General features: G+C 40.8%; 10 protein-coding genes across 16 annotated transcripts; 4 read left to right on the forward strand and 6 right to left on the reverse strand.

Moving 5' to 3' along the window:
- Positions 1–1,332: 1,332 nt before the first annotated feature.
- lratd2a (LRAT domain containing 2a) lies at positions 1,333–3,287 on the reverse strand. The gene has a single exon (XM_084920072.1). The coding sequence runs from the start codon at positions 2,799–2,801 to the stop codon at positions 1,977–1,979; it is 825 nt and encodes a 274-aa protein (XP_084776198.1). The 5' UTR covers positions 2,802–3,287; the 3' UTR covers positions 1,333–1,976.
- Positions 3,288–5,630: 2,343 nt separating this feature from the next.
- On the reverse strand, positions 5,631–33,128 carry fam91a1 (family with sequence similarity 91 member A1). 2 transcript variants are annotated; one of them, XM_084920200.1, is made up of 24 exons: positions 32,819–33,128; positions 31,653–31,737; positions 30,678–30,829; positions 29,238–29,295; positions 26,857–26,924; positions 26,104–26,217; positions 25,468–25,558; positions 24,952–25,014; positions 23,635–23,741; positions 23,456–23,494; positions 21,210–21,322; positions 20,805–20,914; positions 20,237–20,346; positions 19,739–19,825; positions 19,413–19,542; positions 15,640–15,788; positions 14,855–14,989; positions 12,616–12,729; positions 12,324–12,396; positions 10,688–10,834; positions 10,089–10,190; positions 9,758–9,881; positions 9,578–9,647; positions 5,631–8,034 (listed from the first exon to the last, which is right to left on the reverse strand). In XM_084920200.1, the coding sequence occupies exons 1-24, from the start codon at positions 32,888–32,890 to the stop codon at positions 7,849–7,851; spliced, it is 2,499 nt and encodes an 832-aa protein (XP_084776326.1). In that variant the 5' UTR covers positions 32,891–33,128; the 3' UTR covers positions 5,631–7,848. The 2 variants fall into 2 exon arrangements, with proteins under 2 accessions (XP_084776326.1, XP_084776325.1); XM_084920199.1 differs by having other exon boundaries at positions 20,237–20,349.
- Positions 33,129–33,897: 769 nt separating this feature from the next.
- Positions 33,898–43,180, forward strand: klhl38a (kelch-like family member 38a). Its single transcript, XM_084920206.1, has 4 exons — positions 33,898–37,389; positions 39,712–41,068; positions 41,170–41,275; positions 41,472–43,180. Exons 2-4 carry the CDS (start codon positions 39,713–39,715, stop codon positions 41,759–41,761), a joined length of 1,752 nt encoding a protein of 583 aa, XP_084776332.1. The 5' UTR covers positions 33,898–37,389; position 39,712; the 3' UTR covers positions 41,762–43,180.
- Positions 43,181–45,213: 2,033 nt separating this feature from the next.
- On the reverse strand, positions 45,214–80,975 carry spire1a (spire-type actin nucleation factor 1a). Of its 5 annotated transcripts, XM_084920201.1 has the most exons (20): positions 80,435–80,974; positions 76,283–76,314; positions 60,417–60,683; positions 58,604–58,729; positions 56,063–56,137; positions 55,728–55,892; positions 55,494–55,580; positions 54,221–54,350; positions 53,353–53,394; positions 52,027–52,074; positions 51,558–51,712; positions 51,048–51,129; positions 50,815–50,957; positions 49,701–49,724; positions 48,973–49,002; positions 48,192–48,329; positions 48,013–48,083; positions 47,469–47,496; positions 47,207–47,358; positions 45,214–47,117 (listed from the first exon to the last, which is right to left on the reverse strand). In XM_084920201.1, the coding sequence occupies exons 1-20, from the start codon at positions 80,778–80,780 to the stop codon at positions 46,856–46,858; spliced, it is 2,403 nt and encodes an 800-aa protein (XP_084776327.1). In that variant the 5' UTR covers positions 80,781–80,974; the 3' UTR covers positions 45,214–46,855. The 5 variants fall into 5 exon arrangements, with proteins under 5 accessions (XP_084776327.1, XP_084776328.1, XP_084776329.1 ...); XM_084920202.1 differs by lacking the exon at positions 49,701–49,724 and having other exon boundaries at positions 80,435–80,975; XM_084920203.1 differs by lacking the exon at positions 53,353–53,394.
- Positions 80,976–82,334: 1,359 nt separating this feature from the next.
- On the reverse strand, positions 82,335–85,902 carry LOC146362853 (uncharacterized). Of its 2 annotated transcripts, XM_084920085.1 has the most exons (4): positions 85,577–85,902; positions 85,228–85,352; positions 83,742–83,895; positions 82,335–83,650 (listed from the first exon to the last, which is right to left on the reverse strand). In XM_084920085.1, exons 1-3 carry the CDS (start codon positions 85,713–85,715, stop codon positions 83,770–83,772), a joined length of 390 nt encoding a protein of 129 aa, XP_084776211.1. In that variant the 5' UTR covers positions 85,716–85,902; the 3' UTR covers positions 82,335–83,650; positions 83,742–83,769. The 2 variants fall into 2 exon arrangements, with proteins under 2 accessions (XP_084776211.1, XP_084776210.1); XM_084920084.1 differs by having other exon boundaries at positions 82,335–83,895.
- A 903-nt stretch (positions 85,903–86,805) lies between these two features.
- atp6v1c1b (ATPase H+ transporting V1 subunit C1b) lies at positions 86,806–98,570 on the reverse strand. The gene is made up of 13 exons (XM_084919533.1): positions 98,405–98,570; positions 94,623–94,803; positions 94,432–94,499; positions 94,163–94,248; positions 93,943–94,037; positions 93,621–93,712; positions 92,870–92,968; positions 91,158–91,226; positions 90,008–90,100; positions 89,598–89,691; positions 89,265–89,362; positions 89,044–89,167; positions 86,806–87,719 (listed from the first exon to the last, which is right to left on the reverse strand). The coding sequence occupies exons 2-13, from the start codon at positions 94,752–94,754 to the stop codon at positions 87,621–87,623; spliced, it is 1,149 nt and encodes a 382-aa protein (XP_084775659.1). The 5' UTR covers positions 94,755–94,803; positions 98,405–98,570; the 3' UTR covers positions 86,806–87,620.
- Positions 98,571–105,941: 7,371 nt separating this feature from the next.
- azin1b (antizyme inhibitor 1b) lies at positions 105,942–111,898 on the forward strand. The gene is made up of 11 exons (XM_084919549.1): positions 105,942–106,117; positions 106,887–107,030; positions 107,215–107,412; positions 107,561–107,734; positions 107,988–108,160; positions 108,256–108,469; positions 108,605–108,679; positions 108,867–109,032; positions 109,156–109,265; positions 109,958–110,175; positions 110,262–111,898. The coding sequence occupies exons 3-11, from the start codon at positions 107,311–107,313 to the stop codon at positions 110,335–110,337; spliced, it is 1,308 nt and encodes a 435-aa protein (XP_084775675.1). The 5' UTR covers positions 105,942–106,117; positions 106,887–107,030; positions 107,215–107,310; the 3' UTR covers positions 110,338–111,898.
- Positions 111,899–117,556: 5,658 nt separating this feature from the next.
- Positions 117,557–127,482, forward strand: adnp2b (ADNP homeobox 2b). The gene is made up of 4 exons (XM_084919503.1): positions 117,557–117,869; positions 118,680–118,802; positions 123,258–123,362; positions 123,465–127,482. The coding sequence occupies exons 2-4, from the start codon at positions 118,695–118,697 to the stop codon at positions 126,234–126,236; spliced, it is 2,985 nt and encodes a 994-aa protein (XP_084775629.1). The 5' UTR covers positions 117,557–117,869; positions 118,680–118,694; the 3' UTR covers positions 126,237–127,482.
- ggcta (gamma-glutamylcyclotransferase a) lies at positions 127,479–131,341 on the reverse strand. The gene is made up of 4 exons (XM_084919504.1): positions 131,121–131,341; positions 129,362–129,507; positions 129,128–129,260; positions 127,479–128,090 (listed from the first exon to the last, which is right to left on the reverse strand). Exons 1-4 carry the CDS (start codon positions 131,238–131,240, stop codon positions 127,935–127,937), a joined length of 555 nt encoding a protein of 184 aa, XP_084775630.1. The 5' UTR covers positions 131,241–131,341; the 3' UTR covers positions 127,479–127,934.
- Positions 131,342–136,543: 5,202 nt separating this feature from the next.
- On the forward strand, positions 136,544–138,216 carry LOC146362858 (uncharacterized). Its single transcript, XM_084920020.1, has 6 exons — positions 136,544–137,006; positions 137,104–137,154; positions 137,242–137,286; positions 137,371–137,435; positions 137,512–137,620; positions 137,740–138,216. The coding sequence occupies exons 2-6, from the start codon at positions 137,146–137,148 to the stop codon at positions 138,007–138,009; spliced, it is 498 nt and encodes a 165-aa protein (XP_084776146.1). The 5' UTR covers positions 136,544–137,006; positions 137,104–137,145; the 3' UTR covers positions 138,010–138,216.
- The last annotated feature ends 3,883 nt before the right edge of the window (positions 138,217–142,099 follow it).

Consider the following 142,099-nt stretch of genomic DNA (forward strand, 5'->3'; position numbering starts at 1 on the left):
GACATTGCTTTGTGCACTGGGGTACAGTTATGCTGGAACAGGAACCCCACACCAACAGGATGCCCCCTCCACCAAACTTTACACTTGGCAGAATGCCATCAGACAAATATCGTTCTCATGGCAACTGTCAAACTCAGACTCGTCCATCAGATTGCCAGAAGGAGAAGCATGATTCATCACTCCAGAGAACACGTCTCCACCGCTCTAGAGTCCAGTAGCAATGTGCTTTATACCACTACACTGGCTTTGCGTCACGCTTGGTAACGTAAGGCTTGGATGCAGCGGCTCAGCCATGGAAACACATTCCATGAAGCTCTCTACACACTGTTGTTGAGCTAATCTGAAAGCCACATGGATTTTGGAGGCCTGTAGTAAATGATTCTGCAGAAAGTTGGTGACCTCTGCCCACTATGCACCTCAGCATCCACTGATCCCAGTCTGTAATTTTACATTAACTACCACTTGTGGCTGAGTTGATGTCGTTTCCAATCGCTTCGCCTTTGTTGTAATACCACTTACTGTAGTAGCAAGTGTGTAGTAGCGAGGAAATTTTAAAACTGCACTTGTTGCACAGGTGGTATCCCGTTATATTTTTGTCATGCAGCACTGATAAAAATAATCAACTTCATTTTAAACATATATTTCCACTCTGTGTGCTAGATCGCTAGATTGATGTGGCTTTAGTTTCCTGTATTTTTTGCAGCAGTGTTGCATTCCCCTTTTTATGTGATCACAGCTTCACAGCCTGAAACCGAAAGCCTAACTTAAGAAAGTTAAGAACCACAGATTTTGTCAAACCAGCTAAGGTAAAGAAAGCCTGGCTGTGTACAACTTCCTTTATCTTATACCTCTGGTGATTCTGAGAACAAGAAGAGAGGATTAGCCAGAATATGCTCATTGGTTAATGACTTGTAATTGACAAGTGATTAGCCAGTAAGTGTGCAGTTTCATACTCAGACCTGTCCCTCACTCTTAACATCAACCTTCAGAACACAAAAGGTGTTGATGACAAAACTCTTCTCCAATGCTTCACAGCAGGACCTCATTAACCAGTGAGGTCCTGCTGGGGTATGTGCATCCATGTTTGTTTTTTAATACTGTCTATGATCCAGAGTAATCACCCCCTGCTGGCCATTTTTAAAAAAAACACAAGTTTCAGACACTTCTACGTGGACCTTACTTTTGAGACCCAGCATCTACATCCATCTTTTATGGACAGTCAACCAACAATTAAGAAAATGTATCATATGCAATGATGCACTGAATCCATATTGTGTTTCTCTTACTCTAATAATCAAACATAAGAGCACAGACAACAAGACTCATTTCAAAAAGAGTCAAAGATTCATGGTTTACTTAAACTTTGGGTACAGATAACAAAGACAAGCTCCACAACATTTTCTTCAGATGTGCTGGAGTGAGGATTACCCTTAAGGGCAGAACGAACACTGCTTGTATTCATCGAGCAGCTCTGACACTGCTGTCTGGGTGAAATGAGATGAAGTTGAACCACACAAGGATCGAGTAACAAGACACGCTATAAATAGAGAAAAAAAAATCTGCTCTACTTACAGAGTCATGACAGTTTAAGTCAGATGTGTAAAGCTTTTTATAAAACTATACATTCTGTGATTGGAGAGGCTTTTGGGAGGGGATGCAAATCAGGCTATTCAATTTATCTTAGATAGCTGAATTCATATTTGCTAAGGCCATATGGCAACAGAGGATGTTGAAGATTGTGGCGTTAAGGCAGTAGCATCGATGAACTAATAAAAAAATGATGGACCAAAAATCCACAGCTGGACTGACAATATTCAGGTAGGAATTATGACATCTGTGCTTAACAGAAAACAAAGATATGGATGTTTGCTACAGGCTGGAGGAGGACAGTGTAACAGATTGTGTTCGGTAAAGGCTACTCTACACTTAAGTTGCAAAGCAATTAGCCTATTTTGAAGAGCACGAAAAAGCGGACATCATTCAGCTCCCGGCTCGCTTTTGATCTCCTCCATCCTGCTGTAATGAGCGGCCAGCTCCCGAAGCACGGCTGTCCTGCCCAGGTGATCGTTCCTCCTCTTCTCCATGATCATGTCCTCCAAACTCTGAAACTCCAGCACGTGCGGCTGTTTGTCCGTCATGAATATTTTCAACCTGTAGGGCTGCTTGCCTATGCGTATCTCTCCACCCATTTTGAACTCCCTCTTGCCGAACCTGCACCAGGCTGCAAAACACTCAGAGTTTCTCCAGCTCAGCTCCCGGTCCTTTAATCCCACCTGCTCCATCGCGTTCTGCACCACCATGTCCTGACCCAGAGCTTTGAATTTGTACAGCTCGTTAACAATCCGACACCTCCTCCCTTGACTCGCATCGGTCAGAAAGCTGTTCTTTACCTCGGCTCTGTGCAGGTGCACCACCTGGAAGTCTCCCACATACACCGCCCAGTGCGGGTACTGACCCGTAGTCACAAACTCCACCAGATCACCTGGTTTGCATTTGTTTAGCAGATTCTCTGGGGAGTAAACGTCCAGGTTCACCGACTTTGCGCTCTTCTCGTAAATGCATTCGTCTCTGTTGTAGACGGCACATTCCACCTCGTCTCGCTGGTCGTACTGTTTCTCTTCCTGATTCGGGTCTTTATCGGAGCCGTCTACCGCGCAGCCGTCCTCCAGCTCGTCGTCGTCGTTGGAAAATATGTAAGAGACGCCGATCCGCGGACCGTCCTCGGTGTCCACGCCGTTGGGGTCCACTGTGGGAACTTCTGCGTAACTTAAATGCGACAGCCTGTCCATCTGGTTCCCCATGCCGCTGCTCACCTGGTAGCAGCTTGTGTAATGTGATCTGATGCCGAAGGCTGTTACCGGTCGCCAAACATCCCAACCATCTGCCACAAAAAGGCTAAAAAACTTCCTTCGCCCTGCTCTCAGACAGGGTTTTGTCCAAATTACGCATAAGAGTAACTCCGTTTACCGAATGCGCCGATAACCACTCGGTGCCCCATCAACAAGTGGAGTTGGGAGGAAAAGACAAACTGCTTACAGATTCGGCGAGGACAAATATCCCTCAGGTGTAGCCTCACCTCCTGTTTCCCTGCGTAAAGTTACGTCCGCCCTCTGTCGCAAAAGAAACGATGAAAGCAAAATCCTCCACAGACACAACGACAGAGCGACGTGTTTGCCTACATACGTAGATATAAGCAGCTCAGGAACTGAGCAGCGTGCCACACCGGGTGACTCGGCATCAGCAGGGACTCTCTCCAGCTACACGCAGCGCCGCTTTTAAAGCGGAAGTGCGCGTAATTTTCACCACCGCATCTTTAATATCCGCTCCTGCTCTCTAATGAGCCGTTTCGTTCACTCGGATTCTCAGTTCATGCTCAGACTGACTCATTAAACTGTAAAACAAAATACACAAACATTTTATTCTGTTAGTTGTTTGCAGTCAGATGGATCTACTTTGAGTCTGTTGGTTATTTTAATTGTAAATATAGTTTTGGAACTGAGGATATATGTATAATTGTGAGAACAAACAGACTAGTTTTATGATTACTTTTTAGTGCTCTGGTAATTACTGCAGGCACACTGTCATGGTCTTAACATGTATGTAAGTGTTTGTGATGTTCTTTGATTTGTGGTGTGTATTGGAATGAAAGAAAATCAGTTAGTCAATCAAACTAGATCCTGGAATGATGAATCTATAGATAAGTGACTGATGCCTTGTTCCAAATTACCACTGTCCTATAAGGGGACAGTGCAGTGGGGTGTGGGGGCGGGGTTCTAACATCTGGAGATATTTTTACAGTTTTGACCACCTCTCTGTCCTTGAATGAGCTGAAGCTGCCAAGTACTTTGCCTGCTATCTCCTGGAGGGACCATAATATTTCCATTATGTTTGTACTGGCTCGTAGAATGCCTGGAGGTGCTCGGTTATGGACTATTTTCTCACCACTGTATCCCTCCGTCGAAGGGAATATGCTCCCCGAAAGGGACACACACTGCTCCTGCTGCTGCAGCAACCTCTGTGTGACAACACCTGTATGTGAAACGGCTTGAGGAACAGGACAGGTGCTGAGGGCTGCGAGCAAACTTGCAGTTTAAAGGAAACAAATGTTACATTATGAAGACGAGAGAGAGAGACAAACTTTGCAGGGTGAATGACCCTGAGTGTGACCTCAGTATAGTTTCAGTGTCATTCTGTCCTTGGTGACTACAAATGCAGAGTCACCTATTATAGATTTCTGCAGTTTAAGCAGGTAGAAAGGTCTCATTTAAGGACTCAACAGATTAGCAAGGAGACCTTTGGGCAGCACTCCTCCAGACTATCAGGTTAATTAAGAGACTGACCTGTCGTAGAGCTGCAGAGTATCACATTAAGTTATTTCCCCGTAACCCCCGAGTAATCCAGGATGAATGTTTTTCCAGGTTAGTAAGACTGTGGCAGGGTCACAAAGTGCATCTGTAATGCAGATTTCCAGGTCACAACAGTGCCACTGACCGTTAGCACTCCAGATATGGATACAGCACTGTATGTAACTGTAATTCCACTTTTAGAGTTACATCAGCACATTTTTTCCTAGTTGAACGAATGTAATTAATCTAATCAGGCACAAGAGTTTGTAGACTTGTGACATTTGTGGCCCCCAGATGCTCCCGATGCTCTACTGGAGTATGAGGGTGCGCATGTGTGTCATTGTTTGACCCGATACTGATGCAGCTTGATTCAAAGATCATCTACTTCTGATTTCTCTTGAAATGACATAAAAATGACAAAGCAGCAGACTGCTGCGTGTAAGAGGCTGGAGTAATTTCACCATTCACAAGCGTTTCATCCACTTCGGCTCATTGTGTGAATAAGCACAATTTTTTTTCTGGGCTTTTGTGTGCGGCTGTGTGTGCGCGCGCGTTTTACTTTCCTCTTATTTCACTCTGATGCCCTGCAGCAGCCTCAGTCTGACACTGCATATGATAGGAGTCAAAAATAACATGCAGAATGAATTCAGCAGATGTATTACACCTTTAGAGGATGAGGTTTTATATCAACACAGGCTGAAGGTGTTGGGAAAGAAATAGACTGTTAGAGTGGTGACATGCAGCCTATTTGACCGCTTCTTGGTGCTTCTTATCCTCCGGTGGCATGACCCAGTTTACGCCCCCGGTGCCCCCTGGTAACACTCTGTAATTTGTGGTGCTGGGAAATTACTGGAGCAGGGAGGCCTGGGAGACACACTCAATTAGACAGGGCTCCACCTGTCCGATGGGGACACAGCCAGTCTCAGACTGACACCTTAATCTCCCCCCACCCCAAAATTGCGGGCTTTTCATAGCTTTTTCAAAGGCTGCACAAGCAGGTATTCAACAATGCGTTTTTCAGCTCAGTGTCCGTTAAAATCTATGAGGATAGTTGAATATGTGTATACTTGAGGCAGATGGACAGAGCATCCGGACCGCTGCGTCTTGCACACCATCTGTTCCACCTGGCTTGGAAAACATCTAATGGCCTACTATGGTGTAATGTGATTGGCCACAAGTCAGAGGCTGTGGGCGGTGGAATCAGTGATTCAAAACCTTCAAAAGTGTACGAGAAATAAAATACACCACTGCAGGATATTTTAATGGAGAGGGGGGAGGAGAGAGTTTGATCTTATTACATATTTATTTATATTTTCATATACTTTTTACATATTTATCTGTAATAGTATGTATCCGGAGACGAGGCAAGATGGAGAAAAGGATAAAGGAAGGGCATGGTGAAGGAATGTCACTTTCTTCTTCTTTTTTTGTAACCAATGTAATTACAAGATCATGTTTAAATCTGTCAAATATCCACAGTCCCATTAAACAAGCTACAACAAAGAGTTCCTAAAATACCTGCTGACATATAAAACTAGCATTTTAAACACTGCGGTGGATGTATATCTAGGGGAGAAAGGGGGTAGGGGGGTGTATCTGGGACGACTGAGTAACTGCAAGTAGATAACAAACAGGCAGGACTGGGAGGAGACTCTTACTGTGAAAGGTAGGCGTGTATTAAAACACACCCGTGACGTGTACAATACTCACGCAACATACTCACAATGGTTTCTACAGTCATCATGCTTCAAAAGATCCTTGTGACAGTCGTTTTTTCCCCTATTTTAGCATCACGGTATCAGAAACTACCACAAGTGGGTCAAAAACAGAATGTAGATTCCTTTAAAAAAAAATGGAGAGAGAGCTCAACAAACTGGGTTTCCATTTTAAACGCAATAAAAAAAAAAGTACTCTATATTCTCAGAGCAACACTGAAAAAATTCACGATAGGCTTCAGACACTTTTTGGGCCATCACATCTCTGAGATGCTGGGCAAAGCATTAGCATTTCCATCCCCTGGGTCTGCAACAGCCTTCACAACAAAGTTGCCTTCTCTCTAGACTACAAACCCCCTTATTTTTTTTCAAAACATGGTGTAAACAGAATCCCCTGGAGAGTGAGCAAGGCTGGCCAAGAGTGCACTGCACAAAAGCTGATCCACAGAGAGGCAGAGAGAGATAGCTGGCAAGCGACAGAGGCAACAGCCCTGGGTCAAACACGCAGAGCTAACTGTTCCCATTCTTTTCAGTTTGGTTCAGTTTGATTCATTTTGTCAAATTCTTGATAATGGCTGGCAGGTTTTTTTTGATCCGACGTTGGTAATTTTTATTAGTTAGACACACTACATCAAATGCATATTAACAATTAAAAAAAAAAAAAAAAAGAAAGAAACTTGTGAGATTTAAAAAAAACAACCCCCCCAAAAAAAGGAAATAAAAAAAATCAGGAGATATGATCCCAGACCTGGTAGTTTTTGATTGGCTGAAAATAATAAGGCAACACCAAAATAAAAGAACAGAGAAAGGAGTAAAAAGAAAATAAATCATTATAAAGAAATAAGGTCTTTGGTGTTCTCTAATGGATTAAAAAAAAAAACGCAGTTTCTCAGATGCCTCGTATGACACTTTCCTTTTGGTGAGCTCTAAAATCACGTGCACACTACAAATGAGCCAACATTAAAAAAAAAATAATAATTACATGATGTTACTTCATCCACAGGTTTGAAGAAATCCTGCACAGTGCAAATAATAAATGCCCCAAATATTGATTACAAGTAAAGAGGAAAGATTTTTTTTGTGCAATAGTATCATGCATTAGATCACTTAACATGAGACAATACAGGGAGGCAGCGGGGTCTTATCAACCTGGTTAAAGTCCAAAGAATTGGTCCTAGAATATGCATATTGTCAAATGATTCCTGAAGAAGTCTGTTCAACACTTTAATGTTTATTTTATAGGTCTTTTTTTTTTTTTTTTTTTTAGAACATCTATGCAATATTAACCATTTTACACTCTGCTCTCAAGGGTCACAAAACATCCATCGACTGAAGGGGTGGGGGTGGGGTGGAGTCAGTGGGAAAACAGCGCATTTGTTTCCAGTTAGATGGTCTTCCAGGTTAAATGATGTTTACCTGCATCGCTGTGATATAGTGTGATAATAGCACCACTCCAACAGATAACACTGCCTTGCTACGAATACGAGGAATCACAGAGGGGAGGGAAGGAGGACAGCAAAGAGGGTTGGTACTAGTGTCGATGATTCCTCATACAGTAGGTGAATGACAAAGTGCTGACGGGGCCAATTATCCTGTGACTGGATACTGATGGACAAGAAGGCGGGGCTTACGAATAAGGGAGTTTCCTTGTGACTGGATTTAAAGATGCAGGGCTGGAACCACGAACAGGAATTTCCACAGTGAGACGTGACACTGCGAAAAGACATTAGCCCCCTTTGTTGGGACGCTGTTTCCTCGTTCCTAAATCTGGAAGTTTTGCTGATGCTTTATGTCAGTTGGTCTTTCTGCAGGGCTGAGATGTCTAGAGGAGGAGGGGCGCGCCCGCTCCATTCCTTCAGCTGCCCGTCCTTAAAGAGGAGGTTGAGGGCGGGCAGGGGGACACCGGACTCTGGCGGGGGCTGGCTGAGAGGGTTGGACACGCCGCTGTCCAGGTCAGAGGGCTGGCTGCCATCCTGCCAACACGGGGTCAAAGGTGACAGATCAGAACAACAGGCAGCGATATGAAGGGCGGGGATATATTTTTATAGGAGGAAAAAAGCCAGCAGAAGGGTTCCTGTGTGATTCATGAAACAGCCCACCATTTCAACCAGTAAATACTGCTGCCACGTCCTTTCGCTTAATCATGTTACCTTCGTGCTGCAACACCCTGATTCAGCTCTGATTACTTCACTTATTTTTTCCTTTGTCTCCAATTTCTGTCTTTTCTTTCTTTCTTGCGCTAAATGTTCACCCAGCTCCACTTCCTGTTTTGCATTGTAATGTTCATGTCTATAATTGATCACTAAAATTAAATAAACACCAACTTAGAGTGGACCCATTATGCAGTTCCTTATTTTCTATCACATATGTACTGTTACGATGTTGGATGCTCCTATTACACTTGGCAAAAGCTTCAACTAATGAGGTCAGCGCATGTGTAAGTAATCGCAAAAGGCTGAAAGCAGAGCTTACAGACTGCTTAAAACACTCTGATTGAGACCATTTTTTTCTACTTTTGTCTCTTTATGATTACAAAGAGAACAGATACCATTAATATAGTCATCCAAGGGCAACCAATCAGAAGAAAGATGCCTTAATGAGACTAAGGGGCCATATCAAGGCCAAATAGAAATAAATAGAGATTGTTATTAAAATGTGAATGAAAATCAGCACAACAGGTCTGTTTGAAGGTTTTTCCTTAAACTAGCTGTGGGTCACAACAGTGTTCATGAAGAGTGTGAACGTGTGTTTAAAGTGGTGAATAAGAAACACTTTAAAGCACTGAGGTTAAAAGTAATAACAGTTGTTAATTATGCATAAAACTGAACCCTTCCTTAGTTGCACTGCAATCAGTCTGCATTCAGTTTCTTCTTCACTCACCTTTTTCACTCCCTGCGCATTTGTATGCCATTTTTATATGTCATTAACTTTTATCTCCTCTTTTATCGTGTTTGTTTTGTCCTCGTCTCTAAGCTCTGCTCTTTCTCTTTTCTTTCCCCTCTGACCCTCCCGGAGCTTGGTTATGCTGGAGGTCTCTTCCTGTTAAAGAGAGTTCTTCCTTTCTACTGCTGCCAAGTGCTGCCCATCACCTGATTGTTTGGGGTTTAATGTTGTAGGGTCTTACCACACAATTTAAAGCAACTTGAAGAGGCTGTTCTGAATTGACGATATGTAAATAAATTGAAAATGAACAATGCTTAAATATTAACATTAATTATGCTAAAACAACATATTTATATTTTTACCACATTGTACTTTACTGTTATTACTATGATATTTCTTTCTGTCTCATAAGGCCCACGTGGCTCGTGTCTTGACTGGACATTTGAATGGATTATCAGTCTGGGACACTTTTTAGATACAAACTGAGGCGATCTGAATCGGTTTAAACAGTTTATCAAAATAAATGGATAAATTATTGTCAACCTGACATTTGCTCTTTTCACTGGTCAAGACTTTTACTTTTGAGCAGGATTTCTTAAGCGGACACCTGAAGAAACTGCAAAGTGATTTTACCTGGAATGACTGAACGAAGCTCAACACCTTGAGTGACAGTTTTCGGCTCGAGTGGAGTAGCTCTTGAAGGCTGAAACAACAACAAATCTTTAGTCAAGCATCAACACACGTCAAAGCTCCTGTCACAGTTTTTATGTAAAAGTTAAGCTTTAGAGGATGCTGCCTGATTTTGGTTTTTACCTCTCGTTGCTGCAGAGCTTGTGCGAAGCAATCTTTCGACACACTTTGCGGTTGAGCTCAGAGCTGAAGAGGGGCATGCCAAAGCACAGTTCAAGAGGGACCCACTCGTCTTCAGATGAAAGGGCTGAGGGGGGAAAAAGAGATTGGCAAGGGAAAGATGGACACAAATTACAACATAAGACACTGACAAGAGCATTTTGGTGTTGAATTTAGCATGGAGCCTCTGTCACACTTTAGCTTTAGCTCTTAGATTCTTCCCAAACACTTTCAACTAACAAACATCTGATTAAATACTACTGGAGATATCCTAATTAAAATAACACACACTTACTGTCTGTCTTTCCTTTGCCTTCACCGTTGTTCTCCTCTGTCACAAGCTCAAAGGACTCAGTGCTGCCATTAGTGTCCAAGCCTCCACCTAGATGGGTGTCTCCTGGAAGAGAAGTGACAAAATCTAAGTCACAGTTAAGGCTTTTGAGTGTTGTTTGTGGGTAAATGGTAAGAGCTAGAATAAAGCCTATAAGCTACTGAGAAGCTTTTTTAAAATCATTTCTTGCCATTTGCTGGATTTACATTGGAAATTCATCTGTTAAAAATCAGACCTGCAGTGTTGTATCTTTAACTTGGCGCGTTAAATGAGATTTGTGATCATTTACATCAAGATTCAATCAGCTGATCTGAAGGTAAAGGCTAAAAGTGTTCGATCCGTATGCATTAGCAAAGGCAATCACAATAAAAGAAACAATTCTGCAGACAAACGGCATAATTAAACTGGACTGTGAGCGATATTTATCCAATCTGCACCATTAGTGCTATTATGGCCATCGCAGGTAAGGGCACCACTGCTAGTTCAACCCGGCATGCTTTCCATCCAACACCCTCACATGCACAGCCGTAAAAAAAAAAAGTGCACGTGCGAGCTCTTGTTACCTCTGCACTCAGTGCTGTCGCTGGGCCTGCGGCGGTGCCTGTTGTTGGAGTTGAGCATGGTGATGTAGCCACACTGGTGCTCCAGATCCACATGCTCCTTCAGCTTCTGCAGTGCCTTGTGCACGCACATGTTGGAGTAGGAGAACTCTGCACAGGAGGCACACAACACACACAGTGGGATCATGTTAAACACCAAACGGGCCAAAGCTCACACTCAAAATGACACGATGCAAAGATACGACCACAATTTATCTGCTGCATGAGGCTGTTATGGACTGTGTTTATTCATTTGGCCTGTTACATTTGTTCAGTAAGCACATTAGGAGGATGAGACTTAAATGGTACTTTTAAGCAAATGCACAAAGAGAGGGATTTTACAGGATTCAAAATCTAACAGTGTTTGATGAGTTAAAACCCTCAAAGCTGAAAACAGTGAATGTTTGAGTCAGCAGATAAAAGATCACAGTTTGAAGGTATGCTTGTAATTTATGCACACCCTGCCAGTGAAAGTATGCCAATGCTGATATATCATTAGTGTATAATACAGTATAACAGTATTATCAGTTAGCAATTTAAGGCTGTAAACCAAGGACACATTGCTACACTTTACCTAATCTCTCTGTAATGTTAGGAAGTACGAACATGCAAATAGAAAGACGTGAATACGTTTTATTTTTATATAATAATTTAATGTTCATTGACAGCCCTTTTAAGCTACATTCAGAGTCACCTTTAAAGAGGACATCAGTAGTAGAGAGACCATCCTTTACATTTAAGAGTAGCCTTTCAGGGTTGTTCTGTTATCTGATTCAGATTCCCTCTATGCATCTTACACCACAGGTTTTCTGGCTATGAGTCACCGAGTCCACCAAAAGCAAACTGAAGACTTTGTACATTTCCTCTTCCTTTGGAACACATGAACCCAAGGCCAGATTAGGAGCATGAAAAATGAGCAGATGGAAAAAGCCATATTTCACATCATCAATAAAAACTTAAAATGGCCTCATATCTGAGGTTTTTATTGTGTTAAAATCTATTTTTGAAATGTTTATATCTTATTGAAATATGCTGAATTGTAGGACGGGGTTCTATTCTGCACCATGAATAGCTATAGGAAATCAAATAAAGAGTCTGCGAGGCCTCCTAATCTCCAATCTGTGGGTTTGAGTTTTCCGTTTCTGGGGAGAACAGTAGCGTGTCAAGAATACTATTGTGAAGCAAAAAAATCATGGTTTCATATTTTCTTATGAGAAAAACCCCTTTCTCCTGTTATTTCACTATCACCTCTCATTCTTTGACAGCCACAGCTTTCTCTGCATAGGTACACTTATGGTTCGCCAATGTTTAGCAGTGTTTTTAAAACAGTTTGATTTATTCAAACACAGACATCTTTAAATAAAAAATAAAAAGAAAATGCTTTGATTTCTGTAAAATAAGACAACACAGATTCAGCATGTGAGACAGTCGCGCCTCTGTGCAAAGTCAGTCTCCAAAGGTCCATTTTGAGCCAAGAAAATGTCATTTTTTAACATTTTGTCTGACAGTAAAACAGGACTCTTCATTATGGTTAAATGCAGGTTGGCTATTTGAAAGTTGCTACATCAAAACAATAGTTTATGCACAGACAGGTTCTTACCTCCCTTCAGATCCTCCTCATCAAAAGGGAATGGGATGTGCACCGTTTCTCCATGCCCATGCATACCATGACCCTGTGGATTACATGCACATGTAGTTTAAATTACAATCAGTGCACATTTATACACAAACACAGCAAGAGTTGGTACAAAACGTACAAAAATGTCATCAGACAGCATTAAATTAATATTAAGTTAAATAATCTGGTATTAAAGGCAATATTTTATCCTCTCAACTTAAATGAGGTTTAAGACAATGACATAGAAAAATCAGCCTCATCTGTGTGAGTTTACCTGGATGAGAACAGCAGAGTGTGTAAGGGCATCGTTAAGCATTGTCAGCACGTTGGACGTAGGGACCACTCCAGGGTCGTGACCCCAGGAAGTTATCAATAACCTGTCATAGACCTGAAGAGAGAGAAATGGTTCAAGGGATTCAGCAATGAATAACTTCACTCATCATCAGATCTTTCCAAAGCAGCTTTCAACAAACTGGACAAAAAATAATAATATTAAGAAAAACACATTTTATTTAACATAAAGCTTTATAAATCATAATAAATTCTAATAAATGACAGTAGATGTGTAAAAGTGGAGATAGGTTTGCAATTTTACACTTCTTTTTGCCCCCAAATAGCTTTATTGTTTATGTAAATGTAAATACAGGTTTCTACATGTAGGACAGCATCTCAGTTGAACCATTTTTACCAGTTTTTGTTTAATTTAGAAGATCGAAAAACAAAAAAGAATAAGAGGAAACACGATTTTCTTCTAGTTCAACTGTCATGCCATCTTGTCAACCTCCCACTAGGTCAATATTAGCCGGTTAAATTAATTAAGGTTCCACCCTGCTGCTGATTTTACATGCCAAGGATTTTGTTTGGCTCTCTCAAACTGAGAGAGAGCTTTTAGATGAAATTAAGGTGTTATTCTCATGTCTCTGGTTAATTATTTTCACTCCATAAGTGACTTATGGACTGAAATTGTTTAAAAGTGTAACTTCCTGCACTGCCATGAGAAGGCAGAGCAAACAAACAACCAACTCGACAGTAAGAGCACAGTTCCTCCACCCTTCGCTCTTCAGTGACAATCTCAAGCTGGCCCAGTCTCTCCTTTGATCAACAGACTCACACACAGGGCTCAACACCAAACAGCACTTCAGACTTTGCAGTCTGTGTCACTTCATCAGCTTCTCTTTTCATTACGGAGGAATTCTGCCCGACTCTTCTTTACAACGTTGTTTCAGTTCATTGAGATTTATGGATATTTATTTATGCACAGCTCTTTTTAAGGTCCTAAATTTCAATCAGCTTGAGGTCTGGACTTAGACTGGGTCATTGCAGCACATTGGTTATTTTCTTTTTCAGTCATTTTGTTGTAGATTTCCTGCTGCGCTTTGGAACATTGTCCTGTTACATGACCCAATTTCAGCCAAGCTTTAGCTGTCAGACAGATAGTCTCGCATCTGACTCCGGAATAGTTTGCTACAGAGGAGTTTAAATACTGTACTCTCCCCGAAGGGCTGTGGCACTGGAGGATTCAGGTTAACACACTCCAGAATGCTTCAGACCAGCAAGCTGCCAAAACTTCAGCTTTTATGAATACACTCACACTTGCTGATGATCAGTTAATCAAGTGCATTTGATTAGCAGCACCTGGCTCCAACTTACACTCTTATCACCTCTGAAAGCAGTAAGAGTGTACTCAGTTTTTCACAGGACTGTGAGATCGTTTTAAGGCAAAAATCCCTTAAAAAGTTTTCTTATTTACCCCCTCTACTCCATATGTTATCCCAGCGTGAGATAACCTGGTTCTCCTATGGAAACTCTCTGTCCTTCCACAGTCAATTTGAAATTCCCAAAAATTCAAAAATTGCTTTCACATGATTCTCATTACATGTTAAGTGTTAGCCCTGCAACAGACTGTCAACCCGCTGGCTGGCTGGATGGATGGATGGATGGGTGAAGCTGCAGCATTTCTACTTTCTTACCTTTCCTAGTTAGCATTTGCCTTAAAACTAGGTCATTAGTGTCACAATGACCCAATGAAAATATTTTGCATGTTTTCTGAACCTATTGAAACACCAACAAATTAAGTGACATGTAGATAAAAGGTGCAAAAATATGCATGCAAGCTATGGTCTAATAGATCCATTTGCGTGACATTACACATCTTCCCCTGAGAATTTACTGTATCAAGTCATCATTAGGTCCTTGTCTCACAATCCCAGTGCTATTAAAACAAATCCCACGACCAGCGGGAAGCCTTTGAAGAGGAAAATGCAGGTTTACAGTGAGATATGACCAAGGTCCACGAGAGTCTTTGTTTACAAAAGAGCTAGCCAGCGCTCTGATTACCCGTCCTTCCGACTCACTGAAGGTCAAAGATTTGAGAGGGTAGGTTTTAAAAGATAAGTGAAAATGTGACTCAATCAACTGCTGGTCCAACACAGTACTGCTGTTTTTTAATCTGACTAGACCGTGTCTCTATGCCTCTGACTTACACACCTGATTAATCATTAGTTTGGACAAACCTGGAAAATGTCCGGCAGCTTGCGGAGCCTGGAGCCTTTGGAGAGCAGCAAAGACGGCGGGCCTTGGCCAGTCACATGATACAGGTACAGCTTGAACCAGATGGAGCTCACCTCAGGGATGGCTGGGCCAATGTGCTACAAGGAGAAACAAATACACACACGCACTCATACATAAGTTTACAGAAGCAGAACTAACGCATGCACACTGGGCAGTTTTCCCATCTCATTCCTCGCATAAACTCAAACTTCACATCAACCTAAAAAATAACACAGGCGTATGACAATAATTGCATCCGTGTTGTTCTTCTGTCTGAGGGGAAACTGAAGCTGCTATTAGAGACGTGAGAAGAAAACAAAGACAAGAATTTGGTAAATTCCACTTCACTGAGTCGCAGCAGTGTTAGAATAAGCAGCAGCGTGAATGGCACAACAAGAGTTTAACTTCTTTCCCTCTGTCTCTTTGAGCTCAGCTAGAAAGCTGGAGTGTGGCCAGGCAGAGGAATTACTGGTGAGCCTCGCCTCCTTTCCTTCCCTTTTCTCTATGTGTAGCCTTGTTGTTGGGGCAACTGCAGGCTGAGCACTCGGAGCACAAACACAATCACAAATCAATCCCGAGCGCATGAGTGTGTACACTACAAGAGAAGGCAAACACAACCAAACGGACAAACTCATTAACTGTCAGCTAGAACACAAACACACACACATAAACGCACTCGACATGTACCCAAACATCCCAGCATGCCAAATAGCAGCCCTTCTGCTCTCCTTCCTTCCAGGCATCATACCTGAGGGGTGCAGCTGCTGATGGGTCTGATCTCGTTGCTGAGCGGTGCCATCGAGACCAGCAGCTTGTAGTTCTTGTTGAGGACGCGGCTGCAGGTGGCCTGGTCTAGACCCAGCAGGCTCTCACAGCGCAACATGTCCAAGGGGAAACCTAGTGAGAGGAAAAACATGAGAAAATCCTGACTTACTTCCTAAACAGGCTAATGCAAATGTTTATGCGCATTAAATTTTTAGTGTTGTCTCAGGATAGAGTATTTCTTAACACCACAGCAAAAAATTTGCACTCCACCGGACTGTTATGATGAACCATGCCCTGTCATCATGCACTGTGGGTAGTGACTAAAATAATGGGATTACAGATATAAATGAGCAAAATAAGAGTTGGCCTTGTAGGGTAGCTGGGCTCAGCTGTACAGATAGGGTGATGAGCTTGGAAAGCATGGAGCAGAGGCCATCTGATTAGGATGCCTCCTGACTGTTCTTCTTTGGAGATTTTCCAGGTGCATCCAGCTGGGCTGAGATCTGGAGTTTTTCAGAACTTGCTCGAGGGATTATATCTCTCATCTGGCCAAGGAATACCTTAGAAACCATAGGCTGAAGGATCTTTTTAGCTAATCTTCAGTGAAAAAACTGGTAATCATGTGTCCTAAAATGTTAACTATTCCTTTGAGAAAAAAAAAAGGGCTTGAATAATTATTAAGTGTGGATGCTTTAGACAATAATGTGGTTGATGATTGAACAGAACAAAGATTTTTTTTTCTTGTTTAAGTTTGCAAAGGATATTTTTGGCATCCTTGGATTTAAAATCCTTGTATCTTGCAGTGGAACCTATTGAATCTAAGAGATGTCTATGATATTAAAGGGTGAAAGACAGGAGGGCTGGTTTAGCTGACTAGGTGAGCAGACGATCCATGTGCCATAAGACCAATGCACAGGCCCCAGTTTGCATCCGTCCAAACACCATTTACGGCCGTGCCTTCCCCCTGGTCTTTATCCAAGCTTTACTGCATTCTCTCTACTGTCTGATCAAAAAAAAAAGGCTAGAAATCCCCCAAAATAGATTTTAAAAAGGGGTGAAAGATAAATAATTTCAAAGATGCATAAAGTGACTTATATTTAATTAACAAAACAGGGATTAATAATCTACAAGATTTGCAAATGTTCATTCTGAGAGTATCAATTGTTTCTGAGTGTTTTGTTGTAAAAAGTGATTCACCGCCATAATAACTCATCATTAACTACACCTGTAACATGGAAAATGGCACGCACACTTCAATGTTCTATTCTATTCATTCTAATACAGTTATGAATGGCTGGTCCAATAATTAAAAAAAAAAAAAAAGTCTCCTCTGACTTTACCAAACGTTTTTTTTTTTTCTTTGCTTGACAAATTTCCTTCACTTCCCAAATTAACAATGATCATTAGACTCTTTGGGGGATTAGTTTAGCTTCAGCCAGCAGGCTCTTACTGCTCTCACTCCTCAGCTGAGCAGCAGCAGCATGAGGAGCACACAAAGATAAGACAATCAGAAAGGAGGCACACAGCCAAACCAAACAAACAGCATCTGGTGGCGCAATGGAAGCTACACAGAAACTCAGAGGCTTGCTTTGTCGATGCTGGAGGACATACTCTCTTCTGCTCCCTCTAGAGACACAAGCTGAACAATACAGGTTTACTCTGTGTACATAGTATGCCGTTGTCTTCAGTATTTTCTGTGAGCATATTTAAGAGACAGCAGTGAGGGCCAAAAGAGACAATAGTGAGAGATGCCAGCCAAAAGCAGCACAACCAGCACAACCAGCAAAAAAGAAATCATGTATTGATTTCCTGAGATCACAGAACAAGTTGCTGAATGGAAGACATTTACCATTTTCTATAACTGCAGTCACAGCAGTTCAGAGCACTTTCTTAGGTAACAGAGTCAGGATAAAAACATGAACTCCTGATCAGCTGAAAACAGACCACCAGAACCACTGATGCACTTCATAGCTAAAAGTTACACTGTGTCACATTAAAAGAGAGCTTATTATAATTACTTCAAGCTCAGTGCTTTTGTTTTTAGACCCTATTATGACAGCGTGACTTTAATATTTGACATTAAAAATAATCATTGTTTATTTTATAACCGACTTCGGTGCAGCTCAGCTCATTTTATCTGAAAAAAGCTGCTTAGCTCTGCTTCCTGTAAACCATCTTTGTGGCTGACACTTGTAAACAGAAGGTTTGAGAGGATTAGCCAATTACAGCCAGAGCTGTGTGCCTGAGACCTGATCCCTGAGATGACCACATTAGGGTCATCTCGCCCTTCTATCCCATTATTATGATTTAAGAGTAAAGAAAAAAACAAAAACAAAAGCTGTGTGAAACCAAATATTTAAAGCAGGCTGAATCCTGAGATTCTGGCTCACAATGATAATGAGCATCCACCACTATAATTATAACAGTAATTATATGGATGTAACTGTAGCTGTAGATAAGGTCATCTAATAATCAGAGTTTTGGAGTTTCAGTTCATGCATGCCAAAAGCAAAGATACTGAACAGGTTTCTCTCCATGATACTGAAACAACAAAATCAATATATTATAGTAGGGCTGGGCCATATCATACCGTTCACGGTAATACCGGTGTAATGATAAGAAAATGAAATATCGCAATAGAATATGGGTAAAACGCGCATGCGCAGTGCCTTTGTTTTCATACGCACATGGCGGCGACGCAGAATGAGGAGAGCGAAAGTGGATCGTTGAATGAAACGGATGGACCAGAACTGGTTTGTAAAAATGCTGCAACTTCAGCGTTGTGGAACTGGTTTGGCTTTCGTCCGTCAGATACACAACAAAGCACTATTTTTGGTAGCGCATGCTAGCGGGCCGTCGTTATTACCGTGTTTTTTGGAAAATACTGCACACTTAAAATCAATCCTTTGATTTTTCTGAAAATCGACAGTGCCCCGTATAATCCCGTGTGCCTTATGTATGAATTCTGGTTGTGTTTACTGACCTCGAAACGATTTTATGCGGTACACAGTGCTCGAAAATCTGTCAAATGTTTCGGTACGACTTTGCTAAGCTATGAAGCCGCACCGCTTGATGGATTGTCGGAGCATTACGGCTATCGTAGGCAGGAGCCTCGCGGAGTGATACGTACAGTGCTTCAACATAATATTACCGTATTGTGTGTGTATAACCTCTTTTTAAGTTTTGTGGATATTATACATGGTTATGCTGAGGATATGTCGGCCAATTTCCACTGGAAATGCCTTTTGGTTAAACTGTCAGCAAGGATTTCCATTTGCACGGTAAAATTTTTATATAGCTTTAATGCACTTAAAAAACAGCTGCTTGTTTAAGTGAAAATACATTGATGGGGTTTTTTGCACTAACAAAGTTGAGGAGTTGTAAAGTATTTTGTCTAGCGTCAATTATATCGTCAGTTATATCGTTATCGCAAATTTTCAAATGTATATCGTTATAAATATTTTTAGTCATATCGCCCTGCTCTATATTATAGATAGTAACTCATTTAGCTCACAATCGACCACAGTTCATAGGTAATTGTCCTTAAAATAACAAAAGTGACCTTGCCTTTGAGCACACTTCTGGATGAAGACCCATTGGATGATCACTGTATACAATTTTTACTAAAATCTGACCAACACTGTAAGAAGGGTAGCCAGTCTTGTAAACTGGGGATGGACGGGTGACTGGTAACAGACCCCGTGTCCTCGTCAAAGTGCTCATTTGAAAATAAAGGCAGTGTAACTGCATAATTACCTATGTTTGGAATATCAGGTCCCTGGTCCTGAGTGAGTTCTTTGTTGTAGCGCAAGAAGAGAATGGTGTTTTTCAGGGTCAGAGCGTGGTCAAAGTAACGCTGAGCCTCGCCCTCTGCTGTGCTCTCCACCTGAGAGAAACAGAAACGAGTGTAGAAGTTCCAACTCAGAGTTTGTGTGACTGTATTCAGATGTCTGCATGTAGTGTTTGATGTCTGCACATACATGTGTATTTGTTGCACCTAGTTAGCATCCTCTCAATTTAAGCTAAGGTTTTGATGAGAGATTTTCTGAAAACGAGAAAGAAATTCTGATTCCTGGTCTCACCTTCTCCAGCTCAGCCAGGAAGCTGTCGAGAGTCTCATCCGACAGTTTGCCCACTTCAAACATGGTCACAGCATGACTCTTCAGGTTCTGATAGCACGACAACAGAAAACAATTAGATCAACAGTAAACATAAAATTTTTTACAAGATAAGTTTTGTTTTTTGTGTTTTTATATGATTAACAGCAGTGATAATAATACAAACATAGTTTGAGGTACCTAATTGCTCCAGATTTTGCTACTCAGAAATTTAGACACAGAGATTTTATTTTTCCAAAATAAAATAAAAAGTACACTCATATTATAGTTCAGACTGAGGCAAATATCCCTCTGCACCATTCAGCGAGCAGCAGAACTCACATGCATGAGCAACACTGCATTGATGAATATTTTCCCTCTGAGAGATCACAGCACAGCCACTATCTTTATCTTATGCTTGTTACCCCACCCTACCCCACTTCCACTGACGCGAAGCCTTCACGTCCACACTCTTTTACTTACCGGCGATAAGTTGCCCATCATCAGGAAGGCTGTAAGGGTCGAGTCAAAAAGGAAGGCGATCCTCTTGGTGGGTGCAGCTGGGATGCTCAGGCTGCTAACGCTACCTGTGTCTGCTACAGAGACATAAAAATATGCTGTACCACTCATGCATACTGCAGCAAGTCTAACAGCACAGCTACATGCGAGTTATTCTTTTAAAACTCAGGAAATAAACTAGTGTTTTTATGATTAACTGCATTTAGAAGACGAAAACTAAAGCCTCTCTCTATCAAACAGGCCTGATTTACATGGAGATGTGATTGATCAACAGTCACTTATATGACAATATCCACTAAAGCAAATTTAACAGTGCCACCTTAACATGTAAAACAAAGTTAAAATCAGTTTAAATATGAGAATTTTTAGAGAAACACCTATTAATGTGAGAATGAGTTTCAGAAACATGACTGAGCTTTCTTAGGGATTAATTAACACTTCTGCTTCAAACTTCTGAAGTAGCAATCATAAAGTGTGCGCACATCAGCATTTGCATACACTGCAGAATATGCCTGTGCGTGTGTATACAGACCTTGGTCTTCCAGGCTAGTGGTGTCTGTATCTGTGGCTGAGGAGCCTCCCTCCATTACAGGACTGCCCTGCTCCCAGGACAGCAGCATCTTCTGGGGGTCCATAGTGCTCCTGCAACAGTACATAACAGTACACAGTACATAAAGGACACTGTCAACACACCCTAGTAGTTCATCATGTCCTAAAGCTGGGGAAATTAAAACTCATTAAACATTGATGGCATTGAATTTTTATAAGAATAACGTTGGTGTGTGGCGGTTTCTGGAGTCTCAAATGCTCGAAGCTTCAATTAAAATGTTGGTTTTTCGTGCGCTCAACTGTGTAAATGTAAAAACGTATTTCAACAAATTGCACTACACTGAGGTTTCAGATGGTGTTTCGCTGACTGACCGATGACAACACATACTTGAGCCTGTTAACAGATGGGGCGTTCTTCCAGGTGGGGTGGAGCTGGTCTGAGCTGAACACCTGACCTTTCTTCACGGCGAAGCCGAGGCGACAGTACATGGACACTGCGTTCTGATAAAACACAGGAGAAGCACACGCAAATGACGTTTGATCATATCTGAAACCATATGTACACTTATCAGCCACTTTATTAGGTACACCTGTTTAACTGCTCCCAGTCACGTGGCAGACACGTAACGCATGTATGGAAAAACGTTTCCTGGTTTAATGAGCCTCGATTTCTGCTGTAACATTCAGATGGTAGGGTGAGAATTTGGTGTAAACAACATGAAAGCATGGATCCATCCTGCTTTGTAAGGGTTCAGGCTGGTGGCGATGATGTAATTGTGTAGGGGAGACTTTGTGGCTCACTTTGGATGCTTTAGACCCACTAAGCATTATTTAAACACCACACATCTGATTATTGCTGCTAACCATGCAAAACCCTTTACTGCCATTAAGGCTGTTCTGAAAGCAAAAGAAGTCCAACCAAGTGCTGGGAAAGTGTATCTAAAGAAGTGGTTGTTGAGTGTGATAGTGATAGAACAGAGAGAGATGCAATAATAAGGTAAGGAAAGAAGAAAAGTGGGTTACAGATTTTGCTCTAAAATGTCTTGAGACTGTCACCAGAAAATTTGGTATTTTTATCTCTCTCTTCTGGGAAACATTTCTTCCCGCATTGTGCGATGGTGCATTCTCTGATGACGACATCGCCCTCAGCTTTACCGCTGACATTTTTCTGACTAAATTTTTTTTTCTAGTACAGAAATCCACCCTGCAGTAGTAAGTGTAACTCAAAACTACGCTGTCTAGGTTCAGGCAGTTATATCCATACAAATTACAAACTTTTAAAGCGTTTATTAGCAAGATATTTTAATTCAGACCTCATTTAACATTTTAATCTAAATATCAACATTAAATTAAAAATCCTGAAAAAAACAACTGTATTGTCAAAAAAAGTCAACCGTTTCAGTGCAAAGATGGACAAATGTCATAAAAACGTGTAGCCCAAAAAAACCAACCCCCTCAGTTTGAATGGCTTTAAGAGGATTTGAAATTACATTGTCAAATTATACTGTAAGCAGAGATGCCTTGTGAGAGTCTCAAAGTGACTAAAAGCAATCTGAATAGTCTTTTGGATGATGCTCTTAGGGAGAAAAAAAAGCAATTACTGGCTGCTGACTCAACTGGTCTCAAAAACTGAATAAAAAAGAAAGGTAGTACAGCTGTACTGTACAGCTGTCTGGCCTTTTCATTATTTCCTCCACTTCTACAGTCATCAACTCGCCATGCTGTTAACTCTTTTACTCAGACATGAGCATAGTGAGCTTGATTGCTTTTCACACCTTTACACCCAAGAGGTGCAGGCTGAGGTCAACTAGTCATCCTCTTATCATATCAAAAGAGGCCCTGGGAGGAAGCTTCTTTCAAATGACTCAGGCCATGAAGTGGTTATTGCACAGGAGGAAAGTTCAAACTCAAGTCAAGATGGGAAAAGTTTCTGCACAATGGAGACCTCTCAGACATCTCAATCATCTCAGAAGCTACAGGCCTTCTGCTGGAGACTCGCTTTAAATCGCTGCCTTCAACCACTTCTCCTAAGTGCTGCTTTTCAGTTGCACCAATGAGATGGGACCAAGTGATGATGGAGTGCAGCTGGAGCAGCAATTCAACAGGAATGATGCCGCTCAGCCCCTCTGGTGGAGTCATGGGTCATGATGGATCTAATCGTGGCACTCAGATACACGTCTGCGTGAGTGTGTATCCAAACCGAAACGGCCAAATTGTGCTGAAATGTCTCCTCACTTGGCTACATATTATCAAAAGCTTTTCCCCCCCCTCAGAGCTCTGAAATTCCAAGAAAACAAAAATCCGATGTGATAGCTGCTTATCAGACAAAATGCCACAACGTCACGTCCTTGAAAAGCAAATTCCTATTCCTATGCAGCAAAACATATTTTTCAAAACAAGCTGCTCCCTTTCTTTCATTTAGTCTAAATGCTGCTCTGCCATGTGTCTTTGCAGACAAAGAGAAGCGAGAAGTACGTTTAACAAATCTCTTCTAAAGCAACAGTGGAAGCGCAGAAAATCACTTCTGCATTTTTCTGTGAAAATTTTGAAAGACATATTTCTCAGATCTACCGTTTCCCCATTTCTCTTCTGAAAAACTGCACTTCAGTTACAGTAGGATGAGCAGATGCCTACCTTCACTAAGTCCAAGTCGATCTCCAACACATTTGCCAGCTGGGAAGCGCAGAGGGAGGCAGGATCAGGAGACACAAAAAAAGTGTTTGGTTGAAATGTTGATCAATAAACAAACACACACACTCTCTTACTATGATCGCAGCAGCCAGAGGATAATGAAACACATTTCTAAAGCCTACCTCTGCTACGTTTGTTTGCTCATCGATGGACACAAAGATTTTGTACAGAAGCGTTTCAAAGTAATCACCCTGGACCCGGTTCATGACAAACCCTTCCAGTGGGGGCACTGAAAGACACAAACAGTAACCAACAACTGTTCAGCAACTCTTCAAACACAGAACTGTTTCCGTTCCCTTCTTTTTAAATACACTACAGTACTGTGCAAACGTGTGGACTGACCTCCTCGTTTCCCACATTGATCCCACACTGCTTCAACAATGTTGAGATCCGAGCTCTGGGGAGGCCAATCCATGCCTGATTGTGTTTCCCAATGTGTGTTTTTCTATGCAGCTATGAATTTACTTGACTGACAGTGTGTTTGGGGTCACTGTCATCTGATTTATAATTCCATCAATTTACCACGACAGAGCCTCCACCGTGTTTTAAGCCCTCGCTGATTTGAGCATCACAGACCTGTTGCCACTGATTTTCAGTCCAGTTCTTGTGTAATTTGGCAAACCTCAGCCTTTCCTCCTATTTGACAGCTATCCTTCCACTGAGACCATTTCTGATGAGGCTTCAGTGAGCAGTAGATTTATCAGCTGAAATGCCATCTATCAGGTCCTGTGTCAGGTCTTTGCTGGATTTTTCCTATTTCTTAAAGACATGGCTTGAAGATATTGTTCGTCTCATGCTGGGATATGCCAGGTTTTCAGCTAATAGTTGTTTGGGAATCATCTTATTGGTGCAAAAACACTATTTTATGTTTGACATTTTTCGACTATAGAAATGGGAACGAAAGAAGTGTTTTTGAGACAGGCTGACAGTAACAAAATAACAAAAGATACAATTTAAAATTAGCTCTTCGCTCAGCAGCCTGGTACGTGTAGACACATATTTGAGTTAGATGCTTTTTTTGTGCTTGAATGATTCACAGATCAGGTGTTAAGTGGCTTAACAAACAAATGCATTCTGCTGAAAATGGTCAGTTACAAGGACTGGAGTAAAAATAAGTAAAAAAGCTGCCAATGTCCAAAAGAAAAACTTTAAAAGATTGCCAGAGAGCCTTGAGAATTGTTTCTTAAAAATCACTTGAAAAATTATAAGAAAATCTGGTTTCTTTAAGGAAAACATAAAGAAACTCAGGTTAGCTTGAAACTTTTGCACAGTACTGTGTCTGTAATACTCTTATAACACGTGATTTCAGATCAGTGCAAATTCATTCCCATAATACTTTTTTAGCTTTTAGCATTTCATTTATGTTCAATATTTAGACAGCAAACTTTCTTAGCCAAATAAAATAGAATAGGGATGTTTAAACACACACACACACGTACCTGAGATGCAGCTGTCATCAGATATGGGAACATCTAAGTAGATGAATCCCCGGTTGTACAAGCCTACAGCAGAGAAAAAACAGTATAAAATACTCTCTTTGTATATTTGCTGTTGCTATTTCCATGTGGAAACTAATATTATGACAGAACCTGTGCAGTTACTGCTTCATCAGAGTAGAATAATAGTATCCTGGAAAAACGTCAACCCAATACAAATCTCATCAGAATATCTACACATATTCAGATTGCAAAGCGTCTCAGTGCATTTTATTCTATTTGTTGCCACTCAGTTACCAGCACTCCTGTGTAGAGGTTCATCACACTCAAACTGATCTCTAATTAACATCTAAGTTGCAATAACACAACCTTCATCCCTGTGTTTCACCTCCAAAAATCAGTCCAACACACTGAGGTAAGACTGAATCTGTTCTTACTATAAACAACTAACAAGATTTAAACATTTGCCACCTAATTTATGGTTGAGCACGAGCAAATAGAACTGAGTATTTTGCTCACTTAAGACCACGTTGTACTCCATGGATCCTGCCAGCTGAGGACCAGAATCTATCATCTTATCAATGGCTTTCTTCTCAGCGGGAGAACAGATCTGCAAGTTGATCCAGTAAACAGATGACATTAGCACACACCTGTACCACAGAAATATGCTTCAAAAAAGGGTTTTAAAAAAAAAAAGCACCCATGGTAATCCATCTATATATTATGTGTTGATTTCTGTTTCTTTATTTTTCTTGTGGAAAAACAGAATTGTTAGAAGAATTCGCTCATTTATTTTTTAGGTTGAAAACAAAAACATTACACCGGTAATTCTTCACAGTCTTCACTACACTCATTTCATGTTGTTCCTTGTTTATTCTTCCTATGGCAAATAAACATCTAAACAGACAGAATTACGCTAAACTTCCAACATGAGGATCCAAGCTTTCTCATCCTCCCTACCCATGTTCACCCAGGTTTCTTTGGACTGTCTGTACCTTAAACCACATCGCTGTATGTATTCTGTACGGCTGTAAAGAGCTTAAGGCAAATATGTGATTTTTGACACTGAGCTTTCTATAAAAAAATGACAGGGTCTTATTGTACATTATTTAATTGAAACAAATCATGAAAAAAAGAGTCAAATTTCTGTCGCACCCTTATGTCGTCCTCGGTGATGTAGCCTGTCTGTGCCACCCACCACGGCTCCACGGAGATCTCGACTGGTTTGGCCGGCAGTAGGTCCCGTGCTGTTTTCCTGCGGAAAAATTTCTAAAGGTGGAAACAAAGATTATTAAAGAGGGCTCAGCAATTAGCAGTTGAAATGAGAAAAGTTAAAGATATTAATATTCTAACTACAAAGATGGACAAACTAAAGAAATATCCACTTGCACCCATATGTGCAAATTGTTAAGATCATCTGTGAAGATGATTTTATACTTTAAATTGCAGATTGGAAGACGATAGTATTACAAATATGAATTTTAAAAGCACTTGAACATCACCCATTAAATACATTCTGTACCACTCTTATGACTCATTTTCAGGCCATTTTTACACCCATAGTTTGATTTTGTTTAACTTGTAGCTTTTTCCTGTGGTCTGGCTTCATTTGATTTCATTTCACAGAGATAAAAAACTTCACGTGAGCCAGTACGTGTCACTACAAACCATGTGTGACTGTTTAGTCTGCTTATTGATTAGACGTGTCTGGAGCAATCAAAATAAATAAAGCAAAAAGGAGAATTTACTTTAATTCAAGTTGCTAGTCCGTACTGACTTTACTAACCATCTATGGTACACTGTCGGGCCCCAGATTGCAAAGTATACCTGGCTTCGTTCAGCTTAAACAGACTAAAAAGAGCACAGGTGTAATAAAACACATTAAAATACATATTAATGACATCTTACTTTGGAGGACCTGCACTGGTTCATCAGGTCGATGTACTGGTTTCTCCCAATGCCAAGTAGCCTTAGACCTGTGGGATGGTTGGAAACATGAGCCAGTCAACTTATCACAGGTGTATAAAATCAAGTCTGCCTTTACCAAAAATTGTGAAGGAATGAGTTTCCCAAAAGAGTTCACTAAATTTAAATGTGGTACTTTTATTATTGGATTTGCAACAAGTCACTTTCTGAAATTTATTCCCCCCTAAATATTAAACAGTTATAAGTGGTTTTATTGCAACGTGGAAGTTTTTAGGAACAAGAGTGCAGAGGCACATGGTGCATAAAAGTCACCAACGCTCTCCTGAATCAGTAACTGCAGTTTCAAACCTCCTCTGACATTAAAATCAGCACAATAACCGTGCACCAGGAGCTTCCTGGCATGGATCTCCATGGCTGAGCAGCACCTGTCGGTGTAATGTGTAGGAGGCTCAGTACTTTTGTCCAGTCTAACCTGGCTGCAATGATCCTGCAATATTCAGTCTGGCTTCTTGTAATTACAGACGTAAGACCTAAGACGTTCGTGAAGAAGGAAAGTTTGAGTTCCTTTTTAGTGTTTTTCCAACTTCTTTCAATAAAAGTTATTTCAGTAAAAAAACCCTCATGAGGGTTTGTGCAAGTCCAAACAAATCCCAAACAAGTCCCACACACCTTCTCCAATACAATTGCCTGACACACACACAAACACAAACACACACACAATCCATCCCCCAACCGGCAGACAGCGATAACAAGAGTAAGCGTGTGCATGCATATTTATTTCTAATCAAACGAACACATTTTTTCTGAATCTGAGGAAATTCTGGGCCATGTAGCAAAAAGTTTCATGTTACACTAAAATATTCAAATTTGTCTAAAACTCCCACCTCGTCCACTCCCCTGTGCTGCGCTGGGTTGCAGGGGGCAGAGTAAAACGTGCTGGGACAGGTGCCAACGCAAACAGGAACGAGTAAGATCGCAGAATCCTACACTTGCACCCTGCTGCTACACCGAGACACAGACACAACACACAAACATCCACCCACGTAAAACTCTCTCTCACACACTCTCACTGCCTCTCCATCCTCCCACTTCTGCATAACACACTTCCAGACTTCCTCCAGAGAGATTAGTGGAGTGAGGCCCCTCCGAGTACGGCTACGATCGCCTGCTGGCGGCCTTCTGCTTCCACGGCATGAAGGTCCTGCACTGCCAGGACTCAGCCACTCACTAGTCAACACCAAAGCCCATTTCAGCTGACAACTAAAAGTCAAAGATCACAACCAGTGCACGTGACTTTTAACTAATTTTAATCAGGCTCCACAGTCATTTCCCAGAAACGCAGGTCCTCAGAAATGAGGCCATATTTTAGGGGGAAAAGCAATTTTCATTATAATTAAATGGCATTTACACCAGCCAATTAAAACCCATGGCAATGCTCTGGTTTGGTTATGGAAACACAAAGCAATTATTTAGGTTTGTTATTGAATTTAATAAGCGGGTTACAAAAGCATTCCTGTAATAAAACAACAAAACCACAGCAGGGTTTGGGCTTTGAGAGAATTAACAGCAGTTTTACTAAGAAGCCTTAAACCTCCAATATTCAAGAACCAAAACACACTAAAAACACTTCGAAAAATGAGTCGAGAAAACTGTACAGAGACAAACAACATGTGCTACTCATGCCTAAAAGCCAGGGTGCCAATCTTCATCTTTATCATCAGCTTTTCAAAAGCCAGATTTTCTGAGAAACATTTTTGACACGTTGCTTTAATTTATCTTTCAAATGTGATGTGTTACACAAGCTGTCTCCCCTAAATAGAAAAAAAGAAGTAGAAATTAAGTAAAATAAACTGCCAATTATTTCTCTTGATTAACTGCTTGGTGTGAAAAATGACAGAAAATAAAAATGTATTCAGTTTTTAATTAATAAAAATGGGGGGGGGGGATCAGGACATGCTGAAATGCCGAAACAAATGAATGTTTGCCAGAAGAAATTACTTACACGACTAACTTAATATCAAAATAGCTGCTGAATAACTTTCTGTCAATCATCTTAGAAATTAATGAGAGATCAGTTTTGATACAGGTAACACAAGTACAAAGGAAGTGATAGGCACCAAGAATAACACAGAAAAGCCACGCAACCGAAAAAGATCTGTAAAGAGGTTTGAAGGGCCTCTCCAGTGAGCTCCTGACTCTTGTTCTCACCCCTAATCTTCCTAAACTCTGGATCCTTTAATAACCATTCAATAACAAAAATAAACAATCAACAAGAAAAAAAATTAAACAAGAACTGGGAAAGTTGGGGAGCCAGAGACAGTCAAGCCATTTTAAAAGCGTAGAAGAGAAGAAAAATAACTCACAGTCAGCTGCAGTGAAGTTGGGCAAGGAGTCGTAACTCTTCTCACTGTTCATAATATCCTGGAGGTGGAAAGAAAAAAAGAGGAGAAAGGAGAAAAAAGAAGAATTAAACTAATTTTGTTCTCCCCTTTCTACGTCCCCTGTCTCTGATTAATAACAGGATTAGCAGATCTGAGCAGCTGTGCTAATTTCGACTCCAAGTTTTCATTAAGTGCTTAAGACGGATTATCAGAATATGACATAGCCTTTGGCAATTTAGTGGTCACAATTAAAGCTCAGTCAAGTTTGGTTTAGCGTGCAGCAGAAAGTGGGTGAAACCCCTCTCAGTGAGCTGAAAAATAAATGCTGTTCCTTTATGTGTATTTATAGGTTAGGTAAAAGAACATTAGCCACATCTGTCCTATGAAATGAGAAGTACACTAAATGTGGAACAATCGAATGTGACAGTTGGTATCTGCACACAGAGTTGTGGTAATGGAAGTACATCTGAGAGCAGGCTGTATAAAGGAAATACACCAACCATGTAGTCAGCCACAAAATTGAAGTAATTCAATTACAAATGCATTATTTTCCATCTCCAGTGCCGTGAACACAAGGGCTCAGTCTTTGCAATGTAAATGAAAATGCCAAAAGTCAAGGAGAACCCTTCTCCCTGACAGACCGGTTCTCTCTGCTTTATCAGTGAGTGTGAGCTGTCGTGCAGGCAAAGCTCAGACTGACTGCAGAGCAAACAGCAAAGATTTTTCCCGGGTGTGTTTGCCCTGGGATCAATCCTGTGCATGGCCCTGAGCTGGTAGACGAGGCTTTACTAGACGCTGACTGACACCTAGTGCCTGACTGATGCCAGATCTGGGGAACATAGGAAACATAGCATATTCTTCTCTAAAGCTACACAATGTCTTATGACGTCCTTAATCTTACCTTTTAGGTTAAAAATGAACCAACACACAATCATTCTAGCCAATGACAATACACCCATTTATCCTTTATGCAGGGTGACCATAATAATCCAGCACATCTACTCAGGTGTACCAAACAATGCCGTATACTCGTACTATTCATGCAACAAAAGCACATTGAACTAAACAGCTGGGAGCTGTGAAAAGCTCAGATCCCTCTACTTGTATTGGTCTTTTGGATTCCTTGTTTTGTCCCTGCAGTTCCTGCACTCATTCCCAGGGATGCCAAAAACTGAAGACATTGTTCATTTTAAATGAACAGAGACTGCATGTTTCCAGTCAATTAGAAAACCTTTGCCGTTGAACAATAAGTATGTCTGCTCTGTTCCTCTGGGTTTACCTGCCCCATTGTTCTAAAACCAACGGGAACTGACAGAACGACAGATGTTCAGGTATACGAGAGGCTGTTCACAGAGATTATGATAATGGGAGCAAAGTTAATGCTCTGGTATTGCACTCTTCAACGCAGCATGAGTTGCTTACCTCCATGATTCCTATGTAATACGAGAACGGGGTGACTCGTAGCCCTTTGACCATGATGTCAGACAGGTGGTAGGGGTACAGCATCAGGTGGTCCCGGCTGTACTTCAGAAGCTCCTCATAATATTTGCGCTCATCCTTCCTCACATGGCGCACTGCTCAGAAAACAAACAGCAGTCAGAGTGTACATACAGAAACGATCTCTCTACATCAACACCACAACTAAAGTGATTCGATGTAATACATAATGCACTTTATTATACAGGTACATACACATGTTTAGCAACTGTATGATTATTAACAGTACAAGTATTTTCAGTTGTATATTACCTTTTCAGGACAAATATGAAGGATAATCCTATGATCAACACCAAAAGCAGAACAAAACATGGACAGAGCTAATAAGACATCACCCACAGGTGAGTGGAGTCCCATTTGTAACCCGTGTGCTTCCTGTTTTTGCTGTAACTTTTTTGAAACCTGACATAATGAGTGAAAGTTAGTTCTAAATGGGAACCAGAGGACACCGCATGCTCACTCGCTAACTGACAAGCAGGATCCAATAGCCGTGCCCTGGTTTATCCTCCTAATTATCACCATAATTTACAAAATAAACTTTGTGTTTTGCTGAATTTGCTTTGAAAGCAGAGAGTGGGATTACAGTTCCATCAGGGAAGTGTTTACTGAGGTCACAGAGCCATGAACCTTAGTGCTGTTTTCCCATAGACTTTTATAAAATCAGAAGTCTTACTGCAATGATAAAATAGCATTGGGGTATGTTTCTCTGCAAGGTGATATGGTGAGAAAGTTTTTGCCCATCATCAAGCACTCTCTGGTGGGGTTATATTTATCCCGCCACAAACCGCTGTCTGTCTTTTAATCTAACACTCAAACATCATGTAGCTCACCCTGTATGTTTACCCCTGCTGTGTGTGTGTGTGTGTGTGTGTGTGTGGGGGGGGGAATAATATTGCTCACCTAGGTTATTGCGGAATCGCAGCTGGTTGCGGATGCTGTACAGGAGCACTTGCTTCTCATACTCGCGCTGAGAGTTCCCCAAACTCTGCAGAGAAAGGAAAATGCCCAGGTCAACCACATTAATGTGTCAGGGAATGAAACCAAACAGGGCCTCTTTTAAACCTCCTGTTCTCCAGCTGTCTGTGAAATATTTTTCCATACTGGAATATTTCCTGCTATTAGATGTGATGTCATATGTGTTGAGAAACGTGTGAAACCATATTAACTGCAAAGATGCAATGAGGGATTTGAATTTGACACAGGCTAAGAGGTAGGTAATAAAGCAAGAAGCATCGTCTTGTGCTTGATTTTGGTAGCACATACCTACAGCATACTTCTAGTTACTTACAAGGCCAATACACCGGTTGGTATTGGACCAATAATGACCTTAAGCAGATCAGATATCAGCAATGACCTGTCTGATCCTCAGTGGACAGTTTATGTGTCATGATGTAATCCACAGGTTTTAGAGCCACGGTAGCCCCTGGATTCATAATAACTCACACAAAAAATTAAAGGAAAATTAACAATGGAATTGGGGCATAAGCTTAATATTGTATCTAAAGCTGTTTTGGGCGAGAGAAAACTTGTTATATTGTGCACATCAGGCCAGATGTGTACACCAGGGGCCCCTGGAGTCTCACTGTTTCTGATGAGTAATCCAACTTTTCAGAGGGTGTATGAGGATGCAGCAGCTCAAACTGCTCATCCACCCACCTCCTCTTCACCGAGACATGTTGGCGTAGTGGCACAAGAAGAGAAGGGGGGGTCATGCATTTTACTGACTAACTGTAACAGCACATTTCAATAGCATTAAATGCACCAGGCACAAATACGTAAAAGCCGTATCTGCAGGTGACATACACGCTCTAAAATCATGTGGTGCCCCCACCCCCACCCAATCAAACAAACTGTCATGTGATGTCAGTGTGGCTTCAGTAGCTGGAGTGTAATGATGGTCAGTTATGGCTCCGGCTGGATGGTGAAGCCCTGCAGAGGACGGGGAGCGAGCAGTGCGACACTGACAGCTGCCAGTATGACAGAGAGCAGCCCCGGTGACATTGACAGGTTCCCCTTGCGGTGTCCCCCCTCTCTCCGTGCCCACAGGAAACGTTAAAAGTCGGTACCTGTTTGACGTTAGCTGGGAGCTTGTTCCACGGGTAATTCTGCCTGATGTGAAATTCCACGTCCGTGTTCATCGCTAGCTAGCTAGCTGGCTACAAGTAGAATTCCTCGAGACGATCGGAAACGGGCTCTCGGGAAAGTCCACGGTGACCTCGCCCCCCCCGGACACCCAGCAACCGAGCGAAGGGACCCCCGGTTTGAGGAGATTTTTTTTCTCCAGCGGTTATTTTCCTTCACAATAAACCGTAACTTCCTTGTTGTATTTTCGAAAGAGCCGTTCGTCACGCTCGTGGCTACTTTCGTCACTTCCTGTTGAGGAGTGACCGTGGACCTGAATGGAGCAGGAGAGAGCGGAGTTTCAAATGAGAGATGATGTTAGCGCCGTCCAAATCAATGGTTTATCTTAAAGTGCGATTATTACTGCATTATTTTTAGTATTTTTAGCACATGTGGAGCATTTTCCACGCCAAAGGCAGGCTGTTTTATTCCTAATGAAGACGTGAAGCCAGAAAGTCAGGGCCGGTCTGACTGACTGGATGGGCCACTTTGAGGGGAGTTATGCAAGTTATGCATAACATAACTTGTTTTAATAGGTTCCATTTGAGATCATGCTTTAAAGATAGTCTCACAAGCTGACGAGGACCTTCTTAGTTCCACAGAGACAATAATAACCAAATAATTATAATAACCAAATAATTAACATGGGCTTTGTTGTTACTTTGTTGTTACTTCAGTAACGTGTTAAAATTTTCATGACTAAACCATATGACCATATGACTTTAGTGTCAGGGGCACAATGGCATTTTTGGATGGGCCTCCATCCCCCAAAGCCTGTCCATATCACTGATGATGCAGAAAAGATATTCTTTTGTCTGAGGGGAAAGTCTAAGGAATAGTCTAAACCTGCAGGGCTCTGCATGTTTTTGGAATCCTGCTCAAACTGGAGTAAATATTATATATGTCTGTAGGCTATGAGCATATTTTTCACACTCACACTGTGAGTATTTGCATTTAGTGTGGGTCAAAATATTGATACAGCAGTATCTTATTATTGCTTCCACTTTATTAGCTGGGGGGGGGGTCAAAAGAGGTTGTTATTTAACTGAGACATTACTGAAATATAAAAATGATGATAATACACACAAACTTAGATATTTTGATGTAGCATATAATGATACTATTGGTGTTGATAAATGGCCTGGTACATGTATGTTTATATTATTTCTAACCAATTTCAGTACTCATAACACTTTTTTTTTACAAGTCTCCTGTGTGTATCTAACATTCAGATTCACAGACTGTCGGCAAAATGTTGTCATAGTATCATTGTCCCACTTAAGACCAACTCTAGCTTCACAGAAAGACAATACAATAAAACACAGTGCAATACTTGCAGATAAATTTGGTTAAAAACATAAATTATCGCCTCTAATCTCTTGTTCTACATGATTGTCAGGTTTGCATCTGCACAACTCTGGATTGATGTGGGTTTAACTACACAGTCATCTTTAACACAGGGCATTATAATTAGCTTAAGTAGCTGGAAATGCTGCCATTGTTTTCCTGTCAGACATAAAAGTGCAAAGCCAAAATGATCTGTTAAAACACTTCTATCACCTGAGCTAATTTTTGGAAAAGAAATTCATTCATTTTTTAGGTCCCCCAATCTGTCTTTCTCTCATTTTCACACCATAAAAAAGCCTTTAGTGTGATAATATACCTTCTGTCCCAGTAGGTCTGTTATCATATCTTTATTCTGGTCAGAAAATGTATACAGTATATTTCAATATTTCAGTGAGTGGTTAATGTGATCATTATTCAGCAGTGGAAACAAAAGCAAAATTCAGGTTTGAAGCCGGTATGATTAACTAAAAATAGAAAATCATAAATCTGTCCCTGCACCCTGACCTGGAGCTTTTACGAGTTGTTTTTTGTTTGATTTGCAGTTTTGTTCTTACAGGAATCCGACGTGTAAGCATGAAACTATCACTTAGTGACTGGTGACTCAGTGTAAGATTTCACTGCAACACCAAAGTGGCTTCTGCTCTTGGGTCATGATATCTGGCGTGCTGACAGCTCACTTTCTTGCAGCTATGTCATTCAATCTGCCTGCATGTAACTTCAGTTCCCTGTCATATGCCGCTAAGCAAACATGACAGTAATTCATCTGCCTGGCAGACAACCGGCATAACTCCATGGAGTGCAGAAAGGGGCTGCAGATTGAGAATCCTCATGACATTATAGCTCACAGATAATATAAGGAAAGGAAGGTTTAAATGTCTCTTTAAAGTCACACAAGACTGATTTGAAAAAATATCACAAGAGGCTCAATCTGATCTCTGAAGGAAAGGAAATCTTTGCACCCTATTTCTGTAACAGTGTTCCCCAGCCTTCTCTGGCGTGTGATCTCTTAAAAGAAAGTGTTGTCTACTTGTGAAACACCTCATCTAAAGCTACAGTATGATATAAAAGCTGTGAAAACACACATTGTTTCTAAACTAGAAGCATAGAGGTGGAAGAATAGTGTTTCTTTTTTTGAATTAAATATACATTTTTAAAAATATACTGTTAAAGTTCTTCATAGTCTCAAGGCTAATGTGCAGGGGTTAAAGTGGGATTTAACAGCAAGGGGAAGCCTAAGTATGATCTGCTGTAGCCATGCAACAGCAAACAATGACTCACCTTAAAATAAATACCAAACCTGATTACTACTGTGAGCTGCAGAGGACATTTTTGCTTTGTGAACAGCGATCAGACCTTCTGTAACCCTGAGCTTTTCTCCTCTGCTTGTGTTTAATGTAAATAATAAAAAGGAAAGGAAACAAACTGTCAACTTTATTTACATTTCAAACCATCTGACATGATGTCGTCTCACAGCAGCAGCAGCTTGTTTTATTAAGTAATGTCTAATAATCAATTTTTTTAAATTTCTTACAACAGCTATTCTTTATGTACTGATCATGTAATTCCTCTAGAGACAGTACTTATTATTCTAAGACTCATTCACACTCTGAGTACACACAGGGGAGTCACAAAAAGTGATTAACTAATAAACTGCTTGTAATTTTATGAGCCTCACAGTTAACTCTCCACCTGCTAATGCACTGAGGTCCAGGCCTCAACTTTCAGAGTCACCGATCGCTATCAACAAAACATTTCTCTGTAATGTATTCTGTCCTTTTAAATTTGCATGTATTTTTGAAACTAGTACATGCTCATGCTAGTAGGTTTTGGTCCGTTTGTGTTGTTTTTAAAGTGATATACTTAATCACAAAGAGAGAAGTTTTTTAAAAAAATAGACTGGCAGATGTTTATGTACTAAAAATGAGTGACTGTAGCCTGTTGCTAGGTGATTGCCAGGCATGTAGTTTAGCTTTTGTGGATGTAAGTGATGTACTGTCATGAAATAAAAAAGAAAAAAAGAATTGTTTCATAAGGTGCTACAGGTGCACAAATGCTACACAACAGGTAGCCTGCATTTTTTATGCATCATTTTATACATAATTAAACTTTGGGAATAGAAATTAGATGTTACTGATGCGAAATAAAAATTATCTGACGCTTTTATAAGCTCTTAGAGATGCATAACTGCTAATAATAGGTCATTTTGGCCAGTTGCTATGTGGTTGTCAGGCAACATAATGACATCATTACACATAATTCAGCCATTTTGGATAGAAATTAGATGTTACTGATGCAAAATAAAAATTATAGGACACTTTTATAAGGTGTTATAGGTGCATAAATGCCAGTAATGGGTCATTTTAGCCATCATGTTGCCAAGCTAAGTGGTTGCTTGGCAACATGATGACATCATGATATCTGATATAAATGTGGACCTCCGTGGGCCTAAAATGTACCTGTGTGCCACGTTTGGTTGCTCAACTCTTAAAGGTATGGCAAATACTTCTTGATGATTTGACACACACAGTGCAACGAATTAACTGTCAAACGGGTGATTAATAGCAACAGTGGTCACGTCCAGTTGTGCACGTTCATGGACACAAACAGAAACACCACCACACCTTGAAAACTGAGCCCAGTTCTTACAGCTGTTTCTCCTGATCAAAGTGGCCCATCAGCACCGTTCTATATTTGACTACATCCTGGGTTACACACATGAGGAAGGGGAGGAGGAGGAGGGATGAACTTGGACGGCACTAGAAGACGGACAAGGGTTAGCAGCTCGGGGACACTTTGATGAAAGACCAGCCTGGGTGGGAACAATGCCTGAGTCAGGACCCTGTGATGGTTCCCCTTCCTGCGGCTATTGTAAACACTCCCTCCACTGGACCCTGGCTGAGTTGTTAAGCTGGCAGCTGGGTACCAAACAGCGCTGTGTCACATGAGAGGCCCGGCTGGAGTCACAGTGGCCCAGGATACTATTCTTAGCTGTAGGAATGTACACAGTGGCCTCATGGCAATCTCCACAGCGCCTAACTGGAAACCCTTCCCTGAGTCACTACCCATTTTCTCTCTGGGTAATGCTTAAACTGTCTTTCATTTGGAATTAATCCTTTTTTTCTGTCAAGACTGACGACTTTGGATAATATTGGTCCTCCGAGGACAGGAGGTAAGGGCTGAGCTAATCACAGATACTGCTGATGAACTGGAATCATCTTGTTCACACAGATGTTTGTCTCAAACTCCTCAGTTTAACTCCAGTTTTATTATTAAATCTTCAAATGTGAAATTTCTTTTGTATTAGCATAACTCTTAGTTAAGAATCTATATTTTCTGGTTAAAACGTTTCCTCTTGTTTATTGGGCATTTAAAGGAGTGAGTCATTGCATTTTATGACATTTCTTTATTTAGACTGGAAATGTTTCTCAAAAATATAATGCCATGGTATAAACTGTCTGTTAAAAGTGTAATAATTTAAGCTGCGTACATGATTAATTCATCACCATCACCACTGTTGACTAAGTGATTAAGGTGCAGATGGATTATTTTTAAATTCAGATGCAGTTTATCATGAGAGGTTCTGCAGCTCCACCAGCAGCTCTTGTTTGAAGTCTGAGTTAAAACTCCCAGTTGTGAAATGCCACTCACAGCTATTGGCATTTAATAATATACAATAATGATTAGTGGTCTAAATATATCAGACAGGCTGGACAATGTAAGTGGGAGTAAATCGGTAGCTGGCACGGAGATGATTTGAAGACTTAATGTTGCTAATAGCCCAATGAAATTCATGCTCTTTAAACAATAGGATCACCACAAACCCTCCAGCCAGAGAGAGACGCACTGGGACTAAGAGAGAAAACATGACATATAGAAAAAATAACAAGAGAGACTGTGAGGCCAGTCCAGAGAGAGATGGGTTGCAGAGACAAACACAGATGGTCCGCTGATACAGTTCTGTTTATGTTAGTGATGATGGGCAGCTTGATTACTGAAATAAGCCCTAATGGCACACAAATCCTGTGAGATCATTTAGACAGGATTTGGAACAGAACTCTGTGTCAGTCATTCACATTAAAGACAGCTGCTACGTGGGAGGTTTAAGAGTTTGAGAGGAGACGAATAAGTGAAAGGCTTTGTTATGAACCAGATCACACGGTTTTCGAAGCATGCACGTTTAAGTTGTTGCAAATACAAATTTATTAAAATCACACTTGTGAATCTAATTGGTGCACTTTGTGGAGCTCATGAATAAAGAATGTTAGAGAGGAGGATGGATGGAGAACGGTTAGTAAATCAGGAAGGAGAGGATTAGGAAGGAGGAAATGAGGGCAGCTATCACGGTCCTGGAGAGTGAGAGGATGACTGAGCAATGGAGAAGAAGTGTACTGGTACTGATTTTCAAGAACAAGGGTTACAGAGGGATGAAGCTGATGAGACGGACTATGAAGATAGAGGAAAGACTTGTTGGAGCTAGGATAAGAAGAGAGGTGAGGATCAGTGAGCAGCAGTATGGCTTCATGCTGAGAAAGAGCTCTACAGATGTGAAGCAGAGGTGTAGAGGTCGGAAGGAGTTGCACTGCGTCTTTGTGGAGCCAGAGAAAGCATATGAAAGGAGCAGCAGACATGTATGAGGTCACCGGTGACATGTATGGTAGGAGTGAATGATGGTTTCAAGGTGGGGGTGGGATCAGGGATTGGTTTTGTGTCCCTTCTCGCTTGCAGTGGTGTTGGACAGGTTTGCAGATGAGGTCAGTTCATGAGCTATGATGTTTCCAGATGACATTGTGATGTGTAGTGAGAGGAGGGAGCAGGTGGAAGAGAGCCTGGAGAGGTGGAGGTATGCACTGGAGAGAAGAGTGCATACCTCCACTCCAGGAGGAGCAAAACAGAATACATGTGTGTGAATGAGAGGGAGACGGATGTAACAGTGAAGCTGTGTGAAAGGTCATGAATGTGGATGAGTTTAAAAACCCGGGGTCAGCCATCCAAAGCAACAGACAGTGCTCAAGAGAGGTGAAGAAGAGTGTGAAGGCAGGGTGGAGTGGGTGGAGACGAGTGTCAGGTGTGATTTGTGACAGAAGAGTGAAGTGAAGGTTTACAAGATGGTAGTGAGACCTGCTGTAATGTTTAGTGTGGAAATGGTGGCACAAACAAAAAGACAGGAGGCTGGGCTGAAGGTGGCAGGGTAAAGATGGTTTGGACATGTGCAGAGGAGGGACATTGGATATATTAGGAATACATGAGGAAAAGAGGAAAAACAAAAATGTTTGATGGATGTAGTGAAGGACATGGTTAGTGTGACAGAGGAGGATGGTACACAGAGAGTAAGATGCAAGCAAATTTTTAAAAAATGTGGTCGTCACTAATATTTATGTAGATCATCACATCACACATCATCAGCATAGTCGGTCATCCACTTTCTCCCACTGGAAAACAAAAATACGACATCAGTCACAAAATGATTCCTGCTTTGTCATCCCTTGTGCAGAATGGCCACCAGACCACAAGATGTTTTCTCTTTCAAAGATGCTGAACTTCCCTCTCACCTGCTCGCAAAGCTCAACGTCCTCCGGCAGGAGCGCATCCTGACGGACGTCCTGCTCTGCACTGAACACCAGGAGATCCCCTGCCACAGGAACGTCCTGGTGTCCAGCAGCCCGTACTTCCGCGCCATGTTCTGCAGTAACTTTCTGGAGAGCAGCCAGGCCCGCGTGAATCTGAAGGGAATCTCTTCAAATGTGCTCATTGGCATTGTGGACTATGTTTATACGGGCTGCATCACCATCACCATGGACATTGTGCTCCCACTCATGCAGGCAGCTTCCATGCTTCATTACGGAAGCCTCTTTGAAGCCTGCTCTGTGTTCCTCCAGGAGCAGCTGAGCCCGGAAAACTGCCTGAGCATGATCCGACTGTCTGAGATACTTCACTGTGAGAGCTTGAAGGAGAGGGCCAAGGAGATGGCTGTGAGGTCCTTCTCTGACGTGGCCGCTACAGAAGATTTCTGTGAGTTGTCTCTCCCGGAGCTCATGTGTTACCTAGAAGACGACCGACTTTGTGCTGAGGAGGAACAAGTGTTTGAGACCCTGCTGGCGTGGATCCACCATGACCCGTTCTCACGGAGGGGCGCAATCCACGATCTCTTCAAGAAAGTCCGTCTGCGCTACATCCACCCAACTTACCTCTTCCAGTTCATTGCCAATGATCCACTGGTGCAGAGCTCCAGCCTTTGCACTGAGATAATCGAGTCAGTCCGTCGCCTTATGCTTACAGTCAGTGCCAAGTGCAGCCGTGAGCTGAAGCCTCTGTGGACCACACCGAGACGTTATACCTGCAGAGAAACGCTGGTGGTAGTTGGAGGACGCAAAAACAACGAACAGACTTCAAGGGAAGCGTTACTCTATGACGAAAGGACTCAGCGTTGGCAGTGGTTGGCCAAGCTCCCCTTGCGCCTCTACAAAGCTGCTTATGTGTGCATTCACAGTATCCTCTACGTCCTCGGCGGGCTCAGCCTCTGCATGGCATCAGGCGACAGCTCGGTCAGCGCTACAGTTTACACACTCTCCCTCAAAACCAACCAGTGGAGGACTGCCGAGCCCATGCTGGAGCCACGATATGCCCACCAAAGCGTCTCATACCTGCACTTTATTTTTGTGTTAGGAGGCATCGGTGTAGATAAGCGCATCTCTCAGTCAGTAGAGAGGTATAACAGTATGTTTAACCAGTGGGAGGCCATGGCACCCATGCCCACAGCCGTGCTTCATCCAGCTGTTGCAGCCAGTGATCAGAAGATCTATGTTTTTGGAGGGGAGGACGCCATGCAGAACCCAGTCAGGCTGATTCAGGTAAGGAAGGCTTCAGTCAAAATTAGCATTCAGTGAAGAACAGCCTGTGATGCTCAGGAAATCCAAAAAGGCTGATTGATGGTGTTTGTGCTGTTACACAGGTGTATCACATCGCTCGCAATCTGTGGTCCAAATTAGAGACAAGGACTGTGAAAAATGTTTGTGCTCCCGCCGCCGTCATAGACGACAAGATCTATATCATAGGAGGTAAGGACGCATTTTTACTTTTAAAAAACTGAGAAAAAAAACGTTGTTCTCAGCAGCTGTTTTACGCTAAAATATGGCCTATATATAATATATGGCCTATAATATAGTTTGACTCATATTTCGACCTGCTTGGTCGACTTTGGGATTTGTTGACTATATGTAATTTACAATGACTTACCAACCATCTAATCTCCAGGATACACCACGCGAATGATTGCCTACGACACCAAAGCCAACAAATTCTTCAAGTGTGAGAACCTGAAGGAGCGACGAATGCACCACAGTGCTACAGTGATCAACGGCAAGATCTACGTCACCGGTGGACGCATCCTGAATGGCCACGACGTCATCGAGGACTCGGACTGCTTTGAGTGCTACGACCCAAAAACAGACGTTTGGACCTCTAAAGGTTCTCTGCCGTACAAGCTGTTCGACCACGGCTCTCTCCCGCTAGTCTGCGTTTCCAACAGACCCAACCCACCATGACCCACCATCTAATCACCGCTTGCTCCTTTTTATTGTAATCTCCACCTGCCCTTTGCCATTATTTATTGGCTTCTAACAGAAATGGGAAACCATGTCAGAGTGACACCATTCTTCCACGCAGTTCAGTAAAGCGGCATTTAAGGTCGGGCTGACTTTCATCTGCATCAGAGAAGAAGAGCTCAGCTGGCATGCAGAGGTGTCATTTCTAAGCATCTGGGGCGGAAGTGAACCGAGAACCCCAGAAATGATGAGAGGCAGCTACTCGGACACGTATGTAAGCTCTTTAAAAGCTGTTTCCGCAGATGGATACACTTGTATAAAGCAAACTAAATGTGTTAATACTGTATTTTCCAAGATATTTGAACACAGCCTGTCACTCTGCAGGGCAGCTGCACTTAACTCTTGACAAAACTGAAACTGGTTAAATAATTTGCACTTTATAGGTCAAAAAATAATACATTCCTTCTTGACCCTGATGTGTATCAGAGGGAACTGATTAATGAGAATAAGGGCTGATGTTTGGTGAAGTTTTGCAAAGAAGAACTTTTTTTTTCTCACCTGTGGCAACTTTATTCCAGTCTTGGGGGGTTGATTTTCAGTTAAAACCCAACAAAGCTTGTTCTGTTTTTAAGATGTCTGCTTAAAACATGGCAGAACCAGTATGCAAAGATGTGACGTTTTGGATCAGTCCAAGATCTGTGAGCAAATATTTCAATGGTGGTTTACATTCATATTTCACTGTGCATGCAAATGTCGTTAGATAAAGACAAACTGTGGCCTGCTGTGAGCGGCCATGAGAAAAAATGTTAGAAATACTTTTTGTGTGTTTACAGGCTACATCAGACTGCAGGGGCAACCTAAAGGTGATCTGGCATAATCACACCAACTGATCTGGAATTATTTTTTTTATTCATTTGGGAAATCATAGTCATACAGAAAGAAATCCTTACCTGTCAAGACTTTGATTGCCATTACATCCCTCTGTGTCCTGCAGCCCTCTTGTCCCTCATGGAGCAAGCATTCAGTGTTTTGCTCCAGCCCTTGGTAGCTCCATTATTGGATAATTTGCGGTATACATCTTAATGTTTGAGACTTTGTCACGAATCAACTGAACAATGCATTGCTGCTACTTGCACATTAAGAGACTTCCTCTTTATTTTTGTATGCGGTATTACTTGTACGATGTGCATAAATGTTGTGCTTATGTACTAAAGAGAGAGTCAAACTTCTTATTTGTTGCATTGATTCTTTCTGCACATGAAAACAGATCAGCTGTGGCAAAATCGCATCTTAGTTCAGCTTATCTGTCTTCATTTTGAGCAGGTTCTTAATTTGCCTGCAGACTAGCTGAGTCACGACCCCCTCGTGGATGAGGGAACACCATTAATGCAGAAACATGTTCTGGTTGTCAGGTGACACATTTTCTCTCCGTACATCATTAAACACCAGTGCAAAACCCATTAAAATATTGGGATGTTCCTGGAATGTAGTGAATGCATTTCTTTATGTGAGTGTCAACCTCTTGACCCTTCAGGGCACATTCTCCTCATGCAGAGCGTCTGGTATGAAGGCTTCATATCCGGTTACCACTGCACCCCTGAGAGGCTCACTGTTTGCAAGGTATATGGCCTACTTAAAACTAGCCCTCCAGCAAAGCTGACCTTAGGGGAAGAGATTTGGGATCAGATTTCACTCTTACGCTTTAATGCTTGTCTATTAGTGTTAGTGGAAATGCTGAAACTTGCCTACAAACACTAACCAAATGGGAATTTCATCACTGTCTCTGAGTTAAATGGCTCCTTGTTATCCTGGTCCCTCTAAATGCCTCTCTGTAACCCTGTGTGAATGCATTCAACAACTCGTGCTTGCAAAATGAGCTTAATGTCTAAACTCAAAATGCCAAATCCACCAACGCAGTGACTTTTCTGATTATGTCACCGGCAGTCACGTGCTCGGCTCAGTCAAACAGAGCAGAATGTAAGAAAGCCCAGTGAAACCTTCCACTGAGCTGCTGCTAAATACACAGCCTTCTCAGATTGTTTACAGACGCTGTGTTTGCTCAATACCTTTCCATAGAAACCAGTGTGTGAGGGTCACCCTCAAGGGAGGCTGTGGCCTGGGCAGGTTATTTTCAGTATCTGTTACTAACCCATTAAGGGGTAGCATATCATTGCCTATTCTGTGTGTCTCCATAAACACACACAGTGACTGCAGCAAGAAGAATTATATACATTTATATATATGACTGACATGCTTCATGTAAAATCCATCATTGAAGTCACTGAAGTGCAGACTTTCAGCTTTAGTTAAATGGGTTTAACAAATCTATTGTAGTAACAGTTCCCCATTTTCAGAGTCTCAGAATTAATAGATTAAACTAACATAATTTTAATTATAAGGATTGTTTTAAATATTTAATATCCGTAAACTCCACCAGATGTGCTGCATTTCTTGCCTTGACATCCTCTGCCTCTTTACTTTAGCCACCGTCTATCTGCATTCAGTCACTAAAAAGCTGCTTTCCTGAGAGGAGCTCCGGTGAGTGATTTGGCCATTGAAGAACATGTTGTGGTTTGCCATTTACTTTGGGTTCCTATTAATTTGTGAAGCTTTGTCCAGTTAGTTTTGCGGCATTTGTCTAAATCTGAGCAGAGATTATAGCTCTGTACACTTCATAATTCGTCCAGCTGCTTCAATCAGCAGTCATATTATGTATACAGTGGCGGTCGCAGCGGCAGCCCATGCCATAAAATTACCTCGACCAGGTGTAGTATGCATGAGCGGTTTCTCTCCTTCTCCATACTTTTCTCTTCCCATTATCCAACTTCATCTTGGACTTCCTGTTCTTGAGTGTAATCAGTGGTTTGCTCCTCAAGAGTGTTCTTGACTCGGTCAGATGTTATTTGCGTTTCTTAACCATGAAAATAATTCTGTCATCATCTACTTCAGTGTTCTTACATGGTCTTTTAATATTGAATGCATTCCTTTTTGATTTGGCCAATTCTGAAGTTTTGCCATCACTTTGATGCGTCCCAGGATTTCATAGGACTTCATTTTTCAGTTAAATATATTCAAAGTGAGTTCAACATTTGTTATCGGTCAATTGTTCAATTAATTTTAAGCTTCTGAAAATGGATGACGATACAAATGGTATAGAAATGGTTAAAATTTCTAAACCTGAAAGTCCTCTGCAGTTATGTCCACAGGCAAGATGTAAAAGAAAACAAACAAAAAAACAAAAACATAACATGTGGACATCCAAAAACTTATGGATCTGTCTGCAATACAGATCTTTTACCACCTGATGTCCTCATGTCTGCAGGCTGATGGAGAGGAAACACATTTTTATTTTGCCTCTATCGCCCTCTGCTGCCTATCACAGGTTTGCACAGTGCTCTGTAAGCCTGCAGGCATATAAGGCTGAATTCTGTAACAGGGCAACCGAGTCAGACTTAAGAATCATGATGATTTTATTAGAATTTCCTTGATAAACAAAAAACCAAAAAAAAAAAAAAAGCACAGTACAGCATGCACACGTTCCTTTACAGATCTCTAAAATAAAACTTATCAGATGGACTATTTCATTGGAACATGGCATCATCGTTGAACAGCCTGGTTAAGATTTGTGTTCATTTTGTAACAACTTTTTTACCCCCAAACACACACTTTGAACACATGTGTGAGACTGTGTGATTTGAAAAGGCTAAAATATTGGTAAAGGATGACAGTCCTATACTTAAAGTGCCTACATTCAATTCAGTGGTGTGTTTCTAGTGGATTCAGTAATTAGTCCTTCCTGTGAAGCAGCCAGAAGTCGCTCAAACACATTTTCATTCATGAGGAACTCTGGGGAAAATGGCACTATGAACCCCCAAGAGGTGAAACAAAAAAACATTATAAATCATAATCATTTAAGACATAAATGAACAAAAATAAACAATAAATTGATCCAGTAAAAGTGCTATTTGTGATTTAGAAGGGTATAACACTGAGAAGTTTATAAACTATACAAGAACAGAAATAAAACTTTATTATATTGACAGAAACATAATAACATTAATAATAATAGTAATAATAATAAACAACTTTTTCCAATAAAGAAACTCTTGAGGCAGAAATCCTAAAACGTGGTAAAATTATACTTTGTTACAGATTTATATTAAATCAAATTTTGGAACAGTTAAGATATACAACATGTACACACTCACGAACCCAACACGTCTGTGCTTCTATTGCCAGCCTGAATGGTGAGAAACCAAACCTTATGCACAGTAGGTCCGTAACTACAAAAGGCATTCAGAGAAAGAAATTACATTTTGGCACCAGGCACAGAATTGATTATACATTTAATTAAATACTAAAACCCACCCAGAAAAATAACCAGGCTATTTTCAACCCCTCAACGTGCTGTATCAGCCACATGAGATCATAGCAAATATACATTTAAACTGGCTTTAAAAAAAAAAAATAAATAAAAAAAATAAGAAGAAGAGATGTAACTTTTGGCATAAGTGTTGCTGGAAGAATCAGAGGGGCAGGGGACTGGCAGACATCTACCCCAGCAGACCTGACGGGAGGATCTACAGTGCATTTCTGTCAAAAGACAATCGTTTGTTCTTCCTGAGTGCTAGACGTAAACAGGAACTGGAAAACCTACTATGATTGGGCCTTTGAACAATTTACACGATACCACTGCATCTTTTGGCTTTCTGTGTCATTCGCTCCCACTCACCCTTACCCCGGTTCATGATGGTGACATCAGCAGCTCTTTTTATCTTCGATAACGTCAGCCACATGCAGAAGCTCGGCTGCTCTCTCTGACCCACATTGCATCCCTCCTCTCAGCCAATCTGAGAGGAGGATGAAGTATCAGAAACTTTACTAGCTTTAGCTTGGAATGGACTGGCCACATGGTCACTTCTTACTTCTTTGCAAAACTCCACTTTATGTACACACATCACTGTGGGAGGGTTTTTTTTTTTGTTTGTTTTGGAGTTTTTTGTTGTTTTTTTTGTTGTTGTTGTTTTGTTTGTTTGTTTGTTTTTTAATTGAATGACAAAGCTTAACTTAAAGTGCACCGACCAGTCCGATGTTCTACAACTCATTGATGGTTCGCTCCGAAGGCCTGAAGTTGACAGAGCTGGACGACGACATGTAGAACGACTGGGTTCTGCGATTGAGGCGGGCCCGCTTGGTGGCCACGCACAGGCTGCGCCTGCTGGAGGTGATGATCTCTGTGATGAACTTCTTGCAGTCCACACAGACCTCCATGGTGACCCAGTCCTCAGTGAGCTCCTTGGGCAGCTCTAGCTCATCCTGCGACCGCCCGTCTTTGCTGATGCTGTGCTTGGACAACCTGAACAGAGACAACTGAGTGAGTATCTGTGCACACACAGGAAAGCAGTCGCAGCCACAACATGATGATGCCGCCAATTATTAAGTCACCTTCTGCGCAGACTGTGCCGGGTGTGCGCAGACCCAAACGGCTGCTTGTCTGGCTCAGCTGGGGCAGATGTGCCTGTGTCTTCTTTAACCACAGCACTGGGACCCAGAGAGTAGATAGGCAGTGTGGAATAGGGCTTAGACGGCAGCCGCATCTGAGGCAAAGAGATACAAAACAACTGAACTAAAAAGGCTCAGGTAGGTCTTAAAGAATGAGTGTCAAATACTAAACTGATGTTTCAAGTAGCAGTTGACAGTCTCGTACCTTTTTCGAGCACTGGGAACACACAGGTCTGAAGATAAAAAATAAAAAAAACTGATAAGCTGGAAATTCGTGAAAACCACTTCACTGATTTTGTACTGCACTCCTGTCAAACTGTCAGTTAAAGCTTAAAACAGAAACTAATGCAGCAGAGCCAGAGAGACGAGCTCCTACAGTAGATAGTTTGGTTTCTTTAGTCTCGACTCAGACTTCTGCGATCCAAACTTATTTTCATTCACTTTCAGATTTTTTTGAATTGAAAATCTCAACTATACTGCAGAAAGCACTTTAAATAACGTACGTGTTTGAAGAAAAACAATGAAAAATGAAGAACTACTCATATGCATCCAGTAGATTTATCGACTAATGAAATACCAGCCAGGATGTGCTGGGCATGTGGCTGTTTGATATGAGGCCAATTGGGTATGTTTGGTACGTAAACAGGAAAACTATAAATTTGGAAATCAGTGTCAAATACAGACTTTGTTTAAATGTTGGAGTCTCCCTCTTTAAGTCGAGCTGTCCTTTTAACAGCGATTCAAATTACCTTTTGCAGAACTGGCAGGTGTAGGACCAGGTGAAGATGGAGAACCTTTTAATCCTGCAAGAAAAGCAAAGCTGGACAGGGGAGGACAAAAATTGAGGTGAGGAAGGTGCACTGTTTCAAATTAATGTGACAAATTATCGGTTTGAGAGAAAACCATAAGTTTACAGGTGGTTTTGTACCTTTCCTTTCTTGAGAGCGTTGTAGACTTCTTTGTATTGCTGAAACTTCTCCAGCTCGGCCTTGACGAGGACCTGCCTGATGTGCATCACCTCTTCCACCGTCAGAGCCAAACACTCCGCCGGATAACAGAACTCCTCCTGCGGGGGAACATGCATCACATCATCAAACCATGCTCACAAACACACAGACAGTGATGTGTTTGACAAACCCAAACAAAAATGCCCCACTGCACACCACATCACCTAAACATGCAATGAGATGTGAGAATGGAAGTTTCACACCGCCGCTGTGAAAATAAATGCAGAACCTCCATGTGATGCAACACAACACCTCCCATGCTGGAACCACAACTCTAGGATTTCTTTACTTTAATCCAGATTTGCTTTATTCTCTGTCAAAAACACGTTTGGAGCTCCTGTTATTCACCAGATGTTTCCAAGGAAACAATCTGTAAGAGGATCCCCCATCATGGTGCCAGCTGAGCTCTCATCTGGAGTTTTACAAAAGAAGTCCACAGGGGTGAAAATGTCTCAGGGAGCACATCTACTGATCATCATCATTTACTGGGATTGAGTGCTTGTATAAGATCTGGCCTCATATATAATCTTCCCTGAGTTATTTTCAGTACGCCACAGATGTTGCATTCACTCAAGCAGTTACAACACAAGGTCCCATTCATCTAAAAAACAAGCCGATTGAATTAGACGCCATTCAGGATGGTTTCCCCACACAGTGCTTGGAGGTGATACAATTTGATATTTTGCAGTAGTGGCGACATACCGAGCCCTGAGCGCCACTGCCGGCATCCACCTGACCAGCAAACAGAGGGAACAGGATATTTAAACAGAAGCAAGACCTTATATTCCAACGAGCTAATCACACACAGTACGCTCAGTAAAATTTAATACAAGAACTGCATGAACCCATTAGGTGGTCTGTCAGTTACGTCATCAGCTTACAGCCAACGTTATTACCAAGCATAAAATCTAATAAAAAGATATACAAAAAAAAAAAAAACGTATGGATTACATCATCACATTCAAACGTGCATGAGCACATAGGATTAATTAATTTTTAACAAATATATCTGGCTTGACATTTCATTTTTGATCTCAATGTACCCCTGTTCACTGACATTGCAGCCTTCCTTTCACTCCATTAAAATCCTTTCACACATCCGCTGCCCACCTGAACTTCACCCAATCAGGTGTCCTCACATAGACCTCGGTCCCTGCCAAATCCTAGTACAAAGCTTGTGTGCTGCCTCTTGCGCACACTATACGGCCAGCTCCCTCAACTAAACCACACAGAGTACATCTAGCAATAAAAAACAGCTTTGAAGAAGCCGGATACAGTGATAGGCTTTAGGCTGCATCTTCCAACCTTGATGGTATTCCTTTAAATCACTTTCTCCCTTGCGTGCATGCATGCATTCCTTAGTACTAATTGTTAGGATTAGTGGACATTGCAAATAAATAAATCGATAAACAGGAAATTGACCTAGTTACCTTGCCACTGGGATCCGTCATTAGCTGCAGCATTTGAAAATAAGAAATAATTTAAAGTGAGTCTTTGGAAGAAGATGGCTAATCAGAGTAAACATGTAAATGAGATAACAGGAGTACGAGAAAGGGAGGGGATGCAACAAAGACCTGACTGTTCTACATTAACTAAAGAGCTTCAGCTTCTTATATGAATGAAGTTTGAGAGGGTGTTTTAAACCAGGGAAAAGCTGCACAGGCAGAAATCCCTCCTGCCAACTTCTGATGCACACTCAGTCATTTTGTTCTGGAAACAGGTCTGAAATAAGACAAACTGCTTAACTCAGAAAGAGAAACGAGGGTTACCCCTAGCAGGCATCTGAGGGAGAAAGAGTTAACATCCTAGTATTAATGAACAGTAACTTTTTATTCCAACTTTTAAAAGTGACTCATTAAAGATGTCTTAGATTAATCTCGTCACCGTTTGTTGTTTCTACTGTCAACTGGACAGATCTTAATGGAAACAACAGAATCAGCAACATTTGTCACTAATTATGAAAGATTCTGGAAAGGATTAGGGATCGAAGACTTAAAATATGAAGTTCTCTCTGTGAAAGCCTTCTAATTCTTGACATGCATCACTACAGACTTTTAAAAGTCGAGTCTGGCTTAATTAGAAGCTGTGGGTTTGGCAGTGTTGAAAAAAAAGAAAAAAGAAATACATAAATAGTGAGAATAAACCAACTTGACCTAAATCCTTTTCATACAGCGCTGTCCTGTGCTTTCAATTAGATCCATCAACTTCACTAGAATCATAGGACCAAGCTCAGAGTCAGAGAAAACCAGTGACCTCACTGCAAACCAATGGCCGGTCACAGGACAGGAGTAAATTTAACAGACGTATTGTACGTCTGGTGCTGTTAATCGATGTAACCACAATAATGGGTTTCCATTCGTTTTGATTAGCAAGGCTGATATTTCATCCAACTGACTGCATATTTCCAACTGGTGGGTCATGAACTGCATTCAGAAATGCTTCCGAGTATCTGCTTTTACATTTACTTTTTTTTTTAATCATTTAGATGATAAAGATCTGTCATAAACAGAGTCCAATAGAAATAGCCTCCACAAGGTAACGTACCAAAGACTTTGAGCTCTGTCTGGATGGTGGTAAGAAAGGCCTGACGCTGGTAGGGGACTCCTTCTCGATAGAGTGCCGCCTCTGTGAAGATTGTCGCTTGTCTGGCTGTGGGGTGGCGGAGACAGGCAGGAACTTTGGAGGAGCTGGAGACATGGGACACAAATATGCATGAAGAACTCTGCCAGAGAGGGAACATTTAATTTGTGTAATACACTATGTTCAAAAGTTAATACCCTTCGTGGCTGTGACTGAGTCAGGAGACGTGTCTTCTATCAAAGACGTGGACATGCTGGAGCTGCTCCGTGTGGTTTCCTCCTGTCATCCAGAAAACGACATATTAGCAATTCATCGAAAATTCATAACTACCACAATCAAGTTTGTGTGCCCATTATTAACGTGTCATTAATAATTGTGAGAGCTTAGCTGCTAAATCAGAACATCACTTTAGCCATATTATACCAATATTGTGGAATAAGATTCTTTTAGACATAATGATGCTCTGAGCTCAAGAAGCCATCACATACATATCTATTTTTTTAAAAATATTTGTTTTATACTGCTTATTAGAAATTCTCCTTTTTAATTTTGTGCATGAAAAAGTTAAGATGGTTTGTTTTCTTTCTTTGCACCAAATGGGACTGTGTATAATTTTGTTGCTCTTTTGGCATAATAACCAAGATTCTGATGAAGTCACATGACACGCATGATCAGTCGCAATCAATCATAAGAGTCAGACATCTTACATCGGAATCTGAGCCGTCCAGCTCCGCCAGCGTGGGCGCTTTGAGCACCCTCTTTCTCTGGCTAAGCGCCTGCCCGCCGCCCAGATTTGGTCCTGCTTTGCTGCTGGACAGTGAATGGGTGCTGCAGGTCAACTTCCTCCGAGCATCAGGAGTGTCTGTGGGTCAAACACAGTCAATTAAAGCGGGAAGATACAGTGTCCAACATAATAAACAGAGACACTGTTACAGATGTCACATGTACACATGAACCACACATCACGAGTCAACTCCTTCAGTAGCTGGTATTAAAGACTTCTTTACAGTGTTATGACAGGACACCACAGAGGCAGAATTGAGGAAGATAAACCTCAGCCACATGCCAACGGTTCAGATTTTCTCCTCAATTTCCCCGCACTCATTTTCACGACACTCCTGCTTTGTCACACAGACTCCAAAGTTGCCACGACACGCCGGTCCGTGTGTGCTTTACCTGAGCTGCGGAACAAGTCCTGAGGAGTGCTGATGCTTTTCCCTGCACCTGCAGATGAATTAAGGGAATACAACCTTCAGTCGAAGCTCACACAGACGTTAACAAACACCAGACTACAACCACGGGGAGGACTCGACAGCGACAAGCATCTGTCAGAGCAGAGGGCCTGTACAATGAAGCAGCATTTGCGGGCTTAGCGAGGTAACTCTGGGCCTTTAACACCACCTGGGTTGCAGCTGGAAGAATAAACTTAAGACAGCCTTACCCAAGAGTAAATCTCAGGGACACATTAATCCAGAGGGTCTCAGAGTGTGGGCCATGAAGAATAAGGAGGTTGAGATTCCCAATTTATATATATCCATATCTATCTATCTATCTATCTATCTATCTATCTATCCATCCATCCTTGCGAGAAGTATGCAGCTCTATGTAAATGAAACCACCTCTAGCTGGAATCAGAAAACCTGGGTTGACTTGGAGACGTGAAAACCTGCGACTGACAGCGCTTTGCGTGATCACAGTTGTAGCCCGCTTCATAGTACAGACCCCGGGTGTGAATTAACAGGACGCTGTGCGATAGTGGTCTATATTAAAGCTTAAACACATTGTGCGTAAACTAGAAAGCACAGAGGGAGAGGCGTACGAAGGGAAGTGCGGGGGAGGAAGCAGGGAAAGACAATGAGTGCAGCCACAGTGCTAAAAGTTATTCTCGTACATAATTTGGATCGTGGTCACCTCGTGAACTGTAACGCTACATTCGAACCGTCATCTCCCATTCTCCACCATTTATCTAAGGGGTTAGGCTGCTGACAGCAGCGTTACATAATTCTTTCACTTTTCACATTGAGAGGGAGGATTAGGATGACCAGCAGGGGAGGCAAGCCGTAGAGAGAGTGATGATTTGTAATCTCACTTTACTGGCTCTGGCCCAATTGCCATCTCGTAACAGCTATACCACAGACAGCCTCTGTGACTAGCATCTCCCCTAAAATATATGCCCTCCCTCTCTAGAGTTTGTACGTTTATTGTGTCCACAGGCTGCCCCAAAAATCACCCCAGCAACAGAACATTACCAACACAGTTTCACGCATCCTAAGATTAAGGTGCACTGTGCTGACCCATCTTTCCTCTCACCTTCAGAAAGTGTCTTTATAATAAACAGCCAGTAAGTGACAGCAGTGTGTCATAAATGCACTTGTACAACACAAGCATGAAGTATGTGGGGTGTGTTTAAATCAGGGAGAAGCAAGAAGTCCTAAAAAATAGCCTAGAATAAAACACGGGCACAACAATAGGATAGAACATAACAGGTGACATGAACTTTACCTGATGAGTCAAAGCTGTGAGACATGCTAAGGGGTCGCATGACTGACAGATATGCCCATATTTGGGAGGAAAAAAAGAAAAGAAAAGAAAAGAAAAGAAAGGAAGCAAAATAGAAAACAAAGAAAATGTTATAATGGACGATGATGTCAGAATCATCCCAGTTTAACACTTCCATGCGTCCACAACAGCTCCATAATCTCAGATTTTCATAAACAGTTTAACAGAATTGCCCCATATGTACGATTATGCAACAACTCAACATTAGTTTACTGAAGCCACTTACAAAGGGATTGGTCTATGAACTGCACAGAACACTGGATGGTAAAGACTGCTGTTTTTTTTTAGCTTTAATTGAAACCATGTTCAGCTGTCCATGTATAACCATTATATACTAAAAGAGGATTACGACCTATGTACTGCTCACTTCAAAAGGCACTGGCGTTACATAATGAGTAATGTCACTTAAGGTCACAAGCAGAGACCTGGGCATCTTTGGGCAACTGCAGTAACAGCTATACTAAACACATGAAGGCTCACAGCTGCAGTCAGCATGATCCTTGTTTAAACGCTGACACCTTTAATAAAGCGAGGAGATCGATGCAGGAAGCAGGCTGTTAGAGTACTCGTGATGGCTGCAGTTAAGAATGATTAATTCATGGACAATGTTTTATGTCCTGAGTGGATTAGGTTGGGTTAGGTTCACTGAAAGCTGTCATGCAGAAAGTTAAGAACAACGCTCCCCCAGAGAGATTTCTTCTAAAGATCAATACATTTGCGCGTGAGTCAGAGCAGTGCGAGTTCGTGCTTATATGTCAGGCCATAAGTAGAATCATTTCTGAGCATGGGTTTGTGTCGGTCGTCATCTCACCCAGGCGGTTTCTGCGGATCATGTCGGGTGAAACCGGCCTCAGCTTCCTTTCCGCTTTTATGTCCTCCAGCAGTCGCTCGTGAAGGCTCCGGGGACGCGGAGGGTGTGGTTTGAGTTTGCGAGCAGAGACCTGTCGTGACAATCAGAGGAGTGCGTACTTGATTACCAAGATTTTCCTCTCACACCTCTGCTCTGAAAGAGTGCGTGATGACGTCATTCAGCTATTCTCTCAGTCAAAATTAATCATTTAGCTAAAAGCAATGATAGACTTGCATGTGTCAACATTCACACTCATCCATCTGGCATCTGCAGCATTGTGTATGGCAGAGTACTGGTATCATAAGTGACAACCAAATATTGATGTCACGGACTTCAGCGTTTTCACAGCTGTGCTGAATATAGACGACAATTGTCACATCACTGTCCAAGTTCAATTTTACTGTACTGAAAGTGAAGTACATGAGGTATACTTAAATACTATACCAATTACATACATGACAAATGCTACAAAGGACCAAGCATTTTTTTTTAAAATAAATTTAGGATTCAATAATTAAACTGATGTCATTAAAATGTCAAATCTAGTATATAACAGAAGATTTGTTTGCTTTTTTAATGCAACATTAATATGTTTGCTTTATTTTGCTTCTATATCTGTCATTTTATTTATTTACTTGTTTATTTTGCTCACAAAAGTTTTTTTTCCCTAAACAAAGCTATATATCCATTTAAAAAACATAATTACTTTATCATGGATGCAGCTTAAACGAGCTATAATTTAAAGTGTGTTTTGAGCATACTACAATTGGTACTATTGTACTATTGGTTGACTGGCTAATGGCTAAAGCCCATTAAGGGATTACTAGAGAACTAAGATCAAATCCAACTTAAGAGACAGGCAGTGGGCGCCCTGGCAACCAGGACCACTAAAATGGGAAAACTGCAGAAAAATGAGCTTTATAGCTTTGCAACCAATTTTCCCTAGTGACCATGAACAACCACTCACCAACTGCTTTCCTGTTGACCAGTGGTTGCCTGGTTACTGACTGGTTTCAAGTTTTGTGTGACCGAGAGCTAATCAAGCAACAAATAAACAGGACATATTTTTAGATTAATGCCAAAATTTGTTTGAGATAATACATTTAAAAGTGTGTATATATATATTTATCAAATACAATATTATTGTGTGTAATTGAAAATTAATGAATTCATGCATTTTTATTGATTTTGAACCTCCATACTAATTACTGGCACCGTGTTCTGCACGACTCACAGGGTTGAGAGGAGGTCGTGACCTGATGAATTCCAGAATGACCTCATGTGCGCTCTTCTTTAACCGTGGAGGAATGTCCCCATTCACCTGGGAGAAGACATTAAAAATAACATGAAGACGTGATAAAAAAATGGAAGGTCACGCTACAGAACAAAAACATCGCTTGTCTTTGAACTACACAGAGGACGAAGACAAAAAAAAAAAAAAAAAAAAAAAAACTCCAAACACCCTCACCATGACTTTTCGCAGCTTGTAACGTTTTGAACGGATGTCATCCATCAACATCTCGTAGGGTGTGAGCTGGTACTCTATGGGTAGTGGGTTGTACTGGCGCTCCTGGACCTTCTTCAACTTTACACCATGTCTTAGATCTCTCATCACCTGTACCCAGAACCGTGCCTGATTGGAATACAAGCGGCACGGTTAGTGATGCACTTATGCATTTGCAATGCCTTTCACTGGTCCGGCCCACTCAAGATCAAAGTAGGCTGCATGTGGCTCATGATGTACAATGAGTTTGACATTCCTGCCTTAAAGTGATACTTGATGCACCAAGTAGATCTTCTTACCCAGTCTGCATTTTGCAGCTCATTGAGGTCTTTAACAGGTTCTTCCTGAGTCTCCCCTTCCATCTTCCGAAGGTTCTAGGCAAGATAGCAAAATAGGATAACATGGAATGTTAGCGAGGAAACAAATGAGACAGAAAATGAGCAAAGTGATGGTAGTGAACTTGTGCCCAACTCTCTCCCAGACAAATATTAGGTTATGGTCCTAGGCATATTGCCCATAATGTCATGGCAGCCTGTTTAATTAATCAATAAATGTGGATTCACATGACCAGGCGGATCCTTCTCATCTTGAAATCGAATTTATGCCAGAGGGGAAAAAAAAAAAAAAAAAAAAAAAGGAACAAAAACCCAAAAAAAGGTCAATGAACAACTAATGACTGCCATTAATATGTGACTGCTGAATCTGTTATGCAGAACTGTTCTGGGTGACCTACTTCAGTTGTGATACTGCTCAAGATAAACCTCATTCCTGACATGTCCAATACATTCAATCTTTTTTCTGTGCTGGTTAATCTCAATTTAAAAATGACAAATTACCATAACACCAGAGTTTTAGATCAAAGAAAGAAGTCCTTAAGGGGAAAAAAAGATTGTTATGTAATATTTTAATCTCCGACTCCCACTGTTCCGACCTCTTTCAGTGAAAGTGATATGAAAGTTGCATATGCATCTCCCACCTTCACTTCCCTGGGGTCATTCCTGTTTTGAACGATGATAACATTTTGTGAGTCAGTGACGCCGTTTTCAATACATTTACATTTGTTTCTAGTCTAGCTGGCTCCCAAGAGAAGAATGCTGTTCACGATCTTGTTAGAGAAAAGTCAGAAATGGTGAGAGAAACTAAGAAAAACTGATCATTCCCTAATTTGTAAGCATGTGTGATGTGTGTGGTACAGTGTATGGTTGCTTATTAGCAATCATCCAGAGGCCTTTAAGGCTACAGCCAGTCCCCTATACACCAGTGGTCTGATGCAATCCTGTAAGCTCTTTAAATTGCTGTAATAAAGTTAAACTTGATTCTATAACCACACCGTCTTACATAAGACTGTTTGCATGAATCATGCCTGCTACGGAAGCTACTCTTTTTCAGCCATTTTTTTTTTAGATTTGCTGATTTTCCTGGGATCACTGTCCAGTTTCAGCAAAGCTTTAGCTGCCAGGCAGATGGCCTCACATTTGACTCCAGAATACTTTGCAGACATTGCGTTGACCATGAACTCCTCTGTGTACCAAAGTGCCCAGGTGGCTGCAAAACAAGCCCAAACCGTCACCCTTCCACTTCAGTGCTTTATCGTTGGTATTAGTCGTTTGCGCTCATATGCTGTGTTATATTTATAAAGCTGCATCTAAGCAAAACAAGACTTTTTGAACAACATACTTTCGGACAGATGAGACAAAGTGGAGAAGTTTGTCTACATTTGGAGAAAAGCTGTGCAGACATGATCTTTTTAGAGCACAGAGGCTTTCTGTGACAACCCTTCCAAACAGGCCATACTTGTTCGGTCTTTTTTGCTAATTGCACTGCACTAAGGTTTAAGGTTGAACATACCACCTGAGGCCTGTAAACTCTGAGACATAGCTCTTGGGTCTTTTGCATTTTTTCTGAGCAATGCACTCTGAACTTGGAGTGAATTTGTTGAGACATCCACTCCTGGGAAGATCATGCCATTGCATTAACACTCATACCAGAAACTGGCAAAACCTCTTTTCCCCCCCCTTTTCTTTTTTCAATATATAGGGCTGCTAAGACTTGCTGATGATCAGTTAATCAAAAGCATTTGATTAGCAGCACCTGCCTCCTGCTACTTAACCTCTTAATATGGAAGCAGTAAGGGCGTATTTAGTTATTCAACTGAGAATCGTTTTTTCCCCTCATGACTGTAAAAAAGAATTTATATTACTCTAAATAAAATAAATAAAATTTAAAAAAAAGGAAAAACAGCACAAGTGGGTATTCCACCCTAATAATTCTCAGCTACTCCAGTAAAAACATCCCGCTTACACAACTGTTCCTGTTAGGTTGAGCACAGCTACTTGAGAGAGGATGCCAGAACACGTCCATTCAGAATTAAGTTATGCCAAGCACTCGAGCTCATGGCTGGCCTAACAAGAGGGGCATCCAGGGACACCCACCGTCTCAGTCAATCTGTACTATAATCACTTCGTGGACTGTTGTTGTTTCTGCTTCTGGGCACCACTCTGGGATTTTCTTTCCCCAGCAATAAGTCCGTTGGCCGAATAGATCCCTATTCCAACAGTTTAAGCAAACATATGTACCAAACCAGAGTGGTAAAACGGTTAGAAGAGACTTTGGTCCTTTCTCACAGTCTGTTCTGTCCATCAGTTTTTCTTAACGCTCATGTTTATAATATGAGAAATTTGTGACGTGCCCTCTTAGTTCTTGAGTGACTTACATAAAAGTTCACCCAACTTTGGAAATGTAGCGATAACATTTAAAATAGGTAAGTGCAGAAGACTGTCGCACTCATCTGCACTTAAATTAGCAATAACGTCATAATGTCACACATCAAAAGTTCATACCTCCTTGGCACTCCTGATCTTCTCCAAGAAAGTGCGCAGTTCTCTGCTCTCGGCGTACAGAGCCCGGCACACAGCCTGGTAATGGTTGGGGGCATCTGATGGACTGGGTAGGTGGGAAGAACATAGCTGTAGAGGCAAAGAATGCAATGTATTACATATACTGGTGCTTATGGAATAAACAATCAATAAAGCTGCTTTATATCTGTGTGTGGATTGAAGCACACATTTGTCAGTACTCCAAATTACACACAAACCTTTATGTACATTTGTAAATCGTCTTTATGCTTGTGGATCATACACTTTGTACACTTTTGTAACCCTATTGAGACTAATTCAACTCCAATCTGGACCAAAGTGGGCATTTTAATTCTCAAAGCCATGCCTCATGCGTGGCTAAAGACATCGTGTGATGTTGGGGAACTTGACAAAAATAACACTAAACCTGCTTGACCAGCTGGAACAACACTGCCTGACAATCACTGGTTGCGCACCATTTAAAGCTCCGACCTGCGTGGTATCTGAGTCCAATTGTTGTGACAATAAGAGTTACCTGGAGGAGTTATGCATGCGCTGTCAAATAATCTCCAAAAAAACAATAGGGAACCAGATGGATGGCATATTTTCATTTTCAGGTAAAGGGCTTGGCAAGCTGAAAAAATGTCTGACTCTGCAAACAGACGCCTTCTTGTCATGATGGGAAAATAACAGGTGATATGACACCTGAGAAGTGAGAGTTAAAACATTCTTAAAATATCACCGCAGCTGTCGTTTCCATTGTTTCTACTGATAACAATTCTCTGTGGAAACATGCAAAAAAATGTTTATATGGAAGAACCAAGTGAAACTGCAAAATAACAGCACGACTTCTGGAAATCACAAAGTGTGCAAACATAAGAACATGGAGTTAAATTTGATGTTAAACTCAGGGCTTCATTTGATGAGCCATAATTGGCATAAATGTGGCTGGATCCAAACCCCTAACTCACTTTCAGTAGAACAATACCAGCTCATGTAGCCTCCGCTCACTCCATTGTACAAGAGCAATGAGCAAACCCATTCGGCACTTTAACATTTAAATATTCCTGTCTAAGTAGGATGCCAGCTAGCAGGTCCTGTCATACTGTACCAGCTTCACGTTTCGCTGGAACTTCAAAGTGACATACCTCTGTTTGTCAGAAGAGAATAAAACTGGATGTAGACGTGCCAGATCTGTCCGCAGCCATGCCATAATGACTTTACACTGAACAGAGTGATTGCTGGAGGAGTAAGAGCTTAGGGAAGATGCACACAGGCAGCAAACAGACCTGATATTTGTGTTCCACATCAGTTTTATAAGGCTTTATAACACAGGCTGTGAAACTTTCTAACCCCATTCCCCTAATACCAGTGTGTTTACAGGGCTATAATTACCCGTCTTATTCAGAAGCTACTTGGGGAATTTACAGTGTGACAGCTTCTATCAAGGGAATACGTTTGTGCTGGGGTGATTACATGCGGCTGCACTGCTTTCTTAATAAGCCAGCTGTAAAAATGTGGCAAGCACACAAACTATACGGCAGTTTTTTCCACACAAAACAGAAAGACACACATTTCACATGCCTGCGATAGCTTTGCTTTATTTCAATTTGCTCTGCCATTTCAATCCATTATGGACCAAGTGATCAGACTGATGAAGCTCTACAGCAGGAACACTGCAGTTAATTATTAGAGTTATCTGTTGAGAACAGATTTATGTACTCAAGGAATCTGGCAGAGAAACTAAGCTCTCATTGCAAACCGATTACATGTGTATCTTAATAAAATAAAACCCTACCATGATGATGTCGCGATAGCTCCGGATGCTACTGATTGTACTGCTGGAGCCATCAGACACGAGGTCCCCTTCCTCCTCTTCTTCGCATTCATCCTCTTCTTCTGTGGCCTCGTAGCCCTCGTCGGGACAGGGGTCACTCTCCGTTTCCTCCGTGTTGGTCATCATGTCGATGAGGCGCTCCAGCGGCGGGCTGAGCTCGCGCTCTTCGTTTTCTTTGAGGCCATAGTCTAGAGCTTTGTAGATCATGACACCCAGTGAGTCAATAACCTAAAAGGAAGAGGTTGTTGGTTATTATTTTGTACAGGCCACCAAGTTGATTTTACATTTTGTAGCTTTAGGCACTCAGGGGCTTGAACAACATAAATTCTGAAACAAACAGTTGTACTTGTAAGTGTGGACTATAATTATTGTGAGGATCACTTCTAAAGGTGCACACACACTGATATTCTTCTTGGTGTTCCAGTTTAGGAGATGATGAAAGTTGTCAGTCTTTAGCACATAGGTTTGCTTACTTTTTCTAGCACGCAATGTGAGTGATTACTCATTGTGTTAAAGGCATGAACAGTACAACTTTTATGCATTCGATAAGTCAAATTGTGTTTTGAATAGTTATGATGAAAAGATTTCCACACATGAATGCTTCATAATGTCACGCGAGTCTCAGTCGGACATGTTTCCTGACAATAGAAAATGTTCTGCAGAGCATCAAGGAGGCAACAACCATGACTTCTGCTCACTGTGTGAATTCTCTGGATAAACACCTCCTTTGTTCTTACATGGCTCAATCAGATGTTACTCCGACGTGAGTGAATAGCAGCTCATGTGTCTCAAAATCATCACAATTCACATGTAATGTGTGAAGTACAGAAAGAAAAGGATACGTTTTCTTGTCACTAGTTAGCGGTATTGTGCACACTAATAATTAAAATCCACTGAGACCAACAACAATGACCTTGACCGTGACTATGATCACAATTTGGGTGATCATTGCATTTAAGTTTGGTTAAATTCTGACCAATACTGCAGAAGCAGGAGCGAACTGTGGACAGAAGACTTCAGCTTGATGAAATCAGACCACGTTTAATGAGTAATCACGTCGGTCACTCCACAAACTTCTTTTATACTGTATTCAGTGTCATATGTCCTCAGTATTGTATTTGCAGAAAGCAAATGCAGTAATACTCTGCTGTAAGTCTTCACTGTATTGGTTCAAATCGGTGGCTCTTCTTAGCTCGAGGGGTAAAAACATTTCTTTCCCGTCTGCTGAAATCTGTTTACTCCAAGTTAACTATGCCAACATTATGTTCTTTCCAGCTGACAGACGACATTCAGCTTTTTGTCTCCTCCTGCTCATGCTCCGCTATAATTAAAAGCACACCAGCACATCCTCATGGAACAAGCCTCATTTCATAGTACCCTTGCCTTACTCAGATAAACAACCGTATCTACAACAAACCTCAGTTCACCTGAACGGAGGACAGTTCACGTCTTCAAAGTGATGAGTAAAAAGGCCACAGTGTATCCGACTGAAACTTAATAATTACCATAATCCAGGAGATGATTTCATTTCATCACTGCCTTCTCTCATTAATTAGTAGGACATGACCTTCATTTTTTTTTTTTTTCTTTCCTGATGTTTCAAACAACTATCAGATCACACAAAACTGCTAGTTTTACATCAGCACACTTAGTTCACTGATCTAACCCTCGGTCTGAGGTCAACAAGTGTCGGAAGTATTGGCCAGTCGACCTGAAACAACCTTGGAAACGTCAGATATCGTTCTGACCGGGCCAAATGATTTCAATCAGAGTGCAGTGGGAGTGAAGACATTTAGCAAAGTACCCACAAAAATTAAAATACTATTCTGCACGTGGACATCCTTTGATACTCAAAGGCTAAGGATACAGAGCACTTCACCTGAAGTTTCAGCAGCAAGCACAAAAATCGACTTCAGTAAATTTTGCCATTTGCTGTAACTTCTGTGTTTATTTTGTTTGCCACTTGTCACCAGAGCCATTAAATAAATGCTCTGTCATTACTGCACTGCATATTCTATTTCCAGATGTGTATTGTTGAAAGAGGGAGGCGTCTCAAACAAGCCAGACCGTTGCTGTGAGTGAAGCTAGTTCTGATGGGCATGGCTGAATATGCGCTGGTTTGGTGCCAAAAACAGCACTGCACACGTCTTTGGAGTCTGGGAGTGTGCTACATGGAAGAGAAGGGTGTGGAGTGCACACGTTTAGGTATGTTAAGGTCAACAAGGCGAAAAGAAACTCATTTAATCAGACTAGAACTGCGTGGTTTTCTCAGTAAGTGTCAGTTATTTTAGTAGTCAGAGTGTGGGATTTTACTTGGATACTGTACGATCCATTGTCACAACTGTGAAAATGTACTTGATGTACCAGGACATCAAGTACATTGTCACAGTTGTGACAATGTACTTGATGTCCTGGTACATCAAGGTGCAGCACATTGTAGCTTAAATGTTTTTTTTTTTTGTTTGTTTGTTTTTTTTTTTGTTTTTTTAAATTTGTTGTTTGTTTTGTTTGTATAGTCCAAAAGCCAAAACAGGTCTGGTAACATATCTGAGGAATCACAGGGTCAGACAAAAAATTCTGAACCCATGATCATGGTGAAAGATCGAGTTCTGAATGGGCATCAGTTTCAGTTAATTCAACGCATTGGGATTTTAGAAACTGTATAATTAATTTCCAATTTTATTAAACAAAAACTAACCTCTGCCCAACAATGCCCGGCCCAGCCATCTTATCTTCACAGCCACCTATGCATGCCATTGCAGCACCCAGAGGAGCAGCAGCATGGCTCTGACCTGCTTTTATTAGCGACAGCCAGGTAACGACCGTGTTTGCACTAGCTCCGTCCACGTTTGTCAGCATTATGAAGTTGAGATACGATTACAGCACGTCGGTACAGCTGGACGAACATAAGCAGTAACAGCCCACTTATAAAAAGCAAGCTATTCTGCTTTAAAAATCACGTGAGCTCTGTTGGACCCCATGTGTGACAACAGAAAGAACCATGTGATCATAATGTCATGAGCATTAGTCCTCAACATATCTGCGTGGAGTCACAATACATCACTAAATTTTATCGATTTTTCAGCATTTTCATTACTTAAGTGTATGATATTTTGGAACATTGTGAAATTGAATAAGATCACCAACTCTTTATGAAAATATTTTCATAGATATAAATAAATCGGTAAGTACGCAAGCAAGGGTCTGCTACTGTGTGCAACTCAATATTTTCTTATTATTTTATAATGGCTTTTTCTGACGTGAGCACCTGCTCTTCAAAGTCTCTGTGCACAGATATGCATATTGGATTATAACCAATAACACAATTTGTTTGCCTATTAAACATCAAAAAATTTAAAAACGCCCCCCAGAAAGAAAAGATTTTTTTTTTTTTTTTAAAAAAAAAAAAGCAGGAATAGATTCTCTCAATTTCCAAAAATCAACCCACCTATTCTCACTGGGAAAAGATTGCTTTCATAGTGTTACATCGTTATCATTCCTCAATCATCTCTGTGTGCAGTTGATAATCCTGTTCCCGGGCTAAAACAAATATCCTATTCCTTAGTGTCTTATTATGTAACCTTTTAATCCATCTGTAGTACAACATGCACTGTAGTGGGCAGGGAAACTAGGAAATTCAGGAGTGACAGTCTGCACACGGGGATCTCATTCACAGGCAAAAAGGATCATCAGCTTTATACTGCACCACGTATACATAAGAAACCTCGTGTATTCATGTCCAGGCTAAGCAGTCTCACTATACTACATGGAAGGAACATTTTCTGTAGTGGTGGGTCAAGAGTACGTTTAGCCAACAGTTACTGTTTGAATCAAATTTTCTAATCAACACAAAATTAGTTTCAGTGATTGTCCAGTGGTTCAACAGCAACTAGCACAGTAAGGATCACTGTTTAATACAATAATTAAGCACCAAGTACAATAATCACGATAATTTGGATGAATTTTGCCACATATGGTCCATACATAAATATAAATGGCTATAAATCACACTTATGTATATACCAACCTGCAGCTTACATGCTTGATGCTTCCAACTGTATCAAAGTTTGCTTCTTAATTTTATCTTATTAGATATTTATGTGAATTTTGTCATACTTAAGTATGACATTTAGAGTTATAGCCTTAAACATGTATTAAGACATCACATTGACCTTAGCACTGATCACCAAAAACTAAACAGTTTGACTTCAAGTCCAAGTGAAGTGAAGGCCTGTGCCAAATCTGAAGAAATTCTCTAAACATCTTCAAGAGATACTGAACTCACAAGAATGATATCAACCCAAAAATATCGGCAGCCACAGCTGTTGGCTGTGCAGATGTGTATAAATCTGTAGGGGGCTGCATAAAGAACAGTTCAAAGAGTTCGGTTAACTGTACAATCTAAATTGTCAGAAGGTGTGAATGTAAGCATGAATGGTTTTGGATTAGCCCTGTAATAGATTGGCAATGTGAACAGGGCGTATCTCGCCTCTCACCCTATGACAGCTCACAGACTCCAACTGGAGTAAAGGTTACCAGATCCCAACTGGTAACCTTAACTCGAAGGGAGCTGAAGCCAAAGACGACGGATGGAAGAATCAGTGGTCAGTGGGAACGGGCCACAGGTCAACCAACACATCAGCTAAATAATTCTGTTCAGCGACATATGGAGAAAGTTCCTTTGAGTTCAAGTCAGAAGGAACGGGGAAGAGGCATCTTAAGTATCAAAAGCCAGACTTATTGAAAAGAAAACAGGAGAGGAAATAAGGAAAATACAGATTGTGGTGAGTGTAACTGAAAACAGTCACATCTGAAGACTTGTGATTCAGAGGATTGAGGCAGTGAGGTGGAGGAAGAGGAAGCATGTGGGTAAACAGCTGTGAAAGGCAGCCAGGAAAACCACTGCTGGGGTTTAAGCTACGGGATAAGTGTGGTAGCAAACTACTAGGTGAACAAGGCTCCAAGTAAATTCCCAAGCAGCCACAGCAGGTAACACGGGATATGACCAGTGTTTAAAAATGCCTAGTAGGAAATGCAGCAGGATGAGTCATCTGGGTGCCGAAGAAAAAGAAAATCGTAACACAGAGAATGAATTCAGCTTGAGCTCTGTGACAGGCTTTCTCAGAAAGTTTACAATCATCCTCAAGATTGTGAATCACCAATCCACTCAAAATAGAGTGCACTTTCCCTCAACCTCCACAAAGAAAGATAGTAACCATCTGCATTACATCACTGCATGGGGAAGGTTTTTTTTAAACAATGAGGGATTTTACATAGAGAATCTACTTCCCTGTGCCAGAGGCATTATCTTAAGAATCTGTGACAAAATACAAAAAGAATTCCTCACTCATGAATAACCTTTGTCCACCTCACAGATTTCATGTTCACTCTTGAACCAAAAAGGCAGATCACACATTTTTTTTGTCTCAACAGCTAGGGAGGAGTGTGTGCGCGCATATATTTGCTTGGAAAAGTCATTAATCTGTCATACAACTAACCTTGGTCGTCTGATGGTTAAATAAACCACAGAGCACCCCCCCAATTTCCTGTATGAGGTTATATATATTCCCCAGTTCAGAGTCCCCAGATTAGGCTCTGTGCTATGTTACTACCTGAAACATTTACATAATAATACACCCTTAAACAAAGAACACTTTGCCATATTCCTTCATTTCCTTGTTAGACCTACTTCCTTAATGGCAGTATGTTCCAACCACAAGCAAAGCACGCTAAATGTTCTGTTGGTTGCAAAAGCAAACAAATTCTTCAAGCACTCAAGCAATTTGAGGAGAGAAAAGCTAAATAATTAGCATGTTCTTATACATCTAATGTGGCTTATGCTACTACTGGATCTGCTACCAGCTTGGATGATGAATTTTAATCCTGAGGGATAACTGGAAGGCTATTTGAAACCAATAAAAAAGGCTTGGGTGACAGCGACTGTTTTTTTATGTCGCTTTTTAAAAATTTGCTGATGGCGCACATGTTAACATGTAAAAATGGTCTGGATGCAAGCTACTTTGGCACAATATTTTAATGCAGTGCAGTTTCCAGAATCTCATCTCAGTGTGATTCTGGTTCAGACATTCACAGTTCAAAGTGTTGGCTTGCATCAAGGTTTGATGCAAGCCAACACCTACAAAAATCAGTGTTTCTTTTCCCAAATATAAGCATTTTTGGTGAGGTTTTGTCATTTTTACTTACTCAAATTCACCAAAATTAGCCTGGAAAATACACAGCCTATTGTTAGGCAAGCAAATACAGACTTTTTGTTTAACTTTATGTGGACCAATAGAGTTTATGCATATAGTGAGCCTCCAAAGGACTATTTTAAGCCAGGAAACACCATGACTATGTAACCAGCTTTGCCATATTTTCATTGAACCAGCTAAGCAGACTAGGTTTAGGATGTTAAAGAGGGAGTTTTAAACAAAGGGTGAGAAAATGTGCTCCAGCAGTCTACAGCGTGAGGAAAAACAGTGTTTTACCAACATTAAAGCACAGAAACCTATTCTGCAAAGTGTAGTTTACAGGGAGTGCAGAATTATTAGGCAAATGAGTATTTTGTCCACACCATCCTCTGCATGCATGTTGTCTTACTCCAAGCTGTATAGGCTCGAAAGCCTACTACCAATTAAGCATATTAGGTGATGTGCATCTCTGTAATGAGAAGGGGTGTGGTCTAATGACATCAACACCGTATATCAGGTGTGCATAATTATTAGGCAACTTCCTTTCCTTTGGCAAAATGGGTCAAAAGGAGGACTTGACAGGCTCAGAAAAGTCAAAAATAGTGAGATATCTTGCAGAGGGATGCAGCAGTCTCAAAATTGCAAAGCTTCTGAAGCGTGATCATTGAACAATCAAGCGTTTCATTCAAAATAGTCAACAGGGTCGCAAGAAGCGTGTGGAAAAACCAAGGCGCAAAATAACTGACCATGAACTGAGAAAAGTCAAGCGTGCAGCTGCCAAGATGCCACTTGCCACCAGTTTGGCCATATTTCAGAGCTGCAACATCACTGGAGTGCCCAAAAGCACAAGGTGTGCAATACTCAGAGACATGGCCAAGGTAAGAAAGGCTGAAAGACGACCACCACTGAACAAGACACACAAGCTGAAACGTCAAGACTGGGCCAAGAAATATCTCAAGACTGATTTTTCTAAGGTTTTATGGACTGATGAAATGAGAGTGAGTCTTGATGGGCCAGATGGATGGGCCCGTGGCTGGATTGGTAAAGGGCAGAGAGCTCCAGTCCGACTCAGACGCCAGCAAGGTGGAGGTGGAGTACTGGTTTGGGCTGGTATCATCAAAGATGAGCTTGTGGGGCCTTTTCGGATTGAGGATTGAGTCAAGCTCAACTCCCAGTCCTACTGCCAGTTTCTGGAAGACACCTTCTTCAAGCAGTGGTACAGGAAGAAGTCTGCATCCTTCAAGAAAAACATGATTTTCATGCAGGACAATGCTCCATCACACGCGTCCAAGTACTCCACAGCGTGGCTGGCAAGAAAGGGTATAAAAGAAGAAAAACTAATGACATGGCCTCCTTGTTCACCTGATCTGAACCCCATTGAGAACCTGTGGTCCATCATCAAATGTGAGATTTACAAGGAGGGAAAACAGTACACCTCTCTGAACAGTGTCTGGGAGGCTGTGGTTGCTGCTGCACGCAATGTTGATGGTGAACAGATCAAAACACTGACAGAATCCATGGATGGCAGGCTTTTGAGTGTCCTTGCAAAGAAAGGTGGCTATATTGGTCGCTGATTTGTTTTTGTTTTGTTTTTGAATGTCAGAAATGTATATTTGTGAATGTGGAGATGTTATATTTGTTTCATAGGTAAAAATCAATAATTGAAATGGGTATATATTTGTTTTTTGTTAAGTTGCCTAATAATTATGCACAGTAATAGTCACCTGCACACACAGATATCCCCCTAAAATAGCTAAAACTAAAAACAAACTAAAAACTACTTCCAAAAACATTCAGCTTTGATATTAATGAGTTTTGTGGGTTCATTGAGAACATGGTTGTTGTTCAATAATAAAATTATTCCTCAAAAATACAACTTGCCTAATAATTCTGCACTCCCTGTAATGTGGGTTTTTGAGCAAAACAGAACTCTTCTTACTACTGTATGTTTTATGTGTAGCCAATTCAAATTTTCACTATTTTAAATAGATCGCAAAAAACTCAACTGTTTACATTCTCTTGTATAGTTGTAGTTCTTGTAGTTGTATAAGCTGAAAAGCAGTACAAGAGGAGCAACCAAGATGGAGGGAAAACCATCGGTGAGTCAGCGCTTACGCAGATGTGCAAAGAATGAGTCGTTTGTGCTGAAGAGCAGCACATCCTCACACGAGCAAAGCAGAAAGAAGTCAGGCTCATGTGCTGCTGAGACCTCTACCCAATTTATGCAGAATTTACAACTAGTCTGATCATTAAACATAGTACTAGTCAAATAATCCTCAAGGTAAGGTACAGGTGAGTAAACGCAAAGTTTCACTAGTGGTTCTAAACATGCAGGTTGTCGCCGGCCAATGAAATAACTGGTGGGTCTTGCTTTAACTCAAGGTGGCGGGTCAAATCCCGTCGCCTATCACTTTGGGTTCTTAATAAGATCTGGTTGTATCTTTCAATGGCACTCACCTCATGCATATACCAAACTGCACAAACTTAAAGGCACAATTTCAGGAACCTGAAGTCTTCTTTATATTCTTTGACAACAGACTGTCAGCATTTTAAAAACGACCTAGCAGCAGTCATGAACGGGACCACAGCTTAAGAAACTTGCTGAGCTTAAACATTTCAACTATAGCAAAAGCTCAAGTCTAATATTGTCGTCATCATTTCCACATCACACAAGAGGAAATGTCCAAGTCACAGAGGCCAATTTGAGGTTTTTGGTTCATCTGCAAACTACATTTTCAGTTTAAAATTTGTAGATTTTATCATGGCTAATTTCAGCACCAGGCTCTATGATGCACATGAACTACATGATCTTTTTTGACACAGCCATAAGTTGCTATGTTCGGATCTATGAAACATGTTAGGTGATACTTGTAGAAGCATCTGCAAGAACAGCTTTCTGTGGACAGAACTGCCTGTACGAAGCCTCTATGTGACCTCCAACATTTCTTTTTATAACATCTCCATTTCTTTTTTTAATCAAATTAAAGCATATCAATAAACTGCATGTCTGGCCCTTGATGTGGCCATTAATGAAATGAAATTTGCTTATTGAGGTTTTGCAGACACGTAACCACATGATGTTAACTTGTCCACCATCTTGGACAAATGACAATCATGGTGACAATGTAACATCGGGCAAATAAAGTCCCATCTGGCAGCCACTGGGCATGAGGGGAGAAATTAGGATTTCCTGACCAGTTGCAAGTAGTTGCATGATTTTTAAATGACTAGTCATGCAGGCCTATGAAGGTCAGTTCATGACCATCTGTCAGCCACCTGTCGTGAGGGAAGAATGTGCATTACTGATTTGGAGAAAAAAGAAAAATCCATCCTTGTGATTGCTTTGGTCACTACTATAGGCAAGGCAAGGCAAGTTTATTTGTATAGCACAATTCAACAACAAGGTGATTCAAAGTGCTTTACAGAGACATAAACAAAAACAAATAAAAAAAGCATGATTTAAAATCGATTAAAACAAGCAAACAAACAAACTAACTAATTAACAAACAACCAAACAAAACAGTATATAAAATCAAAACAGATAAAATCAGAACAGTAGATAAAATCAGTAGTTAAATGTAAGTTTTGAAATTTAAGCTTAAAAGTGTGGATTTGGTGCTTTATTCAAATGCAGCTGAGAATAGTTTATTTAAATCCAGGTTGAAGACTCACCTGAGTGTTTCAGCTGATCTGAGGCTTTCTGGGAGTTTGTTCCAGATATAAGGAGCATAAAAGCTGAATGCAGCTTCTCCGTGTCTGGTTCTGACTCTGGGAACTGATAAAAGACCGGATCCAGATGACCTGAGGGATCTGGAAGGTTCATACTGGGTCAGGAGGTCACTGATGTATTTTGGTCCTAAACCATTCAGAGCTTTATAGACCAGCATCAGAACTTTAAAGTCTATCCTCTGACGGACAGGCAGCCAGTGTAAAGACCTCAGAGCTGGACTGATGTGGTCCACTTTTTTGGTCTTAGTGAGGACTCGAGCAGCAGAGTTCTGAATGAGCTGTAGTTGTCTGACTGATTTTTTAGGTAGACCTGTAAAGATGCTGTTACAGTAGTCAAGCCTACTAAAGATGAATGCATGGACTAGTTTTTCCAGGTCCTGTTGAGACATCAGATCTTTTATCCTTGAAATATTCTTGAGGTGATAGTAAGCTGATTTTGTTATTGTCTTAATGTGTTTTTTTAAGTTTAGGTCTGCATCCATCATTTTTGTTTAGCTGGAGAAAATTGTGGCACAACCAGTCATTAATTTCCTCGATGCATTTACCAAGAGCCTGTACAGGGCCTTGGTCTCCTGGTGACATTGTGATATATATTTGTGTGTCATCTGCATAGCTATGATAGTTTATTTTGTTGTTCTTTATAATCTGTGCCAGTGGGAGCATGTAAATGTTAAACAGAAAGGGTCCCAAGATGGAACCTTGGGGAACTCCACATGTGATACTTGTCTGCTCAGATGTGAAGTTACCTATTGATACAAAGTATTTCCTGTTTTCTAAGTATGTTTTGAACCAGTTTAGTACAGTTCCTGAAAGACCTGCCCAGTTCTCCAGTCGTTTGAGTAATATGTTGTGGTCAACTGTATCAAATGCTGCACTGAGATCCAGTAAAACTAAGACTGACATTTTTCCACTGTCTGTATTCAGACATATGTCATTGAACACTTTGGTCAGAGCAGTTGTAATTTGCATGAAAGTGATGGACGTGTCTACAAACACTGTCCAGCTACTCTCCAAGCTGTAGTGGAACCGGAAATGGAGACAGTTTCACTTTTGCAGACTACACCAACTATCCGAACAGATTCCTGGAGCAGAGGTAACACAATCGTACAGCCTTGGGTATCACTGCGGTCTTTAGATTTCACAAAGGCCTCAGATAAGCCGCCTTCAGCATTTGCTGCAGCAGTAGACTGAAGCCACCACAACACAGACAGTTACATAACCAAAGTTAAACCGTGAGGTCTTCCACTGCAAGAGCGGATGCTCAGCCTCCTCCGGTCTGAAGCATCACTTTCCCATTTCAGAGTGGGACAGAAGACGGAGCTTCTTTACGTCTTCAGGTCAAACTCAGCTGAGTTTGCATTCATCAGTGAAGTCAACTGGAAAACGCTGAGCCCTGAGACCAGTCAGCTCTGATGTTACATATGATCATTTCCACTTCAATGGGAAACTGGCATAAAAGCAGACACTGAAAATGCAGGATAACATTTTTGAAAGAAAAAAGGCACATACAGATAAAAACTAAACATGAGCTGAGACTGAATACATCACACAAAGAATCGGCTTTTAATCAAACAGCTTCAAGCCAATGGCAGTGTGTGGATAAAAAAAAAAAAAAAAAGAGTTTAAAGGCTGCAGTGAAATACACTAATCACCAGCTTGAAAAGTCCTCCCACTGAGTTTGACCTAAATGCTGTCAGAATCCCTAAAGTAGCTCTAAACACCACACAAATCTGACAGACAGCTTCTATGGCACAGCAGAAAAACAGCTCCTCTTGTTCCAAAAACCACAAAGAGCTAAAGATCTGATAACTTTATAGACTTGACAGACCAAGCAGGAGAAAAATATTAATCTCTCAAGCCTGGCTGGACCACATAAAAAAGAAACAATAAAAATAAATACTGAGCAAGAGCTGTCTTCAGTGTTAGATATAAATAGAAAACCTTGACCAGAATAGCACTAAATGCTAAACAGATCCCTGCGGTTTAGTTTCTGTGTGAATTTTCTTGTATAGGCAGAAATGTAACCTCAGGGACTGTAATGCCAGCCGCTTTAAAACAGAAGCAGTCAGCATCCCCCCAAAAAATCAATTGATCAATTTGAATAAAAGCAGGGTGCAACATAATGAGGTCACTGGTACATGTTGGGCATACAGGGATCCAACTGAGACTCACCCCGGGGGACTGCGACTGAATTCAAAAGCTGCGTCTACAAACAAGCATGCAGAAAACAGATCAGAACAATCCTCGGCCGTGCCTGAGATCTACATAAAGAAAACCCTGTTTCTTCCACAAATGTGCACTCTTTTGTCAAAGCTGACACAACTGAAGGGCAGTCTCTGCAGGGACAAGGCTCATCACCTCTAGTGACTCACATAAGGGTGAAGGGAGAAACATCCAGCCCCTGCGCTTACAGAACCCTCATAGCAGCACTGCTTAACCCGCTACAGAGCGGAAGTCACTACTGCACGATGCTGAAATGCAAATATATGCAATTTCTACCCAATCTGAGAAGCTTAATCTACAAAACACAACATGATGGTCCCCACATGAACTTTAAACTGATCTTTAAGGGTATAATGTTTTAAGCAATATAAAAACAGACCTAAAGACAGGTTGCATTAACTCCAATTTGCTGAGAATCCCTAAAGCTAAACCTCAGCCCACTACAATCTATATTAATTCCAAGGGTTTACTTCAAACATTATAGTGGAAAACTAATCATTTTGGCCCCAAAGTGCAGATCTGGCAACCTGGGGACCTTGTAATAGGATACTACCAGTAATCTCACCTTAATCTTCAGATGAGGACAAACTAGGTTAAGCTTGTCCTGTAGGCTACAACAGAAGGTGCACAGTACAACTCAAACATTTTTTCCTAAAAGATGACAGAGCACTAGAAGACAAAGCCAAATATGCCACCGTTTTTAATGTCAGGAAAAGATGATTTGTTTCTCTAGCGTTACTGATGATTACCCATTACACCCATTTTTACTGGTTGTAAAGCAGGTGTTAACAAGCTAGTGATTGGCTCCAAAAACTAGAAGCAGAGGTAAGAGAGAGGGGTAGTGGCTGACTCACTTCCACAAGCGACTGAGACACAACAAAAACATGTAAAGTCGAGAATTAGGAGCACAGGAATTAGGCCATAAACACCTTTGCACCTTTTGTGTGCAAGGGATATAAATCAATTTTCCCAAATTATCCGAAGGCAGATTGGTCAGCGGAAAACAATGGGATGAATTTACAGTTCTAATTAATGTCAGAAGACTTTACATTATTAAATTAAGCTGAAACGCACAGTTACCAGCTCTTAGAGGCAGGCAGTTACAGCAGTGGTCGGATCACTAGTTGAGCATGCCAGCACGTCCAGACAGACAATGCTAACATGCTTATGCTCAGCAGGTTTAATTTAAAGCATTTACACGTATTGGCCATACTGAGGTATTGGCCATACTGAGGTATTGGCCATACTGAGGTATTGGCCATACTGAGGTATTGGCCATACTGAGGTATTGGCCATACTGAGGTATTGGCCATACTGAGGTATTGGCCATACTGAGGTATTGGCCATACTGAGGTATTGGCCATACTGAGGTATTGGCCATACTGAGGTATTGGCCATACTGAGGTATTGGCCATACTGAGGTATTGGCCATACTGAGGTATTGGCCATACTGAGGTATTGGCCATACTGAGGTATTGGCCATACTGAGGTATTGGCCATACTGAGGTATTGGCCATACTGAGGTATTGGCCATACTGAGGTATTGGCCATACTGAGGTATTGGCCATACAGACAGACGCTACCCACTGAAATTAAATGTCTTTATAAAGTTTTCTGACAACACTATTATCATTCCCAGTTAAAGTGAAATTCAATTCACTTTAACTCCATTTTACTTTTGTGTTTTCACCCTTTTAGTGTCTGGCATTGGCTATTTCTGCAAGAGCTAGGTTCTCATGCAAATCGCCAATTAAAAAAAATTACAAAAATACAATTTCTAAATTTAGATTTGAAAATATTTAAACTTCAGAGTGCTTCTAAAGGAAAAGTCAGATGATTGGTCCATATAAAAGCAGTGATTTTAAAAAATAAATTCCAGCTCTAATAAAACACATCAACGCTGTCACCATCACGTGGGAAAACTGTGCTCTGCCCAGGTGACAGGTAATTCCTCCAAAGCGCAAAACCCAGGGTGGAGACATGTTTTCAGTCTGTCAGCAGGATTACACAAAAACCAACAACTGGAGTTTCATGAAACCTGGTGGGGAAGTGGAGCATATCCACAGACACAACAAACGAAACTTAGGCGTCAATTTCCTTGATGGGTTGGATAGAAGAATTAATTTCCACTTGCAAGATGCAGACGGGAATTTTTTTAAAGAGCAAAACCAATTTGCATGATACCTGAGCAGAAATCTTTTTTTTTTCCCCCTAAAGAGATCGCTATCCCTCTTTAAAAAAAAATAAAAAATAATCAGACAAGAGGCTTTGGGATTTGCAGAAGATTCTCTCCGAGTGCTCTTTTGGTCACATTTGTGCATAAGCTGATAAATACAGTTTTTAAAGCCTTAAACCACACTTCCCTCAGTGGAACTTTCACGCTTTGAAAAACTTGGTAACAATAACCATTATGCAAGATATTATCACCACCAAAAAAAACAAAAAAAACAAACACACCCTCTTCCCAGCTTATTTGTAGAAACCAATCATGCAATGGCAGATGCATGAACTCGCAAAGAAAACCAACCCAGGTTAAGCATTTTCACTTCTAACCAAGCTGCACAGGTCGGCTTCAGCCCTGAGATAATCAGTGTTGACCATCAGCTGATGAAGAGAAATTCTATTTCAAACTTAGCCATGCAGGGACAGCTGCATACTGTGCATGCCTGAGATCACGTGAACAAAGACAAACATGAACTGCTCAGACCTGATGGACCAATTACACAAAGTATCCTCTCTGCACACATAATGAAGACTTCTCCTCCCAACATTATATAGCACATAGTGCTGCACAAACACACACACTGGGCACATGTCCTTTTAACGTGGTTTTGGCGATGAGGTTTGACGCGATGAGAGCTAAAAATAAACTGATGAACAACAACATTCGGTGAACAACAACAGAGCTGCTCTTTTTAAGTGCAGCACAAACAATAACTGCAGAACAAACTAAAGAGCGCTATTTGTATTGCGCTCTTACCCACTTGCTCAGGTTTAAGCGCATCACAGGTCTGGCTGGGATGTGCTCCCCACCCCATATTTCTCCTAGTCTGTAAAGTGAAAATGGGCTAATGCTTAATATCTGCTTGCACTCACAAGACACGAGGGAATGTTTTTGTGCAGGGCCAGAGTGAACAACGCTGCACCACAGCTGCCATGCCAGCCCATTTGTAGCGTTTCTTCTAAGTAATGGGAGCAGTGATGGTCAGACTAATGGCAACGGATTGTGAAATTGTTTTGTCTGCATTGAAGCAAATTAATAGTCTTCCTGTGAAATGAAAAGACTGTAAACATTTAATTCAAACGTTTAAGTAACGTCCACATGTTCTGCTGGAATCACTGAAAGGAAAAAAACTGTTCAAAACTGATTACTGGCTTTCTCTACCACAGTGCGTCTTTTGTCCCATCTTCCCCTCCTCACCCCACCAACTGGTCAAAACAGATGACTGACCCTCCCTGCCTCCCTGAGCCTGGCTCAGCTGGAGGTTTCGTCCTGCTAAAAGGGAGTTTTTCCTTCCCACTGTTGCCAAGTCCTTGCTTACTGGGGGTCGTGTGATTGTTGGGGTTTCTCTCTTTTACCGTAGGGTCTTTACATTTCAGTATAAAGCGCCTTGAAGTGATTGCTGTTATGAGTCGGTGCTTCTGCTTTACCTATAAATTGAATTGAATTGAATGCGAACTCACCTCTAATGATGTAGGGGCCGACTGGTATTTATCTGTAATGACAGCAGAAAGGAGAGTTATTCACTCATACAATGAGGATGTCACTTATTGTGCAAGTAGCTGCCTGTAACAATCACCAAGTCAAACACACCCTCTTAATCATTTATGGGAACGCACTGTACAAATCATCCAAAGGCACCAAACTAAAATGAAGGTTAGAAGACGCGAGCAAGATTACTCAACGGCACTGAAGATGATTGTAAAAAGAGCGAGTTAATAAATTATTATGTTTTCCTCTCAAGTCACAGCACGCTGCTCGCACATTGCCTGAGGCAGACAGAGATGTCAAAACCAGCCACTGGGGGCTGCTTGTAGTAGTATTTTCATTCAAACATCGAAACGTTGCTCTCATTCTCTCGCTATTGTTTCCATGGATACATTGCTTAAAATGGAAAGAAAGAATAAAAGAAATCAATACCTCAAGTTTATGACCTTTCAATAAATGCCTGCATAAAAGGTGAAATGTTACCAATTATTGTTTTGTTTTTTGTTTTTTTTAAATGACTACACATCATCTTTCATGTTTTGGGGGGAAAAAGAAAAAAAAAGACTAAGCAAATCAGGGTCTCCACATCTCTTCAGGCAATTATTTTTCCACCCAGCACTGCCTCAAGATGTCCACAAAGCATCCTAAAAATCAATAGAAATAAGCAGTTCCTTTGTATCCAGAAGAAAAATATAACAATAAAGCAGATTTTTAATGCCAACAGCATAAAAATTACTTTAAGTTTAGAAAAAGACTGCAGTTTGTGTTCAAACACGTCTGTTCATAATATCCATCTTACATGATGGAAAAATAATGCTCGAAATATCCAGTGTATTAAAATATATCTCCAAAACATCCTGACCCAGCATCTAATTTTTTTCCTTTTCAATACAATTTCAGCATGTTGTGTTACCAAAATAAGTCAGTATATGAATTTCATATTCATATTTCATATTCCCATAGTTTTGCGATGTGGAAAATAACAGCCAATGTGGAAGAGTTCGGGATTAGGATGTGGTTTGGGTTACAGTTATGGGGTCAGGGTTCGTGTGTGTCGGGATGGTGTTTCTACATCGCAAAACTATGACATCACGATAATGTGACCTTAATTATGATGATCTGGGAACAACACCAACACAGGGATGTTGATACAGGGGTTATTTTCAGCCTGTGCAACAACTCTGTTGAGGGTACTACTGCTCCAAATGACTTCAAATCATTACAAAGTTTTTTCACTCATAAACAACATGAAAGAAAGAAAACGAGCAACTTTTAAAATTCCAGGTGCTGGGAGGACTAGGAATATTCAACTATTGGTTAAAGTTAAAATTATAAACTTCAGCCCTAATTAAGTTACCTGAGGCAGAGAGTTGAGCTACCTATAACCACTGGTAAGAATGAGGCAATGGTTTAAAGTACAGAATGAAAGAGCAACAGTCCAGACTGTAAAATTAGGTCATCGCATATAAATGAGAAACTTTGGCCAGAGATGCAATCATTCTGCGTACTAACACTGGTGCCATTTAGGCTTCAACTCATAAAGTATTCAAATAAAATTAGACTTCCTGCTCAAGGACACATCCATGATAAACATTTGTTTCATAGTGTGCAACAACTCTGTTGCAGGCCACTAAATAACAGCCAACAATTACTCATGAATACTCATTCGGGAAACACTGGATCCTCTGTTTGTCCCAGCAGAGGAGCGGTGGCTCAGCCAGGACCCTTGCAGGCCAAGTAAATCTCAGCGGACATATTTAGAGGAGTGTAGTGTCAGCCTGACTATTCTGTTCATTCAAATAGCCTCTGTGCTGCTGAAAGGCATTCGCGGCTTTCACAGAGAGACACGATAATTAATCTGCCAAGTCTTTACCCATCACTACCTGCAAGTCAAATAAATTTAGAAGGAAAAGAAGCTCCTGCTGGTATGGATCACTGAAATCAGGGTAAACGTCTCGTCTGATGCAGCATTCAGGAGAGGAGGCAAAGGTATTCTTTCCCATGCTCCATGTGAACTGATCTGACTGCAGCATGTTCATCACGCCTCGATTCACCGCAAAATAAGCCAAGACTTGGTGCTGCTTATTAGTCTGATTCTGTTTGCTGTGCGTCACGAAAATAAACACTTCTTCGCTTGCTGAGATTTCTTGATAACCACCCACAGCAGCAGTCAAAATCTTAATAGAGGCCAATATCACTAGAGGGGTTGAGGAGCTTATTGTTGGTGGTCTGGGAGCTGGCCAAATCATGCCACCTTGTCACTGACTCATGCAGGCCATATGCAGGTTGCATAAGCCCTGATTTTATGCCGGTGTGGTACACTAGCCGCTCAACTGCTGGATGCTTAATAGGTCTCACATCTCTCTCATCACCAGGCCTAATAGGAATCAGGACAGGGCCAAGCTGTCCCAAAAATACTCCAGCCACCAGCGAGGAGGAGCAGCAGAGGAGTCTCCCCATAAACTCGAACTGATGTGCACTCTGAAAGTCAGTGCATCTAATCAACACATTTGTTCTATTTTTGGTGGTGCAAAGATGCTAAGCAGCACCGAGTGAATCTGTTTATTCTGAGAGCCAGAGTCACAGGAAGACAATATTACTGGTTAGTCTAGACAAGGCAGAGCTGGACAGAGGGGTCAACTCAAAACAGGGGGACGGAAAAAATAAGAAAGGTTCAAACAGGTTCCCCACATAATGTGGCTGCGCAGAAAGACACACCCAATCTCATCTCTGAAATATTAATGGAATGCAGTTAAAGACATTACACACACCTTTCTCCACACCTGAGCTGCTGTACAAGACTAAGCCTTTCTTCTGTGTATAGAGATACACTACAGTTTCATCTGTAGTTTCAGTACACAGAGACCTGCTGGCTTCTAATACGTTTTTCTGGTGTGGGTCTTATAGAAGTCGACCGTTTTCATCTTAGACATCTACTCTCACTTTAGATCCATCTTATCTTAAAGACCTCATTGTACCGTATCAACCAAACAGATCGTGTCACTCCCAGACTGCTGGTTCACCTATTATTCCTAGGATATTTAAAAGTACAATTTTGATGATCCTCCCTTAGTTACACTGCAATAGGCCTAGATTGCTGGGGGCTTCCCATGATGCACTGAGTGTTTCTTTTTTACCATGTTTATACACCTCTCTGCATTACTTATTATTAACCTCTGACTCTCTTACACAGTGTCTTCCTCCCTTCACCCCAAACCGGTCGTGGCAGATATCTGCCATCCTGCCTGGTTCTCGCAAAGGTTTCTTCCTGTTAAACGTTTGGGGTTTTCCTCCCCACTTTCGCCAAGCACTTGCTCATAGGGTGGGGGGGTCATCTGACTGGTGGGGTTTTCTCTGTATTATTTTAAGGTCTTCACCCTACAATGTAAAGCATCTTGAGGCGATTACTGCTGTGATTTGGTGCCATATAAACTTCCATCCTGCAAGATTTAAATTGCGTGTAACCTCTCAGCCTACACCTGGCACCTTGCTGTTGAATGGATTCTGCCTCCTGGCCCCAAATTTGCCCCCAATTCACCCCAAAATGTCACAACAAAGAGCAGTTATGACTCATCTGTCTCCGGCCTCGTGCTTGTAGGGAGTGTTTTTTTCACCGCAGTCTGGCAACCAAAAAGGTGCTCTGCAATTTGAACAGGTCACGTGATTTGTGTTTGCTGACTAACTGACCGCTGTACTCCGGGGGAGAGTGGCTGTGAGGCAGCCCTGCTCACAAACCAGTCTAAACCGAGCTTTAATATGAATCATGTTTGTGATGTAAATATCAGCCGCTGTTATGAGAACAAACCCGTAACGTAAATAATTCATCACACAAGCTTTCGTGGTCTTCCCCCCCAGCAGCTATGCGGTGATCTATGATGTATTATTAACAGGCGCCTGTAAATAAAATCGCCACATGGCTAAAAGCAGGCAGCTACAACAACATGGCCTCTTCGTAGGGATGCTCCATTCGTTTGGCCTGTCAGGGACGTGGAGGAAAATGCTTTTTGTTGTTGTTGTTGACGGCTGCCTGTTCAAAGCCAGTCTCCCTCGTTTAACCTGTGCAGTTACTCATAGCACACAAAGCTAAAGCGGACACCTGCCCGGTCTTGGTTGGTTGGTTTAGTTACCTGCGCTGTCTTCAAAGTGCAGTTTGACAGTCCCGTCTCTCCCGAGCCTCACATTCCCGGGTCCCTCAATCCTTCTCGGGTGCTCGGCTGATGAGACAACGGCAGACTTGGAGCTTCTCCTCCGGTGTTTCTGCGCTAAAGTCCGACAACACTGGTAACACACTGCCCATGCCTGCTCCTCGTTTATCGGCTGGCTGTACAAAGCCAGGATTTCTTCTAAAGAGAGCTCCTCGGCTCCGTCGCTGCAGTCCATGTTCACGTCTCCGATGCTCAAATCGGCGGCGAAATTCCGGAGAACGGTGGGCGAAGTCACCATCCCGTCCTCAGTCCCCGGTCGCTTGGCCATCCTCAAATCATTTTTGTCCGCATAATGTAAAGGGGAAAACGAACAGGTTTGTCAGGTAACGTCCCAGAGCTGCCCAGCTACATGATAAGATGTAGCCTCCTCCGTCAGCCAGGTGTTATCTGTACCGTCACCGTGGCCGTGGAGCACCAACGGTTCACACCGAGCCACAGCCAACCGAGAACGTGATCCGCGCGGTCCTAAAGCCTGAACGTTTAACTACCAATCAACATCAGCAACATGCCAAAACTCCTGTCTTTTATAACTCACAGAACTTCCGGTGTGTAATCAAGGATCATATTTTTTTGATCAAAAATATAAATCAATAAATTATCATTTAAATTATATAAAAAACTATCAAATATATTTTATTAAAAAAAATACTTAGCATACAGTATGAGTCGACACACCTGATTTGGGCTTTTATTTTAAAAAGGTGTGTCACAAAGGTCAACAAATCATGTGGTGGATTGTACTTACTCCTATAACTATTTTTCAAGGAAATGGGAATTGGGCGCAGATATTTCTTGAAACATTTGCAAACATACTTGGAAGTACAGGATTTCAGTCAAAAACAGAGTTTGTGCAATTCTAACCAGCTTCAAAGTCAATATTCAGTATGGCTGCCTTTAGTCTTCAACACAGCTTGAACTTGACTGATGGTGTGCTATTGTGTGTTTTTCTATCCATGTGTTTGGGGTCATTGTCATGCAGAAAAATGAAGCCACTGTCAATTAGATTCTTTCTAGCTGGTACAGCAAAGTAGATCAAAATCTGGTGGAAATTTCACTGTATTCTCAGTGTTTTACCCCTGTCCTGACCTCCTCCATATATACTGACAATCTTAACCAACATTTCAAATTTGGATTCATCACTCCACAAGACCTTTTGTCACTGATTTTGAGTTCAGTTCTTATGTAATTTGACATGCCTCAGGCTTCCGTTCCTGTTTCCCTTCCTTATGAAGAACTTATTTCTTTACCATTACCAGTGATGGACCAGCTGACACAGGACCTGACGAGTGGCCTTAGTGGCCTAACAGACCGCTTAACAGGCACAAAAAGGCCACCAAAAAAGAAAGAAAGAAAGAAAGAAACAACAGCAAAAAAAAAAAAAACACATTCCTCTGAAAATGGTCAAGTACAAGGACTGGATTAAAAATAATTGAATAAGCACCCAATGTCAAAAGAAAACATTTGAAAGACCTTCAGATCACCTAGAGAAGAACTATTGCTCATGACCACTTTAAAAATAAAATTAAAATGAAGTCTGTTTGCTTGGAAGCAAAGTACAAAGAAACTCATGACAGAAAACTGTTTTATAAAATGATTTGCTCACTCATCAGAGATTGTCAGAGTTGGCTACATAATGCTTGGACAAAACTAATGAATTACTCTCTTAAAGGTAAAGAGACCATTACACATAATTACAATTAAGCCAATTTTACATTGGGAAATGTAGTCAGTAACGCTTTTGAAACTTTATCTTATAATTGAAACAGTTTATAGCTCAGTGCAAAACGGATGCTTTTCCAGTCTAATCACAATAGGAAACAGAAAAGGTTGATTTCTTTTAATTCGTGTAATGAGAAATAAATGCTCAGATCACTTGTTTTCCCCCTGGATTTCATACATTACAAAGCCAGCAAATATTTTAATGCAAAGAAGAAAAAAGTAATTTTGAAACATACACGTTGAGGTTTGTTTTGCCATCACAAATATGGCGCGGTCTGTACACATTTCATCACATCATCTAAGTAAAGTCATTAAAAACTCTTGACAAGCGACCATTATCACATGCACACCATTTTAATTCAGATTCTTAAATTTATTTATATGACCAACAGATTGTCCTTCATACAATCATGTAAAGCCGACAGCCTCCGGTAAGTCAGAGCTTTTCTTAATGTGGTTGTTACCACTTTCAAACCTCTTTGTGTTTAGATATTAAGACCTCAGCTGGTCAACTACGCCATCTGCTGGTCATATGATCTAATTTGCCAGATGCCCCATCCTGAAAATCCTCCTGAGTATGCTTGTATTTACATATGTTGGATAGGCTTTTTTTTTTTTTTAATTGATTTTTTTTTAAATGGCTTGCTATTGATCAAGTTTGGGCAGAGACTTTGATTAAATTAACATAGCACCGATCTATACATGCAGACCGGTATTAAGCCAAAAAAAATTTACATGTTACAATACTAAATATAAAGTGTGCATTTTACAACGTAACAGAGAGTAAAGTAGAAGTATTGAACACAACAGTATAAAGCAAACTTTAAAAATCAAACTCTGAAAGAGAACACAACAGCACTTTGAATCAAGATTAATTGTAGGCACATGCGGATGTGTTTGTATGTCTTGCGAAAGGCTGGAAAAGGCAGTCTTTAGCCTTCAAGCTTCACGCCTCCAAGTCTCAGCTTCTAAACAGCACTTCTGGTTCTTTTAAATGAAAATTACTTACAGCATTGACTGAGGTTAAACAGCATCGGTATTAGTTCCCATACTACTGATAATCATTCACAACAAAAGGAGTATACTTGCACAAAGGACTGAAGCAAATTCTTAGGAAGGCCTCACACAGAACACACTGCTTGTAATTATCATGTGCATATGGGACAATCTGCTCTTTTTTTCTTTTCTTCTTTTTTGTTTTGTTTTTTTTCTTCACACTGGCTGAACACAGTGACACATTCCCTGACTGGCACCATAAGCATGGGAGAGAAGCATGGTGTAAAGTGTGAGCTCGCTACCCACTCTCTTCTTCGCACATGCATTTGCAATGGCACAACGAAGATGCAGCATCCACAGGTCTTTGGATGGAGACGTTTGCAGGTGCTTGTGTTGTAAATCACTGCAAACAACAGCCAGGATCTTGCAAAAAATAGAAAATAAAAATAAATAAATAAAATCAGCCACGCACGTCTTCAAATCTCCATCTTGTTCTCTGGAGAGGCACTCGCACCTACAGCTGTCTTCCTCCTCGTGGAGGTTCATCTTTCGTCAGAGGCGTTTTCAGGTTCTGGATCGTCACTGCTGTTGGCGCTTACCAGCTGCCCATCCTTAGACAAAGCGCTGGCCTCCTTTGATGACCTCCTTTTGGAGTCACGAGTAGATTGCTGTGAAAAGATTTGGAATGCCACTTCATTTAAATGTCACCGCACTAGACAAACAGCGAGTGGGCAAAGATGGCCAATTGAGAGGTGAGTCACTGAGGTTCTGCCATGTGGGGAAGGTTAAATTATTAATACATATTTTTAACTGTCATTTAGAAAAACTGAAATATAATTAGTAAGATAAAATAATTTTTCAGATCTTTTTTTAAAGCTTATTTCAGTTTTGAAAACAACAAAATTATTTTCAATTTAAACCTCACAAAAAAGAGAGTTTCTGTTATTGCTTTTCCTTTTTAAAAAGATAAACTCACCAATCACTTTATTAGGTACACTTTGCTAGTGCCCCATTCAGAACTGTCGTAATTCTTCAAGGCACAGATTCAACAAGGTGCTGAAAACATTCCTCTGAGGATTTTGGTCGATACTGACACGACAGGATCACGCAGCTGCTGCAGATTTGTCTGCTTCACATCCATGATGTGAATATCTAGTTCCACCACATCCCAAAGGTGCTCTATTGGATTAAAATCTGCCGACTCTGGAGGTCACCTTGCTTCTCCATTCTGGTGCTCAGTTTGAACTTCAGCAGGCCACCTTGACTATGTCTACATGTCTGAATTCATTAAGTTACTGCCATGTGATTGGCTGATTTGTTGCATTAATGAGCAGCTGAACAGGTGTGCTTAATAAAGTGGCCAGTGAGTGTACAAATGGTAATGGAGGGATGTTAATTTTATACCTGACGAAGGTCAGATGAACTGACATTTTGTAACATAGTGAATGAGCAGTAAGTGAGACAGTATGTGTGAACTATATTTAAATGTCTTTACAAAATTTCCCACAGCAAAAACAGCACGATTAGCTCAAAGAGTTTCTGGTATGTACTATAAACTAATGCAAAAAATCTCACTAGAATAAGTTAAATCAGAAATATTAGGAATATCTTACATTTTTTAAATAACTGTTATTAATAAATGTTGAATCTGACTGTGAAGAAACAATGAAATGGCATATCATACTGTTTAATTATTTGCTTATAGCTGTCTTGTAAATCAGCTATGAACATTATTGTTATGTAAAATTGCAAACAATGCTGTGAGGCCCTTGCATAAATGGCATGTGGATGGCTCGAGCTGATTAAGCTTCTCTAGCTGCGCTCTATGTAAACATGTTAAAAGCTAATGATGAATATAGTTACACTTTAATGACGATGACGGTGATTTTGCAGGTTTGGTATGTGGCATTACTGGTGGTGCTCAAATCCTGCTCATGACCATGTGTGCAAAGATGTTTTAGGACTCACACATGCCAGTACCTGCTACCAGTGACACCTACATCACTAAAAGAGCGTCTGGGTCTCCTCTGGTGGTTGGAGCTGCTGGTGGTGAGGGCCTGCTTCCCACACTGGGTGCCCGTGTTCACCATCCTCTTCTCCCTTATGTTGGCTTCCAGAGGTTTACCTACAGGGCAGTGGTTAGTGTTTGAAATGTGGCACTCTTTCAAACATGAAAACAAGATAGTAGAGATGGCTGTGTCAGCTCGGTCAAGTTGTGGTGTGAGTGGTTTGTTTAGCTTGTGGCTGCACCCTGTCAGCATATATGGCACCTAAAGAGAATACATTTGGATTTGCATCTTAATGGAAGATCTTTCTCTTCGTTATTTTAGAGATGACGGAGGCTCTTACTGTTTGCTACTGGAAGAGGGGTCTCTACATCCGTGTTAGTAAGCCATGTCGATTCTGTTTCTCTTGTCCAGCTTTCATGGTACCTCGGCTCGATGATCGCGTCCGCCCGACTCCCTCCACAACCCATCGAGATAATCATCCACGGCAGGTGTAGCTGAGGCTGACGCGGGCTTAAACACGGCTCGCTTTGTCTCACAGCATCCGCAGCATCTCCTCCCTGGCTCTCTACTAAAGCTCCATCCGTGTTTCCATCATCAGTCGGCGGCTCTGAAGCTGCTGCTCTCCTCAAACAGCAGTGCCAGCTGACCAGCACGAGCTACCTGCGTCACCCGGAGAGGGCGGAGCTTAAAGTGGCTGCTGATTGGCCACGAGGGAAATCAACAGCTGCTATTGTCAGCATCATCACTACGGCCAGCATCCTCATCATCAACATGGAAACGTGTGTGCCAAACGAAACTGCTCTTTCTGTGTTTAATGAAATTTATCGAGTTAAATCTTTACGATCAACAACAAAACGTGGATGCCAGTTTTTATATTTAATAAGGCGCCAATAAATGACTTTTTATAGGGGATCTGCATTTGATAATAATGAAGCTTTAAATGGCTTAAAATACTTTATGATCAGAGTAAACATGCCCACAAAAAATGCGTGTGTGGATGGATAGCTGTGTTTGGTAACAGAAAATGAATAATATGCTCCTTCTTATTAAGAAACACTGAATATGTAGAGTAGGTATTTTGTAAAAGACACAAAAAGCCAAATAATGAGAAAAAACAAACATGTGAATCATTATGAGCTTGATGTGCATCTTTGTGTAAAAACACGTGCATATACATGCACAAAGAGAAAAATAAGATGAACTTTGGAATAAGCATGTAAGACAAAACCTCACACCCTCCTGATATCCCTCAGCATTGTCACTGGAATCAATTTGCATTCATTTATCTTTGTTTTGCATCTCTTTGAAGAGTCTGGTCATTTTGCACATGGTTGTTTTTGTCTCTAACTGATTAGTGTATGTTTTATCTTTAAGATACGCTTTTTGTTAGTGTATCTTGTATCAACAGTAACCTTAAAATGATCCTTGTAGTACCTAAAACCACATCTTTATTTCAGAGAGATGTTATTTCCTCATAAATCATCACACCCCTTAACAACTTAGCCTTTATCTTTTTTTCCCCATTACTTTATTGAGCAGGTTTACACAGCATAAAAAGCCAAAGTCAAGGATCTTTCATAGAGTATTTAATTTCACATTTATTTAAATATGTGTTTTAATTTATAGATATACTGACAATACAGTATTTGCACATATACACATTATTCATTGTTCTCAAACGGCTTGATATACAGAAATCACAGGAGCATAAGATCAGCGAACATATTGCTTCTTTGTACCGTAAAATGACCAGTTTCAGTGTTTCACAGGTTTTAGCTTGAGAAGCAGAAACAACTGTCAACATCTACTTACAAACAGGCATTCCTTACAGGGAGCTATAAACACGTCACTTTTAAAAAAACTGAACAAACATATTCACTGATTTTGGAGGCTTGAAATAAATACTGTAGTTAACACACACACTGATTTATTTATTTATTTTTATTCCCACTTACCCCACATATACCTTTCATGTTAATTTTAACAAGTAGGGTATGGAAGTAGTGACAGTAAAAACACTGTATTTTACATAGCATTTGAAGCAATGAGGGAATACCAACTATTGAGATGGAGGAAGCTGTTTACTTAAGTAGTGTGGTACAAACAGAAAAAGACAACAAAAGAGTTAGCTCTCATTTAAGTATGTTGGAACAGAAGTTGTGATTAGAGACCAGTTTACCTCTAAAACAGATCCTAAGTATAGTCGCTAATCAGCACTCTGATTCCTAACAACTTATAAGGGAGGACACCCAGGAATGTACTAGGAACATAAAACACAGGAAAGGAAGGAAGAACCCAAAAAAAAGTCTAGAGTAAAAATAATTTAAGGTTTGTGGATGTGAAAGTGTCACATCAGAACACTCCTGCACGTGATGATAATGTATCTAGACCTTGAAATCCAGCAGGTTGCAGTCGATCTTGTAGTAAACATAGGGGTAGTACTCTTGCTGGCTCAAGTTCAGCCCTGGGATGTCCATGGAGGCCTGAAGGCAGAGAACAGTAATTATACAAGAGAATATGACAATACATTATCGTTCTCTTTGGAAAAATATTTTTTCCTCACTTAAATACAGCTACAACCAACAGATGATTCCCAAGGGGATACAGCCCATGCAGCACGTACTCCAGGGTTTAGTCCGGCTTTGTTCGAAGGCAAAAAAAAAATTAAAAAATCTGTGCCTTAGTTTAATTATTACAATATGCTGTCCATGTGTCTTCTGGCCCAGCAGAAATCTCTAGAACTGAAAAATGAAAAAATGAAACAAAAAAAAAAAACCCACAAAAAAACCCTGCAGTTCCTCTAGTGACCACTTAAGGGTGCCCTTGTAAGTGAGTCAGTCTCCATCCTATTTAAAAAAAAAAACAATAATAATTCCCATGTTACTTGGACAAAAAACATTTGTCTCCATTGCCCAATTTTCCCATTCATGATTCATGATTCACTCACCCACCCAATGCCTCAGTCACACAGTCCTAAAGACCAATCAGCAACCCTTTGTCCCTTGGCCAGTTGTTGCCGGCATTTACTTTGAAACCAGTTAACTAGTACTAATGAACGCATCATGCAGGCCTAGAGACCGGTCAGTGATCAGTCAGTTATCTCTCCTCCACCACGCAACCGAAGGCCGCTGGGAAAAATGTGCATTCCCCAACCAGTTGGCAAGTAGTTGCTGCAGTCACCTGCAGCTAGCATGGAAGCATGGATGCTTTTTTCTACTCTACGTGAGCACTCAAAAGTGCTTTACACAACACATCTCATTTACCTACTCACACACACATTCACTCTGGGATGAATGAATTGGGTTTCAGTACCTTACCCAACGATATTTTGGCTTATAGACTGGAGTAGCCCGGGATCAAACTACCAACCTTAAGATTAGTAGCTGACCTGCTCTACCTCCTTTAGCCACTCCAAAAACAACTGTGACGCAAACTGGAAATGGAAACCAGTCACCTTCAAAGGTTGCAGTGCTAAGGCACAACTTTTACTCTGAAGATGAACAAATGGTTGCCAGGGGGTCATGAACTGGCCTCTAGGCCTGTCTGAGTGAGGTCAAAATTGTCTTAAGGTTAAAACTGCATTTTTAGGAGTCTACAAACAAACTGGTGACCTCATGATGGCTGCATTCATCCTTTATCCTTTATCCTGTCTGTGTTTTTAGTATAAAGGTCATTTAGACTCGAGGTCATAATCTGTGGTGGATTCTTACTTTACTGTATAACACAGTCCTCAGATTACTTCATTTAACACTGCCAAAAAAAAAACAAAACAGGTAAGTAATGAACAAATGTGCTGCTGAGACTCACGTCAATGATTGCAGCACTGCTGTCCAGGTGCTTGTACAGGTCGTACAGCACCTCTCTGAGTTTCTTCATGTTCTTCTTGTTGGGCTGAAGCAGCATAGCCTGGAAGTTGACTGGCAGCCCATATCTATGAAATACAAGGTAACCATGAATTCGAGAGCCTGATGGTAAAGGATGCACATCTGTACATTAATAAATTCATAATCTCCTGCAAGACAACTCACCTGAGCACCGACTCCACAAACACGCGTAGAGCTTTTATGTGAATCCACGCGATGAAGGCCTCACTGAAATTCACCTTCAGCCATCGTACCAAAGGGCCCTAGATTGAATGCAACAACATATCATCAATTTTTACCATTCTTAGAAGTAAGGGTGATAAATACCACAGCAATATGAAAATGAAACAGCATGCTTACTTTCTGATTACTAGTTAACTATAACTATAAACAGCAGTTGCAAAAGGATGTACAGATGTACTACAAAAGCAATTCTTTCTGTACAGCGCGAGCTCCACTAACTACACACACTGTTACTGAAGTAAGCAGCAGGCATACAAACTGTTTCTTCTTGTCGGTGGACAAGCGTGTCATCTCTTCTTTGTCTGCCTTCATCTCCTCCTCATTGTACTGGAAGTCCCGCACTGTAAACCTGAGCCAGGACACACAGCAGAGAGATGGCTATCAGCTTTCACAGAGATGAGTATAATCAAGCACCTACTACACACACACACGTCCTCAAAATATGTTTCGCACACACAGTCGTGCACAACCGCAGCCTACTTCAATCCTCATGAGCCACTTATCTATTTATGGAGCATTTATAACTAAAGGAAACATTTGTCATTCAGAGAAAACACAAAGCTGGATTGGCTGGAGTGTATCAAGTGCAACACGCAACATAAGCTTTAGACATCAACTCTGAAAAGCTCATATTCTTTTGAGTAAACAGAAGTGGAAGAGTTTACTTGTTTTCTCTAGCCTTGTGTTTGAAGTCATCTACAGCTTTCCTGAAGAGGGTGACACTGAACAGACCGCTGTCGCTGTCTTCAAACAGCAGCCTGGAGATGAGGACAGAATGCACAAGAGGTGTGGGGAAAATAAATATCAATACAGCAGAGTATTTGTATTTGTGGAGCAACAATGCAACCACACAGAGATGCAATACATTTATATTTAAATGTAAATTTAATGTTTAAAATAAACATTATGTAATATAATAAAAATACATTTCAAATGCAAATCAAACCTTTTAGTATAAAAATAATACATTTCAATAAAACAACATTTTTACGTTTATTTTATTTAACAGTAATTTACTTTCTTCAGCTGCCGACTTTTGCAACTTTGCAAATTGGACTGTTTAAAATACCTGTAATAGTACAACAGTCCACACATGTTTGCACTCAGTTAAGTTGGACTACACTTTAATAAAAACAGTTCAGTTTGTCAGAAAATAAAAATGACTGAAGTGAGAAAAATACAGAAATTCATGTTAAACCAGACACTGAGAAGGTCGGGAAAAACTGATACACTTTGGCTTGTCTTACCACCATGCCAGTTTAGAGGAGTTAAAAAAAAGAAAAGAACTGTTGATACCTGTTAAGTTGGATTTACTATAACTATAATTATACTATAAAGTGAAACATCCCTCACTGGTGACCATAGAAATCAACACTGGAGAAGATTTTCAGCTAAGAATAAACTCTGTTTAATCAAACTATGCAAACTGTCTTCCTGCTGAGACAGCTCCAGATTTGGATCATCAGGATGTTGAGGTCACATTTGCCCAGAAAGTCTAAACACAATGTCCTAAATCACCTGGCCATGTTGACACAGGGTCAATTGCCTTCTACAGGTCAACCACGTAACGTCTTCTATTCTAATACGGGTCAAATAATTTTTTACAGTTCACACGTGAAATGGTTCCAGTTTTAATCAGAGTCAAGCACAAAGTTAAACTCAGAAGAAGACACAGGAAGTAAAAATTCTGGTCTACCTCAACTGTTATCATAATAACATGGAACAGCCATGTGCAATTCATGACATGCACAAATATATTTAAAAGCAGACCTTTCTTGTACCTTTTGTATTTAGCAGCGTCTAGAGAGGACTTACTTGGTGGAGCGTGGTACGACCATTTCAGCCAGCGTTTCGTATGTCTTCTGCCAGTCAGCGTAGCTCGTCCTGATGAGGGTGGAAATTAGAAAATAACATCTTTGACTTTTATTTTATTTTGCTAAAAAACATTCTCAGACCAAAATTAATAATTTAACCTTTTCCACAGCCAAATTCTGTACAGTTATGAAATTACTTGCTCATAAATTAATGATCACAAAACGTCTTCGCACTGTCTACAACTCAGATTCCAAAAACGTTGGAGCCCTGTGTAAAATATAAATAAAAACCTTATGCAATTATTATGCAAATCTCATAAACCCCACAATTTACAGTAGGACATGCAAAACATCAAATGTTTACAATGACAAAATGGACAATTTAATTAAAATATGAGCTAATTTTCAGGTTGATGGCATCAAAGCATCTCAAAAAAAGGCAACAAACGGCTGGAAAATTAAATGTAAGTGGTGGTTAAAAGAAACTGTTTTCTCAACATACAATTGTGAAGACTTTCTTTAAACATATCACCTGCAATACATAATATCAACAATGACTGAAAGAAGAGAAATCTCTGTGCGCAAGGTATAGGTTGAAAATCAGTATTGGATGCACGTGATCTTCAGTGTCTCAGGCCGCACTGCATTAAAAACATGCGATTCTGTCATTAAAATCACTGCGTGAGCTCAGGAACACTTCCAGAAATCACCATCTGTAAAACAGTTTATTGCGCCATCTACAAATGCAAAGACTCCACACGTGAACATGGTTAGTGTTGTTTCTCGGCACTGCTTTATATATATAGGAGTGACCTCTCAACCTCTGAGGATCTTTGAGCCTCTCTATGCAGGTTTCCGCCTGATTGGCTGAATCCATGGCTGGGCCAGGTGACATGCCAGCTGCTGATTGGTCCCTATCAACATCTGGTATTTCAAAAAATAAAATAACATAAAAATCCTACTCCCAGCAGCACTTTCCTAGCAGAAATGACAGCAGCAGCGTTGTGGTCCTGCCCTCGGCCTCTAAACCTTTGATAGTTTTGTGCATGTTTTTTGTGGAGACACATTAGTTCTGCTAGACCCTGTGACTGTTAGCTGGTGTTTATATTTTGTATATAGCTTAACTCACTCACTGTGTGTGTATCACTAAAGCAGAAGGGCTGAACTCCCTCTTCGTTTCTGGTTTGTTAGTGAGTTGAGTTTAGCACACTTTTTGTTTGGTTTTGCTTCACGTAGGGTTTAGGTAGCAGTGTTCCTTAAAAGGTTTTATTTGTTTTTATTTCTTGTTTTGGCCTCAGTTCACCTTGAACTTTTTTTGCTCTGAGTTATGGGTATATTGGCCTTGCAAAACATGGACGCAATATCCTTTGACATGCCTCCTTGTCAAGGTCATGCAACACAGTAGTTTGGTTTTTTTGGTCTTTTTTTAGACATGGCCTTGTTTTTGACACTTGTTGGCATCAAATTCAAAATGACTTATTTTATATTAAAATGGTACATTTTCATAGTTTAAACATTTGATGTTTTCTGTGTTCTACTGTGAATAAAATGTGGGAATTATGAGATTTACAAATCATTGCATTCTGTTTTTATTCACATTTTACACAGTGTCCCAACATTTTCGGAACTGGGATTGCACCATGAATACAAGCGCTCAAGAAATAAGTATTCACAAGACACACACACTGCATACAATGATGCTGGTGCACTTACTTTGGGACGACCACCAGCATGGTAATCAGGTACTCTGAGTCCAGCACAAAGTCCTCTTTCTTCACTATGTCAGCCAGACTTCTGGTCATCAAGCTCCCCCTAGAAGAAAGACACATGCATATACACAGAGCACATGAAAACAGAGAAGATGTTGAATAAAGTTACATACAAACAGTATTGTTAACATTATTAAAGCTATGCTGAAAAGGAAGATGTTTTCACATTATGCTCAGGCAACAACCTAAAACATTGTTTCACTCTACAGTGATGAGAAAAAAATCCTATACATGTGACAAAAATGCACATAACATACAAATTTTCAGTGCAAGTCTAAATCCAGCTTTTTAAAAAAAAAAATAATAATAATAAATAAATATATAGTGTCCATGTGTGAAAGCTCGTGATGCAGAGCACCCAATTCCACAATATCAATGAAACACAATGAATGAAAAAAAGCGTGGTTTTTGTTTTTGTTGTTAATTTTTAATTAACCAAAAGTGACTCTTGTGAGATGAATAATCTCTTTTGCATGAGCGCGCTGGGCCAACATAGGCCCATATTTATGCAGGGGTGCGCTGTGGTCTGAGGGACACACATTTCATTACGAAGCTCAGTGCAGATGACTATGTGCCCTTTAAATTCCTTGTAATCACACACAACTCTTCAACCATGCACAGATGGACTGCAAGAAGACTTGAAACAAGTACAACAACAACAGCTACTCTGTGCTAATGATGGCTGTTTTACTCACGCATTCTTCCTCTCCAGATTCTGCAGATTTCCCTTTAGATTGTTGTAAGCCGAAGCTCTGGCCTTCAGGTCGTTGTCTATCTGAGTCACTTGCTAGAAAACCAAGCAGGTATGGGTGAATACATCATCGCTGATCAGTGCAGCTGGAAAAATCTGATATAGTCAGTGTACTCTGGGACAATTTATGTCTTAATACAATAGATGAAATCTCAACTCATCAACCAGGACTTCAGCAACCAAAACTTAGACAAAACAACAAATTTATCATGGGGATATACAACACAAGGCATTAATAATTAATTTACTAAGAGAGTTGATTTTACCTTGGAAATGATCTCCGAGATGTTTTTCAGAGACTGTTTGATCGGATATTTCGCCATATCCCACTGAAATCTGGTGACATAGGTGACCAGGTCAACTGTATCAAGTAGAAACAAGATCAAAGACATCAGCATCAATCTCCATTTCCATATACTTTAATAGCTGTAAAGCAAATAGACTTGTTTTTCTGAGAAGATGCCTGATTATGTAAGCAGAGGTTACCTCCATTGGCCAACAGGTTCTCCTGGACTTTGTCTCGGCTGTCCTCCAGAACATCGGCCATGTACTGAGCAACCTTCTTTACCACACTGCATCCGATTTCAGGATGAGTAGTGAATAGAAAATGAGCAGAGAGAGCAGAAAAACAAAACAGCAATTAGCATGATTCTATCTAAATGTTGCATTCACTCTTTATAAAACTGAGCTCACAACTCTTCCGCTGCCTGACAAACACATTACACAAAACTGTGTCATGTTTCAGTAAACTTTACCTTTCCACAAAAGTGTCTAGTTTAGCCAGCTCATCCGACAGGCCAACTAAGACATCCAGAGTCCCAACCTGTTAGAGGTAGACCAGAAAACATAAGCAAAAAGGCAAATAATGGCCACGCTGGTGTCCACCTATGCATTCCTCACTGAGGCCTTAGCCACAGAGGACTGCTGTGTTTTGGGGGTTTTTCACCTTGAGGTCAGGGATGTTGAACTTGTTGTTAGTGGAGAGGTTGTTGGTGCGCGTAGTGGCCACCATCAGCTTGTCCCAGGTCTGCTGGCAGGTCTTCTCCCCGGGAGCCGAGATCAACCAGAATTCTGTCATGGCTGCTGGCAGGAATTTTGTCCCCTGTGCCGCTGATGTAAGGAAGTTACTGAAGGTGAAATAACAAGATTTAATTTTTTCATGTTATGTTTTCGATTTAGTGAATGGGCAGCACTACCTGAAATGCTCCAGTAAAATCCTAATCTGATAATATAATAATACTTATCTAATGCTTTGGAGGCAGGTTATTCATTTTGCATCTTTACTTAATTAACATATGAATGCATGGCTTTTACCTTTTACTTTTACCTTTAGACCAGACCTGGGCAATGTACAGCCCCAAGGCCATATCCAAGCCATTGGTTTTTCCTGATTGGCCCATTTGAGGTTGGTGGGAAATTAGAATTAAAATATAAATAAGTATACATCATGCAGTTTGTCCTGTTTTCAGTCTCAAAACACTCTTTGATAAATTCCTCACCATAAGCTGTAATGAGATAATAGCTTACAATTTTTTCTGATTTTGTGGGGATACGCAATACAAATTTGCTGCCTTTATTTTGAAGTTTACTGCTATTTCTTTTTTAATGTACATAGGTATGTTTATGCAAGCATAAATGTAAATGTTGCTTTGGAACCAACATTTATGAGAAATGTGAGTTTGCTAGTCCTGAAAGATGCGTGTAGAGTTTTTAATAAGACATGGACTGAAGTCAGAGGTAAAGCTGTGTGTTTAGTTTGTGGAGAGCAAATTGTTGTTTAAGGATTACAGTCTAAATCGCAATTATGAGACTAAACACACTGAAAAATACAAGAACTTGACTGATGCATAGCGGGGACGGACGTCTGACATTTAGCCAACAAAGCTGCAAAAGCAACAAGGACTTTTTTAACCAAGCTCATCCAGGAAGTGAAGACCAGCTGTGTGATTTCCCACAAAAATCGCAAAAACACAAGTTATCCAGCTTCTGATGGAGTTTACTAGAGTGTGTGGAAGACAGCTGAACTAATGTGCCTTGAGAAAAAAGAAAGATTTGAGAATATAACCCTCTCCAGGTGAACCAGCACAAGATGGTTTGTGCATATTGCTGGAAATCTGGAGCTTCAGTTAAAAATACGAAGTGGACAATTTTAACTTTTTGTCCGCAACACAGCCCAATTAGTCATCTTTGCACACAGGATAGCCAAAGGGTTTGAGATTACAAAGGAGTTAGCAGCTATGTGCTCAATGAAAAGTAAATGTATTGGCTTTTATATATTGCTTCCCTACTTTACTTGAGCGCTCTATACATGCCTCATTCACACAAGCCCTTTTTCCAACCTAAATGGTTCCTATCTGACATTCACACTCTGCTGAATGCATCAGAGAGAAGCTTGGGGTTTAGTATCTTGCTAAGGCATGCAGACTGGAGCAGTCAGAGATCAAACATCCAGCTTTCTGATTATTAGAACACCTGGTCTACCTCCTGAGCTACAGCCACCTAGTGTTGTGCAGTCTTTGCTAAAAACGAACCATGTTGTTGATGTTGTAACTAGGGCTGCCACAAACGATTATTTTGATAGTCGACTAGTCACCGATTATTTTTGCGATTAGTCGACTAATCAGATCATCATCCATTAGACGTAAAACGTACAGCTTATTGCACCAGCAGCATCTGCTCTTATATAACTATCATTAGCTTACAGCTTTAAGTGTTTAAGGTATGTGCTAACTAAAAATAAAGACAAGATGATAGTTTATTAAATTTTAATGAAATCTGCAGATTGTTTCGGTGAAGTTTAATAAACTCCTTGCTATCTAAAATATAACAGGACACCGGAGTATATTCTCGAGCATCTCATACTTCTGATAATCAGTTTTCTGCTTGAGGTTTATTCAGCTGTGTAAAAACTATAACTTTAATCTCAGCCAAACCGATTTACTCAGGAACAAATAAAATACAAAAAAAAAAAGCCAAACAATAACATTTTGAAGTTATCTAAGTCAGCGGTCCCCAACCTTTTTTGCGCCACGGACCGGTTTATGCCCGACAATATTTTCACGGACCGGCCTTTAATGTGTCGCGGATAAATACAACAAAATAAAACTAGTACCGGTAACGAAAAAAAGAAGATTTATTCATAACACACGTGAAAAGACCCAGGAAAACCGAGTAAACGATAAAAACGATAACAAAATAACGCTGAAAACCGATAAAAACCCTGAAAACTATACATTTCACACCTGAGCCTCAACTCTCGCAGCCCGGTACCAAACGACTCACGGACCGGTACCGGTCCGAGGCCCGGGGGTTGGGGACCGCTAATCTAAGTGACTTAAAAATGTTTAACCTGAGTAGCGAAAGACGGCGGTGGGTTTGAAAACGATTTGCCGGGAGTCCGGTGTTCTCACGGGCTCTAGTGAGCCTTGCCCCCGGCTAGCTATCGAGCTAGTGGGTAACAGACGTCTCCGAAAACGTAGGAGCGCTTTTGAAAACATGTGGTGTCTTGATAAACTGAGCAGATATTTGAGGTTTACACAGCTACATTCTCGCCTGAAAATATGTTAAACGTTTATTTTGTGACCCAGAAAGAATAATAAGAGTAACATTAAAACTAACTAGCTGCCGCCATTGTTGGAAACTGAGCTGGGCTGCACTATGAATTCTGGGACACCGCTTCTTCTTCTTCGGGGTTTAACGGCAGCTGGCATCCTTGTACATGCAGTGCTGCCATCTTCTGTTTCAGTCCGTTATTACACTCTTAAATCCTACTACTTATTCCTGCGTCTTTGGGGATCTTACAAAGCTTCAAACGACGCGTCGACTATTAAATCAGTCGTCGACGATTTTGATAGTCGACGTAATCGTGACTAGTCGACTAATCGTGGCAGCCCTAGTTGTAACTAAAATTGTTAAAATGCATGCTCAATCATCCAGGTAAGAAAATCCCAAAAAGTTGATTCTGTTTCTCTGGACGTACAGTTAGCTTCTTGATTCACTACAGGCAGAGCACTTTAAGTCAGTATCACTGCTAGATCTGTGTTCTTCCCTCAAAGTTAAGGAGGCACGCTCAGAAGATGTGAGCAAACATTATCGGTATAAAGTTTAAGAAATACAGATCAAATACAAAAGATCAAATTAATATTGAACAGAACTGAGTTCAGTTCAATGGTGTGGCTATCCACAACAGACCCTGCTTTAAACTGTGTTCTCACATCTTTTGATTAAGAAAAATCTTAGTGCTTTCCGATCACTTTGCATTAGACAGACACACACGTCAAACTAACACTGAATGAGTCATGTAAAAATCCTCTTTCTTCCTCTTTTTACTCTTATTTGGTTCTGAATCTTGAACTTCCTCGTTATTTCCCACTGGTTTTAAAGAGTCACACAGACATACAGAAGTGGCTGCTTTCATCACAGCTACACAGGAAAGACAGACAAGTCTCCATGTCTGCTGACTGACTGTCATATGATCAACTTCTTGTTGATGCAGACCGCTAAATAGCGACCCTCCTCTTGATTAAACACACAGAACGCCACATGAATAGAAACCGCCGCTCTTTGATTTGTGACTCGGTATCAGGGAAAGGAAATAAGAAAAAAATCAGTGACAGCAGAATAAACCTGTTTCATGCAGTGTTAGCTTTCTGCTGCTACCAGCAGCTTGTTTATCAGTGTAGCCTCACGGTGTCACGACGTCACTAACCGAAGCACCGCGGTACTCACCGACGCGTTTAACGGCTTCAGCGCGCAGTCCACTCGGTATATTTCAGCCAAACACACGCAGTTTCCTGCACATAGCGCAGATAACAGCGGGTTTTAGACACACGGGGCTCCTTCAACAGAGCATCTCACTCAAAGTCAGCTGATCAGAGGAGGAAATCTGCGCGTGCGCAAACGGCTGCCGTCACGTGATCAACTCCTCGTGAGATTGATTGGAACATGTCTTAAGCAGGTTGTACTAGGAGCAAGGAGACTTAAGCATAAAGTATAATTCATTAAAAGTAAAATTTACCTTATATTTAAAAAATACTTATCAAACTAATACTGAGCAAATAGTTGATGGTAATAAATAAATGGTAAAAGAGATCAACCTAATGGGGAAGTGGGAGAAAATTGCTAAAGTAACAGATACATTATACTAAGCTACTTAAAATAAGAGGCGAGAGTGCGAGTCATAAATGTTTTTCGTGTGTGCGCGCGCGCGCGCGCGTGTGTGTAAGATATTAAAAACAAAAACGGAAAGAAAACAGCTGAAGGTCAAAAACTCTACTGGGAACTTTTGGTTGGAAAAGAGGGTAAAGCTTATATTTATTTTTATTCACATATTACACAGACTGTGTACTCACCTAGCAGCCGTGCGCCTGGGCTATTTTCAAGTATTAAAGTTACAGTATGTAAAATCTCACCATTAGCTGTCAGTAGATTGGAGTCAGTTGAATTCACTTTTCTTGTCCCTCCTAATTCAAGTCCATGAACTGAGCTACAGTGGGTAAGTAGCTCTGCTAAATCAGGTAATTCCAAAATGCTGTTCAAAATATCTTTGTTTAATCTCTTTAATTGCTTTTTGGAAAAGTTTTTATGTTGGTCAACAGAAAAAAAAACATTGTACACTGTTTGGGCTAACTTTTCATAATGTGGGACATCAGTACTGAATTTTGAAAACGGAATTTTATGCTTTTAGTTGTTTTTAGCAACCAAAAATATTCTGACAATATAATTATTATGATACTGAGAAGACAAATCGTCAAAGATGTGTTGTCAGATAAAGGTGGAGGTGTGGCTGTCCTTGTTCCCTTTCTGTAGCAGAACTTCAGAAAGCTGACTCAATTCATCTGACCAGCTCTTGTCTGAGGTTTAGACCAGAAAGAATATAATTATGATCATGAACCTGAAGTAAGATCCTCCAAGACACCAGGGAACCACTCCCAGCTGTGGGTTCACCTCCTCCTGCTGAACTCAAAGAGCAGCAAACAACCAGTCCGGAGACATTTTACATTACACAATTTTTGGAGTGTATTTGACAGTTTTTATTCCCGACTGTGATACAATAACAACATTTCAATGGAAGCAAGTAGAGGAATCTACAAACCCATCAGGGTATTTGACAGTTTTTGCTTGTACTGCATTTCAACAAATTGAAGAATTTGATGTAGTTTTTAAGCTGACAAACTGAGAATCAACTTAAGTAGCAATAAGGAACTTCTTATTTCTTTGACAGGTGTTGTTCAATACACCCATTTATAACATGGCTGTGAAGATCTGCTGGCATCTTCCAGGCTACAGGGCTCAGGTAAGACCCACAGTTGACATAAAATATCAGGTAATATCTGAGGACCTGAGAGTGGTGTTGATGAAATGGCTCCTTTTATTTTTAGATTGCAACGATGATGGAGTTCCTTAGACTTCAGCGGGGGAATCAAATCCCATCACAAATCACTATTGAAAATCTGAGAGATCAGTTGGTGGAGAAGAGCAAAGAGACACTCAGAGAGCAGTGAGTTACACTGATACCTACAGACCATCCCCGTCACACCTGACAGTCTGTTTGTGTTAAAGTGTAAATGCAGAGAGAAAACCTCTGTTTTGTTTTCTTTTGAAGGCTTTGAGAGTTTGAACTTGAGGATTTTGACTAAAAAGAAGCCAAACCTCTACTGAAACTGATGAGACTAGAAAACTCACAAGACCTGTAGTAATTTGGAGATTTGTTTTTTTCATTATTTTCACATAATATCTAGACAAAACTGCACTGTTAATGTGTTTTCTGTTTCAGGTATGGGTAGTGAACATTATTAATAAAATGAGGGACATAGAGTTTCAAGCCTGGATGCTCCTTAAATTTCCAGAGGCCATACCTCCTAAATTTCAGTGAGTTACATCTGACGTACGTTTGTTAACGGTCCAGCTACAGTGTTTCAATATTTCTGTGATGCTTTAAATATGTTTAAAAGATCATTCTTTTAACTTTTTAACTTGAACTTATTCTACAGAACACCTAAACTCCTCAACGTGGTCAGAAATTACATTGGAATCCTTAAAGAGAAGAAGCAGGAGCATTGCTCCAAACTGCTCACCGCACAGGAAGTGGTAATAGGGGTAGTGCCCTGCATCCTGCACGGCTTCTGGGAGTGTCCTCCTCGCCCTCCTTGATTCCTTTGGATCGAGTCTCCAAAACTATCACATCAATAGAAACCCAGGCCATCTTCTCCCGTGGCATCAGAGATGACATGGTCCAGACAATCCTGACAGAAATCAAAAAGAAAAATCCTTTAAAAGTTCTACTCAACAACATTGCAAACTTTGTACCAGTTCTGCTCACTACAACTGCTAATGTAGCGAAGAACCACATCATCATCATCATCACCTTTATTTATAAAGCACTTTAAAACAACCACAGCTGACACAAAGTGCTGTACATAGGAACTATATAATAAAAGTACATAAGATATAAATAAAAGCCAAATAAAAGAAAAAGTAAAATAATTAATTAAATAACTAATTTCATTACAAGAGAAACTAAGTCTCACTGAGGTTAAAAGCCAAAGAATAAAAGTGGGTTTTAAGACGCGATTTAAAAGTGAACAGTGAAGGGGCCTCGCTAACGTGCACTTGCAAATTATTCCAGCACAGATCTAGAGCGAGAGAGTGGGCTGGAAAGCCTGCAGTGAAATGCTGTATAAAGTGCTTGTACAAATAAACGTTGTGCAGGAAACTGTCTGCTGGAACGGGTCCTTGTTGCACGGGGATATACTAACTAAACAACAGCTTTGTTCTAGTCAAGTTTCTCTCTAAATCAAGCATAACTAGGTCTTATTTATTCTTTACACCTGTACACTTGATCTTTATTCTGTACAGCTGAGCTATGACATACTGCCACAGATCTCTTTTAAAGCCATTTTGACAAGAAATTGTGTTTGAATAAAAGTGTTTCCTGTAGCCTTATGATGGCACCGTACCTGAATAAAAGTAACAATTTTCTCATAGGGTTAATAACATGTCTACCAACTATTTTGTGTCCAAATAACTGCTGAGAGTTAATTCAAAAGGGTTATTTAGTAGCAGGTTATTTTGTTTACATAAAAATCAGTCACTGTGTATATTTAACACTTAAAATTCGATGTGATGCCATTATCCTGCCTATGCCTAGCAACATAAAAAGGTCCAAAAAGGTTAAGTATGCAGTGTAGATAGAGATAGAGGTTGCTGACACATTACCAATACCTGAAGATTGCTGTCTCATAGACATTCAGTGCCACCTAAAGGCAGTAACTGACAAGTAAGACAGCACAGCAGTTACATGATTACATCTTACCACAAGAGGTCGGTACAGAAAGGAAGAAACTGAACTTTTGAATCATAAATACATTAATGTAGTTGACACAAATTATGCAGGTTAAGGCATAAAAAGGTACAGCGTAAAAAGGTAAGCGAGGTAAACAGGTTGAAATTAGTTTTTTTCTTTTTCTGCACACAGTCCAGTAAAGACTGTATACTTTTCCTCTGCTCTAAATGTGTGTTTTTCAGGCTTGATGCTTCTTTTTTTCTTCTGCACTTACAGAGATTGTTGCATTGGAAAATCCCAGTAGAGTTTCTGAAATACTCAAATCAGCCCATTTTACAGCCGCAGCGATGCCACGTTCAAAGTCACTTAAATCACCTTTTCTTCCCACCATTGTAATGCTCAATTTAAACTTCGGTGGGTCATCTTGACCATGTCTACGTGCCTAAATGCACTGATTTCCAGCCATGTGACTGGCTGATTAGATATTTGTGTTAATGAGCAGTTGAGCAAGTGTACCTAACACAGTGGCCAGTGAGTGCATTTTAGTCATCGGGGCCTTTAAAATGTGATACTGCCATTTCTGTCTTAATATTTCTAGTAACACTACTTAAACTGCAGTGAGCACATGAAACATCCCTGCAGATTTCTTACTGCAGTCTTCACACAATGGAAAGTGTGTTAACTTTGAAAATATTTGTTAGTTATGGTGGCAAATTGAATTTATTTGCTACAAACAGTGACTAAATCTAATTTACTCCTGACCCCATGGGCCCCGATATGGAACTTGAAGCACATACTTTTATACTTCAGTTGATGGTTTTCTTGTCCAAATTGCCCAAATAGACTTTGAAGTTTTAGAGTAAGCTTTAGAGTAATTTTTCAGTAGTACAGTAATTTGTTTAGCTGTTTCTGCAATATGTGTAAAACAGTTGAAAACACCGGTCAGACGAGGGTCATAAATAGAATCACTGCAGTGCTTCCAGATGGGACTTTCCATGTTGTTTGGTTAAGCATTTCTGGGTCATGCTGTTTTGTGAACATTGTGTCTACTGCAGTGTCATAAAGCAAAGATAAGCGCTCTAGGACCTCCATGCTGTTTACAAACACACGGGTGAAGGCGTGCAACACGTTGGTTGGGTGCAACAGAAAGTCATATGACTAAAGTGCCTGCAGGCTGTGTTTCCGCACTTATCTTTGCAGTGTTCCAGTGCTTTAGCGTCATACTGAACTGTGTGTTTGTTGAAATTAATTTTACATCCCTTTTAAGCTGAAATTATCGCAGCTAAAATAAGACTATGAGAGACCGTGACAGATCTTGAGGATCAAAGAACAGAGCATTCTGAAAAACTCTCACATCTTATTTCATCACGTGACAAAAGCACCAATACCAAAACGTGTACAACTGAAACGGGGAGCGTGTTTTGTTTGCATGTTTTGTGTTCTCAATGTCATAAAAGTGTGAGTCACTAAGCAAAGCTTTAGGAAAAGACTCAGGTGGCTACCTAAAGACAGGGCAGGTTGAGTGGGTATGACTTAATTAGATACCCTTTTAATCAAATTTAACAAGTGCGGGCCTTATTCCCATGCATACATTCTCTAATGTTTGGCCTCAGGTTCACGTTCAGCTTCAGGTAACCCATAGTTAGATTTATTCTGAAGTGGGGATTCATCCATCTTTACATGCACACTGTCAATACAGCCACAACAGACAACAATTAATACAAAATAATACAAAATACTGAAAAAAACTGACTAAACATAACTTGGACTTGATAATATATTATTCAGCTGTGGTTCACCATTCAGCCTGTTAGTTTCTTTTCTTTACAGATAAGTATTTAAACCACTACACCAAAGAAAAAGATCAAACAAATTGAAATTGGTTACAGGCAGAAATGCTGCAATTAACAGAAATCCAAAGCACACTATTATACTATTATACTATTGTAAATTTAATGTGCTTTGTTTTGTCACCATTGACTTTCATAAAGATAGCAAATAATCTGAAGGTATTTGCCAACAGGTGCAAAGAATCCACAGTGATGGCATATTTATTGCATATTGTTTTTTAATGTACTTTGGAAATTGAACAGCATGGCTATAAGTATAATTTATATTTGCATTAATATGTTTATAAATAATTCCACTTTGGAATTCTATAACTAATAGTCAGACATCTCCTGCCTTGTCCATGTGATTTTTATATGCAAAGAGGGTTTCTTACATTTTACAGTGCATTTGTGTTTAGTCTAGGGCTGCCACAAACGATTATTTTGATAGTCGACTAGTCACCGATTATTTTTGCGATTAGTCGACTAATCAGATCATCATCCATTGTAGTAAAACGGACAGTTTATTGCACCAGCAGAATCTGCTCTTATATAATCATCACTAGCTTACAGCTTGAAGTGTTTAAGGTATGTGCTAACTAAAAATAAAGACAAGATGGTAGTTTATTAAATTTTAATTAAATGTGCAGATTGTTTCGGTGAAGTTTATTAAACTCAGCCGATTTACTCAGGAACAAATAAAATACTGAAAAAAGCCAAACAATAACATTTTTAAGTTATCTAAGTGACTTGTATATCATGTTTAACCTGAGTAGCGAAAGACGGCGGTGGGTTTGAAAACGATCTGCCGGGAGTCCGGTGTTCTCACGGGCTCTAGTGAGCCTTGCCCCCGGCTAACTATCGAGCTAGTGGGTAACAGACGTCTCTGACAACGCTTTTGAAAATATGTGGTGTCTTGATAAACTGAGCAGATATTTGAGGTTTACACAGCTACATTCTCGCCTGAAAACACGTTAAACGTTTATTTTGTGACCCAGAAAGAATAATAAGAGTAATATTAAAACTAACCAGCTGCCGCCATTATTGGAAACTGAGCTGGGCTGCGCTATGAATTCTGGGACACCGCTTCTTCTTCTTCGGGGTTTAACGGCAGCTGGCATCCTTGTACATGCAGTGCTGCCATCTTCTGTTTCAGTCCGTTATTACACTCTTAAATCCTACTACTTATTCCTGCGTCTTTTGGGATCTTACAAAGCTTCAAACGACGCGTCGACTATTAAATTAGTCGTCGACGATTTTGATAGTCCACGTAATCGTGACTAGTCGACTAATCGTGGCAGCCCTAGTTTAGTCCTAATGCTAATAATACCAGAAGTTTTCTCTTTGGCTAAACAGAATACTGGAAGATAATCAGTAAATGAAAACCACAGATATAAGAGTATACACTCTGCACAGATAGCTATTTTCATCTGGTCTGTGTGTTTTTTTCCACTAATGTGGTAAAAACTTGCTGTGGTAATGTTCAGGTATTTTCTTCCTTTTTCTCACAAGTTTGATGCAGACAGCAGACCCTTACTGGCACAGTCACAGAGCGTTTTAATACTGCATTCAACAGAAATCAAGAAAATATGTTATTTTAATCTGTTGTGTTCGTTGTTCATTCACAGCGAACTGCTGAACTAAACACAAAGCAGGTGCAAAGTTTCAGCCACGCCTGAGCAATACTATTTATCTCTGGAAATTAGACAGATGCTGATAGCTGATATCTTTTGACAAATGTGAAATTTAAAAAACAATTACTGCTTTCTAGAAAATATTGTTTTGACATTCTGTTTATGATTTTACATAGCGTTTATGCCATATACATAGTATTTTCCTATACATATTTTCCTAAATATAAAATATAGCAGCTATAGCTCTGTAGCAACTACAAAAGTGCGTGTGAGCTGTTCCCTGACAAACGGAGCAGTTGTATTCTTGAGCTCATTTACTGGGTGGCCCTGTTTGGAAAGTTTATGGTTATGCAACCTGAAAAAACATCACAGATGTACTGCAGCCTGTATAATTTTCGGAAATGCGTATTTGGTATGCGCTCACGAATGCAGAGCGTTAATTGGTCAAACTGAACGTTAAAGCCACGCCCATGAGCCGTTGATTACCTTTTCCTCTTCCCCAGCCTCCTTTTCCAGTCTATCTCCACCCCACTCTCAGGCAGAGAAGACACTACTCGAGCGACGCGCGTTCTTCGCCTAAACATATGGCAAAAACAGCCGTCTTTCTTTCTTATATCATTGTGCCCACTACTCTTTAAAAATTCCGCCGAAAAAGAGAAGACGATTTTCCAAAACCTTCTGGCCGTTATCTCACGTAAGTACAGCGAAGTACTTCGATTGAGTTCTTTGGGTTCAGCGGGCGGACGTAACATGGCGGGCTCGTCTTTCTGCCTTCTTGCTGCACATGACCGAGCCACATATTGAAATATGTGTTTTCCGGGTGTTTTCGTGTTCAGCTCAATGTATTAAGAAATTGTGACGCAGTCACGGCACCACTATGTAGCTTTTATTCGTTTATTGTGTCATTTAGCGGCTTGTTATTGAAATTATAAGGACACCCAGCTCTAACGTAAGCTCCTTCCGTCGTCAGTTAGCGGTTCTGTCGTTTCCATGAACCTTTCAGCAGTGTGTTTTGTCACAATGGCGTTTCCTTTGAGCAATACAAATTTATTTTAACTAGTCAAATGTAACGTATTACATCTGTTTGCTCTAGTTAGGGGTTATGCTTTGTCTGCGCATTGAAATAATACTCAATTTGTCAAGTTGTGACACTGTTGTGAGTACTACAGCGCATGCGCGTGTTTTATTTGGCCGGCTATCGCGTAAGGAGTACCAGCAGCCATAAAAACACTAACGACAGGGGTAGTAGTTCAGTTACAGGCATTAAGTCGGGTGTAATTGAACCGATAAGGGTGTTGTGTCATTCAGGTTTTGACCCATGACAAATATTCAATAGATAAGACCTAAACATCAAAAGCAACAATCAGGATTGCTGAGCCTCCTTAAGAACGCTGTGCTACATGTTTCCTGAAAGTGTCTTTCCTCTGGATCTATATCTAATACTGAGTGTGCTTGTACTTCAGGGCTCCCCTGTCTCTGCACAGGTGTATGAACGCTACCCAGAGGGCCTAGGGGCGGCTCTTTACCGGGAGCACTTTGACTTCAACGCTGAGCCACCTTGGGATCCTAGCTGATAAAGGGACAGGTCCATCTCCTGACTTGTCCATGTGAGTAGCTATGTGTGTCTTATACACAAAGATGCATGCCTTTTTATAGTGAAGGTGTGTGTGTGTGTGTGTGTGTGTGTGAAGGACTAAATTCTGCACACAAAGCTGTTTTGTTTGTTTGTTTTAAAGGCCATAGTCATATATTCCTTTCTTCTTCTTTGTTTTTTTTCCCTCTTCTCTCCAGTTTGTTGCATACCGGCAGGACCCATTGGCTCAGTCGTGACCCCCTGACTTGTTTATCTGCTCTTTATGATTGTCGGATTAACGGAATACGGTTGAGATGAAAGGACTCGCTGACCAACCCAGCTACATCATTGAACTACTGGAGGGAGGAGTGACTCTGGAAGATGTCATTGATGGACACATCTGTGAACAGGCTCTGGTCAGTTCAGCTTCTATAACACTCTCTTGAGGCTATCCCTGAATTCTATTTTACATCAGTGAATTACTTAATCTGATGGGATTTGTATTTCTACATGTTGTTTGATAAATTTGTTTACCTGCACCCTACCTTCTTTCTGATTTCTCAGGTGGAGAAAAGTGCTTTTGTGGTGGGTGATCTCGGTGCACTGATGCGACAGCATTTGTGCTGGCAGAGCCTGGTGCCACATGTGCAGCCCTACTACCCAGTCAAGTGCAACAGCAGCCCTGCGGTCATTGAGTTGCTGGCATCCTTGGGCCTGGGCTTCATTTGCGCCAACAAGGTAAGCTTTTTCATGTAGTTTTGACTCAGTCAGTAATTATTTTTAAGCTGCAAAGTGCTTCATCCTCTTATGTAAGCACTTCATTTTTTTAAGGGCAATTACATTACAAGCATCATTGATTGGTAGTCAGCTGATGACTTATCCTTTCAACTTATGCAACGCATTTAGTACTGCTTTTGATTGTTTTAATGAGTGTGTGGTTTTATTTTTTATTTTATTTTATTTATTTTTTTGTGCATCCTATTACCTGCAGGCTGAAATGAGCCTGGTGCTGGATCATGGTGTACCACCGGAAAGCATCATCCTCTCAAGTGTGTTCAAGCAACTGGCACACATCAAGTATGCTGCCAAGAACAACATCCAGCATCTTGTGTGTGAAAATGAGGCAGAGTTGTCCAAGATTGCCCGTCTGCATCCTAATGCAAAGTAAATGAGCAAACTTTTTTTAATAAACGCAAAGTCCAAAAGAAGATCCTTGGTCTAATTTAAAATGCATCTGACCCCCCTCCCACCCCTTCCAGGTTGCTGCTGCAGTTGACCACAGAGGCCCACGCGGCTGAGACCAGCATGACCTTCGGCTCCTCTCTCAAGAGCTGCCGACACCTGCTGGAAGCAGCCAAGGAGCTGGGAGTCGAGGTGGTGGGGGTAACCTTCCACATCCCCAGCTCCTGCCAGGACCTGCAACAGGCCTACACCCATGCACTGTCAGATGCCCGCTGTGTGTTTGACATGGGGGTGAGTGCTGTCCTAATTATGAAATCATAACTCTAGTAGTAGACATATATTAACTTGATACCCCCACCCCCCCAGTATTCTGTCTTGAAATGACTTTATCTGATATGACAACTGTCTGTATCTGTATCTACTCAGGTGGAAGTGGGGTTTAACATGAACATCCTTGACATTGGTGGTGGATTTACTGGCTCGGAGTTTCAGCTGAAACAGGCAAGTAGTGAACTGAAGTGACTCATTTAGAAATGCTTCAATCTTCTTTTTAACTGCTTTATTAGCAAGAAGCATGAAGTTACAGGTTTCAGCTCCAAAAGCATAATTTCCTATGATCCAGTCCTTTGTTTTTGTCTTTTTGTTTTTTAATCTGAAAATATCTGATCTGTCTGTTCACTGTATGCAGGTTGAAACTGCAGTCAGGCCACTGCTGGATGCCTACTTCCCCCAGCTTTCTGGTGTGCAGGTCTTGGCCCAGCCGGGCAGCTTCTACGTGGCCTCCACCTTCAGCCTGGCTGTCAACGTTATTGGAAAGAAGGTGGTGACTCGCCACTGGGACAGCCTAGCTCAAGGTGAGTTACTTTACTCTCTGAGGTTGTGATTATTTAATTAACTTTTCACACAATCAGAACCAAACTAGTTGAAGTAACTCTTGTTTTAGATTTCTAAAATGGTTATCTAATGTATTCACTCAGGTGAGAACAATGAGGATACTGAGTTCCTGTACTACATGAATGAGGGTGTTTATGGTCCATTTGGCCGCAAGCTGCTGGGAAACTCCATCCCTGCCCCGTCAGTACACAAGGTTAGTAGAGGAGACTAAACTCAATTCATGACTGAATAGATCATGTGATAGCAGCTCTAAGAAGATGTCAATTTATTTTTGAGAACTTGAGGAAGAAGTCTTGTTTTAGATTGTTATTGATTGAACTGTAATAAGACCCCACATTAGTTATTGTTTTTCCAGACTAAACCAATAACTGTGTATCTGTTTGATCTCACATCAGATGATATATGAAGAGCTATTGTGTTAGTGTACAGAAGCAGTGGATTACACTGATCAAGACCATGTTGCATTGTGGCCCCTTGAGCGTTCCCAATGACTAAATAATAGCTAACACTGTCCAAACAGAGAAACAAACATTTATTTATTTATTTTTTTCTTCCATAAGTGTTCCCTCCTTGAGTGCTAATTGCTCTTGGTAATGATCAGCCTCAGCTGGCCTCTCCACTTTACATTTCCATTGTCCTGGAGAACAAAATCCTAGATAATCCAAAGCAACCTGATACGTTTAGGGTTAAAACGTTTCCCCTTCTGGGCTTTGAGAAACTCATATTTGAGAGCTGTGAAACTAAAACCATTAGGTAAAGGAACTAAGGCTGTATCTAACTGATTAATAATTACAGCGGTCTAGGGTAAAATTCACGCACATGGTTACTGTTGTCTGTTTTTTGCCTGTTTTGATGGGTTTTGTTTGACCCCCCCCCCCCGCCCAGCATGCGTTGTGTGCTGAGGAGGCAATGTATGCCAGCAGCCTGTGGGGGCCCTCACTGGACCCCTTAGACCAGGTGGTGGAGCGCTGCCTGCTACCAGAGCTCAGTGTGGGAGACTGGCTTTTGTTCTCCAACATGGGGGTGTGCGGCCTAGAGGACCTAAGCTGCCTCTCCACTGCCCCCCCACTGCCAGTCTACTACACCGTCTCCACCTCTGACTGGTGAGTACGTTGGTGTCTGCCACTCATGAAATTGTAGCAACGATACGAGACTTTAAGAGAATTGATCGTCACACTGTTGTCCTCAGGTACGAAATGCAGGAGGCCGGCATGACACTGGGTGGCGCCATGAAGAACTTCTCGTTTCTCCCGTACAGTCCCTAAGTACCCTCGGCCTCTGTCCCATATTTTATTGCACAGATCTGCCTTACCTCTGCTTTCACTGTGTGAGAGGAGAGGTCAGTGTGGTGTTTGGGATGAGGGGTTAAATGTGGTCAACATTCCAGCCGCTTTGGAAAACAGCAGTGTCCTGTAATTTCTTCCAGAATTTCACTTTTGTACCTCCAGCAATGACACACGGTTGGTTGTTTGATACCTCAGTTCAAATTTTTTCCTGGAAGATGATCCTAGTTTTGACTCTTTGCGACTTTAATCTGTTTGCTAAAAGAACTCTTGCCCAAGCTTTTATGACATTATGCAACAAAATGGATGACTCTTCGGAGATGGGACCCCCCACCCCACCCCTACCCCCCCATATGTTTGGGGTGGTTTGTTTCCTAATTAAAATTCAGTTTACAAAATGTACAATTGATTTAGATCCATTGAATCACATGCTTTGTATTGATTACCTATCAATAGTTGTGTAGCTCCTGTGTCTGAGAACAGTACATTTGGTCTGTAGGCAATTTTTGAAGTGTTTAAAAGAATCACTGCCACGTGAGGACTCTGCACCTCGGACTCCTTACTTGGCGCTGCTTAAATGAAATAATGACAATGATGTATTTTTCTGTATTGCAGTTCACTCAATGCATCTTGTTTTTGTTTTTAATATTTATTGGATTCAGATATAATTTGGGCAAATTTAAAGCTCCATCCTTGTGTGTTTATTACCCAGGTATTATTGCAATGGCCCATTTAACAGTGTTTTTGTGATAAGTTATTGGGTTTTTGTTTGTTTGTTTTTTGTTTTTTTTTAAATGATACATGGATTACGTGTGCTGTGATTTCCATTTGTGACCTCAGTGGTTTCCTTTTACTCGAAAGCCCTGATGGAATTACTGTAGGAGATTCCCTCTGTGCTGAGCTGTAGCTTGGATACAGGGACACTGTATTCAGTGCACTCCTTTCTCTCGGAGGTTAATCTGGTTTAAAAGGCACAAAATCTTATGTGGGTTAAAGGAAAAATACTGTGACACTTGTCGAGGGGATTGGACCTTGTTCACTAGCTCCTTTGCTGGCTCTGAAAACCAACAAAGGAAGGGGGGGGGGGGTTTCTCTCTCTCTTTTTTTTTTTTTTTTTTTTTTTCTTCTTCTTCTTTTGACACATGCTCAAACACAAATGATTTGTATGTGTCAGATATGGATGTACATGTCTGTATCTTTAAAGTGAGAGATGCTAGTTGTACACAGACCTCTCTGGGGCAGTGCAAATGCTAAATAACACGACAGACCTTTCATGCCTCTGAAGTCGAGGGACTTCCTGCACAGTCTCCTCTACAGCTACATGTTCACTCATGTTAAAGATGACCTGAAGCATCGGTTTTTGTTTGGTTGTTTTTTTTGTTTTTGTTTTTTAAATCAACTCTCGCCCCTGTGTGTCATGAGTGACTAATGTATTAATTTGCTTGTCTAAGGCACTAATGGACCATAGCCTGTTCTTTGACTGTACATTGTGCTCGTTAAAGTAATAAGTGATTAATTTAATATACATTTCTGACTGAAATCATTTCATCTGGTGTTTGTGTGGTTTTTGGCATTGGTGGGTGGAGGGACTGGAAATACAACATTGTTCCTGTAGGCCAGCATAATTTGGAGCTTTAGCAATTTGCTGCATCCCACAGCTAGGGTTATTTTGAAGACAATGACTTTACTTGGATATACAGACTCTTTAAATCTGAAGAAAACTTAATACTACTACAACAGCCTAGTTATAGACAAACCGGCCTTTAAGTGATTCACAGATCTAGTGACATCACCTCATTTTTACTCTGTAAAAACTACAAACACCTAACACGAATCTTGTGGTTAATAAAGTTAACAAAAATCTAATGCTAGTTAACAAAAGTAGACTTGAACTAAAAACTGAAATAAGTTGATGTTTTAAACAGCCAAGAATGTGCTGCACCAACCAGTATTATTCTTACATTTATTTTATTTTTTTTAGTTATTGGTGTTTTAAAAAAAAAAGTGTTTGTTTGTTTTTTAAGCTAAAATAATATATGGACTATTTGTCCAATGCAAGTTGGGAAGTTGCAAATATTCCTACGTCGTCACCTGGGTCTCAATCCAAGCCTTCCCTTGCTTGTGTTGATCAAATACTTTATTACTTTTTTGGTTAGTTTTTTTTTCCCTGGTGTTACTTCAGTTTGTTTTCTTGTTAATTAAAATTTAGGTTAAAATAGCATTAGTTTTGCAGTATTTACCAAATTAAAATGGGGTGATGTCATTGGACCTCTGCATCAATTAAAAGGCTCTCAAAAAGGAAAAAAGCTAAAAATTTTGGCTGTTAATACTCATGGACCATGCCTAGTTAGATTTTGTCCAACTAGAATTAACAGTTTTATTCATATTTTTTAGTGGTCTGCGTATCCTAATAGTATGCTGGTAAAGTAATTTAGGTCTATTGAAGTTAGTTATGGATCCTAGCTTTCCCATTGCAGAAATGCTATCTTTTCAGCACTAAACTGACAGTGCAAATATATTTGAGGGGAAGGGTAATAACCATTTGCTGGCTGTCCACTAGAAGCACTCCAGCAGTTTATCACACTGCATTGCATCTTTAGACAGAAAGGAGCTTTTAATCACCTGCTGCTGTGGGTCCTGTTATAATGAAAACTGACCCGCTTGCGGGATTTCATCCTAAACATTACAAAAATTACAGTTGAGTTCAACCTGTACAGTGTTGTTTCCACCGTACATTGCAACATTTGCGTATGTGTTCAAGCAGTGTGGTTCATTTTCAGCACTTAGATCAAATTAAGAGCTGATCCTTCGGATCAGAATGCCAGTGCGGCCACAGCTGCGCTGAGAGTACACTGGATAAAATGGATAAACCCCTGCCCTCACTGTTTGTAAATTACCTTGCATGCCCTGTCAGTGAATGAGACACCCAGCTCGGACCTGTTAGTGTTCTCTGAAGCTTCCAGTACGGTGGCCCCTAGAGACAAAGCACGTACAAACTCCAAAACACTTGCAAACTCCAAAACACTTGCAAAATCCAAAACACTTGCAAACTCCAAAACACTTGCAAAATCCAAAACACTTGCAAACTCCAAAACACAACGGTAGTGCTCCAGGACGCTAGGGGCAGTGTTGAGCTTTTGTTACCTGGTAACTACACAAGCCAGGAAGTACCAATGACCGGATTTGGGCTGTATCCCAATTCAGGGTCTGCAGCCTTAAAGGCCGCATTTTAAGGCCGATTACGTCACAGCGACACGACGAAGGCTGTCCCAATTCAAAGGCTGCTCGAAATGCGGCCCTCAAATGCGTCCTTAATTTCCCTGAATTTTAAGGATGGGCCCAACATATCCCAGATTTCATAGCGCGGCGGTGGTGTGGATAATTTTGCCGAAAAAAACGGCGGAAGCGGAGCCGCCGAAGAGTAAACTTTCAGAAGTACTGAATATTATGTCACTTATTTATGCGCAAATGTTTTTATAATGAAGAACATTAAAACATTACTGTTGGCCACATGTCGGGAAAGTTATGTGACATTAGCGATGTTTGTACTAACTTGGTTTTAAAGCCTTTACTTCAAAATATACGCCGTTCAATAGTTGACTTTAATCTTACAGAGAATGTGATGATTTAATGGATAATTAAAGTCAGTCATATATCCACAAACACAACAAGCTGAAAGTCAGTGATGCTGCTCGGTTTGCAGTCCTGAATATCACGGCACAAGCAGGATTCACTGCACTGTTAATGTTAGCTGTGTTATATTGCTGCCTCTGTTCGGTGGTGTCGAGCCAAACAGACTTTAACGTGTGTTTGAACGAGCTGACGGTTCACTCGTTAAGCTGAAAGAAAAATGCTTTAATCACAGGAGTCACACGTGTGTCCACTGTACCATCTGGGAACTCTTTTTGTTTCGTAATAACACAAACTAAATCCTCCTTCTTTTGTGCTGTTTTGTAGCAGTGTGTACACCTGAGACTGTCACCTGTCTGTCTGTCCTGCACTCTCTCTCTCTGTTTCTTTCTCTCTGATTGTGTAATAAAAGTATGAACATTCATTTATAAGTTACACTTGTGTTTGAATCCTGCAGCTTATCACACATTTGATTTCCATATGTGACAACTGCAAGTGTCCAGAGTGAGGACAGACTGAGGGACCCACTGCTGCACATCATCTGTGAGGCTTTGCACCCCTGATGATCGACCAGTACAAACTCAGCAGTGTGTGAGGAAGAGGAGGAGGAAGAGCCAGCAGCAGCTGACAGATGGAGAGAATAGACAGACTGTTCCCTGTTTGTGAAGGACTGCTAGAAAAGTTTAGAATCACTAATTGTCTGTCCTGAATCAGTCTTATTAGGTAATGTTCAAATAATTTTATCCTCCCAGTGTTTTCAGTGTGGGAGAAAGTACTCAGGGCCTTCAAGTTACACACTATGAAAGGCAGCAACAAGTTTAACATTCAGAAACCTAAAGTATGTATCAGCAGCAGAATGGACCTAAAAATAAATGTTTGTTTCAGTTCTATGAAGCTTTGAGTATTTTGGATTAGTAGCACTGTTGTGTTTGTTGCATCATATTGCTGTAATTGTTTATATGCTTTATATATTCTGAGGTAAGTTGATCTATAGTGTTACATCATATTTTATAAGGATGTTATGTGTTTGTATACTTTCTGCCCAGTTTGACTCATTTAGCAGAAGTCAGCCTGTTTAAGGCTCTGATATCTATTCTGTATGACTTAAAGCAGTTATGACATGGTCTGATTTTCTCACCCAATAAAGGAATATTCAATATATCAGTCTACTCTTCATTCTATCAGACACAGTTATCAGAGCTTGTACATTTTCTTTTTATAAATATATGTAAGCAATGAGCCAAATTTAGTAATGCCAACATACTGAAGGAACAACATTTGTCTCTTATATATGATACACCTATATATGCACTGTCAAAGACACTTGTCTTTGAGTGAAGATTTAAGGTGATAAGACATATAAATAACTGCAACTTGAATCTGTACTGAGGCTCAGTATTTGACACAGAGTTCATGTTCACTGCTGTAATAGCTAATAATGATTAATATAATAACTATAATATTGGCCATATTATATTTACATTACCAAAGTGATATGACTTTAGTCTCATGAACAACATTAGCTAATTGTTATTTACTAACTAATCTTAAATGACCGTTCAGTACAGAAATGAAGCCCAAAAATCATGTTTTACTGTCCTGTGGTCTAAGCCTAAGATACTTATCAAATCACACAAAGCTCTTGTAGAAACAAACAAACAAATTAACAAAATATGTTCTCCTTCATTTCTGTCAAACAAAGTTGTATGACACGTTTCCAGCGGTTAGTATCATGGTTGCTAGGCAACCTGGGAAGCCAGACGGAGACTAGACCGTAGTTTGCAAGTGTTTTGGAGTTTGCAAGTGTTTTGGAGTTTGCATGTGTTTTGGAGTTTGCAAGTGTTTTGGAGTTTGCATGTGTTTTGGAGTTTGCAAGTGTTTTGGAGTTTGTACGTGCTTTGTCTCTAGGGGCCACCGTATTCCAGTAAGATCCATGACAATATACAAAACAGGGTGTAATTTTGATAATTACATATTTATAAGAAAGATGTTTTAAGTGCAGACCATAAGAAGCACTGGGGCACGAAGGAAATATTGATGTGTTTTGTGCAAAGTTATTTCCTCAGAATAAATACACTTCAGAGTGAATTAAAGCTGCTGAATTATTTCCTCGATGTTGCACGTCAGAATCGAGTTAATCTGAGGGATGTATTTGTCTAACGGGGATCATTACAGCTCCTATCAAGTGTCTCATGTGCCTCAAGTGTTCATTAGAGAAGTGTTGCTTGCATTTTAATTGGTTTAAAAGATGAATAGATCAGCAGATGGATCATGCACAGTGCTTTCCATTGTGTTTGGAGTGTGTATTGATGAATTGGACATTGTGCTTGACAGCAGTGGATCTGATTGTAATAAAAAATAAATGAATAAAATCTTGCACCTAAATGGTCTGCAAGGGGAAAATACACACAGCAATGCAGAGAAAATAGCTTAAATTCAAGGTTACCACAGACTCAATCGATCTGAAATTATATGCTTGAGCGATGCACATCATCCACTCTTTGACTGCACAAATAGAGCAACTCTGAGTCTGATTGGACCATTGCTAATTGGTCTAAAGTGAACACCCTTTTGTTGGTATGAGCAAAGGAAATCGCAAAGAAAAAGAATGGAAATCTTTGTCTTCGCTAACTTTGGGTTGGAGACAATGCTAATCTAACTTAGCTGTTAGCCTTAGAGATACATATTGGACTACAGTCATTATATGTGTAAGTATGGCACTTCGTGTGTCCATTCTGTTTGCAGTATCTGACTTGGGTGTGAGCCTAAATCAGGCAATGCAAGTGTTGGTTATCAGGCCATTACAAAGAAGAGACTGTTGAAGAGATTATTGATTTGTTTATATTTCATCCAGTTTTTGCCTAAACTGACCTTGGTTGTTAAGGTTAGCATGCAGGCGACAGTCAAATAGGTGGTTAACGCAGCGCTCAAGCTGTGCTTGAATTACCTGTAGGCGGGAAAAGGTGAAGGTAAAATTGTTAACCTGGAAATTGCTCTGATCAACTTTTACGGTTAGCTACAACTATGTATAAAATATATGTAACAAGGTTTCGCAGTTGGTATAAATTACCACATGATGGTAACTAGCCATTTTGTCAAGTTGTAACTGTAAAACACAATAAAAAATCCTAACACTTAATCTTTTGCTAGCCTAAAGACATCTAACCTACTCATTTCGCTTTCTCCCTCAATCAAAATGGTGGCTCAAAGTAATTGGGTACGGAAAGTAGCATGATATGACATCACACGCCAAAGACCACCCATTTAGCTCATTTTCTCGACACCTCATTGGTTGGGCTTGGGCATGTATCACGTGACTTGCTGCTGTGGGGGGTGGGGGGTCGCAGGAGCCACGCCCCCTACCTAGCTATTAGATGGGAATGGTAAATGTGGGCTCACCAGGTCAGATGTGGCATGAAATTCAGAAAGTGAACCACAGAGTGCGTCACCTGGGCAACCGGGAGCCGGGCTGAGGGTCCCAGTGAGAGAATAAAAAGTTATTCGGGTTTTAGCAGGCGAGCTCTCCCATTGGTCAGTTTGTGCTGTATGCAAATGAGGCAGCTACGTCAGATCCTGAACTTGAGCGCCATTTTTTCCTCAATAGGGGGGAAGAAAGGGACAAAAGCTGGACCAAAAAAGAAAAAAAATAACTTGTCTCCGGAGTGGTTTCGCAAACATCACGTTTCATATTTAAGCAGGGTGTTCGCAGAGCGGTGTGCACGGACAGCGAATGCCGCTCGGGGGAGCATCTGCGCGCAGCACCGCCTGTAGACGCAGCTCACTGACACACACAGTTGCGGGCCGGTGGAAGTGGGAAAACCCTTAGCTCTGTCGGTGGTGGCACAGCGACAACTAACGTTAATCTACGCTGAAAATTGGACGAGGTAAATATGTGCGAGGAGGCTGTGGGCATCCTCGAGTAGGCGGATGCGCCCTCGCCGTCTTAGTCACCGGCTTGTTGCTGTCAGCGTGCCTCCCCGGGCTTTTTTAGGACTTCAGTGCGGCCAGCAGACACATTGTAGTGTTAGCATGGATGGCATGTGTGAGGGGGACAGGCTTTTAGTTTACAGGTGATCTAAATCTCGCACTTTTAACTGACTAAAAATAACTTTTTTTGTAGTGCTCACTGGCGAACGGCTGGTGTTTTTGCACAGATGCTGAGAGTGATATCAGCTGATGCACACTAACTGTTACGGCTTTTATTTGTGTTACCACAGAGCCTGTGCAGACATTATACCCATATTCAGCCATGCTGTGATTCTCATCAATCAGTACTAAATACAGGCAGGTTGTTACTATGCTGCAGTGGATTATTTAACTACATCATTATTACCCCGTCCGTTATTCCATCTTCATTTACGGTTTATGTGTTTTATTTATTGGCATAATAGGGTTATAAATTATTGATGTAATACTGCATACATTACCTGACCTCAGCTAACCTTTGTTATTCTGCCCAGTGTGTGCCATTTTCACCTTTTCACCATACTATTCACTTGTTTTGGAGCTACAGAAAATATTTTTACTAATTTAATGATGCTACAAGTAAAAACAATGTTAATTTTGTAGGCTGGGAAATATGATGTATGTTTGCACTATAAATGCAATAAAAGCATATTTTGATAATTATTTTAGAATTAATAGAAGAGCACGAATGCTTTGTAACCAGTTGAAAACTTATTTTCCTTTATAAGGGCTTGTGAGGAATCATGTATCAGGTCCCAGTTGGAAATATCGAAAAGATCCGCAAAGCGAGGAAGGCAGTGAAGAGCATCTTGAGTGAGATCGGCCTGGAAGACTGTCAGAACCTGCTGAAGGTAGGTTTCTGTCGTGGAGAATAATCTGACAGATCTCTGGGCTTGAGTGTTTTTTACTCTGTTCTGCTCTAGTAACAGCAACTCAAGTAGAAAGAAAGCAGAACGTGCTGATTTTCAGAAATGCGTTAGCCCATGTTTGTTTGAAAATAACATAAAAACATAACATACCTAATTAGTTTAATTGGTGACCATTCAGCAACATGGCTGGGTATAAGAAGAAGTCTCTTCAAAAAGAATAGTAGCCCTCAGTGTAAAAACTGCAGCATTTGGGTGTTTCATCATCTACATTGTCGTAAAAATGTGGCGTCTTGAGGGTTTTGCGCTGGTTGTGGCTGCGATAGTTGCCCTAAGGAGGCCCGGGATCAGAGAGGACAGAGTGCTCAGTGGATTTTCTTCACTCATTGATTTATTAGAAATGCCAGAGACACAGGGGGTGGCTCACAGCTGTTAGTGCCCTGCCAAGGCTTTGGGCCGAGTTTGGCAAACGTGTGGCTCCTGCTCCCTGCAGCTAAGACAAAAGAAAGAGAGAGGAGAAAAAAAAATGACTTTATTATGGAGTAGTTATTTTTCATTTTTAGTTCTTGTATTTGTGAGTAATGTTTTACATTTTCCAGTTGTAAAAATGTTCTGCCTTTAAAAAAAACAAAAAAATGAATCAGTTAAATCAGAGCCTACACCACCTTAAGTTTTGCTGGACCTGGCATGGATGTAGAAAAATAAATGGGTTCAAAGTCCCTCCCACTGTTTGTTATGGACTCCAACCCAAAAGAGGAAACATTTAAGAGGAAAGTGGAGAGTCTTACACTGTATTAGCAGATTCAGTGAGCTTGATCTGGATGACAAACTAGCAAAAAGAGAAAAATAAAACAAACAAGCACATAGCATTGCTGTTATATTTAGGGAGGGTCAAAAATGTTTCTTTTGATGGTAAGGGTTGCCCACCTCTGCTGTGTGAAGCTGGTCACCTCCAAATGTTGAGAGCTGAATCCTGCATTTTTCTGTTGTCGATATTTTAATGGAAGTTAAGGTGAAGTGTTGGTGGGACAGGCTCTGTTGTCGCTCATTACATGACACACACACAGGACACGAACTGATAATAAACAGTAGTTTGTGCACAGAGATTGGTGCACACAGCTCTCAAATTCCACTTTGACATATTTTGTTTATTTTCATTCTCTGTCAGTGATGGATAATACTTACATAATATACTGACGTCTCTGAAACAATACAGCTGTTAAAGTCGAGTAGATCTACGATGTGTCTGAATCTCAGTCTTATGTTGTCCTGATGTCTCTGAACGTGACTTGGGATTTTTCAGACCAAAAGAAGTCTAAGCATCTGCCTACTGCTGATTGTGTGTCATAGCACCTCCTTCACTTGTTATAAATTCTTGCAGCATCACATCAGCAGAGTTTGTGAGAGTTTCTTTAAACTGAGACTGATGTGCACATTTTTACGTGTGATACAGCTTCGGTAAACAATGATTTGTGGGTTTAATCAGACATCAGATTTGCAGATAGTTTGGCGAGCATGCGTAGTTCGTGCATTGCAATGTAAATTCAGTGAGGTTACAGAAAATGGCCAGGTGTGCAGTCATCCACACGGACCCTCACACTAAATTTACATCATTGGGACCCGAGCGGACTTACAGTTGCAGAAAATATAGTCCCAGCTTTAGCTAGTACGCCCAGCTTGTTGTCTCGAATGTGCCCACTTTGGTATTGCAGTTCTACTTTGGAAAATCTGAATGTACCATATTCAAGTCTGTATACTTCACAAAAATGTGCAGAAAACCAACATGTTTGCGAGTGATCAAGAATATGAACAGTTGTTATTTTGTTTCCAGTGTTGTGGAAATTTGCCTGAATTAATAATATGTTAAAATATAGATTTATCAATGACAGAACATCACTTCAGTGGGGACACGTACGTTACAGCTATAGTTTCATATCCTCTTCACATAAGGAAGTACTGTCAACACGCAACTAGGCTGACCTTGTTGCTTATCAGAGAGCCAAAACAAACGGCAGACAGTACAGAAGGTTTGGGTTACAGCATTTTTCAGAGAAGTTCTTGCTTATTTCACTAAGATGATGCCAACCTACATTAGGTATATATTCCAACAGCATGACTCTGCAGTATGAGTTCAGGAGCTAAAATGGCCTGCCTGTGCTCCAGAAATGTCACCCACTGCAGAGATCTTGTACTCGTCGTTGAAAAAGAGGTGGTAATATTGCATCAAGCAAGAATGAGGAAAATATGAAGCTGTTTGCCTCCTAAGTTCTCACATGTTGGGTGTTGTTTAGTCCCAACTTCTCAAAATATTTTGCAAATGGGGTTTTTAATCCCAAACACTCATCCCATTCTGCTGCATCCACACAAACTCATCACTGATTCTGCTTTACAGCTTTACACTGTAAAGTGCAAATGGATCCAATCGTCATGATCTCACGTTTACATAAGAGTAGCACTCACAGGGAGACTGTATGATGCTTTGTTAAATACTAAACAAGTTGGGCATTTTTCACTGACTAGGCTAGACAGTTAAAAATCAAGATACTGTATTAACTATTAATTGCATCCATTATTGCAGTAACAGTTTACAAAACTAGCTTCAGCTGCTCCCTTGACACAAGGAATCACTTGTAGCTCAGTAGCTCTGCTTGTCTCTGCTCTGACGATGCAATGCACTGCAACTTTATAAAAAAAAACAGCAAATGGGGAAAAAACTGCAAAAGCACAAAAAATAGAACGGGATTAGATAAAACAAAATCTCAAAAAACACAAAAGAAGTGCTTTACTTTGACAGAGCATCTACGGAAGTGAAAAGGTGCAGGTAATGTGTGTTTTAATTGGATGATTCATATAATCATGTTTGCTATTAGCCGTTTACTGGTGGTGCCTGGGCGTGACACGGTGGGACCACCTCATGAACATTAACATCCGAAAGCGGCTGGGCATAGCACCAATCACGGAGAAGAGCAAGGAGCGCGACTGCGATGGTATGGGCGCGTGGTCAGAAGTGACAAAAACTTGTTGACAAGAACAGCACTGCGACTCGGCGACCAAGGGGCAGACCAAAAAGGTGATGGATGGACCAAATTAAAGACTATGTGAAGAAGATCAGCGCCAACCTGAACGATGCCCTTGACCGTGTCAAATGGAGGTGGCTTTGCAGAAAAGCGGACCTCGCAGAGCGGGAATAATGCTAGGAGGAAGAAAAAGAAGCTATTAGCCGTTTACTGTTAGCTTGCCAAGTCTGCAGCTTTTCCATCTTTATTTTTTTTTGGCTCCACAGAAACACTTCTGTTATGTTTTGTGTTCTTTTGCAGCGTTTTTCTATTTGCTGTTTTTTTTTTTTGTTTTTTTGTTTTTTTTAAGTTGCAGTGTGTTTGGCACCTCAGGGCCACCGTATCTTCTGACGCAAACTCGGATATAACTTTTGGTTCCTGGTGTAATTCTATAAATTAGGTTTTAACTATTAAAAAGTAATGACAGCTGCTTTAGGACAGAGAAGCTCTTAAAGAGTTTTTAGGCCTCAGAAACTGCTGCAGCTGGTGGCAGTGGCCTGGCTGGAGGTGTTCTGTTTTCAGGTTTCCGTCTGCCCATCGGTCCTATTCTTGTGAACACGATACCTCAGACATGTCTTGAGGGAACTGCCTCTAAAATGACTTGAAAGGATTCGCTTGAACTCGAGAACAAACTTTGTAAAAAAGGTCTTTGAGGATGCAAATGAGCATGATTGGTCTGCTTGTAGATGAGGAAAAAGAGTTTGAGTTTTAACCTTCAAAACAAATCCGTTCATTTTGCTGTTTTTAGCAATTTGATGAGTAAAATATTTAAGTAATAAAAGCCTGCTTTAAAAAATAAAAAAAGTCAGTTGAAAAAATATTTATATGACCGTTCTTGTGGTTTTCCTCTGGAGGGAAGGCCAAAACCCTCTCAGTGAGAGGCCCTGAACCTACATTTCACACTTCAGATGCTCAGTTTGTGACAATGATCTTTATCACCTTAAACCTCGAGTGACTGTAAATATCGTTTTTGTTGCTGGGAGGAAGATGTGTAGAACATGAGGCTTACAATCTGTCATAGCTGTGTTCTGTCTGCTTTTTTTTTTTTTTTAATAAATACAGTTAAATCTCTTTAAAGTCTGTATTACTTTGTTTTACATGAGATGCAGGCTGAAGTGAAGGGTTGGCGGTTGGGGACACCATATCTAGGTTATTCTGTTGTTGTCATGGCAACAGGTGGGGTTGGGTGATGTGATGTGGCCTGATAACTGTCAAGAGATGTCTGTGGTGTTGGGTAAGTGAGCAGGGTAATAATGAATTGGCATAACTGCATTAGACTGAATTAACCTTCGCTAAACACAGCTGTAAATGGAAGTTGGTAAGCTGGAGTTTCACACAGTGCTTTTACTTTTATTTAAAATGTGTGTGTGTGTGTTCTGTGCAGGAAATAAATGAAAACTCTGAGAAAAACTCGGATGAAGATGATGCTTCTCAGGAAACTGAGTGGATGGATTTTGCGGAAGGATACTACAGCAGAATGCAAAAGAAGGTAAACCTGATATTTAAAAAAAACAATTTCTCATGCTGTGGATTCTTTAAAAGCACTTTTTTGCTTCCTCTTACGCTTTCATTGTCTTTTCTCCGTCCTCAGTGGCCGTATCGGTCTCGATCTCTGTGCTGCAGCCTGTGCAAGTATTCTTCACAAAACATCTACAACTTCAGGAGCCATGTCTCCCGCTGCCACGGTTACGTCCAGTCCTTCTGTGCACTGACACCCTGCTCACAGTGCGTCTTCATCGGCCACCCCAAGGTTGTGAAGAAGCACATGCTGTTCTTCCACGCCAAACTCCCTGTGTCAAACACCCAGATACCGCTGCAGAGGGAAACGTCTTTACCCACCCATCGTGGGAACGAGAGGTATCAGTGTCGAAGATGTGCGTTTCCCACCTCTTCTATCTTTGCAATGAAGAAGCACATTATTCTGAAGCACATGGAGAGTTTGGCAGAGCAGTACATCGGTTACAGGTTGCACCTTCAGGGGAATTCATCCGTCAAAGTGTATTGCTGCAAGATGTGCAAGGTGAACACTGGAACTCTAGACCAAATGTTGCATCACATGCTCATCGAGCCATCACATTATACAGTAAGCACACAAGTGCAGGTTCTGATTTATGAGAATAAGAACTACATTGTTAAACCGACTCCTAATGGGAATGGTTTGTTTGTGACATTCCCAAGTATTGCTCCCAAACCACAGCAACCTCAAATGCTCAATAGTAAATCTTTGGTCTTGCCAAGTAACGGCCAACCTGCTGGGACTGTAGTGACATTACAGCAAGTACAAGGGACTGCAAACAGTACCACTCTGATCTGTGCCCCTGGAACAAACCAAGCTTTCCTGCCACCTCAGGCCTCAGCGCTAGTGCAGCTAGCTAGTGCTGAGGCTAAAGGTTTGCTTCAGCCCGGTGCCACGATAGCCCTCCGAAGTGCTTTGCCCCAAGGACCGCCTATGGTCCAGCTTCCCACAGTTTCTAATCTTGCTCTAAAACAGGCGCCAGTGACCTTAACTCCCGCTTCAGCGCCTCCTTCAGCTCCTGCTCCTGCACAACAGACCCCACAAGCGCAGCAGATCCTCCTTCAGTCGGGACTGCAGGCGAACGTAGCAGCTGGACCTGGGGCTGTACCCAAGCCTGCTGCAGTTACACACAGTTTAGCAACAAACCAAATCGGCCTACAAGGTACTATGTTGACTTCACAGTCTCTGCTGAGTCACCTGATCCCGACTGGCAACAAGGTGAACGGCATGCCCACGTACACTTTTGCTCCCCTGCAAGTAGCAGTGCCAGTCTCTCACAGCACAAGTACTGCCCTCAAGTCAGTTGAACAAATAAATTCTACGCCACAAACTAAGAAATGGATAACCTGTCCCCTCTGCAATGAACTCTTCCCTTCCAATGTCTTTGACATGCACACCGAGGTCGCCCACCAGACAAAATCTTCCTCGTCCAAGTCAGAAAGTGTAGCTGCGCGAGCTGCATTCCTGAAAAAAATGCCTGACAAAACTGTGAAATGTCTAACCTGCAAAATTCTACTATCAGAAAAGAGCGTCTTCCAGCACCTGCTACATGGCTTGAATTGCTTGTACTGCTCAGCCTTGTTCTTCTCAATCAAACAGCTCATCGAACATGTAAAGCAGCACAATCCTACGAGCAAGGCATACTGTGATTTCCTGAGGCAGAAGTACAGAGTCTACTCAAAGGGTGCTGGAGGGATCCTGTTCCCTTATTTTGACGTTCACACCTCTGCGCCAAGAGAGATCCTTGGTGACGCAGAGGTCAAGCTCGCCTTGGTCACAAGTTCCCTAGATCTGATTTTCTTTAAGTTGCAGCCCAGCAACCACCCGGAAATCTGCTCCGTACCCGTCAAAGTCAACAGCTCCTACTGTCCCTTTTGTGATGAAAAGTTTCAGCAGGAGTCAGACTACTTACAGCACCTGAAACAGAAGCACTTTGTAGCACCCACTATCCACGCTATTCTCAAGACGGAGGCTTTCAAGTGCATATACTGCAACGGCGTGTACACAGGAAAGGTCACCCAGCAGGCTGTGATGCTCCACATTCAGCGATGTCGTTGTTCACCCAAGCCACAACAACCACCCACACCTGCTGCAGCACCCCAGCCGCCACCAAAACCAGCTCAGCAGGTCAATCAGGCTTCCGGTCTCTACTTCCTTCAAGTACCACAAGGGCTGACTATGAAACAGACATTGACTCCAGCTCGCGTAACTCCAGCTCGTGTGGCTCCAGCTCGGGTTGCTCCAGCTCGCTTGATTCCTATCGTGCGCCCCACAGAGCCTCCGGAAACCGAAGCAGAGCTGCAGTCGAAGAGGAGACTGGAAGCTGCGTGGCGGGAGGTCCTCGAGGCCAACAAACGAGAGCGAGAACAGAGGGCAGCCATGCGCAAGAAGCGAGAGCAGGAGAAGTTGTTGCCTCCGCCAGAGCCCGAAGTTCAGAGCGACACGGCGGTCAAGCTGCTGCTGGAGCCCACCCCAACGGAGCGCCGCTGCAGCGAGGAGCGTAGAGACTTCATATCCAAATACTTCAACGTGAACCCGTACGCGACCAAAGCAGAGACCGAAGAGCTGTGCAAGAGGCTGTCTCTCACCAAGGCGGAGCTGGCGGCGCTCTTCAGCAAGAAACGCAGCAAGTGCATGAAGAGTCTCAAGAGGAACACTGCAGGCATCCTCCTCGGCTTCAACATGGCCGAACTGAGCAAACTCAAGCACAACCTGGTCATCCCGGAGCAGCAGCCTGCCGAATCAGCAGCTGACACGACAGAGGAGATGGAAAGCGGCGAAGACGCACCAGAACCGATGGACGAAAGTGGAAATGAAAAAGTCACAGATGGGGAGCAGATGGAATGAGTTCAGAAGTGCGTGAAAGTGGAACCTGAAAAAGTGCAAAAAAATAAATAAAATAAAATAATGCATTTAAAAGAAGAAAATAAGCTCATTAATAATGACCACGTTTGTGTTAACAGTCATCTGAGAGGTTGATCATGCATTGTAAATGGATGATGTATAACCTTACATAGAAGCTTACCTGTAACAGAGGGTGGTTTATTAATGTAGCCTTCATTATTAGTGCTTCGTTTGACTTCAGTACATCGTCAGTGGTCCATATTTTTCCACAGAAATGCAAAGCCTTGTGGGAAAGCAGGTCCAAGTGTATTGTCTGATACATTGCATTTAGCTAGATACGATATCTCTTTCCACAATGGCTTCAACTTAAGTGCTTCTGCCTCTTTTTGCTGCTTTTTGCAATCATTATTTTTGTTCATTTGTATTTGATGCACACCACAACACAAACAAGCTGATCAAACCAAGTTTTCCCTTTCCATGTTTGTTTGTTTGCTTTAACCGGTTCTCACCTTTGCCTTTTGATTTCTGCCACTGGCTCTTTTAAGATTACTCACTCCACTTGTCCCTCAACATTTATACAGTTTAAGGAGATTACTATCTTTTTTATTTTTTTTCTCACCCAGCTCACCAGCTCATGTGGACCTACTGAGATGAATGCTCATCTCACAGCGTGGAAGTTAATCTTTTAAAGAATGTATAAGTGTTTTGAGTTCTGAACTTGCTGTTGGCCATGTTCCCCGCATGAGCCTTTGTTTTACTTTCAGATTAAATTATAATTTGTGCCATTGTGAAGTCTGCGCATTTCCTCAGATTTGAGGAAATTGCTCGGGAGATTCAGCAGAACCTAGAACGTGTTATTGGGTGTTCCCCGCATCGGTTTTCTGTTTTGTTTTCTATATACTTGTATTTTCTATAAGTCCAAGAGTATAAATATATTGAAATATTGGGAGGCGTTAAAATAAATACACTGTCCAAAGCCACTGTGGTGTAAACAAAATAACATGGTTTCCTTTTACACGAATGGTCCATTTTTATTTTCATTTTGTAATAAAAATGTAATTTTTAATTAAGCTGTGTTAAAGCATCCCAAGGTATGTTTTTATTTTCCTTTTTTTCCCCCTGTGTGTAATTACAAACTGCAGGCCCCTCTTTCTTTTCCTTTTCTCACAGAAGTGAACAAACTGGTTTAAAGTCATAATACAGGCAGTGCATTATGTGTAATAAAAGGCAGACAAGTGTAGAGTCTTAAGGGTGTGTCATCAGTGTTTAATATACCCCAGGGGAACACTGTGGTAACAAGTGTCTGCGCTGCATATTTTTAGTCTTCGAAATGAAACACATTTTTCAACACAATCTATTTGCTCAGCGGTGATTAAGACGTGGTTTGTGCTGGGCTCAGCCAAACGTCTCGTTCTTAAATTGCATGCATTATTAAGTTCTGTCCACACAGTGGTGCCACTTTCATAACATGAGAGAGTTGTTTGTGAAACAAAAAACAGTTTTCTCTGTCCTGTTAATTATATCTCAGTCTCAATCTTGTTATATAATGGTAATCATTTATAATCATGTTTGAGGTTAAAAGGTCCATAATCTGCAAAAAAAGAAAACAAAAAAGCAATATCTTCCTCACCACAGTTCCTCCACCAATTAGCTGCTTTATATCTCATTCTGGTGTATTTCTGCTCACTTTCATTTCCAAGTTCAGGAACCTGAATTTGAACTGTTTAATCTCAGGTTCATGGTCGTTGGGATTTGGTCCAGGATTGAGGGGCCGCTGTAGTTGTTGGTTTGAACGGCCTCCAGGCTCTTCTTGTACTCTACGGGGAGTCCGTTCTGCTCCGCGCCCAGACACACCACCTTACGTGAGACACAGAGCGTGATGCATACATGAGCAGATATTATGTTAAATATTAAGTTTTTTTTTAAAAAAGAAGAGAGAGAGAGAGAGAGATTTGTGTTGCAATGTACAGTAGTTCTAACCCTCCCTGGCCACTTTATTAGGTACACATGTTCAGCTGCTAGTTAGTGCAAATCTCTAATCGCCCACCAATCTCATGGAAGAAACTCTGTGCTTTTACAGATGTAGACATGGTTGAAGATCAGAACAGGAAATATAGGTGATTTAAGTGACTCTGAACGTGTCGTGTTGGTGACAGATGGTCTGCTGATCTGGGATTTTCCCACATCAGCATCTCTAGAGTTTACAGAGCATATTCTGCAAAAGAAGAAATTGAGACTCTGTGTGAAAATATCTTGTAGAGGTCAGAGGAGAATGAGGAAAATTAAACTTAATGAGTTGAACAACAGAAGGCTGGGAAAACTGTGGCTTGGTCTGATCAGTCTGGAGTTCTGCTGCAGTGTTCAATGGTAGGGTCAAAAATTAATGTAAACAACATGAAAGCATGGATCCATCCAGCCTTGTTTCAACAGTTCACGCTGGTACTAAGGGAGTGGGGGCTATTTTCTTTGCACACTTTGGCCTCTACTGAGCATTGTGTAATGCTACAGCCTACCTGAGTATGTCGCCTTTATAACCACACTGTAGCCATCTTCTGATGGCAGCTTCCAGTAGGATAAGACACCACGTCACAAAACTCAAATCATGTGCACTCAAATGACATCCACAGTCACCAGATCTTAGTCCAGTAATGCACCTTTTGGATGTGCAGCCGACAAATGTGCAGCATCTGTGTGATGCTGTCATGTCAATATAGAGTAAAATCTCTGATGAATGTTTCCAGCACCTTGTTGAATCTGTACTATGAATAATTAAAGCAGCTCTGAAGAAAAAAGGATGGTCCAACCTGGCACTAGTAAGGTGTACCTAATAAAGTGGTGGGTGAGTGTATCTTATTGCATTGCATACTCTAAGAATCAGGGTGTTTTCCTCGCACCTGTTTGTATTGTGGTGAGGGAGGACAGGCGTGGAAGTTGTTCATCTGATACGTCCTGCAGAGCACGGTCCCGTTATCAGTCTCCACTGAGACCTCCAGTGGAGAGTATACACCAGCCTTCACTGCTTCCTGGCTAAAGAAGAACAAAAATTAAAAAAACAAAACAGTTGGTTAAAAGTACACAAATTAACTCAGAAATGGACCAATAGCTGCGTGTTCATGTGTGGCTCTCACTCATCAAGGCTTGAGAGGTGTTCGTTGTTCAAAGTCCAGATGACCCCCCACACTTCTGCACCTGGATACGACTCAATGGTTGCCACGCCACCGTGCCAAGCATTGTCTATGTGTTCTTTCCACAGGCCAAAGTTCAGTTTGTAGTCCTATACACACACACACAGAACAATGCCCAGTCATTATGTGGAGATTTGCTACTTCTAATGCTCTTCATCTGAGTGGGAAACACTTTTCTTACCTTTAACATTATCTGCAGCTGGATACAAAGTAACAGCATTTCAACCAAGTCTCTTTGTTTTACTGTGATAATGTAAGAAGGGTGTTGTTTGTGATTTCAGCAGTGCCCCCCGTGAGCTTGTTTTGCTGTTATACCAGAGTCAAACTGCAGTACACCCGAGACCTGTTATTACAGCTGGCACATGAGAGGAGGAGGTAGAGCAGCAACCTTTATTTGGCCAATCTAAGATGCTAATGCAGGAGGGGGCTGACTCAGTTGTTTTCCATATCCTTCATTCCTTCAAGACTTTTGAGAAATAATAAATCGTCATTTAAACCGCTCGTTGACAAAGGAGGGTTGAAAATAACTAGTAAATAGCTCCCTCTTGGTACAAACGTGGTTAATGTTTAAATTTGTTTTTGCTAGATAATGATCTGACACACAAACAGGGGAGGTGCAACTCTCAGATGAACTCAGCTTCATCGGCAACCAGTCAAATCAATTATATAAACCACATTTAAAATTTTGGCATGATTTACGATAACTGTACTGTTTAATTGTCCATATAAACAAAAAGTAAGAAGGACTGCTACTGTTTACAGCTAAAGTATATAGTTTTTGATTTTATTATGAGCTCATCAGATTTCCTATAGTTTTGAATTTTCTAATTAATTTGAATTTTTATTCAGTTTAGTTTTTTTTTTTTTATTAGTTTCAGTGTCAGTTTTAGTCCTCCAGCATATGAAGGGCATGTGCTGGAGAAACAGAATAAAAACAGAACTTTTTCAAAGCAGTTGGCTCACAGTCTTGTTGACATCCAAAGTCTCATCGGGCAAGGTGTGAATACAGATTTTTACCAAACTACAAACTACTCAAACTAGGGATATTTTCCTCTATGCTTTCTGCATTATTACTTATTATTATTTTGTTAGTTTTCCAAGTTAAGCTTCAGTTTATTAATTTTTTCTACTTTTTATTATTGCTGAGCCAAAAAGTGATTTCCAATGTTTCTTTGTCTTTATTACATGTAATATTTTTGCTTATGTTGATAAATGCCCTTATGACTCAGCATTATTGTACCTACTCTGCGTCCTACATTATAATCAATCTAGTTCTTTTTTATCACTTAAAATATCTTTATTATTTATATCTTAGTGAAACATTTTGGACAGGTTATAGACGCACAAATCACTTTTTGGACGACACCTCTGGCTAAAATACCTGAGGCCCTGCTGCGTTCACGTTGCCAGGGAACGAAGGTGATGTCAAAATCACTACACTGTGAACTTGGAGGTGTTCGTATTAACCACGAGAACAGTTAAGACAGAGATTAATACGTTAACAATTTATCACACAGCACAACCAAGCTAAAAATATGTATATATTTTGTTTGCAACCAAACAAGCCGCTTCATGGTCCCCGAATCTCTCATAATTTCTAAATGTCACAAACTCGATGGCACATCATTGCCAATAGGTGGTTTACAGAAGCAATAATAAAGACTAAATACAATAATAATAAAGCTGTTTTTATTGTACACACCTTCAGGCGACCGGTCTTATAAAATGTCGCCGACGGGTTAGCCAGCTGTAGCCTTTCTTTCAATAAGTTGCTTCCGAAGGCGAAATACAGGAAGAAACCAGCGGCTCCCGACATCTCCATCTTACTTCGTGTGGCTCGAGACCAATCGGGCACGAGGAACCTCTATGCTTCTTGCAACCAATGTTGGTGTACCGGAAGTGTCGGTTGCACCTGCTTGCCCGGTGGACCCGCGCAGAATACGTAATTACGTAATATATATTTTAAATTTAATCTTATTCCCAGTTTAACAATCGCATACATAAACTCTATATGCTTATGTTATATTATGAATGCATTATTATATTATTATATATTATTTATATTTTAGAGTCGTTTTATTGACTATGTGCACGTTAGCATATGCTACTTCCGGTGCGGAAACTCCTGTGGGGAGCTTTGTTTCCGGTGTCCTATTCGCGCCCGGTTTACAGTCCAAAACAAGTTAAGCAAATGAATGAATCAAGCGGCGATTTACATTTCTATAGATGTCTTGGGCATTTATCCAATATATCTGTAAATGATGTTCATCGACTTGTCGATATTTTTTCCCTGCGCCTCAGAGCAAAAGAGAAAAGGGATTCAAATGTTATATTTCTCAGCTGTCCCTCGTTTATCGCTGGTGTTATGTTCTAGAAATAACCAGCGATAGGTGAAATCAAGTAGCCACTTTTATTTTTTGACGGTGCAAAACGTTTCGTGGACATCGTGGACATACAGTACTGCACTTCAGAGTCACACTGCTAGCGATCGATGCAGCGATTCTGTACTGTACAGGAGAGACATCACGGAGGAGATGTCTGCAGCGATCCGGACGCAGGACACAATGTGACGTAAAAAAAAATAAGCATGCAAACTTGCACTAAAAAATCTGCGAAACAGCGAGGTGAAAGGTGAACCGCCTTATTAGCGAGGGACCACTGTAATTTTTAAGGTAAGTCACAACATACCCTTCGTACATACTAATGTATAGAAACCCTTACCAGCAATCATTCATTTTGTGTGGCTTTTTTCACGGTTTTTTAACATGCTGTGTAGGTGTGTACTTGACTAGCTGATCTCGACATAATGGGGGAAACATCTGGTTTGACTATTCTTCACCTGTAGTTTGAATGCTGAACATTTGCCTGTTTAAATCATAAGACCAGTCACTATACAGAGATGTGCTTCTGAATGTGGACGATGTGTATTCTGCTGCAGTAATGCAGTTCTGCTTGTGTTGAGTGATGTAAACAACTGATCGATCTAAACTCTTTAAACGTCAAAAATTTTTTATGACACAACAGTGGTGAGTGTTCCCACCTTCTGCTCTTTGTAACTTAACGCGATCTTTCCGTTTTCGAGTTTTGGACATGATTTTGGAGTATATCTTCGCAGTAGCGATTGACCGCAAAGTAAAGCTACCGGAAATGTACAACCCCACATCCGGTCTCAAACCAGGAAGTTAGCATTTTCTCGTGCACAGGGTCAATTACTTCCGGTTCAAGTAACCCCTCTCAGACACACAAACAACCACACCACTATATTTAATGTTAATTAATTGCATTAATTATTTTATTAATAGGACATCGCCATGTTTGTGTAACCTCTTACGTACAATTAGGTGTCTGGAAAACCGGTTTATCCTGAAATGGGTCAAAGGTCAACTATTATCAAATTTATTTATTTATTTATTTATTTTCACAGAAATGTACAATTATGGCAATCTCTACAAAGATTCTATTTTCCCAACACGAAATAGCATCAGAACAGGCTGAATTCCAACATATAGAAGATAGATAATGAACAAGAAGTACAAACAACAACAAATAAATAAATAAAAACCCGAAACAGAATAAAAGCAAACAAACAAAAAAAACAAAAAAAACAAAAAACGTTATACCTTAGGGGTTTTCTAGCAGATCTAGTTCAATAATCACATGATTCAGAACCAGACCTTGTTTTTTGTCCATAAATTTAACAGATGAGAGGAAGAGGCAGAGTTCTTTGTGAAAAGTAAAAAAGGACGGATTTGTTTTCAGAAAACGACATTTGTGAATGAAGAATTTGCCCATAATAATTATTACATTTAGAACATTTTCAAGCTTCTTTTCTTTTCTTAGAGAACCAAAGATAATATCATTTTTTAGAAAATTCAAGTAAGTTTGGAATCTTTGGAAAGAGCCAGTAGTGCACATCGTTCCACAGGGCTTTACAGAATATACAATTATAAAATAAATGTTCTGTTGATTCAATATCCCCATCACAAAAAGAGCAAGAATTATTATCAATAGCAAAGCGACATCTGAGAAATTCTTTGGAAGGGTAAATACCAGAAAGGATTTTGTAGTGGACCTCCTTAGCTTTGGGAGGAATGGGAAGTTTTAGGTAATTTTTTCTGATCTCTTTCTTTTGATCACCGGAGAACAGATGTGAGATGGAATTTGGATTGGATCTATAAGGGAAAAAAACATTAGTAAATAATTCCCTAATTTGGGAGTTTTTTAGACTGTTAGCTGTAATGTTATGCCCATTTACCAAGAGTTCAGGGAGGTCAGGGGATCTATAGTCAGGGTTTTGAAAAAGATTATATGCTGTACATATAATGTTTTGAGGGACAGCCTTAGTAATGTTTTGAAATTCGTTGTTATTTATTTGCAGATTATAATTGGCTCAACTATTATCAAATCCGGACAGAAACGCCTGGTTTAAGGAGTGTCAAGAGCATCTGGCTGCAGCCACTGTGGAGCTCCACAGTAACCGGATACACGTGACCTCCACAGTAGCCGGAAGCACGCATGGATACCGTGGAAGTCTTGCAAGTGGATCGCAAAGGTTGGGACAGAGTCTTTTTTTTTTTTTTTTTGCCTATCCCATTTGGTTCTTTAGCCGTCAGAATTGTTGTCTGAAGACCAACAAGGATACCCAATGGATTTACTTTGCCAAATAGATCATCACGGCCTTGCCGTATTGGTCCATTTGATCTACCTTTGTTGTTATTATTTATTTTATTTTATTTTCAGTTGTTACAGACGGGACAGACATGACTGAGGGATAGGAAAGGGAGAAAGAAAGATGAAGGAAAAAAAAAACAGAAGGGAAGAGGGACAGTGAGAAAGGGCACTTAAAAAGAGCAAGAAGAGAAAAAAAATCTCCTGGATCACCTGTTGAGAGAAAAAGAAGAAAAAACAAGCAAAAAAAACAGAGCAAAATACTAAACACAACACCATCACGTTAATCTAGCTAAGTGTAAACAGCAGTAAATACTAAATATTGAATGTTGTTGTGTAGCAAGCAGGACCGACAGCGCACTATGTGCTTGGAAATAGCAGCCAATAAAGGTGTAGTTTATGTCTATGAACAGTGAACACCCGTGTGCACAACTGTGTGGATCAGCGCGCTTGTATTCAAAAGGTTTCCCCATGTAATGGTCTGCTAGAGGATGTAGAGAGCCATAGCCCCGTCCCCCAGGGCATGAAGCAGGCATGGAGGAGATCCAGGCTCCAGACATCCAGAGGCCCCAGAGTGCGAGAGCCCAAGGAGGAACACCGGAGGGGCATCGTGCCACCCTCCTGGGAAGAGCTGAGGAGAGCCCCAGATGAGGGGTCACCCAGTAGCCACGGAGCAGAAGCCAGAGGGGTCTGCAGTGGCGTGTCTGCCGGCAGCCAGCTGTGCCAGAGTGAACCGAGCCGCAGGCCCAGAGGCCCGAGGGTCCCCTTTGCCCCGGAAGAGGCCTGACTGGGTAACAGGCACCAGGCCCTGCCAAGTAGTCACCGGGAGTGAGCTGGTAGATACCTGAGCGCCCAGCCCCGGACACCAAGAACCACCAACGCACCGACCCCTGAGGGCATCAGTCTTTCTTAAATACATTTGCTGTTAGTAATTTCATAATTCTAGGAATCGTCTAGTTTTCTTACAATGATCATGTTGCCACTTTTTTTGCATTACAACAACATTCCTTCTTATTTAAATTTTTTTTTCATCATGCTCCATGGCAGAGAAAGACACAGATATGCTTTTTCCTGGGCCTGGTTTAAGTAAGAGAGCTGGATTAACGGCTTCTGTGGGCGAGAAGGAGAAAAAAAAACACATTTTGCATTAGAATATGATTTATTGTTGCCGTCAGAGATGCAAAATAATGAATACTTCAATACTGTACTTAAGTAGAATTTTCTGGTATCTTTACTTTACTGCTGTACTTTTTTGTGCCTACTGTATACTTCTTTATACTTCTATTTCTCACATTTTAGCACGCGTATCTGTACTTTGTAATCCGTACATTTGTAAATCAGCCCCCTGCACGCGTGCTTTGGATGCAAGATTACTTCAAAATTTTGTACATAAATTATATTTTAGACCCTGTACTTCTTACTTCCACTTGACTAAAAAGTCAAGTCAATGCTTCTACTTTTATTTGATTATTTTTAAACAGAGGTATCTAAACTGTAGTAAGGAACGTGTGTACTTTTGACACCTTTGGTTAGCATCAACAAACAGACAAACAGATTTATATATTTATCAATACTTCTATTCGTTTTTCTATTCTGTACAGCTTTTTTATTGCCCAGATTTTAGTTAAGACCCTGTTCAATTGACTGTTATATGTCAATAGAAACATTTCTCACAAATTAAAGTGTCTTGTAAAATATTTGGGGGGGTTTTTCAAGAATTTTCTTCCCAAATCTATTACATGCCAACTGTAAATTGTTATTTCTGCTAAAACCTTAACTTAAATGTGTATGTGGTGTTTATATGTTTCTCTCTCTTTGTCTGAGCGTGTTTCACGCTCAGACAAAAACTGGTTCACCCGAAAGACAAAACTCCAAAACACAGACTTAACAATGTGGTGTATTCTGTACAGTGCAGCGAGGAATGCCCAGACCTCTACATTGGAGAGACCAAACAGCCACTTCACAAGCGCATGGCACAACACAGAAGAGCCACCTCCACAGGACAAGACTCAGCAGTCCATCTGCATCTAAAGGACAAAGGACACTCTTTCGAGGATGCCAATGTTGACATTTTGGACAGAGAGGACAGATGGTTTGAAAGAGGAGTGAAAGAAGCCATTTATGTCCACTGTGAGCGACCATCTTTGAACAGAGGCGGTGGTTTACGACACCAACTGTCTGCCATCTATAATCCAGTTTTGAGTTCCCTCCCCAGACGCCTTAACGCCCACTCACATCCTGGGCCATCTGACCTCAGGAATTCGCATGATAAGGTGGGGCCAGGTTTCACAAAGAGCTCACCCGAAACCCTGGCTGATTGGGACCCACACCCAGTTTCACACCTTGGCTCAGGCAATTAGAGGATCATCAGGGGGTCCTTTTGTCCCTCTGTGGGGGGATACTCCCACTAGGTTTAAATCTGGGACTCCCCACCATTTGACCTTAGAACTGAAGAAGCTTCTCGGATGAGAGGTGAAACGTCTTCAAGCAATTTAAAGAAGTCCAGACGCTTTTCTTTGCAAGCTCCTTTGACTACAATGACCTGGATGACTGAGAACCTTCACAGACATGTCTTTAGATGAGTTTCAGACATAAATAGGGTCTTCAAATGTTCTAGGTTAACATAAAACACCATTAAATATTAGTTTATAAAATATGCCAACCTTAAATTAAAGCTGAAAATGCTTTATTTTGACCAACTGTGAGCATGTGACTGTACTTTTTCATTTTGTTATGCTGTTTTGTTGAGGTCGTGTTCATAAGGCCTGTAGTTACAGTTGGTGCTATTAGCAATAAACATTTCACACCCATCATGATGATGTCTGTTAACTTGTGAATGTAACTGTCTTGAAAAAAAAGGAATCTTGCAGTGAAGATCATTCCCGGGCAGTGGTCAGAAAAAAAGAGCTTTGACTTGAAGGTATGTGCTAGTTTAAGTGTATGGTGATTAATATGAATTACGCTAGTCTTCTTTTAAGGGATTTTATTAACGAGCCTTTATTTTCAATGTAATACAGGGTTTTCCAAGCCAAGACTATGGAGTTGACTGTGGGATCTTCATGCTGATGGTAATTTTTCTCTTCTCTTCTTGAGATTCATACAGAAGCTAATTTAAGCTTCTAAAAAATGACATTTTTATTTTTTCTTCCAAATAGTCTGCTCTGTACGTGGCACTGGATGCACCATTTGACTATACTATAGTAAGTATCCTATTTACTTTGACAGCAATGGAGTCTTGAATCTTTTGAAAGTTGTTAAATATGTTTCATATTAATATTTTACAGTCAGACATGCCCTACTTGCGTAAATGGTGGTGCTTGCTGTTGATGGAGAACTTTGATCTCAGGAGGTATTTATATTTTGACTTCTGTTCTATGTTGTGTCAAAGTTTACACACCTTAACAATATCAAAATTTTCTGTTAAGCTCTTGCAAGCTATTTGCACACTGGAGAGAGGAAGCCAAAGCTGTGCTTGAAGGACAACACGTGCCCATTTTCAGACTGAAAAAGCGCAAGTTCCAGGAAGTCAGTCAGGTCAGTATTCACTTTAAACAGTAGTGTAATTACATGGTTAGTGACATTTGAATAACTGTTAAAAAACTGTTCTGCAACAGAGAAATAACTATGTTTTTATCCCCATTTGCCTGACACAGGAGCCAGCAGTTGTTGAAGATCTGCGTCCTGCTGTGCAGTGGGTTGTCCAAAATAAGGCACTTTTCCGTGGACACGTAACAATGCCAAAATATCTGTCCTTAAATGAAGGGGACCAGCAGAGGGTCTTAAGAGACATGTCAGAGGAAGAAGACACTGGAGCAAGGGACTTGTTCCTCTTTGTTTTTCAGTTTGCAGAGGACATGGAGCTCTTTTTGAAAGCATGTGCTGATGAGCAGGGACTAAGGGTCAGTGCTATGTTTGACATGTAATGGACAAATAAAGGCACTGGCTGTGTTTGTTTGTTTAATATGTCGTTGTTGTTGTTTTTTGTTTTGTTTTTGCATAGTACAAAATTCCAATTAAACTTATTTCAAAATGTTGTTCACTTGATTCTATGTCCATACTTATAATAAAGGATTACAGTGTAACAGCATTAAATGTAAATGTAACAGCATTTTTTTATACTTGTAATTTCAAAATAAAAAGCTTATTGTTGATATTAACAGTAAAGAATTGTAATCAATAATATTTTTATACATTTTAAACATTAACACTCTGGGCTCTATCCTGGCCATTTGTGGCCACTTCACTTATTCTTTTTTTTGACTACTACACTGCAGTGGACCAAAAGAATGACACAGGTTTAATCTTAAGGATCTAATAGTTGTGTGTGTTGTGCATGACATTGCCACACAAATATGTATTTGCAAGATAGAGTAGAATAAATTATGACACATCAAATATTACATAGGCTGCAGTGAATTTCTGTTGATACAGACTATTGAGCTTTGACTTTCCCAGTCAAACTTAGCTTTGAAGCACTTGCTAAAAACACTTTTACTCTTGTACATTTCATAACAAGACACCATAGCCAAAATATTAACAAAATATATATTATTAAAAAATTCAAAGCTGCAGCACATACAGCAACAAACACTGTTAGTAAATGTGTCCTGGAGTTTATGCAGGTGCAGAAAGTGCTGCTGCTGTAAGTAAGCCTAACGGCTTCCAGATCACTTATTTTTCTGGAAAGATGGTAGGAAGGGCATCACTGCTCATTTCTACAATCTCCCAGATCTTGGAATACAATGCCTTTGTCCCATGAAACCACTTCACAGTACTAGGAGTCCACTAAAACCTATAAAGAGAGTGATCCTGGAAGAAATGGGGTGCACAGTAGCAGTGTTGGGACTAACGCGTTATTAAGTAACGCGTTACAGTAACTATGTTATTATTGTGGTAACGAGCACGGTAACTAGTTATTATGCCAAAACCGGGAACGCGTTACTCGTTACTGGGATTTAGATAGGCTCGTTATTCGTTACTTCGTGTGGTGGCTATCGCGGAGCTTCCACAGATTCAATAACATTAGCAAGTGGTGGAAGCCAGCAGGTGGATGAAGGAAAAGGGAGGCAAGAGGAGAGACCTGAAGCGGCCGCTGGTCCGAGAGTGTCAGGTGAACTGAACTTCAGGTAAGAAGTTATAACCTGCAGTCCATCTGGGTCAGATATGAACCAAGTTTAGGTGGAGTTTATTTTCGTTACGCTGACTTTTTCGTACTGCGTGCTAGCTAGCATGACGGAGTTTCTATACAGCTGGGTGGGTGCTATGTTACTGATGTTGAACTTTATTTTGTTCATAAGGTTAATTATTAGAGTTGCCAACCGTCCCGTAAAAAACGGAATCGTCTCGTATTCAGAGAAAATATTACGGGTTTCGTATTGAGGTGAAAAGGAACACAGTTTGTCCCGGACTTCAGCTACAATGAAAAAGACACAAAGCTGGAGTTATTCTGTTTACGCTTCACAGCTGCCTCTTCTCCTCTCATCCTCTCACCCTCCCTCTCCTGTTTCTGATGTTTTTAACGAACACCTTTTATTGCATGTAATGCACAGACACACCAACAGAGGGCAGTAATATCCCTTCAACATACATTGTAAAATTACTATTACAACACTCCCACTTAATTTTACCATGGAGTTCACTTACTTGACTGCCATTGCTTATTTCTTTCAAAAAAAAACCAACATTATGCACCTATATCACAGTGTTACTAGAAAATAAACATTTTCTCTTTTGTTTTGAACTCACACAAAAAATGTACTGTGTCCATCTTAGACAAAACTATTATTCTTCATTACAGTTAAATGCTCGCCATCTTAACATAAGCATAGTATAGGCATGTTAAGCATATGATAACCCTTTTAAACTGAACACAGTCCAATCTTCCCTCTGAGATACTCAAACTTTTGTCTAGGCAGTGGTTTGGTTAACATGTCAGCCTTCATGTTTTCTGTACAGCAGTACTTCAGCTGGATTTGTCCATTTTGCACACATTCACAAATGTAGTGGTAACGAATGTCTATGTGCTTTGTTCTTGCGTGATCGACTGGATTTTTTGCGATTGCAATTGCTCCTTGATTGTCCTCCAGGATCACTGTTGCTGTGGTCTCCATTCCAAGCTCAGTTAGTAATCGTCTTAACCAAACTCCTTCTTGTGCAGCTTGGCTCAAAGCAATATACTCAGCCTCTGCAGTTGAAAGTGCAACTGTTGCTTGTTTCTTGCTATGCCAACTGACTGCACCTCCTGCAAGTAGAAAGATGTTTCCAGTTGTAGAACGTCGATCGTCCTGATCACCTGCCCAATCAGCATCTGAATACCTAACCAAGGTTCCTGTTTCTGTCCTTTGATATTTGAGCCCCAGGTTTAGAGTTCCTTTCAAATATCTCAGGATTCTTTTCACAGCTGTCAGGTGTGTAGTGTTTGGGTTTGCATTGAACCTTGACACCACACTTACTGCTTGTGCAATATCTGGTCGTGTGGCCATGGTAGCATACAATAAACTTCCAACCATTGACTGATACATGCTTGGGTTTACAGGTTGACTGACATCATCACTCATTCTTAATTTGACATTTGTGTCAGCTGGAGTTGCTACTGGATTGGCACTGTCCATTCCATACTTTTGTAGTATGTTTTCAATATACTGTCTCTGATGAAGTATAACATGGTTTTTGTCCTTGTCTTGGATCACTGAGATGCCCAGAATGTAGGATAGCTCACCCATGTCCTTCATTTTGTAGTGTTTCTTCAGAGTATCCTTTAAGGTCTTCATGCTCTCTGCTGATTCTGTAATCAAAATCAGATCATCAACATACACAGCCAATATTTCCAACTCCTGACCTGTTCTAACAAACACACACTGATCTGAAGTACTCTGTGTAAAACCAATACTTTTCATGAACTCTGTAAAAGCTTTGCTCCAGCAACGTGGAGACTGCTTCAGTCCATATATTGACTTGTTTAGTTTGCACACTAGATGTTCCTGCCCAGGTTTGATGTAACCCTCTGGCTGCTCCATGTAGATTTCCTCTTCCAGGTGTCCATTCAAGAATGCAGTCACAACATCCATTTGATGAACATTTAGATTGTTTTGCACAGCAAATGACAACAATGTACGAATTGAACCAAATCGTACAACTGGAGAGAATGTTTCATCATAGTCTGCACCATAAATCTGTGAATAGCCTTTGGCAACAAGTCTGCACTTGTATCTTTCCACTTGTCCATCACTGTGATGCTTAACTTTAAAGACCCACTTTGATCCAACTGCTTTGCGATCCTTTGGTAGATCCACTAAATCCCATGTGCCATTTTCTAGCAGTGACTCATATTCCAAATCAGCTGCTTCTTTCCACTCCTTTGCATTTGGACTTGACATAGCCTCTTCCAGTGTATTTGGTTCTGTGACACAACAGATGTTTGCATAATGATCAACTGTAGCTGCATCAGCAAACTCCTCAAATCCATCTCTTTGGAGGTCTTCTGATCCGCTGATCTCCTTTTGCAGCCTCACTGGCGACAGTCTCCTCAGTACTTGTTTGTCTTTCACCCGTGTGTAGTGTCACCTCATTCCCCAAACTGAGATCTTTTTCACTTTGTTTGCATTTAAACTCTGTTTCATTGAAGACCACATCTCGTCGAATCAGTATTTTTCCTTTTTCCTCATCCCACAGTCGGTAGCCTTTTGCATTGGTTGCATATCCCAGGAAATGAACTTTCACTGCCTTTTTGTCCAGCTTCTTTCTCTCTGTGTCTGGAACATGAGCATAAGCAACACAACCAAATACTTTCATATGGCTAATGTCTGGTTTTTTTTCATACCATCTCTGATAGGGTGTTTCGTTCTTTAAAGCAGATGTTGGGAGCCTATTCTGTATGTAAGCTGCAGTAGCAACAGCTTCTGCCCAGAATGTGTTTGGCAACTTTGCATGTGACAGCATGCTTCTAGCTGATTCCACTAGAGTTCTGTTTTTTCTCTCTGCAACACCATTTTGCTGTGGTGTGTGTGGTACAGT

Source organism: Perissodus microlepis, chromosome 22 (assembly GCF_051167445.1).
Source record: "Perissodus microlepis isolate ML-2025 ecotype Zambia chromosome 22, ASM5116744v1, whole genome shotgun sequence".
Taxonomy (NCBI): domain Eukaryota; kingdom Metazoa; phylum Chordata; class Actinopteri; order Cichliformes; family Cichlidae; genus Perissodus; species Perissodus microlepis.

Excerpts from the sequence above, each read along its gene's own strand:
- klhl38a (XM_084920206.1), top strand. The coding sequence starts at position 39,713 with ATGGCCACCAGACCACAAGATGTTTTCTCTTTCAAAGATGCTGAACTT. Across the intron at positions 41,069-41,169 it reads ACCCAGTCAGGCTGATTCAG|GTGTATCACATCGCTCGCAA; the intron begins GTAAGGAAGGCT and ends GCTGTTACACAG. Across the intron at positions 41,276-41,471 it reads CAAGATCTATATCATAGGAG|GATACACCACGCGAATGATT; the intron begins GTAAGGACGCAT and ends TCTAATCTCCAG.
- spire1a (XM_084920201.1), bottom strand. The coding sequence starts at position 80,780 with ATGGCCAAGCGACCGGGGACTGAGGACGGGATGGTGACTTCGCCCACC. Across the intron at positions 49,003-49,700 it reads TGACGGATCCCAGTGGCAAG|GTGGATGCCGGCAGTGGCGC; the intron begins GTAACTAGGTCA and ends TTTGCTGGTCAG. Across the intron at positions 48,330-48,972 it reads GCAGTGGCGCTCAGGGCTCG|GAGGAGTTCTGTTATCCGGC; the intron begins GTATGTCGCCAC and ends GTTCCCCCGCAG.
- azin1b (XM_084919549.1), top strand. The coding sequence starts at position 107,311 with ATGAAAGGACTCGCTGACCAACCCAGCTACATCATTGAACTACTGGAG. Across the intron at positions 107,735-107,987 it reads GCTTCATTTGCGCCAACAAG|GCTGAAATGAGCCTGGTGCT; the intron begins GTAAGCTTTTTC and ends TATTACCTGCAG. Across the intron at positions 109,033-109,155 it reads CTGGGACAGCCTAGCTCAAG|GTGAGAACAATGAGGATACT; the intron begins GTGAGTTACTTT and ends GTATTCACTCAG.
- LOC146362853 (XM_084920085.1), bottom strand. The coding sequence starts at position 85,715 with ATGATTATCTCGATGGGTTGTGGAGGGAGTCGGGCGGACGCGATCATC. Across the intron at positions 85,353-85,576 it reads CCCTCTTCCAGTAGCAAACA|GTAAACCTCTGGAAGCCAAC; the intron begins GTAAGAGCCTCC and ends ACTGCCCTGTAG. Across the intron at positions 83,896-85,227 it reads CCAGACGCTCTTTTAGTGAT|CAATCTACTCGTGACTCCAA; the intron begins GTAGGTGTCACT and ends ATCTTTTCACAG.
- ggcta (XM_084919504.1), bottom strand. The coding sequence starts at position 131,240 with ATGGAGATGTCGGGAGCCGCTGGTTTCTTCCTGTATTTCGCCTTCGGA. Across the intron at positions 129,508-131,120 it reads ATAAGACCGGTCGCCTGAAG|GACTACAAACTGAACTTTGG; the intron begins GTGTGTACAATA and ends GTGTGTGTATAG. Across the intron at positions 128,091-129,127 it reads CCTCACCACAATACAAACAG|GTGGTGTGTCTGGGCGCGGA; the intron begins GTGCGAGGAAAA and ends GTCTCACGTAAG.
- lratd2a (XM_084920072.1), bottom strand. The coding sequence starts at position 2,801 with ATGGGGAACCAGATGGACAGGCTGTCGCATTTAAGTTACGCAGAAGTT.
- atp6v1c1b (XM_084919533.1), bottom strand. The coding sequence starts at position 94,754 with ATGACAGAATTCTGGTTGATCTCGGCTCCCGGGGAGAAGACCTGCCAG. Across the intron at positions 94,249-94,431 it reads CTAGACACTTTTGTGGAAAG|TGTGGTAAAGAAGGTTGCTC; the intron begins GTAAAGTTTACT and ends AATCGGATGCAG. Across the intron at positions 89,692-90,007 it reads CACAAGGCTAGAGAAAACAA|GTTTACAGTGCGGGACTTCC; the intron begins GTAAACTCTTCC and ends GTCCTGGCTCAG.
- adnp2b (XM_084919503.1), top strand. The coding sequence starts at position 118,695 with ATGTATCAGGTCCCAGTTGGAAATATCGAAAAGATCCGCAAAGCGAGG. Across the intron at positions 118,803-123,257 it reads ACTGTCAGAACCTGCTGAAG|GAAATAAATGAAAACTCTGA; the intron begins GTAGGTTTCTGT and ends TGTTCTGTGCAG. Across the intron at positions 123,363-123,464 it reads ACAGCAGAATGCAAAAGAAG|TGGCCGTATCGGTCTCGATC; the intron begins GTAAACCTGATA and ends CTCCGTCCTCAG.
- fam91a1 (XM_084920199.1), bottom strand. The coding sequence starts at position 32,890 with ATGAACACGGACGTGGAATTTCACATCAGGCAGAATTACCCGTGGAAC. Across the intron at positions 19,826-20,236 it reads TGATGGGCAACTTATCGCCG|AACCTGAAGAGTCATGCTGT; the intron begins GTAAGTAAAAGA and ends TCGTGCTATCAG. Across the intron at positions 8,035-9,577 it reads GCTTCGTTCAGTCATTCCAG|GATGGCAGCCAGCCCTCTGA; the intron begins GTAAAATCACTT and ends CCGTGTTGGCAG.
- LOC146362858 (XM_084920020.1), top strand. Across the intron at positions 137,287-137,370 it reads CACCATTTGACTATACTATA|TCAGACATGCCCTACTTGCG; the intron begins GTAAGTATCCTA and ends AATATTTTACAG. Across the intron at positions 137,436-137,511 it reads GAGAACTTTGATCTCAGGAG|CTCTTGCAAGCTATTTGCAC; the intron begins GTATTTATATTT and ends TTTTCTGTTAAG.